This window comes from Pseudophryne corroboree, chromosome 3 (assembly GCF_028390025.1).
Source record: "Pseudophryne corroboree isolate aPseCor3 chromosome 3, aPseCor3.hap2, whole genome shotgun sequence".
Lineage (NCBI taxonomy): Eukaryota > Metazoa > Chordata > Amphibia > Anura > Myobatrachidae > Pseudophryne > Pseudophryne corroboree.
The window spans coordinates 243,496,996-243,641,174 of NC_086446.1; the positions used below are offsets into that span (position 1 = coordinate 243,496,996).

Consider the following 144,179-nt stretch of genomic DNA (forward strand, 5'->3'; position numbering starts at 1 on the left):
CTAAAAAAATTATTTTATGCACATGGATAGAAAAGCCCGCCCCTACTGTCCTGGCAGTGGAAAACACACTACTTCATATTTTTTATCTGAGATCAGGGCCGGTTCTGGCTGTAGTTGTGCCCCGGGCAAAACTATAGGGGTGTGGCTTCACACGGGGGCGTGGTCAGTAACGCCCCAATTTGTGCCCCCTGTAGCGCCGCTGGAATAATAAAAAAATAAAAAAAGTATACTTATTATCCCCGTTCTTTATCCAGACTGCTGCAGACAGCCGCTGGCGCCGCTCCTCTCCTCGATCAGCATAGACACTAGAGGTCAATTATGACCCCTAGCGTCTGTGCCACAATGCTGTGCGGTGCGCGATGACGTCATCGCGCACCGCACAGCAAAGGTCCCCTCCACGAAGGAAAACTAGACGCGTAGCGTCTGGTTCCATTCAGAGTGGGGGACCAGCGGGGGGGCACAGTAGCGGATCTTGCCACGGTGCGGCACCCTCCGGATGGCACCGGCGCCCTCCGGAAGGCGGCGCCCCGGGCAAAAGTCCTGCTTGCCCGTGGCAAGATCCGCTACTGTCTGAGATACAAGCTACCCTCCCTGATGTGGAGAAAAGGGTGGTTAGATTGCACAGGAAATGGAGTATGTTTATTGATCAACTTGATAATGCTACGCAAAATACGACATATAAATTATTCAAAACAACAACCTGATTTCTTATGCAAGAATTGAAGCAGAGGGCTGATGTGTCTTCCTGATTAGGGTGTGACACAAATAATTTTTCTTTGATATAAGTATGTTTAGTATTTTTTTTTTTTAAGTAAAGCTATATCCGGGGTACATTTTGGTACTGTCTTGTGCATAATACCCCTTCTATGTTTTCCCCCTTTTCTCTTTTTTTATTTTATTTCTTCACTACTTTATTCATTTTCAATTTTTGTATCTGAAATGAGAAAAAAATTTCATGTTGTTTATTCTGTATATGTTTAATAGCAATGTTGACAGTATGTTTTTTGTATAGATGGTACAGATGCGGCTATAATCATCAAGATTCTAGTGAGGTCACTAGCTGGTCTTTTCGTGGTGAATATTCTGTACAATTTGAATAACCATCTGTACATCTTTTTATATTTTTGATGCTCTTTTCTTTTGTATCTCTGATATATTTACTGTATTTTTTTTGTATCAATATAGAAATGACATGGAAATTCTTAATAAAATTGTTTACAAAATAAAAGAAAATCCAATCTACCACTCTGTCCTTGTTCTCATTATATTGTACCTGCTCATTGTATTGTACCTGTGACCCACAGTTTTCATGGTTTCTACCGATCTAGCTTTCAAGACAAATAATGCGCCATAGGCTTATTCCTAGATCTGCCTTATCATCTGGTTTCACATACACTGTCCTGTCTATAAATAGCTGACATCTCTTAGACCCCCAACATCCATCACATCAGGGACCAACGTCAGTTGTGTGGACCAAATTCACTGCTCCAACTTTGCCCATAATGTGGTCAATATCATCAAAGGACAAAAAATGCTATTGCCAGTGAAAACACAGTTCTTTTTCATTTCACTATAAAATAGAATATATTCTGTCAGATTACTGCTGGTAGTTATTATTACTACTACTAACTGTTATTTTTAAGGTGCCACAAAGTGCAGTACGGGGTATACGTAGAAAAACAGTAACTGGGTATCCGGGAAGAAATACATACCGTAATGGCAGATCACAGCATAAGAGACCCTGCTCAGAGGAGGAACGGAGATGGTGTGAAAGAGTGTGGTGTACGGAGGGGAAGAATAGTTTAAGGTTGATTGCATTGTGCTTGTACGAATTAGATATCCATTCTTTTAATGTTCTGGTTTTCTTGGGATGTTTGGTGTGATTTTTTTTATTTTTTTGTAACTTTTGTTTATTTTAGCTCCAGAGCTGTAACTAACCTTTATTGTTCTGGATACATATTACACCATTGGCAGCTGAGTACAGTATGATGCACAGGTCTCAAGGTAAAATAATGTTAACATGCGTGTTAAGTAAAGAATTACTTATTCCTGCAATAAATGCTTGCCTTATACATATTCCCCATTTTTCTGTGTGTAGGTAATAGGTGAAGCTGAAGCTTGAAAGCAGTAACAATTAACAGTTGTAATTAAGCTGTTAACCATGAGGGGACAGTGTAACCTCTGCAGAGAAAGAATCCAGAATGTTCCCACCCAGCAATGCAATGGAATCCTGCATAACAGGTTCAGAGAATGTGACCTTTGTTACCAATGGAATTTACTCCAATCACAATGACAGTGTGAGATAAACAAATATGATTGTAACCTACAGTAAATTAATGCATATGCATAATGATGTGAGTTGTTACCATGGATTATGTACAGTTGTGCTCATAAATTTTATATACCCTAGCAGAATTTGTGATTTTCTGGCCATTTGTCAGAGAATATGAATGATAACTCACAAACTTTACTTTCACTCATGGTTAGTGGTTGGGTGAAGCCATTTATTGTCAAACAACTGTGTTTACTCTCTTAAATCATAATGGCAACAGAAACTACCCAAATGACCCTGATCGAAAGTTTACATACCCCAGTTCTTAATACCGTGTATTGCCCGCTTTAACATCAATGACAGCTTGAAGTCTTTTGTGGTAGTTGTGGATGAGGCTCTTTATTTCCTCAGATGGTAAAGCTGCCCATTCTTCTTGGCAAAAAGCCGGCAGTTCCTGTAAATTCTTGGGCTGTCTTGCATGAACTGCACTTTTGAGATCTCCCCAGAGTGGCTCAATGATATTGAGGTCAGGAGCAGAGGCGTAACTAGGGTTTTTGGAGCCCAGGGCATGATGTAAAATGGCGCCCCCTCCCCCCCCCCCCCCCCCCCCCCCCAAAAAAAAAAAAAAAAAAAAAAACAATTTGGGCGTGGCCACACACCAGAAGGGGTGTGGCCACTGAAAATGTCCCACAGTGCCAGTTACATTGCCCCACAGTGCCAGATACAATGCCCCGCAGTGCCGGTTACATTGCGCCACACTGCCAGTTACATTGCCCCACAGTGCCCGTTACATTGCCCCACAGTGCCAGATACAATGCCCCACAGTGCCAGTTACATTGCCCCACTGCGCCGGATACATGCCCCACAGTGCCAGTTACATTGTCCCACAGTGCCAGATACATGCCCCACAGTGCCGGATACATGCCCCACAGTGCCAGGTACATTGCCCCACTGTGCCAGTTACATTGCCCCACTGTGCCAGTTACATTGCCCCACTGTGCCAGTTACATTGCCCCACTGTTCCAGTTACATTGCCCCACTGTGCCAGTTACATTGCCCCACTGTGTCAGATACATGCCCCACTGTGCCAGATACATGCCCCACAGTGCCAGTTACATGCCCCACAGTGCCAGATACATGCCCCACAGTGCCAGGCCCCACTCAGTGCCAGTTACATGCCCCATTTGGTGCCAGATACATGCCCCACTGTGCCCGTGCCCCCCCCCTTGTTCACTCACCGGCCGCTTATGTGAGGGGAGGAGAGCGCAGTGCCTCTCCTTCCCCTCACTGCCTCTCCTTCCCCTCACCGCTCCGTCCAGGTCTCCCGTCCTGTCTCCGGTGGCTGTGTCTGGCGCCGGTTCGCTAGTCAATCAGAGCTCGCGGACCGGCAGCATATCAGGAGCCGGTCCGCAAGCTCTGATCGGCTAATGCCGGAGACCGGACACAGCAGCGCTGCTGGCAGCGGCGGTGAGGGGAGGGAGAGACGCTGCGCTCTCCTCCCCTCACATTTAGGGTTGACGGGGGCGAGTGGGGCATGATGCCCTGGCCGCCGGCGGCGCCCCCCTCTCCTGGGCCTGCCAAGGTGCCCAGGGCACGTGCCCCACTCGCCCTACCCTAGATACGCCTCTGGTCAGGAGACTGAGATGGCCACTCCAGAAACTTCACTTTATTCTGCTGTAGCCAATGACAGGTCGACTTGGCCTTGTGTTTTGGATAATTGTCATGTTGGAACGTCCAAGTACGTCCCATGCGCAGCTTCCGGGCTGATGAGTGCAAATTTTCCTCCAGCATTTCTGATAACATGCTGCATATTAATCTTGCCATCAATTTTGACCAAGTTTCCAGTGCCTTTGTAGCTCACACATCCCCAAAACATTAGTGATCCACCTCCGTGTTTCACAGTAGGAATGGTGTACCTTTCATCATAGGCCTTGTTGACTCCTCTCCTAATGTAACGTTTATGGTTGTGGCCAAAAAGTAAAATTTTGTTCTCATCACTCCAAATGACTTTGTTCCAGAAGTTTTGAGGCTTGTCTCTGTGCTGTTTGGAGTATTGTAAGCGGGATGCTTTGTGGCATTTGCGTAGTAATGGCTTTCTTCTGGCGACTCGACCATGCAGCCCATTTTTCTTCAAATGCCTCCTTATTGTGCATCTTGAAACAACCACACCACTTTTTTTCAGAGAGTCCTGTATTTCAGCTGAAGTTATTTGTGGATTTTTCTTTGTATCCCGAACTATTTTCCTGGCAGTTGTGGCTGAAATTTTTGTTGGTCTACCTGACCGTGATTTGGTTTCCACAGAATCCCTCATTTTCCACTTCTTAATTAGAGTTTGAACACTGCTGATTGGCATTCAAAATTGTTTGGATATCTTTTTATATCCCTTTCCTGTTTTATACAGTTCAATTACCTTTTGCCGTAGATCCTTTGACAATTCTTTTGCTTTTCTCATGACTCAGAATCCAGACACATCAGTGCAGCACTGGATGAAAGATGCAAGGGTCTTTCAGGAGTCCAGAAACTCACTGACCTTTTATACACACACACACTGATTACAAGCAAACAGATCACAGGTGAGGATGGTTACCTTTAGTAGCCATTCAAACCCGTTTGTGTCAACTTGTGTGCATGGTATCAGGCCAAAATCTCCAGGGTATGTAAACTTTTGATCAGGGTCATTTGGGTAGTTTCTGTTGTCATTATGATTTAAAAAGAGTAAACACAGTTGTTTGACAATAAATGGCTTCACCCAACCACTAACCATGAGTGAAAAAAAAGTTTGTGAATTATCGTTCATATTCTCTGACAAATGGCCAGAAAATCACAAATTCTGCTAGGGTATGTAAACTTATGAGCACAACTTTATATACATAGGTTTACCATACTATTTCTTTAAATCCAGTACATCAATTAATTACACAAGTTATGTGGCTGTGTGACTTTAAGCCTGCACATCACCTGGTTTTAATCAATCACAGAACCTGTGTAATCCATGATCGTTCCTGTTTAAAGGGATAGTATGGTAAGTCTAGATATACAGAGCTTCTGGTATTGCAATGCAGACGGGGGGAGGGGGGGGGGGTGTCAAAGGGGACACCTGTACCAGGCCCCAAGGATATGCCATTTAGTGCCCGGCAGGGATGTAAGCCATCTTATCCAAATAGGGCGTGGAGCTGAAGGCGGTGTGGCCGCAGCCTCAGAGTGAGAGGAGCTTCTCACACACACTGACTGTGAAGCACGAGTGTGCGCTCGCTCTACTGGGTCCAGCTCTGTTGCAGGCAGTTACGGGACATGGCAGCTACTCTGTTGGCCAGGATTCCCATGCCCTGCGACGGCCTCTTCTGGTGGGGTGTGAGGGCCACATGGTATCTGCTGTGCAGTGTTTGGGTCTGGATACTGGGAAGTACAGCACAGGGGAGTCTCTCTCCGGGGTAAGAGTGGATTAGTGAGGGGAAACACGGCTTTGGGATGAGGTGGGGGAGCTGGAAATGCAGCATGAAGTCATTGGGGGGAGAGAGAGACTGTGGGGTGTATGGGAGGAAGGAGCAAGGGAGACAGACTGATATTTATTAACAATTTCTTATATAGTGCAGCAAATTCCGTTACACAATTATAATCCTAAGGGGCCCCAGAGATATCACTTTATCATACCTCCCAACATGACCCTCTACAGGAGGGAGGACACAATGCTCTGCTTCTGGACTTTTCTCTTACTGTATGATTGCTGGCACCTGTGTTGAACAGGCTAATGGATAAGAAAGGTGTTTCACCACAGGTGATGGCAATCATAGATTAAGAGAAAAGTCCACAAGCAGAGCATTGTGTCCCTCCTGGAGAGGGTCATGTTGGGAGGTATGCTTTATGGGGCCACAAGATTTCTGCTGCCGGCCCTGTTGCAATGGAATAGGTATCATAGACATGGAATCTGCAATCACAATGGGCCTGATTGCACAGCAGACAAAAAATGCTATGAGTTGTTACGAGCGATTCTTACTCTTATGCATTTCAATCTCCACCTGCTGAATTGGCACTGCTGGGTGGTAACTGGGCACCAAGTGGAGCGTTCACGTGTAAGAGAGGTGACCCATGGTTGTATAGCCAGAGTTCCAGCATATTCCAAGTTGTGCGTATGTACAGTGCACTGCATTTTTACTGGCGTTCCTGCATCCGGCATGAGGCTGCTACTAGTGATCTCTGGCTGCTCTTGCGTATTACTCTGTATTAGGCCCTGTATATGTCAGTTGCATAGGAGAGAGCACAGACCATAATCTCACTTCCATATACAGCTCTGTCACGCCTGACGTCAAATATTATGTATTCTGTCTTATCATATGTGGTCCTATGATAAGGCTGCCTGAAGTACAGTAGTTTTCTTAGCAAGCAGGATTTGGGTGTCAAAAAAGTCACTTAACATGAATGCTTTCTGACTCAAATAAAAAAAAAAAAAAGACCCAACACAAATAAATGACATTTGTGGCTTATAATGCAGTAAATAAGTACAGACCTGCCCTCGACCATACATAAAACATATGCAGTGTATATGTAAACAATGTGCTCACGATGGGAGGTATTTTCCAATGCACAGCAGACTTCCTGCTACTAATCCTGTTGAAGGTCACAGCAGTCAGCCTCTTAAATCTTATTCACACTCTAATTTCCAAGCAGATTGCAAAATGTATGGAAACCTAGATATCTATTGTGAGGACAGCATATGCAGAAAGATTACTGTGAGAAAATGATTCATTTAAATGACCTTCTGACCTGAAAAACTGCTATCCTTGCTTTTATCTTTACTTACTGTACCACTTATATAGCAGTCACCAGGGTTTTGACAGTCTGGGAGACTGGGACTAATGTTTAGTAGAACTCCGCAAAAAAAAAGACAACACATATCACATATATACAGTATGTATGCAAATTTGCATGAACCTGACACTTGCGTCGGCTTGCTCCTGAAGAGCCAGGAGCGGTGAGAGAAGGGGCAGTCTAATGTAGACTGAGCACAGTCTATTTGAGAGTTGCTTTGTTTTTTGGAACACCAATAGTGAATTTGTCTTTTGTAAGTAAAACAAATAACTAAACACATGCGTTTAAAAAATAGGGATTTATATATGCTATTTTTACCTCTATTGATGACTGTGCATATGCTGCAATCACAATGCGCATGCGCGAAGGTTCCGCTGCAGTTTTTCTGTCAATGAGGATGTAGCCACAAAGCATACCTCCCAACTGTCCCGATTTTCGCGGGACAGTCCCGTTTTTTGGGGACTATCCTGCTGTCCCACCCGCGGGCCGCAGTGTCCCGTGGTGGTGGAGGGGCAGTTGGGAGGCTCCTGCACTCGCTGCTCTGCTTAGCAGAGCAGCAGTGAATAGACGCTGTGCACATGCACACAGCGTCTTTTCAGTGAAGACAGGGAGAGGGGGCATGTCAGCAGCTCACTGGTCGTGCCCCCTTTAGTGATGAAAAATGGGGACGTGACTCGCGATCGCGGCAGTGCTGTGAGGCCATGCCCTCTTTTCAGGCGCGTGAGCGCAGGAATCCCTCTTATTGATCCAAGAATTTTGGGAAGTATGCACAAAGTGAATGACAGGAAGTGACCGTTTGGAGGTGTTTATGGACAGTGGTAGGGAAAACGCAGGCGTGTCATGTCCGTTTACAGGGTGTGTATCTGCTGACAGCTTCGAGCTCATACGTGCATAAGCATGGTGTCTGTGCCGCTACTGCTGTGTCCAGTCTACGTAACTAGCCTTAGACCTACCCTTAGCTCCAATGTTACTTGTTCTTGAGTCTAGTCTGCTAATGTGTGCGCAATTGTGAATGAGTTTGCAATAGCTCCAGTAGGTGTCTCTCTGCATTTCTGGGTGGCAGCCTCACTTGCTAACATTAGCAATTCCATAGCCCAGACAATCGCACTTGCTAATGCATTAGGCCCTGTGTTATAAGATCTAACTGTTATTTTTATCATTGTTTTATTTCTGTCCTTATCATGGGGCAGCGGTTCACATACCGCCAGTCGGAATCCCGGGGATCACATTGCAGACACTGGAATCCCAACAAGCGGTGAAATGCCGACGCCAGGTTGTCTACCTCTGTGGGTGTCCACGACACCCATAGAGGGAGAATATAACCTGTGGCGAGCGCAGCGAGCCACCGTGCCCACAAGGGGTTTTCTTGTGCTCGCCCCGCTGACGGAATACTGGCGGTCGGAATTGCTGTATACATATGTTTTAATTGCAAAGGATACATATACATTAGTACTTCAATACTGAGATGGTGGATGAGAAAAATAAGTATGTTAGCATCCCAGTCCTTTCCTACTTATCCTATTTTCCCTAGGACTTCTGGACACTACATTTATATTGAACACAACATTAAAGGGCAAAATTCCCCACATGCTTTTATAAATGAGAAAAGAAGAATTGAGTAGAGAAGAGTGACTGAGAAATGCTAGCTTTTACCACTAGGAGTGGAATTTCCACTTTCACCAGAAAGTGAAAGGGCATTTCAGTTCCAGTGTCTTCCGGGTATGTCAGTAATGTCCGCAGGGCCGCCAAGAGCTCAGAACCGTTTGGTTCTCCGCCATCAATGGCAAAACCATTTGACATCGCCTGTTAACCACCTGTCACACACAATATCTGACTCACAGACTCTCACCCTGTCACCCACCAAACTTGTCCCCGCATACTCACCCTATCATCCACTAGCCCTATCACTGCACACTCACCCGGTCACCCACCAGACGTGTCCCTGCACACTCAACCTGTCGCCTACCAGACCTGTCCCTGCACATTCACCGTCACCTACCAGATATGTCACCGCACATTCACCGTGTCACCAACCAGACATGACCTGCACACTCATCCTGTTGCCATACACTCACCCTGTCACCCACCAGACATGTCCCCATACACTCACCCTGTCACCCACCAGACCTGTCCCCGCACAGTCATCCTGTCCCCAAAGATTCTCTCACCCTGCCAAACACCAGATCTGTGCCACCCTCAGCTTCTGCTACTGACTTGTCAGGTCAGTCATCTGTGGTGGGGCTGCGGTGTATTATATGGGAGCAAATGGATTACATTTTTTTATTGTGTGAGCCAATGTGGGTTTATTCCTGTGGGGGCCAATGTTTGTGCTTTATTCCCGTGAAGGCCAATGTGTGTATTTTATTCCTGTGGGGGCTAATGAATGTGTATTTTTCCCTGTGGGGCCAATGTGTTTGTATTTTTGTTTTTCCTGTGGTTTAAATGTGTTTTATTTATCCTGTGGGGACTAATTTGTCACGTTTAAAGTTATAATATCGACAGTCAATCTTTAAATCACATTAATTTTGACAACATTTAGACAACATCAATGTCAATAAAAGGTATGAGAACAGGAACCTTTTTACAGAGTACCGGTACTTATTTTCTTAGAAAAAAGCACTGTAAAAATGTCAGCAGTAAAGTAATATTGCCAATATCCCTGACAACACTATGGTTAATGTATACAATAGTTATATATTACTATAAGCTCATTCTGAGGGGTTTAAAGCATCAGACAATGTTATGCTTTATTTATAAGACTTTTTCTCTTATGTCCTAGGGGATAATGGGAATCCATTTAGTATCATGGGGTATAGACGGGTTCACATGGAGCCATGGGCACTATAGAAGTTTGATCATGTATGCTGGCTCCAACCTCTATGCCCCTCCTACCAGACTCAGTTTAGAAAATGAGCCCGACGGAGCCAGTCACATCTTTGGAAGGTCCTGAAGAGTTTTCTGCATTTATTTTTAAAGTTTGTTTATTTTTCAGACAGGACTGGATAGCACCAGCCTGCCTGCTTCGTGGGACTTAAGGGGGGGAATGGCCCAACCCCACTAAGGGTTAATGGTCCCGTTCCCCGCTGACGGGATGCTAGCTCCTGAGGGAACTATTTGCAAACCCCACCACGGTAAGCGTACATTCCCGCAGCACGCCTCCACCCCTAACAGAGCCAGAAGATACAAGAGTGGTGAGTTCTAAGCCGGCGTCCCGGATAGCAGGTCGCCGGCCATTATGGCGGCATTTGGGTACGGAGACGAACGGCTTCTAACGGGGCAGACTGAGTCTCCAGACTATGTACACCGTATGTGTACACGGTACCCAGACTGACATTGCAGCTTAAAAGGGGGTTTACTCCATTTTACGCACTTAGACACAGTATAAAAAAGAGTGGGAAGACCGCGCGCCATTACAAGGGCGGGGCTTCACTATGAGCGGGTCCAGCAGCTCACAGGCACCTTTTACCTTTTATGCCCATCGTGCCTGTCTTGGATTCAGTCTCTTGGCTGATTCAATATAGGATAGGTTTTTATGGTCAGTGAGGATTGTAATCACATGTCTCGACCCTTCCAACCAATGCCTCCATTCTTCTAGAGCCCACTTGATGGCAAGCAGTTCAGGATTCCCAACATCGCAGTTGGCTTCGGCAGGAGAGAACTTTCTGGACAGAAAAGAGCATGGGTGAAGTTTAGAATCCACGGTATCTTTCTGAGATAGGACTGCTCCCACTCCCACTTCAGAGGCATCCACTTCCATAACAAAAGGCAGGTCAGGTTTTGGATGACTAAAAAAAAGCCTTTATATCCGCATCTGTTCTAACTTGAGAAAAGCTTGTTGAGCTGAAGGTGACCAGTGTGATGGGTCCGCACCTTTCTTGGTCAAAGCAACAATAGGTGCAACAATGTCTGAAAATGAACTAATAAATCTCCTGTAATAATTAGCGAATCCAAGAAAGCGTTGTATAGCTTTAAGGTTAGTAGGTTGTGCCCAATCTTGAATTGCTTGAAGCTTACTGGGATCCATGGAGAACCCCTTAGGAAAGATGATGTAGCCTAAGAAAGCAACTTCCTTCACTTCGAATTTACATTTTTCTAACTTGGCGTATAGATGGTGCTCCCGGAGCTTTTGCAATACCATCTGGACATGGACTCGATGCTGCTCAATTGTCTGTGAATATTTCAGGATGTCCTCCAAGTAGACCACAACAAATTTTCACAGGAATTCTCGGAGCACATCATTGATAAAATCTTGGAAGACGGCAGGAGCATTTGACAATCCAAATGGCATAACAAGGTATTCATAATGCCCAGAATGAGTGTTGAAGGCCGTCTTCCACTCGTCACCAGCCTTGATTCGTATGAGGTTATATGCAGTGCAGACAGACCAGGTTTCAGGTAATCAGCTGTAATTACAGAATGCAGACACCTGAGGAGTCAGTTGCTGAATGCAGGAGCTAAGGCACTGGGAGACAACTATGCAGGAGGTAGCTGTGATCTGTAGTTCCACAAACTGAGGCAAAGGTAAATCATAAGAATAACTAGCAAAACATGAGTAATATGCTCAGGATTATAATACTCAACAAGAAACTAAAGCGATATTGCTCCAGGTCAAGGAACCCACAGGCTGTAGTGGTCCACGCCCTGACAACTCCATGGGTCTACCAGCTGGTGTACTTGTTTCCTCCCATTCCTCTGATCCCAAGAGTTCTCAAAAGAATAGAAAGGGAAAGAGTTCAAGCAATTCTCATTGCGCCGGACTGGCTGTGAAGGGCCTCGTATGCGTATTTTCTCGAGGCGCTAAACGAAGATCCGTGGCCTCTGTCTCTTCAAGAGGATCTTCTGCAACAGGACCCATTCGTCTATCAAGACTTACCATGGCTACGTTTGACGGCATGGAAGTTGAATGGCTGATTCTAGCAAGGAGAGGGATTCCTGACAAGGTCATCCCGACTATGATCCATGCTAGGAAGGCAGTAACGTCAAAACATTACCATCGTATCTGGAAGAAAATAGGATTTTGATACCTACCGGTAAATCCTTTTCTCCTAGTCCATAGAGGATGCTGGGGTCCACTTCAAGACCATGGGGTATAGACGGTTCCGCAGGAGCCATGGGCACTTGAAGACTTTTCAAGGGTGTGAACTGGCTCCTCCCTCTATGCCCCTCCTCTAGAACTCAGTTATAGGAACTGTGCCCAGGGAGACTGACATTTCGAGGAAAGGATTTACTTTTAAACTAGTGGTGAGATATATACCAGCTCACACCTCAACCATGCCGCACAACATGGCATTCAACATAACACACGCCAATGGGCATGAACCATTTACAGCAACATGCTGAAAACAAATGTAACACAACGTGTAACCAAAATGAACAAAAACTGCAGGTAAAGTACGCACTGGGACGGGCGCCCAGCATCCTCTACGGACTAGGAGAAAAGGATATACTGGTAGGTATCAAAATCCTATTTTCTCATACGTCCTAGAGGATGCTGGGGTCCACTTCAAGACCATGGAGTCTATACCAAAGCTCCAGTACGGGCGGGAGAGTGCGGATGACCCTGCAGCACCGATTGACCGAACTTGAGGTCTTCATCGGCCAAAGTGTCAAACTTGTAGAACTTAGCAAATGTATTTGACCCTGACCAAGTAGCTGCTCGGCAAAGTTGTAATGCCGAGACCCCCTGGGCAGCCGCCCAGGATGAGCTCATCTTCCTAGTAGAATTGGCCTTCACCGGCGTAGGTAACGGCAATCCAGCCCTAGAATGTGCATGCTGAATCGTACCTCTGATTCAGCACGCAATAGTCTGCTTGGAAGCAGGACACCCAATTTTGTTGGGGGGCATACAGGACAAACAGAGCCTCTGTTTTCCGTATTCGAGCTATTCTAGTTACATAAATCTTCAAAGCCCTAACCACATCTAGAAACTTTGATTCAGTGAACGTGTCAGTAACTACTGGCACCACAATAGGTTGGTTTATGTGGAAAGAAGAAACCACCTTTGGAAGAAAATGTTGGCGAGTTCTCAACTGTGCCCTATCTTCATGGAAGATCAGGTAAGGGCTCTTGTGAGACAAGGCCCCCAATTCAGACACCCGCCTTGCGGATGCCAATGCCAAAAGCATCACCACTTTCCAAGTGAGAAACTTCAACTCTATCTCCTGTAGAGGCTCAAACCAATCCGATTGAAGGAACTTGAACACCACATTAAGGTCCCATGGTGCCACTGGAGGCACAAATGGAGGCTGGATGTGCAGAACCCCCTTCACGAAGGTCTGAACCTCTGGAAGAGTGGCCAAATGTTTCTGGAAGAAAATTGATCAGGCCGAAATTTGGACCTTGATTGACCACAATCGAAGGCCCGCCTCCACACCAGCCTGCAGAAAATGGAGACAAGTGTGGGAATGACTTCTTTCGGAATACCCTTTCGGGCTAGGATCCGGCGCTCAACATCCATGCCGTCAAACGTAGCTGCAATAAGTCTTTGTACATGCATGGCCCCTGCTGCAGCAGGTCCTCGCGAAGAGGAAAAGGCTGAGGCTCCTTTATGAGCAACTCCTGAAGATCTGGGTACCAAGCCCTCCTTGGCCAGTCCGGGGCAATGAAGATTGCTCGAACTCTTGTTGTTCTTATGATCCTGAGAACGTTTGGGATCAGCGGAAGTGGAGGGAAGACATACACTGGCCGGAATACCCGCTGGGCCACCAGCGCATCCACTGCTATTGCTTGAGGGTCTCTCGACTTGGAACAATATTTCTGAAGCTTCTTGTTGAGACGAGATGCCATCATGTCTACTTGAGGAACTCCCCCAAAGACTTCACCTCTGCGAAGACTTCTTGGTGGAGGCCCCACTCTCCTGGATGGAGATCGTGTCTGCTGAGGAAGTAAATTGCCGACAGAGCTTTTACATGTCTTTCTGCCCAGAGGAGGATCTTCGTCACCTCTGCCATTGCCGCTCTGCTCTTCGTTCCGCCCTGCCTGTTTATGTACGCGACTGTTGTTACATTTTCCGACTGGATCTGCACGGGATGATCTTGAAGATGATGTACCGCTTGTCGAAGGCCGTTGTAAACGTCTCTCAATTCCAGCACGTTTATGTGAAGGCAGGCTTCCTGACTTGACCATTTTCCTTGGAAGCTTTCCCCCTGAGTGACAGCTCCCCAGCCTCGGAGACTTGCATCCGTGGTTACCAGGACCCAGTCCTGAATCCCGAACCTGCGTCCCTCTAGTAGGTGCGAACTGTGTTGCCACCACATGAGCGAAATCCTGGCTTTTGACCACAGGACTATCTTCCGGTGCATGTGTAGGTGGGATCCCGACCACTTGCCCAACAGGTTCCACTGGAATACTCTGGCATGGAACCTGCCAAACTGTATGGCCTCGTAGGCCGCCACCATTTTCCACAACAATCGAATGCACTGATGGATCAACACACTTGACGGTTTCAATATCTGTTTTACCATTGTCTGGATTTCCAGAGCCTTTTCCCCCGGAAGAAATACTCTCTGAACTTCTGTGTCCAGAATCATCCCGAGAAAAGACAATCTTGTTGTCTGTTCCAACTGTGACTTTGGAAAATTTATGATCCAACCGTGTTGTTGGAGTATGGACAGGGAGAGCATGATGTTCTGTAGCAACTGCTCCCTGGATCTCGCCTTTATCAGGAGATCGTCCAGATAAGGAATTATATTGACTCCTTTTTGACGAAGGAGGACCATCATCTCCGCCATCACCTTGGTGCCGTGGAGAGACTTAAAGGCAACGTCTGGAACTGGTAATGGCAGTCCTGAACCGCGAATCTCAGATAAGCCTGGTGAAGTGGATAAATGGGAACATGTAGGTAAGCATCCTTTATGTCTACTGACACCATGTAATTCCCCTCTTCCAGACTGGAAATCACTGCCCTGAGAGATTCCATCTTAAACTTGAACCGTTTCAGGTAGAGAGTCAGATTTTTTAGGTTTAGGATTGGTCTGACCGAGCCGTCTGGCTTCGGAACTACAAAGAGGCTGGAATAAATCCCCTCCCCTTGTTGAGACAAAGGTACCAGGACTATGACCTGATCCTGACATAATTTTTGAATTGCCGCTTTTACTGCCTCTCGTTCTGGAAGCGAAGCTGACAAGGTCGATTTGAAAAATCGGCATGGGGGAACATCCTGAAACTCCAGCTTGTACCCCTTTGATACTATCTGTAAAACCCAGGGGTCCTGGCCAGATTGAATCCAACCATGACTGAACAGTTTCAGACGTGCCCCCACCCGAGCGGCCTCCCGCAATGGAGCCCCAGCGTCATGCTGTAGATTTGGCAGAAGCAGGGGTGGACTTCTGCTCCTGGGATCCCGGAGATGCTGCGGGCTTCTTACCTCTTCCCCTTCCCCTACCTGCAAAGAAGGGGGAACCTCTGGCCTTTCTGTATTTGTTGGGCCGAAAAGGACTGCATGAGAGAGGGATGTGTCTTTTTTGCCGGTGCAAGGGCATAAGGCAAAAACGTTGACTTACCTGCGGTAGCCGCCGGGACTAACGCATCCAGTCTATCGCCAAACAATGCCTCACCTTTATACAGGAGAGCCTCCATATTCCTTTTGGAATCAGCATTCCACTGGCGAATCCATAACGCTCGCCGAGCCGATACTGCCATGGTAGTGGCCGTTGAACCCAAGAGTCCAATATCTTTCATCGCTTCTATCATGTAAGCGGCTGCGTCTTTCATATTACCTAACTTTAGGAGTATCTCATCCTTATCAATTGTGTCAATTTCCGATGACAAGTTGTCTGACCATTTTTCAATCGCACGACTCACCCATGCGCAAGCAATTGTGGGCCTGAGCAGCATACCGTTGGCAAGATAAATCGATTTCAATGTAGTCTCCATTTTGCGGTCTGCCGGCTCCTTTAGCGAAGCCGTGCCAGGTGCAGGGAGAATTACCTTCTTTGTCAACCTGGACAGTGCACTGTCTAACACAGGGGGTGACTCCCATTTTTTTTCTGTCCTCTACCGGGAAAGGATAAGCTATCTGAATCCTCTTGGGACTACGAAATTTCTTTTCGGGATTCACCCACACCATATATTGTATATATTTAGCCAATTTATGATCTATTTCCCTGGAGTCACTATCGTCGACACAGGTATCAGAGTCCGTGTCGGTATCAGTATTTACAATATTTGCAAACTGTCTTTTATGTGACCCAGAGGGGTCGCCTGTGGATGGAAGAACAGAACCCTAAAAAATCACATCTTCCACAGATTTTCTCCAGCATTCTGCATGAGATTCAGACTTATCTAATCTCCTATTGATATGATGCATACTATCTAGTGATGAGCGGGTTCGGTTTTACTCCGTTCTCAAAACGCCATCTTATTGGCTATCCAAAACACACGACATCCGTGAGCCAATAAGATGCCGTTTTGAGAACCGAGTAGCAGGGCCGTTTCTAGACAATTTGGCTCCCAGTGCGAGATTTAAAAATGCGCCCCCCCCCCCCCACATTGCTATAAAAAAAAATTGTGCCGCCCCCCCCCCCCATATAGCTATAAAAAGAAAAAGCATGCGCGCGGCGAAGGCGCGCCCGCTCCCGACAAGGGTGTGTGGCCTGATTAAAATGGGTGTGGCCTCATTAAAGTGGGCGTGGCCTCGTCTGATATCATCACGCCCACCACAGGGGGAAAAACATAAAAATAAAAAAGTCCCCATTTTACACATTACAGCAGGCAGGTGTCCCCATTTTACACAGCGCGGCAGGCAGGTGTCCCCATTTTACACAGCGCGGCAGGCAGGTGTCCCCATTTTAAAAAGTGCGGCAGGCAGGTATCCCCATTTGATTTTACACAGTGCGGCAGGCAGGTATCCCCATTTTACACAGTACGGCAGGCAGATATCCCCATTTTACACAGTGCGGCAGGCAGGTATCCCCATTTTACACAGTACGGCAGGCAGATATCCCCATTTTACACAGCGCGGCAGGCATGTGCCCCCATTTTACACAGCATGGCAGGCAGGTATCCCCATTTTACACAGTGCGGCAGGCAGGTATCCCCATTTTACACAGTACGGCAGGCAGATATCTCCATTTTACACAGTGCGGCAGGCAGGTATGCCCATTTTACACAGTGCTGTAGGCAGGTATCCCCATTTTACACAGTGCGGCAGGCAGGTATCCCCATTTTACACAGTGCGGAAGGCAGGTATCCCCATTTTACACAGTGCGGCAGGCAGATATCCCCATTTTACACAGTACGGCAGGCAGATATCCCCATTTTACACAGTGCGGCAGGCAGGTATCCCCATTTTACACAGTGCGGCAGGCAGGTATCCCCATTTTACACAGTGCGGCAGGCAGGTATCCCCATTTTACACAGTGCGGCAGGCAGGTATCCCCATTTTACACAGTGCGGCAGGCAGGTATCCCCATTTTACACAGTGCGGCAGGCAGGTGTCAAGTGGGGGGGGGGGGGAAGTGGGGGAGAGAGAAAGATAGAGAGAATACTTACATCTTCCCGCTCTTCGGGTCCCGCCGCCTCACGTCCCTCGCGCCGGCCGCCGCCTCCTTCCAGGCTAATCTTCTCTCCTCCCTCTCCCCGAGCGCTCCTGCTCGGGGGGCGGGGCTTTGCGGAATGACGTGTTTGCGTCGTGACGTCACGACGCAAACGCGTCATTCCGCGAAACTCCGCCCCCCGAGCAGGAGCGCTCGAGAAGAGGGAGGAGAGGAGATTACGGACACACAAAGTGCCGCGGCGGGCGCTCCGTGCGGTTGCACGGCTCGCCTGCCGCTAGAAACGGCACTGCCGAGTAGAACCGAACCCGCTCATCACTAAATTACTATCACGTATTCCTTTCACCCATGCAGGCTCTTGGTGTGTTGGCAAAGCCACCACATTACACTTCTGTGTCCCTAAAATGGTTTCCTCTGGGAAAGAACTCCCTGCCTCAGACATGTCTTACACGGGTTCAGTACGGCTGGCCGGCGGTCGGGCTCCCGGCGACCAGCATCCCGGCGCCGGGAGCCCGACCGCCGGCTTACCGACCGCGTGGCGAGTGCAAATGAGCCCCTTGCGGGCTCGCTGCGCTCGCCACGCTACGGGCATGGTGGGGCGCTACGCGCGCCACACTATTTTATTCTCCCTCTATGGGGGTCGTGGACCCCCACGAGGGAAAATAAGTGTCGGTATGCCGGCTGTCGGGCTCCCTGCGCTGGTATACTGAGCGCCGGGAGCCCGACCGCCGGCATACAGAAGACCACCCGTCTTACACACGTGCACAACACACACACACAGACACACTGGGATTTATAGAGGACAGACCCACAGTAAAATCTGTCAGAGGGACACAGTTTAGGAGCAGCCAGTTCACAACCCCAGCGCCAGTATATAATGCCTGTGAACACAAAATGCCCACTGACATGCAGCGTTGATTTACACAGTAAAACACACTTGTAAAGCACCAAATCCGCTTTTGCCCCCCCTTGTTTTGCACCCCCTTGTTTTGCACCCTGTACTTGTAGTCAGAATTGGAGGAGGACCAGCGAAGTCACTGCAGCCTGAGGAGAGAGAGAAAATGGCGTTGAACAGTGTGCTGGCTGCCTGAGGAAGATGCTTCACCCCCGCAATGGCACGTTTTTACCTCGGAGTATGTGTACAATATTTATACTGGCGGCGGTAGGGCTGTGCCTGGGCATCTTATGCCCCCTTTTAGCCAGTTTATTTGAGGTATATTGCTGCCCAGGGTGCCCCCCTTCCCTGCGCCCTGCACCCTGCAGTGCCTGTGTGTGTGGGCACAATTCTAAAACTGAGGTCTGGAGGAGGGGGCATAGAGGGAGGAGCCAGTTCACACCCTTGAAAAGTCTTAAAGTGCCCATGGCTCCTGCGGAACAGTCTATACCCCATGGTCTTGAAGTGGACCCCAGCATCCTCTAGGACGTATGAGAAATATGTCTCTTGGTGTGAGAACAGACAATATTCTACGGTGGAATTTCATCTGGGACGCTTCCTACATTTTCTACAGTCGGGAGTGGATGTTGGCCTACGCCTAGGCTCCATAAAAGTTCAGATTTCTGCCTTGTCTATTTTCTTTCAGAAACAATTGGCTTCTCTCCCTGAGGTCCAGATGTTCTTGAAGGGTGTCCTTCATATCCAGCCTCCCTTTGTGCCTCACCCGGCACCTTGGGATCTCAATTGGGTTCTACAATTCCTACAAACGGACTGGTTTGAACCGTTACAGGAGGTAGACGTAAAGTATCTTACATGGAAGACCATCATGCTGTTGACCTTAGCTTCAGCAAGGCGCATATCGGAGGTGGGGTCATTGTCTCACAAGACCCCCTACTTGATTTTTTCCATGAGAACAGAGCTGAACTCTGGACTCGTCAGCAATTCCTTCCTAAGGTGGTGTCGGCGTTTCACATCAACCAGCCAATTATGGTTCTGGTTGTTACTGACACCTCTGCTACTTCAAAGTCCTTGGATGTTGTAAGGGCTTTGAAGGTATATGTAAAGCGAACTGCTTGTCACAGGAAATTGGACCCACTGTTCGTTCTACATGATGCCAAGATTGGGTGTCCTACTTCAAAGCAGTCAATTGCATGCTGGATCGGGCTCACTATCCAGCATGCTTATTCCATGGCACATTTGCCAATTCCAAAATCTGTTCAGGCCCACTCTACTAGGTCGGTGGGTTCCTCTTGGGTGGCTGCCCGGGGTGTCTCGGCATTACAGCTCTGCCGAGTAGCTACTTAGTAGCGGTCTACCATGTTTGCCAAGTTTTACAAGTTCGATACCTTGGCCTCTGAGGACCTTCAGTTTAGTCAATCAGTTCTGCAGGAACCTCAGCCCTCTGCCACCCGGTTTGGGAGCTTTGGTACTTTCCCATGGTACTAAATGGATTCCCGGTATCCCCTAGGACGTAAGAGAAAATAGGATTTTAATTACCTACCGGTAAATCCTTCTCTCGTAGTGCGTATGGGATACTGGGCGCCCGCCTGGTGCTTCGTTCTTCCTGCACGGTTGCTTGTTTAACTGTTGCTGTCCCTGTTTCCAAGTTTGGTTAGCATGGCTTTCCTCTTCTGGTTGTGCTGGTTCGAAATCTCACCGCTTTCCTTATCTATTTCCTTCTCTCAAAGTATGTCCGTCTCTTCGGGCACAGTTTCCTAGACTGAGTCTGGTAGGAGGGGCCTAGAGGGAGGAGCGAGCACACGTTATCAAACTTCTATTGTCCAATGGCTCCAAGTGGACCCGTCTATACACTATGGTACTAAATGGATTCCCAGTATCCCCTACGGACTACGAGAAAAGGATTTACCGGTAGGTAATTCAAATCCTATTTTTTTCCACATACCACTCAATCGGGACAGCTCTTTCTTCAGAGCGAGAAAGAGCTCTGCACTATGAGGGTTATTCAGTATGGATTGCTTCTGCGATCCTCAACGCAGTATCCCGATGATCGGAAAACTGTGCATGTGCAGGACCTGTTCTATGCATGTGCACAATGGGTCCTGCGCATGCACAATATTGCGAACGCCTCTGCCTGATTGCCAGGCGTTCAGTGTAAGGGACAGGAATAGGGGAAACCGGCGTTGCCAGAAACGGGGACATGATGCTCCTATTTTCTGGAAGTGGTGAGGCCAAGGTCTGGCAGATTTCTTTGCCTCGCAAGGCCCCCTGCGATTGCCAGCTTGAATAAGTTGAGGCTTACTCAGCTGGCGGTCTGAGAGTAACATTGCATTGGTCGCGATGTTAATCCCAGGCTATGATGTGGTCGCAGCACTGGGATCGCAAATGCAGCAAGGATGTGTTTAACACCTCCTACTCAATTTGCATTACTATGGATCGCATTTGAAAAGCTGCCTGCGAGCATCTTTACAAATGCGATCCATGCTGAATGAGGGCTCATGTGTGTTTCTGTGTGTGCGTGCATAAAATATACCTTGTAAATGTATATTTTAAATAGCATTAGCATTCTAATAAAGGAGAACAGGTATAACCGCATATCTGCACAGATCACTTTCTTTAGTATGAAAAGCAGAATTGTCTTCCTATAAAATACAAGCACGTGGCTTGAAAGGTTCTTGTCAGGCCAAACTGAGTGACTCATATTACATTATTGTAATTTACTCCAGTCTAATGCAAGTGGGATGTATGTAATCCTTACAGCAATGAATGTGGACAAATAGGGACACTTAAGGCCTGATTGTCAGGTGGGAGTAAAGCAAAATTGAGCAAGCAATTCAGCTGTGTACCAGGACAAACCATCCTGCAATGCAAAAGGAGCAAATACATGTTTTCTGCATGCAGGGTAAATACTGCCAATTTTACAAGTAGCCCACAAATGCTGGACAGCTTTATTTATACACTGCAATTGAGTTTGGACATGCCCCTCTCAAATAAAAATCTCTCTACACAATTTAAATCTGCCCCACCTGCGGTGCAACATGGTTTTGCCCAGGTGCCCAGTCACTTGTTCTTTTTTGCTTTACTCCCACCACAGAATCAGGTCCTTACAGTCAATGTTCCAACTAGGAGTTTTCTATTACAGCTATAGAGATATAAAAGTACATTATTGACATTGTGGTTCTTATAATGCTCCCTACACACTCGCCGAGCTGCCTGACGGCGGACACAGCTGACGGGCGACCCAGTGGCCGTCACCCGGCTCCATAGCAGTGCATGCTAATACGGACGAGATTGTCCATATTGGCCTGCATGCATAAACGACCCGGCACCAACGATGAATGAGTGCGGGGCCGCGCATCGTTCATCATTGGTGCCTACACACTGAACTATATGAACGAGAATGTTCATATCGTTCAGTTAGATCTTCAAGTGTGTTGGGCCCTAAGCCTCCTATTCAAAACTTGTAGCTTCTGCCAAAAGTGGTTTTAAAGTGGACCCATTACCTACAGACAGTATAGTCAGCCATTTTGTTTAGAGTTCCGATGTTCAGCGGTATTTGTCAATATTTTTTAATAATTCAAAGTGACGTGGTGCATCTCTGTACATCACACACATCTGTGTGGGCATTTGTCTGCAATTCCCATCATGTCATGTTAATTGAATGTGATTATTTTTTTTATATTTGAAAAAAAATTCCTTCAATACGTATTCAATATGTAACCTGTTATATTTAACATGTAACAAAAAAGAATAGTTATTGTGCAGTTTATTGGTCACTACTGAGAAATGGACATCAGTTTTCAGGAACAAATAGTTAAATGTGGTCCGTTTGGGGAATAGGGAACAGGTAGCAGCTACCACAATTCTCTAGGAACGGTGGATTGTAGAGGCGGACAAGCCAGGAGCCTGCAAAGGTTGATCAACAAACAAGTGCAGTGCCAGATTAAGCCTTGGGGGTGCCCGGGGCACTTAAAACAGGGTGGCCCGGGGGAAGGGAGAATGTGTATTAGATTGTGCATACGTCTCAGCAATACCCATTAAAGGAGAGACAAAATGCTCTTTACTTGGACTTCCCTCTTAATAATAAGAATTTACTTACCGATAATTCTATTTCTCATAGTCCGTAGTGGATGCTGGGGACTCCGTAAGGACCATGGGGAATAGCGGCTCCGCAGGAGACTGGGCACATCTAATGAAAGCTTTAAGACTATCTGGTGTGCACTGGCTCCTCCCCCTATGACCCTCCTCCAAGCCTCAGTTAGGATACTGTGCCCGGACGAGCGTACACAATAAGGAAGGATTTTGAATCCCGGGTAAGACTCCTACCAGCCACACCAATCACACCGTATAACCTGTGATCTGAACCCAGTTAACAGCATGATAACAGAGGAGCCTCTGAAAGATGGCTCACAACAATAATAACCCGATTTTTGTAACAATAACTATGTACAAGTATTGCAGACAATCCGCACTTGGGATGGGCGCCCAGCATCCACTACGGACTATGAGAAATAGAATTATCGGTAAGTAAATTCTTATTTTCTCTAACGTCCTAAGTGGATGCTGGGGACTCCGTAAGGACCATGGGGATTATACCAAAGCTCCCAAACGGGCGGGAGAGTGTGGATGACTCTGCAGCACCAAATGAGAGAACTCCAGGTCCTCCTCAGCCAGGATATCAATTTTGTATAATTTTACAAACGCATTTGCTCCTGACCAAGTAGCTGCTCGGCAAAGTTGTAAAGCCGAGACCCCTCGGGCAGCCGCCCAAGATGAGCCCACCTTCCTTGTGGAGTGGGCATTTACAGATTTTTGGCTGTGGCAGGCCTGCCACAGAATGTGCAAGCTGAATTGTACTACAAATCCAACGAGCAATAGTCTGCTTAGAAGCAGGAGCACCCAGCTTGTTGGGTGCATACAGGATAAACAGCGAGTCAGATTTCCTGACTCCAGCCCTCCTGGAAACATATATTTTCAGGGCCCTGACAACGTCTAGCAACTTGGAGTCCTCCAAGTCCCTAGTAGCCGCAGGCACCACAAATAGGTTGGTTCAGGTGAAACGCTGAAACCACCTTAGGGAGAAACTGAGGACGAGTCCTCAATTCCGCCCTGTCCGAATGGAACATCAGATAAGGGCTTTTTCAGGATAAAGCCGCCAATTCTGACACGCGCCTGGCCCAGGCCAGGGCCAACAGCATGACCACTTTCCATGTGAGATATTTTAACTCCACAGATTTAAGTGGTTCAAACCAATGTGACTTTTGGAACCCAAAACTACATTGAGATCCCAAAGTGCCACTGGAGGCACAAAAGGAGGCTGTATATGCAGTACCCCTTTTACAAACGTCTGAACTTCAGGGACTGAAGCTAGTTCTTTTTGGAAGAAAATTGACAGGGCCGAAATTTGAACCTTAATGGACCCCAATTTCAGGCCCATAGACACTCCTGTTTGCAGGAAATGTAGGAATCGACCCAGTTGAATTTCCACCGTCGGGCCTTACTGGCCTCGCACCACGCAACATATTTTCGCCAATTGCGGTGATAATGTTTTTGCGGTTACATCCTTCCTGGCTTTGATCAGGATAGGGATGACTTCATCCGGAATGCCTTTTTTCCTTCAGGATCCGGCGTTCAACCGCCATGCCGTCAAACGCAGCCGCGGTAAGTCTTGGAACAGACAGGGTCCTTGCTGGAGCAGGTCCCTTCTTAGAGGTAGAGGCCACGGATCCTCCGTGAGCATCTCTTGAAGTTCCGGTTACCAAATCCTTCTTGGCCAATCTGGAGCCACGAATATAGTGCTTACTCCTCTCCATCTTATCAATCTCAGTACCTTGGGTATGAGAGGCAGAGGAGGGAACACATACCCTGACTGGTACACCCACGGTGTTACCAGAGCGTCTACAGCTATTGCCTGAGGATCCCTGGACCTGGCGCAATACCTGTCGAGTTTTTCCCAACGGTTTATAATCATGTGGAAGACTTCTGGGTGAAGTCCCCACTCTCCCGGGTGGAGGTCGTGCTGAGGAAGTCTGCTTCCCAGTTGTCCACTCCCGGAATGAATACTGCTGACAGTGCTATCACATGATTTTCCGCCCAGCGAAGAATCCTTGCAGCTTCTGCCATTGCCCTCCTGCTTCTTGTGCCACCCTGTCTGTTTACGTGGGTGACTGCCGTGATGTTGTCCGACTGGATCAACACCGGCTGACCTTGAAGCAGAGGTCTTGCTAAGCTTAGAGCATTGTAAATGTCCCTTAGCTTCAGGATATTTATGTGAAGTGATGTCTCCAGGCTTGACCATAAGTCCTGGATATTCCTTCCCTGTGTGACTGCTCCCCAGCCTCGCAGGCTGGCATCCGTGGTTACCAGGACCCAGTCCTGAATGCCGAATCTGCGGCCCTCTAGAAGATGAGCACTTTGCAACCACCACAGGAGGGGACACCCTTCTCCTTGGTGACAGGGTTATCCGCTGATGCATCTGAAGATGCAACCCGGACCATTTGTCCAGCAGGTCCCACTGGAAAGTTCTTGCGTGGAATCTGCCGAATGGGATTGCTTCGTAGGAAGCCACCATTTTACCCAGAACCCTTGTGCATTGATGCACTGAGACTTGGCTCGGTTTTAGGAGGTTCCTGACTAGCTCGGATAACTCCCTGGCTTTCTCCTCCGGGAGAAACACCTTTTTCTGGACTGTGTCCAGGATCATCCCTAGGAACAGAAGACAAGTCGTCGGAACCAGCTGCGATTTTGGAATATTGAGAATCCAACCGTGCTGCAGCAACACTACCTGAGATAGTGCTACACCGACCTCCAACTGTTCCCTGGATCTTACCCTTATCAGGGAATCGTCCAAGTAAGGGATAACTAAAATTCCCTTCCTTTGAAGGAATATCATCATTTCGGCCATTACCTTGGTAAAGACCCGGGGTGCCGTGGACCATCCATACGGCAGCGTCTGAACGGATAGTGACAGTTCTGTACCATAAACCTGAGGTACCCTTGGTGAGAAGGGTAAATTTTGACATGAAGGTAAGCATCCTTGATGTCCCGAGACATCATGTAGTCCCCTTCTTCCAGGTTCGCAATCACTGCTCTGAGTGACTCAATCTTGAATTTGAACCTCTGTATGTAAGTGTTCAAAGATTTTAGATTTAGAATCGGTCTCACCGAGCCGTCCGGTTTCGGTACCGCAACAGTGTGGAATAATACCCCGTTCCCTGTTGCAGGAGGGGTATCTTGATTATCACCTGCTGGGAATACAGCTTGTGAATGGCTTCCAAAACTGTCTCCCTGTCAGAAAGAGACATCGGTAAAGCCGACTTTAGGAAACGGCGAGGGGGAGACGTCTCGAATTCTAATTTGTACCCCTGTGATATCACCTGAAGGATCCAGGGGTCTACTTGCGAGTGAGCCCACTGCGCGCTGAAGTTCATTGAGACGGGCCCCCCACCGTGCCTGATTCTGCTTGTAAAGCCCCAGCGTATACTGAGGGCTTGGCAGAGGCGGGAGAGGGTTTCTGTTCCTGGGAACTGGCTGATTTCTGCAGCCTTTTTCCTCTCCCTCTGTCACGGGGCAGAAATGAGGAACCTTTTGCCCGCTTATCCACGAAAAGACTGCGCCTGATAATACGGCGTCTTCTCATGTTGAGAGGCGACCTGGGGTACAAACGTGGATTTCCCAGCTGTTGCTGTGGCCACCAGGTCTGAAAGACCGACCCCAAATAACTCCTCCCCTTAATAAGGCAATACTTCCAAATGCCGTTTGGAATACGCATCACCTGACCACTGACGTGTCCATAACCCTCTACTGGTAGAAATGGACAACGCACTTAGACTTGATGCCAGTCGGCAAATATTCCGCTGTGCATCACGCATATATAGAAATGCATCTTTCAAATGCTCTATAGGCAAAAATATACTGTCCCTATCTAGGGTATCAATATTTTCAGTCAGGGAATCCGACCACGCCAACCCAGCACTGCACATCCAGGCTGAGGCGATTGCTGGTCGCAGTATAACACCAGTATGTGTGTAAATACATTTTAGGATACCCTCCTGCTTTCTATCAGCAGGATCCTTAAGGGCGGCCATCTCAGGAGAGGATAGAACCCTTACAAGCGTGTGAGCGCTTTATCCACCCTAGGGGGTGTTTCCCAACGCACCCTAACCTCTGGCGGGAAAGGATATAATGCCAATAACATTTTAGAAATTATCAGTTATCGGGGGAAACCCACGCATCATCACACACCTCATTTAATTTCTCAGATTCAGGAAAACTACAGGTAGTTTTTCCTCACCGAACATAATACCCCTTTTTGGTGGTACTCGTATTATCAGAAAGGTGTAAAACATTTTTCATTGCCTCAATCATGTAACGTGTGGCCCTACTGGAAGTCACATTTGTCTCTTCACCGTCGACACTGGAGTCAGTATCCGTGTCGGCGTCTATATCTGCCATCTGAGGTAACGGGCGCTTTAGAGCCCCTGACGGCCTATGAGACGTCTGGACAGGCACAAGCTGAGTAGCCGGCTGTCTCATGTCAACCACTGTCTTTTATACAGAGCTGACAATGTCACGTAATTTCTTCCAACAGTTCATCCACTCAGGTGTCGACCCCCTAGGGGGTGACATCACTATTACAGGCAATCTGCTCCGTCTCCACATCATTTTTCTCCTCATACATGTCGACACAAAAGTACCGACATACAGCACACACACAGGGAATGCTCTGATAGAGGACAGGACCCCACTAGCCCTTTGGGGAGACAGAGGGAGAGTTTGCCAGCACACACCAGAGCGCTATATATATATATACAGGGATAACCTTATATAAGTGTTTTTCCCCTTATAGCTGCTGTATAGTTAATACTGCGCCTAATTTGTGCCCCCCTCTCTTTTTTAACCCTTTCTGTAGTGTAGTGACTGCAGGGGAGAGCCAGGGAGCTTCCCTCCAACGGAGCTGTGAGGGAAAATGGCGCCAGTGTGCTGAGGAGATAGGCTCCGCCCCCTTCTCGGCGGCCTTATCACCCGTTTTTTTATGTATTTTGGCAGGGGTTAAATGCATCCATATAGCCCAGGAGCTATATGTGATGCATTTTTTGCCATCCAAGGTGTTTATTATTGCGTCTCAGGGCGCCCCCCCCAGCGACCGGAGTGTGAAGTGTGCTGAGAGCAATGGCGCACAGCTGCAGTGCTGTGCGCTACCTTGTTGAGGACAGGACGTCTTCTGCCGCCGATTTTCCGGACCTCTTCTGCCTTCTGGCTCTGGGACCCATCCAAGCTGGGCCTGTGATCGTCCCTCTGGAGCTAATGTCCAGTAGCCTAAGAAGCCCAATCCACTCTGCACGCAGGTGAGTTCGCTTCTTCTCCCCTTAGTCCCTCGATGCAGTGAGCCTGTTGCCAGCAGGTCTCACTGAAAATAAAAAACTTTCACTAAGCAGCTCAGGAGAGCCCCTAGTGTGCACCCTTCCCGTTCGGGCACAGAGATCTAACTGAGGCTTGCAGGAGGGTCATAGGGGGAGGAGCCAGTGCACACCAGATAGTCCTAAAGCTTTCTTTAGATGTGCCCAGTCTCCTGCGGAGCCGCTATTCCCCATGGTCCTTACGGAGTCCCCAGCATCCACTTAGGACGTTAGAGAAATACAATTGGCGTCACCTGTGTTGAACTGTTTAATTGATAAGAAAGGTATTTCAACACGTGATTACAATCATAAATTAAGAGTGAAGTCCAGGTAAAGAGCAATTTGTCCCTCCTGGAACGGGTCATGTTGGGAGGTATGGATTGTGCATATTAAATTTAAACCAATGGTGTACATTAGATTGAAACTACTCGTTTAATAATGCCTGGGTACTGTTCATAGCTTCACATAATTGAGTTTTCTCATAGTGGGTCAAAGACAACTTAAAATGCACATTGAAAAATAAAATCTACAATTTATCTTGCGACATGCATACCTCCCAACATGATTCTCTCCAGGAGGGACAGAATGCTCTGCTCCTGGACTTCCCTCTTAATGTATGATTGCCTTCACCTGTGGTGAAACACCTTTCTAATCCATGAACCTGTTCAACACAGGTGCCGGCAATCATACATTAAGAGAAAAGTTCAGAAGCAGAGCATTGTGTCCCTCCTGGAGAGAATCATGTTTGGAGGTATGCAAATGCAAGAATAGCAGCTGCCTCTGTACTATTTACCAGTGCTGTTTCTTGGGCCGAGCCAACCATGCAATAGCAACGGGTGCCTGCCCATGGCCATTGTGTGCACACTGCTGCAGTATTCTATGTGGCCTGGCTGGCCGCATACAGTGCTGTGAAGACATACCTCCGAACTTTGATCTTCAAAGGAGCGGGACTCATGCGCGGAAAAGCCGCGCTCCCGAACTCCCGAAAAAGGGGTGTGGCATCAAAAAGAGGACATGGCTTTGTGGTAATGCCACGATTGTAAGCCATTGTGATGCCCAGGGCTCTGTGAGCTGCTGGCATGCCCCCTCTCCCTCTCACTTGTGAATAGACACCAAAAAAAAGGGACTGTCCCATGAAAATCGGGACAGCTGGGAGGTGTATGAAAACATCCCTCCCAAAATGGCCACCGCCTGAGAGAGGACAGTTTTGAAGGAAGCTGCAGCCATTTTGGGAAGGACATTTAATAGATGGAGCCTGGAGGGAGGAGGCAGTCAATGGCACAGCAGTGCGGTGTTGGCAGCGGAGGGAGCAGGCTAGCAGGCCAGCAGCATGAAACAACCCCTTTACAATGAGCAAGTACAGTGCCAATTTTAAGTGGCATTACAACTAAGTTAGGCATGGTGCTAGGGGCATTACTGTGTGGGACATAATAAGGTGCAATGGGCATTACTGTGTGGTTCTTAATATGGTGCAAGGGGCATTACTGTGTGTGGCATAATGAGGTGCATTGGGCATTACTGTGTGGGGCATAATTTGGTGCTAGAGGCATTACTATTTGGGGCATAACATAGTGTATTTTCCTGCAAGACCACATCTATTTCAGGATGGCCACACCTATTTGCTGCTAGACCATTCCCCTTTGCCTGAGGTGGGCGCACCTTTGACGCAGACTTCCCCCCACATTTTTGTGTTTGCACTGGGACCCAAATTGGCTAGAAACAGCCATGCTACTTACACACTAGGACAGGACTCTGGAGGAGTCCCTGTGGGAGTCTCTGTGTGTGTGTGTGTGTGTCTCTCTCTAGACCTGAATGCTCTCATTAGATAACAGGTTCCACAGAACTCAGGCGGGGAGGAGGAGAAGCTGGGATCCCTTGGTCACTTTCAGCTCTCCCTCCCTCTTATCTCTCCTCTGGTCAGGAAGCTCCTTCGGTAGTTCATGAAAGCTAATATTCCTGTGTATCTGCCTGCACTGCATACTCTCCTACTTGCATTTTGGCTGCCTGGTTCTGCTGCTGCACTTAGGTGGTTAAATATGACGGCACTTACATACCCTTTCACTATGCTCTTTGTTACTGGACCATAGCCAGATTAAGTGGAGGCACATGGATACTGTACCTTGGACTCACCCTATCAGGGCCAACTTAAGAGCAGTGTAAGCCCCTGGGAAAAGCAATGCACTGGTGCCCCTACCCATCCTCCAGCGATAGGGGTGGGGAATGCTATCAGTGGCAGCTTTGATGTTCCATGGGCGGGGGTGATTGTTTTCTGCTAATTACTCCTTTACTGCACTGATGGTGGGAGATGGGGTGGGAGGGAGAGCACTAAATTGTTGAAGGGGGCTTTGGGCTGAATGATGGGGCCTCGGTATATGACTTCTAGTGTGGTTGCTGGTGTTTAATATGCAGGGGAGGGGTGGATAGTGGGGTGGGCTTTATATTCATCATTTTCCAGTGGGAGGGCAGCTTGCTTGACTACAGTTATCTCCAGTTCCTGGAACTAGATTTCTTAGCTTTTAATCGGATAAAAAACTAGAGAGTCCCACCTTTCGATAGGTACTGGGGACTTGGGGATCAGAGTTCAGGAGCCAGAACAATCCTCCAACAAAAATATAAAACTGCATACTAGGCGTGTGGAGCTGGAGAAGGGACCAGCTGCTGGAAGGCCGATATCTCTGGTTTTGGGCATAGTAGAAACAAGCTGCCAGTGTCCCCCGAAAGGAGAGAGTCCCCACTTTTGGAGTATACCCTCATTAAAACTCTGTCAGATAGAACCTGAGATAACTGGCTGGGAATGCAATTGACAGGCTCGTATATCTCCGGTTCTCCAGGGCCGATTTTAAAAATCTGGTACCCCTGGAAAAAAGGGACCCTTAGCTATCAGCCTATGGCCCTTATACTCTTTGGGATCTTGGGTAAGAGCCCATTGAGCCTATATGAAAAGACGGCCATGCCCTCTATCAGGGGGCACCCCCTGGCCGGAGCACACTGACATTGCTAGCTTGATCACTCATCAATGGTCATCAATAATCATCAATGATCAAAGATGGTTAAATCAATTTGACTGAGGTACTTATTAAATCACCTGTGTTCAAGCAAATCCTTACAACATGGACTGTAATGGCAGAGTTTGAGGACCTCTGTTGTAGTGATTTCCACAAAGCCTCACACCATATGTATAAATTATATGTGCCAAACTATGTTATTGCATTGAGGCTCATTTAAAGTGGGATGTACTGTAAGTCAATTTTATGACATGCCTCTCAAAGTAGTATGTGCTCTCATCAGCATTGCACACATAGGGGGTCATTCTGAGTTGTTCGCGCGTTATTTTTTTGTCGCAACGGAGCGATTAGTCGCTAATGCGCATGCGCAATGTCCGCAGTGCGACTGCGCCAAGTGAATTTGCTATGCAGTTAGGTATTTTACTCACGGCATTACAAGGTTTTTTCTTCGTTCTGGTGATCGTAATGTGATTGACAGGAAGTGGGTGTTTCTGGGCGGAAACTGGCCGTTTTATGGGTGTGTGCGAAAAAACGCTACCGTTTCTGGGAAAAACGCAGGAGTGGCTGGAGAAACGGAGGAGTGTCTGGGCGAACGCTGGGTGTGTGTGTGACGTCAAACCAGGAACGAAACTGACTGAACTGATCGCAGATGCCGAGTAAGTGTGGAGCTACTCAGAAACTGCTAAGAAGTGTCTATTCGCAATTCTGCTAATCTTTCGTTCGCAATTTTGATAAGCTAAGATTCACTCCCAGTAGGCGGCGGCTTAGCGTGTGCAAAGCTGCTAAAAGCAGCTTGCGAGCGAACAACTCGGAATGACCCCCATAGGTTTTGCTTTCACAAACTTCCTGAAAGGCTTTTTCAAAAGTTTGTAAGTGTGTATAGGAAATATAGGGGTGGAGATAGGACAAAGTGGGAAAAAAAAAACAGTTAAACTGAGCTTAGACACAGAACAAAGGTATGGAGTGTTCACCAGCCCAAAAAGCTTATTAAGCAGAACTGCAGGTTCCCTGACTTCAAATCCTGATAAAGAGAGATGTTCAAGAGCAAATTATATAGTACTATTTATTTAGTAGTATTTATAAAACAGATGCTACAACATAACCCCTTTCACTAGAGTCTTCCTGACATTGAACGTAAGCCCCCCATACACTAGCAATGTATTGGGGCAATCCCCCGATCACCTGGTTAAGTTGGGGTATCAGGGATATTAAACATGTTTAAAAATCCCGATCACAGCAGTGATCAGGTTATCACTTCTATCAGGCATTTTTAACATGTGCCCGAAGATGTATAGGGGGCTTCAGTGAAAGCTGTTAATGGAGTATGGAGTGTGTGTAATTTATAGTTTATATTGTGGTTTAATTATATTCTCCACACATTATTACAACTTGAGTGAGTGGAATAGGGACAATTATTGTAGCAAAACAGCATAATCAGAACATTATCAGAATAGTTGTGTGTTTGGGCTCTCTATTGATAGAACAATAAAAGCTCATCAGTGCTCACCTGGCTATAAAGGTGTGTGATGTGGTGTTTTCTTTACAATATAATGCACAATAATAAGGGGCTGGGTTGCTCAGTGTAATTTCTCACCTATTCCAATCAATAAGGGACTCTCCTAATGAAAGCATTGTTCCTCCAAGCTTTGTATATATGGTATAAATAGCTGGTTGTGAGTAATCAGTGACAAGGAAAGGACTTTGATGAGCAGACTCTGTAATCTGGTTACTGGTCATACACTAGTAAAGGGGAAAGGCTATTGTGTTATTATATTGGTTTAAAGGTTTGTTTTGTTACTAAATTTAGCATGATAAGCTTTTTTTAAGAATCAGGTGCTGATATAGAATGCAGAGCCTCTAATATGAGTGCAGGAAATAGTCCACTGTTACCTACATGTCTTGTGCTTTTGAATATTCTGATCAAGAAGATAGATTGGTTGTTAGGTTTGTAGCAGGAATCACTAGGTGTGCAGTCAAATTACAGTCTTTAGTAATACACTGTATCAAAAATAGATCAAACAAGATTAATTTTAGAATGTAGAAACACAGAATACAATATGCAGCACATCACATGCAGAACATCAGGTTCAATAAGTAATCAATTAATATCCAAAATCATAATGCAGGAGTACACTCCTGACTCAGCAGGCAAGGTAATTGTAGAATTCATGGAATCAGCAGTATATCAGAGTCCAGTATAATCCAATAACTCAAATGGGCCAAGAGACCCTCAGAATAGCTAGAAAGAGACCACTCCAGATGGACTGAGTGAAGCAGACAGTGGTCAAGATGCAGGCTGAACTGGATGCAGAGTAGCTGAGTACCGGAGTGAGGTACCTCAGTTTGTACCACCATAAGTCAGCCAACTGAGTGAGTAGCTGTGGACGGTAATTGGACTGGACACTTCAAACTCAGCCAGTAATGGAATGCTGAGTATATGTTAGCTAGCAGGGGCTGGCTAGCTGATGCAAGCAAGTGGCCCGACATTTCTATCTGTGCATGCAATTGTAAAAAATTGTTGTGGCATAGTGTAGTGGGTGTGGCTTACCTACTGTGGGTGTGGTTTAAAGATCTAATAAATATATGAGAAATTGTTATGGCAACAAACTCTGGGGGTCATTCAGATCTGATCGCTTCTGTGCATTTTCGCACAGGGGACAATCAGGTACTAAATGCGCATGCATATGCACCGCAATGCATGCGCGCGTTGGACAGCAACAACGGGCATCGTCGGCCATCGATGAGATGGTGCAAAAATTACATTCACATGGGTGATTGACAGGAGGATGCCGTTTGTGGGTGGCAACTGACCGTTTACTGGGAGTGTTCAGAAAAAAAACGCAGGCGTGCTCAAGCATTTTCAGGAAGGGTGTCTGACGTCAGCCCCGATCAGCCTGTTGTGATTGCACTGTAGGAGTAAGTCCTGGGCTGCACAAAGACTGCACAAAGTGGATTTTAGCAGCTCAGCGTACACATGGGATCGCACACTTGTACGGCGAATATACACTACCCCTGGAGGCGGCGACTATCAGAATGCAGGACAGCAAAATTTGCTGCCCAGCGATCAGATCTGAATGACCACCTATAAACAAATACATCACCTTCCAGCCCCATCTGACTATGGTGAGACTATTCCAGTTCAGTATGGCCATAGTGTTCCCTCAAGAGTCCACCAATAACAGAAAGGATTGTGTCACAGTATACTCTGCTACCTCTGGTCACCTGGATCCAAATCTCGCAGCCAGAGATCAGTCAGGTTGTCAGCTGTGTGTGCCTGCGACTCAGTCAGCACAGCCACAGAGCAGAGACAGAAGTGGTGATATGGCCGCCTATGTGCGGCTGTATCACATCCTTCCCTTTCATTACTAAGTTTGGTCCCACAGGGCTACCATAACCCTGCAGGATACAATCTAAAATGCTGCCAATACAGATAATGCGGGCAGAAACGTGTGGAGGAAATGGCCCAGAGCTAGCGTTCGCTGTGTGGCCTGGAGGGTACATTCCTCCTTCCACCCAGCCCGCCACTGGTAGCCAGATAGGTGATAGGAACACAGATGGTTGGTTGGAAACTGGATGCCACGCAGTAGGGTCTTAGTCTTGCTTATCCTGTTTTGCTGTGCCATATCAGGTTGTCATATGCTTCTGGCCATTAGCAACATTCCTGATCATCAGCATCTCGAAGACTGCGCTTGCATGTGCAAAGCCATATTGGATTCCATTTCCAGTTTTGTGCTCTAGGGTATGGTTCCTGGGTCTGAGTAACTATTTCAGATGCAGAAATCTGAGCTTCCCATCTGTAGTCTCAGTCCTGAGTTCTAAGTTATTGATTCCACTCTAGTGTATGTGTGTTCTGAGTTTCTACTTGTCTTGTTCCATGAGTTCCCAGTAGTGGGTTCTAGCTATAAAGCTCCTGGAAGCAGGTGCTGGAGCGGAGTTTGTCACAACCGGTTCCAGGGTCTTATTCCTGTTGATTCCTGTTTCTATTCCAGTCCAGTCTCTGGCATCTAAAGACATTCTATATTCCCAGTGGGTGGTCTTCTGTATGCCGAATGTCGGGATCCCGGCGCACAGTATACTGGCGCCGGAATCCCGACACCCGGCATACCGACAACTATTCTTCCTCGTGGGGGTCCACGACCCCCCTGGAGGGAGAATAAAATAGTGTGGCGTGCGTAGCACGGCGAGCGCAGTGAGCCCGCAAGGGGCTCCTTTGCGCTCGCCACGCTGTCGGTATGCCGGCGGTCGGGCTCCCGGCACCGGTATGCTGGTCGCCGGGAGCCCGAGCACCGGCATACCATACTACACCCTTCCCAGTGCTACTCTGGTTATGGTACATATAGATGAGCAGATATTTCATTAAAGCACCTAGTTTCTGCTTTCCTCCTGCTTCAACTAGACCCAAGGGTCCCGATAAGGATCGACAAATACAAACGACCATGACACTGGACCAAAATCTAGGCTCTGACAAGAAGCAGAACCATGAATCGTAGTCAGCTGTAGCCAGGAAATAGAACCAGGAATCTACAGCACAGGAACCAGGATGCTACTGTTGTAAGCAAATGCTATCACTGTCAAAGGTGGAATGCCAGAGCAGGTCTTAAATATAGGGAATAGCTAATCCAGAAACTTGTAGGTAACCACACATGAATAGCAATCTAACTAATTGAATGCAAACTCTCAAATTCAGGCTGAAACTGACATCTTAACACATGCAGATTGTACCCTTGCATTGCTGCTCAGGGTAATCAAAAAGGCACACACAGACACTGACAGCAGAGATAGTGTGGCTTGTCTTGTTAGGATTCTATCATCTAGTAAAACAGTTTACGCATATTCCACATTAACCTAACTGGTGCCCCAGCTCTGCTGCATGCTGACATTTTTCTTTCTGCTTTGTTATACATATGGGTAGTATTATTATTATCCTTTATGTATATGGTGCCACAAGGGTTCCGCAGCGCCCAATACAGAGTACATAAACAAATAATCTAAACAGGAAAACAGCAACTTACAGTTGACGACAATATAGGACAAGTACAGGGTAAATAAACATAGTTACATCAGCAGATGACACTGGAATAAGTATCAGGTGGCAGTAGACTGCTGGATTTGGTGCAGTTGAAGACTATTAAAGTAAGAAAAAGTATAAGCACATGAGGGAAGCGGACCCTGCTCGTGAGAGCTTACATTCTAAAGGGGAGGGGTAGACAGACAGTGGTGACACAGAAGGGGCACATAGAGAGCGTGGAACAGAGGTTTAGGTTAAGATTTGGCTGGGTTTGGTGAAGAAGTGGGTTTTGAGAGGCCGTTTGAAGTTTTGTAGAGAGGTGGAGACTCTGAGGGGGAGAGGTAGGGAATTCCAGAGAAGTGGTGCAGCACGTGAAAAATCTTGGAGGTAGTAGTGGGAGGAAGTAGTCCGTAGGCAGGAGAGTCGGCGTGCATTAGCCGAGCGAAGAGAACGGGTGGGAATGTAAAGGGATATAAGGTCAGAGATGTAGATGGGAGAGGAGTGGGTGAGGGCTTTGTAAGTGAGTGGTATATTCAATTCAAGTCGGCTCCTTTCTGACCAGCATTGTCGGAAAGTATTTGACAAAGCACTTTTCAATTAATGGGCAAATCTGACAGGATTTGGCCGTTCTCGACAATGTCATTCCAACATTTTTTAAAGACAGAATGACATTGTCGAAAACTGTCAAATTTGGCTGCGTTTCCGACAAAAGCACGCATATCGGCAATAGGTCGGAACCCCATCTGACCTAAAATAGTCGGAAACTGCCATCTTTCCGACAAGACGGCAGTTTTCGACTACAATCGAATATACTCCATAATTGACCAACCCAATAAAGCTGACCATCTTTAAATGGTGGTTATGGGAGGATCAAGAGAACCAACCCAATCACCACTTGTAATTTCTTTATTGCAGTTTTAATGGCCACCATCAACCCTGATATCCTAGCCCTACATACTTGCCTTTATCTTTTAGTGTATCCCAGTCTATTCCCTCAGAAAACAAAAACACTAAAAACAACATGGAAGGGAAAGTTATAAGATGTCATGAAGTTTTGCTGATGTAAAAAGATTACCAGTTAGCATAATCCTCAATTTTCTTCTTCCTCACTCCATGAAAGCCAGCAATGGAATATATCGCAATAAGAACATAGAGGGATGTAAAACCAAGAATATAGATCCTCATATGTCAGACATCCAGACAGAAAATGACCAAACAACAAACAAGGAGATGCAACTGTCAATTGACAAGGAGACTACCTTGGTAATTTAAAACAGGGTTTATTTTGCTATATTTTCAAACAATATAGCATACTCAAAATCTTAAAATCAAAATACAGATGAACCAAGAATACAAATAGTCCAGGAATGAATGAACAGATTGCACTGTCAATAATTTGAGAGTCCAGGAATGCAATAACACAGTGGGACAGGAACTGAATGGGGATGTAGTTATGTGACTGTCGTTCAGGAGACCGGCGGTCACATTACCGATGCCGGGATCCCGCCCCCTCACAATCCCGATAGTCGGCATGCTGACTAACAGGGACTATTCACACTCGTGAGACACCCATTGAGTGGGAATACAACCAAGAGGCTTTGTTGTGCTCGCCCCCCCCCCCCCCTGCCGGGCATCTAAAAGCCGGGATCAATATGGTGACCAGCGGTCTCCTGACCCCAACCCATTAAATGCTATGAGCAATACTGAGCAGGTTTACCTGATCAGGAGTCCAAAGATAGGAAATGAATGCTCAGCGAGAGCTGAAGTTCTCATGACACGGGAACATCAGAAGTCCAAGGAATATATTTTAGCAGAGCAAAGAGTAGTTAGAAAACCTAGATCATGGCAGGTAAAAGGCAACTAATAACCCACACCTAGCCCAGAGTCCAGAGCTTCTATTTAAACGATGTTTCACTGCAAGGTGCTGCAGATTGGGCCAGTGTCAATTACTGTTAACTTCCGTGTAGTTGGACAGAACTGCCAAAGTAAACAAGGACCTATCTTCTTGCTTTTTAGAATGTCTCTTTTTGAAATCACACTTTGCCAACGAGTCCTAACAATGACCAGACAAAGAGGTACTGGGCTTGGAATTCATGTTGGTTGCCATCAGATCTATCATGAGAGGTCCCAATCTGTCTACCAGCTGCCAGGAAAACCCAGAGTTCAGTCTCCATTCACTAGGAGGAACTTGTTTCTGACTAAGGAAGTCTTCAAGATTGTTGGTATCTCTGGACATATGAAGACCTTAGAACTGAGAGGGAACTCAATGTTTCTTTTTTTTTTTTTTTTTTGCTGAACTTCTCATACCCACCTGACAATTCAGGAAAACAACAAATGTCTGATTGTCCTGAAATAACTACATGGCTCTTTTCCCTCAACAGAGGCTAGAAGTGTTGGACAATCCTCCACATTAGCAGCATATTAAATGCATATGAAGAAAGTCTGCTCTCGGACTGTAACTAATGCCCTTGGGTGAACTGCCCCTAAAAGAAAGCTCCATAGTCTCTCTTGCTTGTTGAAAGAGTCACCCATTGAGGGAGGAGAGTGAAGTCGACCTCCATCTAAGAAGAAACTTGGAATTGACTTGTAGACAGATCTTAAAGGGAAAAGGGTGTGGGGGGGTCAGAAAGGCGCCCAATAGGATACCCTTACTCCTGCAGCCTAAGGAGAGAAGAGGGGTTCCCATCCAACCCCATAGACTAGCAGGAGATATTCCTTTTTTTTCTCTTAGATAGTTCCGCCAATCCAAAGGAAACCTTCTCTGGATCAGTTGACCAAGAAGATTTGATTGAAGAGTCTTCATCTGCAATTTGGCCATTTGGCTCATGGTACTACATATAGGCCCGCATGTATTAATCCTTAACAAAGGATTAAGTGTAGATGGATAAAGAGTGATAAATGACCAGCCAATTACAATTAGCTTCCTTACTGCCATGCTACAGGCTGTGTTTGAAACATTAGTTAGGAGCTGATTGGCTGGTCATGTATCACTCTTTATCCGTCTCCACTTTATCTCTTGTTAAGGCTTAATACATTTGGCCCATAGAATGGAAAGAAATATCCTGAGAAATTTCAAAGCCACCCTGGGCCACAACCAGGCTTATCAATGTATGAAGCTTTGACCAACAATCCTGGGACAGGCACACATTATCCAAGTTTGCTTCTATCCTCACACCCAGGAACTTTAGCCACTGAAAAGGAACACTCTGGCTCTCCTCTAAATTTAGGATCCAGCTGTGATTCTAGAGATGTCCTGACTTGGCTCACTCTGGTAAGAAAAATCTTTGCGAATTTGCCTATTATTATTATTATTATTATTATTATTATTACAGTTTATTTATAGGGCGCCACAAGTGTTTCGCAGCGCAGTACAAAGGACAGTACAGGGAGACAAAACTTAGCAGAGGTCATCCAAATACAGGCAGATCTACTTTCCCTGCTTCCTTGACTCCACCCTGAATGCTACCAGGACCTTGATTATAGTCCTTGGAGAGGTGGACATTCAGAAGGACATCAGGTAAACTGGCATTGTTTTCCTAGCACACACATCTGAAGATACCTCTGATAAACAAAAATAGGAAAGTTAAAATGGGATCGGTATGGAATCCCAGCGGTTGGGATCCTGGAGGGCAGGAGACTGATGTTGGGAACCTGACAGCCAGTGCAGCGTGTCCCCTCGTGGGCTCATTGCGCTCACTATGCTTTGTGCCTGGTGGCAACTTTAGGTCACCACAATATTAAATTCCCCCGCGGTGTGTTGGCGTGGACCACCACCCGAATGGGAATAGCAGGCTTGGGTCGGGATTCCGACCGCTGGCATTTCCCCTGGCTGTCGGGTTTCCGGCGTCAGTATCCCGACAGCCAGTAATTTAACCACATACCATTGAAAGAGTTGTCTTTCATAACTAAATTTAAAAAGACCATGACATCTCAACTCATTGATGCCCAGAAGGCTATAGGAGCCTCCATCTTGAAATGATTTGCGTGGATGAAGCTGTTGATAAATCAAATCTTGTAGGGTTCTGAAATTTCCTGAGACTTTCTTGACCACGGAAAGTGGCTTATAAAAATCCATGCCTTCTACTCTTAAGGGGAACTCCATGATTGCTCAAGTCTGCAGGTGGGACTGCAGACATGCCTGAAGTGCATCCATCTCCAGTAGTCATGTTGGGTTCTTTGAGGCTATGGAATGGTCTCCTCTTGCAACCTTGGGAAATTGTATGTAATAATTGGACCTCACGACATCAATCATACAGCAATTCTGGACAGACTGCTCCCAGATATGAACATATCCCTGTAGCCTGCCCCCTACTAGAATTGAGAAATGGTTTTGCATTGCCTATGCTTGACCCTTTTTCCAAGGGGAAAGGCTGCCTAGGGGGACCAGCCATACCGTATCTCCAATACTTCCTTCCAGATCTGTAGGCTCTGGCATCTTTCATCTGTCTGTAGGAAACAGTGGTGGAAAACCTGTCCCTACGAATCTGTGGTAAGCGTAAGGATTTACCACCAGAAAGTTTGTAAATCAAGGTTTCAAGCGTTTCTCCTTCTCTTAGATATTACGGTAACAACTGACACAGACATTGATTTTGCTGACAGAGACTGAATCCAACATTGCTTTTCTAGCTAAAGTTTGTTTTATGTATAGTAGCATCTATGTACACACTAAAAATGTATCTCTTACCACAAATCCTAAAGATCCCTGGTACTGTAAGCCAGTTTGGAAACAGGGCTGGTTCTTGGGCGCTGTGCGCCCCAGGCGACAATAGGGGGCGTGGCTATGTACAGGGGGCGTGGTCATTTACGCCCCCTGTACAGACTGAAATGATGTGCGGTGCGCGATGACGTCATCGCGCACCGCACAGCAAAGGTCCTCTCCACGGAGGGAAACTAGACGCGTACGCGTCTAGTTTCTCTTCACAGCGGCAGCGGGGGGCAACGGGCAGTGGGGGGCACAGCAGCAGCGGATCTTGCCCTGGTGCGGCGCCCTCCGGGCAAAAGTCCTGCTTGCCCGTGGCAAGATCCGCTACTGTTTGGAAAGGTACAGTATGTATTGCCGGCATAATATATAATATTAACACACAGTCAAGGACACTGGAGCACAAAAGGTCATAAAGTGTGTATCCATCCCTGTGCAGTATTCCTGCTCTTGACATATATATATGTCCTAGGAGACTTGATCATGTAAACATGGGCTGACACCTGATTCATTTCTGGATTCCAGACATAAGAACAGATCACTGGTGTGAAAAGTATGTATTTACATAATTCTGTCTATCCATTCAAATCTGAGACAAATAAAGGGTAGCTGGAATGCTGTTCACTTTTCCTGTATGATAGAACGTGGAAAGATGACTACACCCTGCTGTGGAACGAGAGTAATTCTGAGTATTTAACAGAAGAACTTCAAAGCTTATCTTCTATCAGTGCACAAGATAAAACACCAATCTCTGCAGCCTTAAAGACTATTTTTATGGAGTGGTGTCTGCATGAAATGTGATGACAACACTCTACATTTATCAGATCTGTGAATTCCATCTGTAAATGCCATTGTTTATAAGGACATCCACCCATAGGTTTCTACTGCTATTGTGCCACCATCGCTGTCATCAACAGAAAGTGGCTGAACAGGTACAGCCATATCAAGATTTTTTTTACAGACACCGTTTTCCCATTCAACAGAGCTTATACTTAATGTTAATAAATCATTTTTATATTGCCATACTGGCATCCTAAAGTTGACGAAAGAAGACATATGATGGCACATTTCTCACCTCGGACACAGTGCAGCATTGGACCTGATTCTTAGCTATATGCTATGCAGTGCCGCTGAGATGGGGGTGGGTGGGGGGAGTGGGTAGCAGGTACTAGTTCCCCATGTTAGTTGGAGGGGCCCCGAGCGCACTTACCTTGCTCCCAGTGACGACATTGTGAAGATGGGACCAAATAGTGCAAGCAAAGGCTCTGGCAGACTTTGCTTTCTAATGCACATGTGCAGGGGCTTCAGAACACTTATATGTTTGGGGGGGGGGGGCAGAATAGATTCTCATATTGGCACTCCTGGGGGCGGTAATATAGCAAAAAATAAAGGCGGCAGCACGGTGGGGAGAGAATGCGGAGAGGGAGAGTGTCAGGGATAGACAGAGGGAGAGAGAGACAAAGGGGTATATGCAGTTGCGGTCGAATTCCGGCTACAAAAAAAATACCCAAATAAAAACAGTACACACACACCGTGATAGTACAACTTTATTACATACATGCACACCTACATTCATACATACTTACCTATGTTGACACGAAGAGTCGGTTCCCTTCTCCACGTAGAATCCACGGGGTACCTGTAAATAAAATTATACTCACAACAATCCAGTGTAGATCGGTCCTCTTCTTTGTTTTTAATCCACATACTTGGCAAAATAAAAAAATGAACAACCCGGCCCACGCACTGAAAGGGGTCCCATGTTTACACATGGGACCCCTTTCCCCGACTGGCGGGACCCCCCGTGACTGCTGTCAAAGAGGGTCCCTTCAGCCAATCAGGGAGCGCCACGTCATGGCACTCTCCTGATTGACAGCTCAGGTGCGCACAGCCAATCAGGCGGCGCACTCGAGATACAATGTAGCGCATAGGCGCTCCATTATATCCAAAGGTGGGAACTTTGCGGTCAGCGGTAGACTGCAAGCGTGACCCCACATAACCTCGCGGTCTACCGCTGACCGCAAAGTTCCCACAATTGGATATAATGGAGCGCCTATGCGCTACATTGTATCTCGAGTGCGCCGCCTGACCGTTCAGGCGCGCACAGCCAATCAGGAGAGTGCCATGACATGGCTCTCCCTGATTGGCTGAAGGGACCCTCTTTGACAGCAGTCACGGGGGGTCCCGCCAGTCGGGGAAAGGGGTCCCATGTGTAAACATGGGACCCCTTTCAGTGCGTGGTCCGGGTTGTTAATTTTTTTATTTTGCCAAGTACGTGGATTACAAACAAAGAAGAGGTCCGATCTACACTGGATTGTTGTGAGTATAATTTTATTTACAGGTACCCCGTGGATTCTACGTGGAGAAGGGGACCGACTCTTCGTGTCAACATAGGTAAGTATGTATGTATGTTGGTGTGCATGTTTGTAATAAAGTTGTACTATCACGGTGTGTGTATGTACTGTTTTTATTTGGGTATTTTTTTTGTAGTAGAACTACAGGTACCAGCGGGCCCGTTTCCCCCGCATGCTGGTACTTGTGGTTCTCCAAGTACCAGCTTGCGGGGAGGCTTGCTGGGACTTGTAGTTCTGCTACAAAAAACTATATTTTTTTGTCATAAAAGGCTATCAGCCTCCCATCCGCCGCCCTTGGATGGGGGGACAGCCTCGGGCTTCACCCCTGGCCCTTGGGTGGCTGGAGGGGGGGACCCCTTGATTTAATGGGTCCCCACTCCTCCAGGGTACCCCGGCCAGGGGTGACTAGTTGGAGATTTAATGCCACAGCCGCAGGGACCAATATAAAAGTGTCCCCCAGCTGTGGCATTATCTCTCTGGCTAGTGGAGCCCGGTGCTGGTGTTAAAAATACGGGGGACCCCTACGTCTTTTGTCCCCCGTATTTTTGGCACCAGGACCAGGCGCAGAGCCTGATGCTGGTTGTTAAAATACGGGGGAACCCCTGTCATTTCCCCCCCCCCCCCCCCGTATTTTTACAACCAGGACCGGCTGAAAGAGCCCGAGGCTGGTTATGCTTAGGAGGGGGGACCCCACACATTTTTTTCCAGGATTTTTAACCATTTCACACCCCTTTCAACTGAAAAAATTCACTGATCTCTCCATATTATTGTAGTTAGTAAAAAAAAAAATTATTTTAAAAAATTATTAAATAATACTTGTGGCTCCTAAATAGACAAACCAAGTAGATAATCCCTTCAAATATAAATAGATATGCTATTAGCAATAAAAAAACACCAAAAAATACATGTTTTTTAAAAAAATTATTAGATCACGACAGAAAAATGAGGCGGAATGAAATTGGCGAAATGACTGTCGAAAAGCACTGTTGTCGAATCGACATTCTTCAATTGAATATACTTTTGTCGAAAAGCCGCATTTTAACATTGCAGACATGTCGAATTGAAAAAATGTCGAATTGCCAAAAGTCGAAAAATTAAAGGGCAGGTTTTTTGTCAAAGTACTGTATTGCATTGTCAAATCAAATTTGACAGGTTTTTGTGTCGAAAATGACCCGTTTTTCGACATTTTCAGCAGTTCGACCGCAATTGCATATACCCCAAAGTGTCAAGGAGAGAGAGTTTCAGGGAGAGAGAGGGACAGTGTTAGTTACTAATTAATAGTATTTTTAGACTTTTTGTATGGGACAGTTGTATTTTGTAGGTAATTGTGCTATTTTATTTTCACCCAGAAATGACAACTGACGAGCACCACCAATTCTGGTCAGGGTTCATCGATCTTTAACATGAGAATGAGTGCCTGTGGCGTGTCAGAAGCCCGGACTATGCCAACATTACAAAGAGAAATTGAGCATATCAACAGCTTATCCAGTACAGTATAGAGGCAGAAACTCTGTTGCCGATGTGCCTTGGGTGAAGAAGAAAATAGCAAATTTCAGAACAGTCTTTGTAAAGGAACACAAGAAGGTGCAGGAATCGCAGCGATCCGGAGTCGGGACAGATGACGTCTATAAGCCGCCACTGTGGTACTATGACGAATTGAAGTTCATTTTGGAGCAAGAGCTGCTGGTAAGGTCACGGGACGCTCTGGATCCAGAGTCTCCAGTTCTTGTAGAAGAGGAGGCCCAGGAGAGTCTGGATCTGGTAAGTACACACACATTTGTTTGGTATGGCACCCACAAATTTTTACATATACCTCATTTTTGTTTTTCTTATACTGCAGGAACTTACCCTGGAGCTGGAGGAGGAGCCTGACACAGACCAAGAGGCAGAAGTGGTGGAGCCGGTGGCAACCCCACAGCCGCATCCAGCAGGAACAAGGCGCACAGCGAGGAGGACCACTTCTGCCCCCTATAGCCCCCCTACCCCCCTCTGGCTCCCAGCAGTTTTTCCAACGCGCCGAGGAGGTGCTGCATAGGCCCCCGGACGTGGATCAACAATTCTGCAATTATATTGCAGCGGAGATGAGGTTGATGACGGAGAATCAAAAGATGATCCATAAACGGTTAGTCTATGAGGCTAACTCATGCGCCAGACGCCAAACACTGGTGCCAGCTGACCATTGGCATCTCCCAAATTTGCCCGCTCTGACCTTCCCATACCATCCTCCCATAGAGCATGCGCCGGTAAACCCTCCTCCGCAAATGTCTTTTTTTCCGTCAGGAGCCACACAGCCCAGCCTCTCCCTCCAATCTAGCACTTCGTCCAGTGGCATGTACTCGGACATGCTGAGTACACAGTCCTCTGTGCTGGGCGACCAACACTATTTTAATTTATGATTAGTTTTTTGTACCCGGTTTTTTAGTTTTGTTGGAAAAATTTGCTGGTGACCTTATCCTACGCTCTTTCTCCAAGTGAACTTTATTGAGGTCATTAGTACTGCAGCGTTGGTTTTGTGACCTCGCTGGCCTGGACTACTGATCGTTGTGATCACTGCACTTCTTGTATTCCTTCAAGACTGTTTGGAAATTTGCTGTTGTTCTTCGCCCAGCATTGCAAGTGGGTGGGTATGGCGTACCCTTAACGGGCCGCAGCTCCCTCCCTCCGCTGCTGCGGGGGGAGAAGAGAGCAGCGTGCGCCTCTCCTGCCCCTCAGTGTCTACCTTCAACTCAGTGCCGGCCTGTGAACCAATCAGAGCTCGCGGACCGACAGCCAAGGCTCCTGATTGGCTGCCGGACCGCAAGCTTTGATTGGCTCACGGATCGGCGCTGAATTGAAGGTAGACACCGTGACCCACACCGGAGACTGAGGGGCAGGAGAGGCGCACGCTGCGCTCTCCTCTCCTCACACACAGGAACAGAACAGGAGCAGTGGTGAGCAGCAGGGGAAGGAGTGGGGGGGGGGGGGCATGTGTACCTGGCACTGGGGGCATATCTGGCACTGGGGGAATATCTGGCACTAGGGGGACATGTGTATCTGGCACTGGAGGCACATCTGGCACTGCGGGGACATGTGTATCTGGTACTGGGGGCATATCTGGCATGGGGGGACATGTGTATCTGGCACTGGGGGGACATGTGTATTTGGCACTGGGGGCATATCTGGCACTGGGGGATGTGTATCTGGCACTGGGGGGACATGTGTGTGTATCTGGCACTAGGGGCATAACTGGCACTGGGGGGACATGTGTATATGGCACTGGGGGCATAACTGGCACTGGGGGGACATGTGTATATGGCACTGGGGGCATATCTGCCACTCGGGGGACATGTGTATCTGGCACTGGGGGCATTTCTGTATCTGGCACTGGGGGCATATCTGGCACTTTGGGGGCATTTGTGTATCTGGCACTGGGGACAATGTATATCTGACACAGTGGAGGCATTTGTGTATCTGGCACTGTGAGGCAATATATATCTGGCACTGGGGGCATTTGTGTATCTGGCACTGTGGGGCAATGTATATCTGGCACTGTGGGGCAATGTATATCTGGCACTGTGGGGCAACGTGTATCTGGCACTATTGGGGTCACGTGTATATGCCCTCATTTTCATTGGCCACGCCGCATGTGGCATTTTGACACACCCATCTTTTTGGTGCGCATGCCTTAGGCGCGCGCACACAGTATCTATAAGACATATGCCCGATTCCTGTTCTATTGCCATAGTCCCTGTAAAAAGGCACTCGTTCTCACGGTACAATGTATGAATCCTGATCAGAATTGGCATTGTATTTTACATATTTATTTTTTATTTTATTTTTTACAAAGGTTTCTGAAAAAAATAAAAATTGGAAGGCGTGTTCTTTTTTTAATGTAATGTGGGTTATATTGTGTTATTGTCAGTGTTTGCAAAAAACGTCCTATAGTGTTTTTAGGTGGGGGATGGTGGATTTAGGTGGGGGGGGATTGATGGGTGCTGAGTGTTCCTGGCCTAGATGTAATAGGGTGCGATTTTGTAAGGGTCTTTTTTTTAGGTAATGTTTTTCAGTTTTTGGGTCATGTTTTATTACTTAGTCAGAAGCATGCACAGATCAGTAAGATCCGTACATGTTTCTGTGTGAAAATGTTAGTGTTAAAAGTAAAAAAAAAAAAAAGATGTGCAGGTCCCTCCCCAAATGCATAACCAGCCCCAGGCTCTTTGAGTGGGTCCTGGTTGCAAAAATATGGGGGGAAGGAAATTGCCTGGGGTTCCCCTGTATTTAAGCAACTAGCACTGGGATGTGAGCAGATAGACATGGAAATATTTAAGACTAGTTACTTAGAGCAACAATCTTTACTAGAAAGGAAATTAAAGCTAAAGAATTCAGGGTAAGATAGGTTGATTTTCTCTTCTATAAAGAAAATGCATGTAAAGTTATTCAAACAGAAAAAAGCAACTATGGAGGCACCTGATGATGTATTTATTGGAGACTGCTGGGATATGATATATTATGCTTCCTCTAATGGGCTCTACATACTTGGCGATGTTTCCGATTTGGACGATGTTCGATTTCAATGATTAGCGACCATCGTCCAAATTGGCTTTCTATGCTAAACGAGGGAAAGCCAACGATGAATGACCGAGGGGATGCGCATCGTTCATCATTGGTGCCTATACACTGAGCAATATGAATGATTTATCGTTCATATCGCCTACACACATTGGCAAGTGTGTAGGGCTTATAAGAAAATTAAAATAAACCCTCTGCATCTAGGATCAAAATATATTACTTACACACATCTGAACAAGAACAGAGAAGTTGGAATGGCCACTTACAACTGACAATAGCTAAACCAACACAGAAGCTGTTATGACTTTCAAATGGAGAAATGGTTTCAATGATCCTTTGATAGAAGGAAGATCGAATGTGTCCTTAGAAGAAGCTGTGTACGATATTCAGGGTTGTATGCACTGCAATCCATCTACACCTTCCTATCCTACCCTATCTATATTAGCCAGACTATTTAGTTTGTAAGCTCCTTGGAGCAGGTCCCTCTTCCCTCATGTTCTCTTCTTTTGCACTTCAATTACAGCTCTCTCCTACTCAGTGACTGCCTGTACCTGCATTTCTTCCGCTCATGACTGGTCATTTCTTCCAATGGCTGCCCGCCACCAGTAGTATGCTGGTTACTCTGCTTCCTGCCATCTCAGCTGTATTGTGTACTGAGAACTGTGGTGCTGATTGTTACCTGTGCTCTGTTTTAGTTTTCTGTGATGTTAAATTCTGTATACCCTGTATTATTCTAATGTATGTACAGCGATGCAAAACATTTGCGACACCTTATAAATAATTTCATACCCTCCAACAATTTAAGGGCCCGATACCAGTGGCGTGCAGTGAGGTCAGTGGCTGGTGAGGCACTACAGCCATAATGTCCGCCGAATCCAGCCGATGACCCCTACCACCGCCGAGCCAATGCCCGCTGCCACCGCCAATGGCTTACAAACTCAGCCACCATCAACTGACCCAGCCCTCCGCCACTAATTTGCATCTCAGTCCGATGCCGCCAATGCCCGCTGCCTGCCTGCTCATCATACTTGTGATATATTGTAAATTTTTATAGGAAAAATATTAAAAATTAGTGTTTGGGACTGGGAAGGGAGTGGGAGGAGGACATGAATGCAATTTTGTTGTCCAGGGCTTCCATTAACTTAATGGAAAAGGGTCTGAGTGGGTTAAAAAAAAAATTAAAAAAATGTGTGAGGTCCCCCCTCCTAAGTATAACCAGCCTTGGTCTCTTTGAGCCGGTCCTGGTTGTTTAAATACTGGGGGGAAAAATTGGACAGGGGTTCCCCATATTTAGACAACCAGCACCGGGTTCTTAGTCCGGTCCTGGTTCCAAAAATACGGTGACAAAAGATGTAGGGGTCCCCCATATTTTTAAAACCAGCACCGGGTTCCACTAGCCAGGGAGATAATGCCACAGCCGGGAGACACTTTTATATTGGTCTCTGTGGCTGAGGCATTACCCCCCAACTAGTCACCCCTGGCTGGGGTTCCCTGGAGGAGTGGAAACCCCTTAAATCAAGGGGTCCCCCCCTCCAGGCACCCAAGGGCCAAGGGTGAAGCCCGAGGCTGTCCCCAGCACCCCTGGGCGGTGGGTGCCGGCAAGATAGCCATAAGTGTGTAAAAAAAGAATATTGTTTTTTGTTGTGGAACTACAAGGGCCAGCAAGCCTCCCCCGCTTGCTGGTACTTGGAGAACCTCAAGTACCAGCATGTGGGGAAAATAACAGGCCCGCTGGTACCTGTAGTTCTACAACAAAAAAATCCAAATAAAAACAACACACACACCGTGAAAGTAAAATTTATTAAAACACACTCACACATAATTACCTACATCCCACGCCGATCACATCCACTTGTCCAGTAGAATCCAATAGGGGTAGGGTACCTGTTCAAATGGGAGAGATTACTTACCTACATCCCACGCCGATGATGTCCAACCTGCAAAAATTAAGATTCTCTCTCTCTCTCTATACAGGGAGGGGGAGGGGGAGGGGGAGGGGGAGGGGGAGAGGGAGAGGGAGAGGGAGAGGGAGAGGGAGAGGGAGAGGGAGAGGGAGAGGGAGAGGGAGAGAAAAAAAATAAATAAAATAAAGAAAAAAAAACACACACTAACTTACCTATTGTGCTGCAGCTGCTGCCGCCGGGCCGAATGGGAGGGGAGAGAGCTGCTGGCTGGGACGGGAGGGGAGAGTGCAGAGTGCTGCTACCTGGGTTGGGAGGGAAGATGGCTGCTGGCTGCGACCGGAGGACGGAGGAGGAAGGACAGAGGAGAGCCAAACTCACTCCTGCTTCAGCCCCGCCGCCACTTCCGCCTCCAACGCCGCTTGTGGGTGATTGGACAGCGGATCCAGCACTGGATCCGCTGTCCAATCACAGGTGCCTCGCTGACATAGGGCTGATGTCCCTGTCAGCGAGGCACTTGTTTCAGTACCGCATTCCCCGTCATTTTTAAATGGGCTTTTACAGCCCAGTGCTTGGCCCCGCCCCCGCTCTGTCCCGTTATCATTATCTCTGGTAGGCACTAACACATTTAAATAGCTAAAAATATTAAAATTAAATACAGCAGATACTTATTTAAACAGAAAAAAATTCTCTAATGGCGCTGCAATATGGAGCTGCAACAAAAAGTACAAAATAGGTCACCACCTATATAAACTGAATAGAAAAAAAAGGTACAATCTCACTTTGCGCTCCAATGTCCCAGAAATCCAGATTTGTCCCCGTGGACAGATGATACTCAGATAAATATGAAATAAAAAACAAGAAAACACAGCATAGTGTAATACTGCGATTGAAGTAAGTTCATTCCTTGCTGTGTAAAACGAAGAATAGTGGTGTTCAGAGCCGGCCCTAACCAATATGATGCCTTAGGCAAAATTTTGGCTGGTGCCCCATAGCACCACCGCTGGTTCCGCCTCTGACCTTGCACCTCTTTCCCAGCACCATCACCCCTCACCCATAGCAGTCCTTATTTTGGGGTTTGTACCCCCTATATTTTAAATAGGAACAGTTCGCACATTTGGCACACAGGCCAAAAAGGAGTGTGTTTTTGCTGGCAAGGGGCATGGCCACACAATAGTAACCCCAATTCCAATTACGCCACACAGTACTGCAACTTTATTCACATTTGATCATGCAATAGTGTCCATAATTCATATTACATTTCACAGTAGTATCACTTTACCTTATAAACGTTACTCCTCACAGTAGAGCCCCTTATTCACATTACATCACACTGAATTGCTCCTTATTCCCATTACACCACACCCTATTGCTCTTTATTCATATTAGACGACACAGTAGTGCCCTTTCTATACGCAAGGCCACATAGTAGAACACCTTATACACATAATGCCACAGAGTAATGCCCCTTACACATATGAGACACATTATTAATGTCCTTATAAACATAATGCACCTTACACATTATGACAACCTTTATTAATGCCCTTTTACACATAATGTCCCTTACACATATGCTGCACATTATTAATGCTCTTATACACATAATGACATGCATAGTGCCCCCTACACATTTGCTGCACATTATTAGTGCCCCCATACACATAATGACACACATACAGTAGTACCCTGTTACACATGTTGCACATTATTAATGCATTTTTACAAGACACAGATAATGCTCCTCACACATATTCCGAACACTACTGCACAACCAACCCACACGCACACAGCACTCACACTGCCACTAACACTGTGACCTCTGCCTCTGCTTGGATACAGATGTGTCCTCATAAATCTTGCCTCAATGCTAACGTCGGGCACCTTTTATTTATGAAAATGCATCTTATTTGCATTGGTATGTGGCTAGGATGTACAAGCAGCTTCTGCTGATTAAAATTATATGCAGCATGGCTATATACTGTGTGAGACTGTGGCTGCATGTGCATATGAAATGCTACACACACAATATAGGCATTGTCCATATCATTTTAATCAGCAGAAGCTGCTGATGCCCCTAAGCATATCAAATGCCCTAGGCAATTGCCTAGTTTGCTTATGCCTATGGCCGGCTCTGGTGGTGTTGGTATAGTCCCGATAGATATCCAAGAATCCACCTTCTTTTAAAGGAACCCGAAATGGTGTTCAAGAACTGTAATAGTGAATCCTTACATGTATGCTTACTTGTGTAAGACGTGTTCAAAGCACATAAAGGTTTCTTTAGCGATCTTTAAACGCTTCTCATACGTATAGAGATGAAACGATGTCCCTCATGCCGAGTGAAGAGCCAAAGATAAACTCCAATTAGGACAAAGACACTCTTTTATTTGTAGAGTATAATATAATGGGTAAACAAATTACCAACATTGCTTTCCCTATATGGTATGGCTATCAGCTGACAACAATAGACCCGGGTATCTTATTGTTATATATTTCCCTCTATGGATCAGCTGGATTGTGACCCGCCAAACACACTGTGTCGAAGCGTTTCGACGCTATGCAGCGTCTTTTTCAAGATTCACAGTGTGAAATCACCCTGGTGTGCAGCGTGCCTTGTCTGGTCAGCTGAAAATTTCTGGGACATTGAAACGCAAAGTTAGATTGTACCTTTTTTTTCTATACAGAAGATACTTATGACACAGAATATGTGTCATAAGTATCTTTTTATTATTTTAATAATTTATCACAGGGGAGGCACTGCCTCCCCTGCCTCTCCTGACTGCACGTCCCTGTCCCATCCACTAGGACGATAATGCCCGATTTCATCTGATTTCGGGCATTCGGCCCGATATATCGGATGAAGTCGGGCATTTCGGAGGTGTTTCCGATCTGATGCGCGTTCCCGTGAGCATCGGATCCTCCAGATTGAATGTGCTGCACTAACGATCATGTCCGACCCCGCAGGCATGGGTGGAATCGCCCAAGATACATCGTATGCAAAAGGACAGCATCCGATGTATCTTGGGCGAACCTGCCCCCCGGGAGGCTGCCGGGGGAGATTGCCTGCGACATATCAGACGGACATGTCGCGTATGTGTATGGGACCCTTTACACATAAAAATTGGTACAAATTTGAAAAGAGGCGTGGCCACGGGTAAAGGTATAGCCACGCCCCTTTTCTTATACTTTCAGTGGAAGTTTGGAGAGCCCAAATCGGTACAGACTATAAAAAAAAGGTACTATACCTGCCAAAGAGGTACAGTTGCAAATTGTAATAATAATAATAATAATCAATCCATCATCATCATTTAGGAGATGGTTTTGGTTAAGGAGACAGATTTTACAACTGATGCCCGTCTACATACACTGGTCATACATCCATCATGAATACTGTATTTGTGATTCAGTATGAGCCCGCTTTGACATGGCACTGTGAATGCTTACTGTACATTGCTACAGTATGTGGCAGCACTCTTTAAAACACCACTTTGTCACGTGTATCCTCGCGAAGCTTTACTGCATATCTGGACATTTTATACACAATGTCTCAGGACAAGACTTTAGGCCAGGTGCAGTAACACAGCAATGTTTTAGATCGTCATTAGCAGTAAGTAGCCTCCGTGTAAGTAGCAGCAGCAGCAGCACTTGTCTGACACCCATTTGTTACTGTTGCCATGGCAGCCGTCTGACGTGACGTCCCAACGTCACGCGGCGCTCCTCTCCAGGTGTCCAGGTTGGCGGGTTTGTCTGGGCGTGTCCCCGTTAGGGGCGGGGTCTCCTCAGTCCGCTCAGTGGGTGCGAGGGGCGGCTGCTGTTGCTGCTGCTGATATCGGCGCGTTACCTGCGCGCTCCGACGTGGTACAGGTGCACGCGCGGGGCCTGTGCGAGGCCGCGGCCGAGGGACAGGAGGAGGCGGGGCGGTGACGCAGGCGGCGGCGGTCCCGGGCTCCTCCGTGTCATAGGCAGCAGCAGTCTCCAAGCGAAAGGTGGACGGCAGCGAAGGTGTCGGTGAGAGGGAGACCTCAGCGGCCATGATGAACCGGAGTCACCGGGCGGCGGGAAGTAGCGGCAGCAGGTCGCTGGATATGGTGGAGGTTAAAAGCAAGGTCTGTATCTTTCCGATCATTGCCCGTGTGAGGCACCTGCCAGAGGGGAGGGTGCATGTAGCTAGAGGGCACCCGCTGGAGAAGAGGGTGTTATGGGGTGGGCGTCTGCTGGAGAGGGTGTGTGGGGGCATCCACTAGCCCGTGTCAGGGGGGTCAGGCACCTGTCACACACTGACACAAAGTTTTACAGCGATCTATGTGTAGATGTGTTTTCTTATTATGGTAGATCCCCGGTTAGGGGCACCTGCTGGGGAGAATTGTCCTGTGGGGTGTAAGAAGACCCTAGGACTAGGAATCTCTTGGCGTTATTATCCTAAGTATACTAGTCTCCTGTATATGTATTTCTTACATATTTGTGTAATCCGTGGATTACTGCACCCTCTCTGCTATACAGCATTAGAGACACCCAATGAAGTGTGTGTAAGGCATCTGCTGCAACAGACAGGTGTGACAGTTTCCTTCATCCATGATATATAGGGTGTCATTCTGAGGTGGATGCTACTGTGTCCGCAATAGCGCCTGCTGTCGGAATGGCAGGGGCGATAATATGCAAGTGCTAATGTCAGCCTTCCGACTTTTGTCACCAGCATGCGACAGAAAGTTCAAGTGCTGAGTGGCCCACGTTTACAGTGGTTCACCACTCCAACACTGCGCACACCATTGACACCTGTGTCTGCGCATGGGCTGCTCAGTGTGCCTTCTGAGGTTTGTCTAAACATAGCCTCTGTGACTTTGGATCTGCGTTTGGAAATTCAGCTGCATTCACTGACCCTCATGAGAGTCTATTTTTTTTGCAAACACTTCAGAAACGTTCATGGTTGTGAGCCGCCCATGCGCCGTAGGGGTTTTCTGGAGTTTTTGCATATGCGCAGTAGCAAAAATTGCTCAACTGCGCAATCATGGGCATTGCATCCACCTATAAATCAGGACCATATTCCTAGTTCTATGTGTTTATTTATTAACAGTTTCTTATATAGCGCAGCGTATTCTGTTGCGCTTTACAATTAGTGCAATAGTAATAGAACAAACTGGGTAAAAACAGACAGAGACATAGGTAGGAGGGCCCTGCTCGCAAGCTTACGATATACATCGGCTGGGATCCACATCCCAGGTGAATTTGCCTTGTTTTAGAACAATTTAATATGTTAAACTATTCTTTATTTCTCTAATTCAGCACATTGTACTTTTCGGTATGTGGTTATTTATATAAGAATGTCCTGGTCATTCTATCTGTATCCATTTAAATATCCTTTCTCGTATAGTAAAAGTATTTTTTCCTTTAGTACCACATCACCCAACACTTTTTCTCTCCATCTGCCTCCCCGAGCACATTTTGATAACCGTCATTGTAGACGTGCAGAAACCTAGGTGCAGCGTTTATGCTGCTTAACACAATGTCGCAGCCTTAAGAAAAAAGTGGTCTATGGGCTACACCAATAGTAAGTAGGCTGCTGTAAATATATCCTTCTAATAATTAGAATCTAATTACATGATGGTAATTGGTCAAAGAGATGGATCTGCAGCATTGTTGTCTTTCTGATTTGAGACTTGTTTTGCAGCTCTTTGTCAATATACTATTTTGAGACCATTGTGCACCTCTAGCTTACTATCATTATTCAAACAAAAAACACTTCTATTAATGTACCTTCATGTTTCTCTACACTTGCCTGTGTAAATGAAAGGATGCTTAGGTGTACTGTTAACATAAATAAATCCTATTTACAAGCAGTATGTGTTTGCCCATATTACATAAGCCCTTAGATTTAGGTGTGTGTATTTTAGTCTAATTGTGAAAGCTAAATTTAGAATTGAGCAAACCTGTAATAAGAGACCAGAGTGTTGGCTTACTTTTTAAAGATATGGTTGGAGACTCCCCTTTTCTCCACGGAGTACAGAACACTATTTTACAGTGTTTTCCTTTGAACTTGTACATTGAAATGCATACAGGCTTTTAGTATTTACCATTTCTTCTCTTCACAATTGTGGTCTGAGGGGTCAGTTGAGGGGACTCTTTTGACCTCCTTGCTTTCACTTCCAGTGAATGGAGCAGGTACAATTCAGAAAGTGCTGCTTCCTGTACCAGGAAGTATGTGCAGGGTCTTTGGAACCTATAGATTCTATTTCAATGTAATTCTCGCCTTCCTCTGGTGTATACACTGGTTATGGGTTAGTTTTGTTAATTATGTATCCTACTCGTACCTGTTACATGTTTGAACGTTTTTTCTCGTCATACACTATAGATTTGGCAACATTTTGTGTAAGGTTTCTGTTTTATTTAATGTTCCCTGATACTGTTTATACTGCCTGCTATTCTTACTCCCTCTAGATGGGATTTCTGAATTCTTATCAAAGCTATTGTTAATGTAGATTACAACAATGTTTTCATATGGGACGATACCATTCATGATTGCGCATTACCTTGTGTTAAATCATAGCTCTCGCATATCTTGCCAAGCTAATAAAGGAGTGTTTTGTGCAGGAATGTGGCAGAAGAGGGCAGTGCCAGGTAATCTGCCCTCCATTGTTTCTGCAGACTTTATACATCCAATGCAGATCTTCCTGGTAACGTCACTACCTAAAGTAGTTTTAGAGCACTACAGGAATACTTGTGATGAAAGCAGCCTTGATTCGTGCATTGCACTTATAAGGCTTCCTTTCAAAAACTGCTGTGGACTGGCCTATTTCTGCAGGCGAGCACTGAAGCGCTGCACCTGCTATAAAGCTCAGCACTTCAGTGTTGCACTTATTAATTTCTGTCTTCTGCTAGTTATACACTTTTCTCTATCGTCCTAGTGGATGCTGGGGTTCCTGAAAGGACCATGGGGAATAGCGGCTCCGCAGGAGACAGGGCACAAAAAGTAAAGCTTTAGGATCAGGTGGTGTGCACTGGCTCCTCCCCCCAAGACCCTCCTCCAAGCCTTAGTTAGATTTTTGTGCCCGGCCGAGAAGGGTGCAATCTAGGTGGCTCTCCTAAAGAGCTGCTTAGAAAAGTTTAGCTTAGGTTTTTTATTTTACAGTGAGTCCTGCTGGCAACAGGATCACTGCAACGAGGGACTTAGGGGAGAAGAAGTGAACTCACCTGCGTGCAGGATGGATTGGCTTCTTGGCTACTGGACATTAGCTCCAGAGGGACGATCACAGGTACAGCCTGGATGGTCACCGGAGCCTCGCCGCCGGCCCCCTTGCAGATGCTGAAACGAGAAGAGGTCCAGAATCGGCGGCAGAAGACTCCTCAGTCTTCTTAAGGTAGCGCACAGCACTGCAGCTGTGCGCCATTTTCCTCTCAGCACACTTCACACGGCAGTCACTGAGGGTGCAGGGCGCTGGGAGGGGGGCGCCCTGGGAGGCAAATGAAAACCTTTTTTGGCTAAAAATACCTCACATATAGCCTCCGGGGGCTATATGGAGATATTTAACCCCTGCCAGAATCCGTTAAGAGCGGGAGACGAGGCCGCCGAAAAAGGGGCGGGGCCTATCTCCTCAGCACACAGCGCCATTTTCCCTCACAGAAAGGCTGGAGGGAAGGCTCCCAGGCTCTCCCCTGCACTGCACTACAGAAACAGGGTTAAAACAGAGAGGGGGGGCACTAATTTGGCATTAGAAATATATAAAAAAGATGCTATAAGGGAAAACACTTATATAAGGTTGTCCCTATATAATTATAGCGTTTTTGGTGTGTGCTGGCAAACTCTCCCTCTGTCTCTCCAAAGGGCTAGTAGGTCCTGTCCTCTATCAGAGCATTCCCTGTGTGTGTGCTGTGTGTCGGTACGTGTGTGTCGACATGTATGAGGACGATGTTGGTGAGGAGGCGGAGAAATTGCCTGTAATGGTGATGTCACTCTCTAGGGAGTCGACACCGGAATGGATGGCTTATTTAGGGAATTACGTGATAATGTCAACACGCGCCAAGGTCGGTTGACGACATGAGACGGCCGACAAACAAGACGTCTCAAAAACACCGTCAGGGGTTTTAAAACGCCCGTTTACTTTAGTCGGTCGACACAGACACAGACAGGGACACTGAATCCAGTGTTGACGGTAAATAAACAAACGTATTCCTTATTAGGGCCACACGTTAAGGGCAATGAAGGAGGTGTTACATATTTCTGATACTACAAGTACCACAAAAGAGGGTATTATGTGGGATGTGAAAAAACTACCGTAGTTTTTCCTGAATCAGATAAATTAAATGAAGTGTGTGATGATGCGTGGGTTCCCCCCGATAGAAAATATGGGCGGTATACCCTTTCCCGCCAGAAGTTAGGGCGCGTTGGGAAACACCCCTTAGGGTGGATAAGGCGCTCACACGCTTATCAGAACAAGTGGCGGTACCGTCTATAGATAGGGCCGTCCTCAAGGAGCCAGCTGACAGGAGGCTGGAAAAATATCATAAAAAGTATATACACACATACTGGTGTTATACTGCGACCAGCGATCGCCTCAGCCTGGATGTGCAGAGCTGGGGTGGCTTGGTCGGATTCCCTGACTAAAAATATTGATACCCTTGACAGGGACAGTATTTTATTGACTATAGAGCATTTAAAGGATGTATTTCTATATATGCGAGATGCACAGAGGGATATTTGCACTCTGGCATCAAGAGTAAGTGCGATGTCCATATCTGCCAGAAGATGTTTATGGACACGACAGTGGTCAGGTGATGCAGATTCCAAACGGCACAAAGGTGTATTGCCGTATAAAGGAAGAGGAGTTATTTGGGGTCGGTCCATCGGACCTGGTGGCCACGGCAACTGCTGGAAAATCCACCGTTTTTACCCTAAGTCACATCTCTGCAGAAAAAGACACCGTCTTTTCAGCTTCAGTCCTTTCGTCCCTATAAGAGTCATATCTGCCCAGGGATAGAGGAAAGGGAAGAAGACTGCAGCAGGCAGCCCATTCCCAGGAACAGAAGCGTTCCACCGCTTCTGACAAGCTCTCAGCATGACGCTGAGACCGTACAGGACCCCTGGATCCTACAAGTAGTATCCCAGGGGTACAGTTTGGAATGTCGAGACGTTTCCCCTGCGCAGGCTCCTGAAGTCTGCTTTACCAAGGTCTCCCTCCGACAAGGAGGCAGTATGGGAAAAAATTCACGAGCTGTATTCCCAGCAGGTGATAATTAAATTACCCCTCCTACAACAAGAAAAGGGGTATTATTCCACACTATATTGTGGTACTGAAGCCAGAAGGCTAGGTGAGACCTATTCTAAATCTAAAAAAATTTGAACACTTACAAAGGTTCAAATCAAGATGGAGTCACTCAGAGCAGTGATAACGAACCGGGAAGAAGGGGACTATCTGGTGTCCCGAGACATCAGGGATGCTTACCTCCATGTCCCAAATTTGCCCTTATCACTAAGGGTACCTCAGGTTCGTGGTACAGAACTGTCACTATCAGTTTCAGACGCTGCCGTTTGGATTGTCTACGGCACCCCGGGTCTTTACCAAGGTAATGGCCGAAATGATGGTTCTTCTTCGAAGAAAAGGCGTCTTAATTATCCCTTACTTGGACGATCTCCTGATAAGGGCAAAGTCCAGGGAACAGTTGGAGGTCGGAGTAGCACTATCTCGGATACTGTTACAACAGCAGGGGTGGATTCTAAATATTCCAAAATCGCAGCTGATCCCGACAACAAGTCTCCTGTGCTTAGGGATGATTCTGGACACAGTCCAGAAAAAGGTGTTTCTCCCGGAAGAGAAAGCCAGGGAGTTATCCGAGCTAGTCAGGAACCTCCTAAAATCAGTGCATCATTGCACAAGGGCCATGGTAAAAAAATGGTGACTTCCTTCGAAGCAATTCCAGTCGGCAGATTTCATGCAAGAACTTTTCAGTGGGATCTGCTGGACAAATGGTCCGGATCGCATCTTCAGATGCATCAGCGGATAACCCTATATCCAAGGACAAGGGTGTCTCTCCTGTGGTGGTTACAGAGTGCTCATCTTCTAGAGGGCCGCAGATTCGGCATTCAGTTTTGGATGTTGGTGACCACGGAGGCCAGCCCGAGAGGCTGGGGAGCAGTCACACAAGGAAAACATTTCCAGGGAGTGTGATCAAGTCTGGAGATTTTTCTCCACATAAATATAGCTAAGGGTAAATTTATAATGCTCTAAGCTAGCAAGACCTCTGCTTCAAGGTCAGCCGGTATTGATCCAGTGGGATAAAACATCACGGCAGTCGCCCACGTAAATAGACAGGGCGGCACAAGAAGCAGGAGGGCAGTGGCAAAAACTGCAAGGACTTTTCGCTGGGCGGAAAATCATGTGATAGCACTGTCAGCAGTGTTTCATTCCGGGAATGGAAACTGGGAAGCAGACTTCCTCAGTAGGCACGACCTCCACCCGGCAGAGTGGGAACTTCATGGGGAAGTTTTCCACATAATTGTAAACCGTTGGGAATTACCAAAGGTGGACATGATGGCGTCCCGTCTGAACAAAAAACGGGACAGGTATTGCGCCAGGTTAAGAGACCCTCAGGCAATAGCTGTGGACGTTCTGGTAACACCGTGGGTGTACCAGTCGGTGTATGTGTTCCATCCTCTGCTTTTCATACCTAAGGTACTGAGAATTATAAGACGTAGAGGAGTAAGAACTATACTCATGGCTCCGGATTGGCCAAGAAGGACTTGGTACCCGGAACTTCAAGAGATGCTCACAGAGGACTTATGGCCTCTGCCGCTAAGAAGGGACTTGTTTCAGCAAGTACCATGTCTGTTCCAAGACTTACCACAGCTGCGTTTGACGGCATGGCGGTGGAACGCCGGATCCTAAGGGAAAAGGCATTCAGGAAGAGGTCATTCCTACCCTGGTCAAAGCCAGAAAGGAGGTGACCGCACAACATTATCACCACATGTGGCGAAAATATGTTGCGTGGTGTGAGGCCAGGAAGGCCCCACGAAGAAATTTCAACTCGGTCGATTCCTGCATTTCTTGCAAACAGGAGTGTCTATGGGCCTCAAATTGGGGTCCATTAAGGTTCAAATTTCGGCCCTGTCGATTTTTCTTCCAGAAAGAATTGGCTTCAGTTCCTGAAGTCCAGAAGTTTGTCAAGGGAGTATTGCATATACAACCCCCTGTTGTGCCTCCAGTGGCACTGTGGGATCTCAACGTAGTTCTGGGATTCCTCAAAACACATTGGTTTAAAACCAGTCAAATCTGTGGATTTGAAGCATCTCACATGAAAAGTGAACATGCTCTTGGACCTGGCCTGGACCAGGCGAGTGTCAAATTGGTGGTTTTTTTCTCAAAAAAGCCCATATCTGTTTGTCCATTCGGACAGGGCAGAGCTGCGGACTCGTCCCCAGTTCTCTCCCTAAGGTGGTCTCAGTGTTTCACCTGAACCAGCTTATTGTGGTGTCTTGCGCCTACTAGGGACTTGGAGGGCTCCAAGTTGCTAGATGTGGTCAGGGCCCTGAAAATATAGGTTCCAGGACGGCTGGAGTCAGGAAAACTGACTTGCTGTTATCCTGTATGCACCCAACAAACTGGGTGCTCTTGCTTTTAAGCAGACTTTTGCTAGTTGGATGTGTAATACAATTCAGCTTGCACATTCTGTGGCAGGCCTGCCACAGCCAAAATATGTAAATGCCCATTCCACAAGGAAGGTGGGCTCATCTTGGGCGGCTGCCCGAGGGGTCTCGGCTTTACAACTTTGCCGAGCGGCTATTTAGTCAGGGGCAAACACGTTTGTAAAATCCTACAAATTTGATACCCTGGCTAAGGAGGACCTGGAGTTCTCTCATTCGGTGCTGCAGAGTCATCCGCACTCTCCCGCCCGTTTGGGAGCTTTGGTATAATCCCCATGGTCCTTTCAGGAACCCCAGCATCCACTAGGACGATAGAGAAAATAAGAATTTACTTACCGATAATTCTATTTCTCGGAGTCCGTAGTGGATGCTGGGCGCCCATCCCAAGTGCGGATTATCTGCATTACTTGTACATAGTTACAAAAATCGGGTTATTATTGTTGTGAGCCATCTTTTCAGAGGCTCCGCTGTTATCATACTGTTAACTGGGTTCAGATCACAGGTTGTACAGTGTGATTGGTGTGGCTGGTATGAGTCTTACCCGGGATTCATAAATCCTTCCTTATTGTGTACGCTCGTCCGGGCACAGTACCTAACTGAGGCTTGGAGGAGGGTCTTGGGGGGAGGAGCCAGTGCACACCACCTGATCCTAAAGCTTTACTTTTTGTGCCCTGTCTCCTGCGGAGCCGCTATTCCCCATGGTCCTTTCAGGAACCCCAGCATCCACTACGGACTCCGAGAAATAGAATTATCGGTAAGTAAATTCTTATTATTTCCCTTCTGGAATGTTTTTTTTTTGGTGTTTTTTGTTGTGATTACATGTTGCCTTTTACTTTTTCCATACAAATAGTTAATTTGACACTTTCTAATAGAATGTTCAATAGGTTGTCAAAAACCAGTTAAGCTGTTTATTAAATGATACAGATATCGTTAAAGCTCATTATGCCCCAGCGCCAAAAAATTGTAGCAGTGCTTCTGAAATCTGTTTTCCCACTTCAGTGTCATTGACGTTATCGCTTGGCCACTTGTGATTGTCCTGCAGTGTATAATGGAATCGCTTGGCTCTGTTGAATACAGATTACAGTACTCCTGTATCAAAACACAGACAGTCCCAAATGCTTTGACGGGTATTATGTCTATTGTGGGCCATACAGCTATAGGTCTCCAATTCCCTGATGCCGATCTGATTCACTAATCAGCGATTTGTCAGGGGATCAGCAAAATACAGCATGTCAATAATCCCAAACTCGACGATTCTAATGATTTCAGGACGGAATCTGCAAATCATGGATTTCCAGCATGTTAGGTTTTGCTGTTACCTCTCTCGGGTGTTGCCAGAATTGTAGATTGGCCCAATATACTCCTGATGTACGGGCACATATGTCTGATTTGGACACACATGCACCTGGCTCTTGGACATAATGGACAATCCCATTACACACACAGTCAGTTTTGTCATCAGCCGATGCTTTAGCAACGACATCATTTCTGATGAGATGTTGATCAGGATGTAAGGGTCCTGTACATCAGGAGTATATTGGACTGATGCCAGGGTTGGGGCATCAGCAAAATCCAACATGTTGGAAATCCTCAATTCGCAGAATCTGAACCAAAAATGATCAGCATCGGTTAGTCAGAGTTGTTTAACATGCTGTGTTTTGCTGTTCCCCCGACAAATCGCTGATCAGTGGAGTCCGCCGATTTACATCAGGGGAATGGCCCCTAAATGTATTATTTCTTTTATTTGGCCCACAATGAGGTTTCAAGTCTGTTCAGTGTAATGGGGCACATACAGCCACAGTCAGTTGGGGCAAATTATGTGTTGTGCAGATGATTGTGTAATAAAATTGCCAATGTATGGGATTGTCGATTGTGACCTAAAAAAGATCGGAATCGGTAAACCAGGTTGTCCAACATGTTAGATTTCGCCGTCCAATCGGGGTTGTAGTTTGCTAGTGTATGGTGTAGCTGATTTGCCAAACCATTACTAGTAAAATGATGAGCCTTTCCTGATTGGCAGATCCGTTCTCTACTAAATACGATCTGCGAATCACTGGTACATATGTGTTGGGCGCATATTGGTGAATCATTAAATCTGTGCGAAAAAACGCAGAATCTGTTACTCATTTTATTTTTTTATTTTATGATTATTGTTAATGTATTAAACGGCTTTTAAGGGCCTCTCAATGTTTGTTTGTTTGTTTATGCCGACAATGAGGTTTCCATTGTGTTCAGTGTACACTTCTAAAATGTGCAGTAAATGCCATCCCAACATTCCTTATACTATTTGTTGCAGGCTACTAAATAAGGCAATACATTCTTAAAGAGTTAATTGGTGGATTATGTATTATTTTTTTTATTGAGGCACATACCTTCAGTACTGACTGTGCAATAAACTACTGGATTAGTTACAAATGAGTCCTCCTGAGTTATTTAATTTAATCCTTTGTGTATGTGTGTTTAATGTTTATCTCACTGACTCAGGCTCTAGGTATTGTTCTTCCTATTTTATGTAAAATGTTTCTCAGTCCTGTGTGTTGACCTCTTAGTCATCAATAGGTGTGTTCTCAAATAGGTGTGTCTAATGTGTGTGTGTGTGGAACAAGCACTAGTGGGAGGTAGCTGGACCGTTTCAGTTATGCAGCCCAAGTTTCTGGCTACAGTCAGAGGATACTGGATAAAAACAATGAAAGTGCTTCCCTGTAGCATTTCTGGGAAGCCAGAAACAGTTTAAAAAAATAATTATATATATATATATATATAGCGGCACTTGGAGGCTGTACAATCAATGTGTATTGAAAAAAAGTGCAATCAACGTTTCGGGGACCAGTTCCCCTTCTTCAGGATAAAGTGACAGTGCATAAACCAGTGTTTAAATAACATTCCCAGTACTCCCCCCCCCCCCCCCCCCCCCCCACCACCACCACATGCATACAATCCTCCCAGCGTTTCCAGCTGGTCACCTCGTCGGAGCTTCCGGCCGGCGCCTCCGCTCGCGTCAGCGTAACCAGGAAGTGACGTCGCGGGAACCCCTCGATGCGGCCATGGAAACGCTATAAACAAAAACAACAAATTATCAACACATGCAGTGCCTGTGCAACGTAAATAAATGTAAGATGACCAATCGGTCAATAAAGTGCTGTGTGCCATTATTTCAACAATATTGAAGCCTACATCAATCATACAAATACTGTTTATAAACATAAGCTGGAAACATATCACCATTAAAAACATGAAAATCATACTGCATCATAAAACTCGCGGTGACCCTATTAATTAAGTTTGGTGACACCCTTTAACATGCTAAGTACCTCAGACGGACCTATACTCATGTCGCCTCACATGAAGCGGACTGCAACTAGCGGGGTACCTAACATGACTAACCGCCCGGGGTGACAATTTACTCTAAGTCCTATGTGGTCTAAGGGAAAAAATTGTTATTACTTACTAAATAACATGGATACTCCCGGGCTGCTAGCAACTTATGTGATGTAGCCTACAGTTGTAAAATATTATAAAAAATTAATAAGACCTAAATTTTCATTAAGACCCCCGGGTTTCAAAGTGTTTAATCTGTGGATCCAAACGGACTCTAATTGTAGGAGTTTTTTGCCCCTGTTCCCCCCTCGAGCTGATTCTGGAACATGGTCAATAATGCGATGTTTTAAGGTGGCCATGCTGTGTCGATGTTCCACAAAATGCTTGGCCACCGGCTGTTCTCCACTACCTGAGGACAGGGCATTTCTGATAGCCTGCCTGTGCCACGCCATTCTCACCTTAAATATATAATAACGCCCACAGGGGCACATGATAGCATATATCACGAATTTCGAACTACAGGTGAGAGGCCATTTGATCTTAAAGCTCTTACCTGAAAACGGGTGCGAAATAGTGTCACCTGATGACATGTGTGAACAGGTCGTGCACCCTGTGCACTTAAAACACCCATTCTTTCTGGTCATAAAATGGGTGGATGTCACTTTAAATTTGGCCATATCGGTTTTGACCAACATGTCCTTGATGCTTCTGCCTTTCGCCAAATTTAAAGTGACATCCCATAAGTTGCTAGCAGCCTGGGAGTATCCATGTTATTTAGTAAGTAATAACAATTTTTTCCCTTAGACCACATAGGACTTAGAGTAAATTGTCACCCCGGGCGGTTAGTCATGTTAGGTACCCCACTAGTTGCAGTCCGCTTCATGTGAGGCGACATGAGTATAGGTCCGTCTGAGGTACTTAGCATGTTAAAGGGTGTCACCAAACTTAATTAATAGGGTCACCGCGAGTTTTATGATGCAGTGTGATTTTCATGTTTTTAATGGTGATATGTTTCCAGCTTATGTTTATAAACAGTATTTGTATGATTGATGTAGGCTTCAATATTGTTGAAATAATGGCACACAGCACTTTATTGACCGATTGGTCATCTTACATTTATTTACGTTGCACAGGCACTGCATGTGTTGATAATTTGTTTTTGTTTATAGCGTTTCCATGGCTGCATCGAGGGGTTCCCGCGACATCACTTCCTGGTTACGCTGACGTGAGCGGAGGCGCCGGGCGGAAGCTCCGACGAGGTGACCAGCTGGAAACGCTGGGAGGATTGTATGCACGTGGAGGGGGGTGAGTACTGGGAATGTTATTTAAACACTGGTTTATGCACTGTCACTTTATCCTGAAGAAGGGGAACTGGTCCCCGAAAAGTTGATTGCACTTTTTTTCAATACACATTGATTGTACAGCCTCCGAGTGCCGCCTCTTTCTTCAACCGCTGTCTATACCGGGGGGAGGGCACCGGAGCAAGACGTATCCCGCAGTGGATAATGAGAGTGCCGGGGTAACTGTCCAGGTGTGTGTGTATGTGTGTATATATATATATATATATATATATATATATATATATATATATATATATATATATATATATATATATATATATATATATATATATATATATATATATTCAAATTTAATTTTGTTAACATTAGTAAGAATTTTACTTAAAGTAATAGTTTATAAGAGCTGTCTTCTCTCAACTTTTTTGTTCTGATCTCTCTAATTAATGTTTAACGAGATTATCGCTTTCCTGGGCACCTTAGTGTAACAACCTGGCTTCTGGTGTCTAGCCCTGAAAGAAGTTGCTCTTATTTTTCTAGTAGGTTCAAGTCCTCATTTCCTCTGGGAACCTTCCTGCAATAACCAGGAGATTGGGGATAAGTAACCTATCTGGGAATAATAATGATAATAGGCTTTCATGCATAACGAATCGTCTTTTTGTTTGTACTAGTTGTCCTCAGCAGACTAAATTACAGAGAAGCGCATGATGCTTCATGTATAGTGCTTCCAAAGCTACAGTATTGGTGCTGTTTGACTATATTTTGTGAGTGGTCTGTTGGGGGTAATTCCAAGTTGATCGCAGCAGGAAAAATTTTAGCAGTTGGGCAAAACCATGTGTACTGCAGGGGAGGCAGATATAACATTTGCAGAGAGAGTTAGATTTGGGTGGGTTATTTTGTTTCTGTGCAGGGTAAATACTGACTGCTTTATTTTTACACTGCAATTTAGATTGCAGATTGAACTCACCACACCCAAATCTCTCTCTCTCTGCACATGTTACATTTGCCTCCCCTGCAGTGCATATGGTTTTGCTCAACTGCTACAAAATTTCCTGCTGCGATCAACTTGGAATTACCCCCTGTGTTTGGCAGCTGTCCTTCTCTAGAATGAGATTTATTTAGAAAAACAGTTTTGCAGGTTGTTTGGAAAAGCAATAATTTGAATGTACACTAGTGAAACCCATCATTTGTTCTATTTCTTATGGATTAGACGTCCTTCATAGTTATATGAAATGTCTACACTCTTTACATATCCCTTTAATGCTGTGTATTTTTTATCCACATTAGTCATAAAATGTTAATTTAGTCTTAGAAAACCTAAGTACACACACAGAATTCCTCTTACCATGACAAAATGTAGCGTACCAGAAACGTTAATGCTCTATAGTTCTGAGTGACTGTCAACTGCATCTTATGTCTGATCTCTGTAGATAAATAAATCTTCCCCTAGGACACCGTTGTCATTAAAATTGATGTTGAAGTTGCTAAATATTGTAAAACGCAATGTAATTTTAACTGTTTTACCGGCTGAGTGAACCACTTTCCACAGTCTCCCACTGTGGAAAGTGGTTCACCCCTGTGAAAATCTGTGTGTATGATGCACTGTGATTTTTTTTTTTTTTTTTTCCCGGCCAACGATTTTCACATCGCTCTGCATACACACTAGGCAAAAACGCCCAGTGTGTATGCACATTAAAAGTGAGATCAGACATCTGCTGGAGGCGCCTATCTCATCTGATGAGATTATGGCTGCTATTAAGGCCTCCCCTAGTGGTAAAGCCTCCGGCATGGATGGCATACCTTCAGAGATCTATGGGCATCATCTGGATTTTTTTGTCCCTCGCCTTCTAGAGTTGTACGGCCAAATTTTTGCACAGGAGTCTCTCCCTCCATCTATGGCGGAAGCATTGATTGTGGTTCTCCCTAAACCAGATAAGGATATTAGGAGAGTTGAGTCCTATCGCCCTATATCCCTCTTACCCACTGATATTAAAATATTGGCTAAGGTTCTGGCTGGCAGATTAAATACAGTCATATCTCACATTATACATCCGGACCAGACGGGATTTATGCCCAATAAGTCGACATCCATTAACCTTAGACGTCTGTTTACTCATCTACAACTCCCCTGTAAGGACCCCACCTCCTCCGTAGTCGTTTCGTTGGACGCCGCTAAGGCTTTTGATTCCGTAGAATGGGCTTATCTTTGGGAAGTTATGCGTAGATTCGGTATAGGCCCAAACTTCATTAAATATGTTCAATTGATGTATTCCTCTCCCTCGGCAAGAGTGTCAGTTAATGGTTTTGTATCTCATTCCTTTCCTTTATCTAGGGGTACGCGACAGGGTTCCCACTGTCCCCTGCTCTATTTGCTATGGCCATTGAGCCCCTTGCGTGCCTCTTGAGGGCGGACGCGGGGATCACTGGCTTCAGGGTGGGTGCCCGCGAGGACAGGGTGGCATTGTATGCTGATGACGTTTTGCTATTCGTGGATCGCTATGCTGAGTCTATGCCTAGGATCTTGGGAATTATTGTTGAGTTCGGGCGATACTCTGGGCTCCTGAGTAATTGGGAGAAATCCTTTATTATCCCACTCCGGGGGGAGGTTCCTGCTTCCCCACTGGTGGCTCTTCCGTTGCGGTGGGTGGACTCATTCAAATACTTGGGCATCTGGGTGTCTAATGATCCTCAAAAGTTCTCCTCCCTAAATATCACTCCACAAATAACGTATCTCCGTAGTCGGGTGAAGGTATGGGGGAAACTACCCTTAACAGTCACAGGGAGGGTAAATATGGTAAAAATGGTCTTCCAGCCCAAACTTCTGTATGTTCTCCAACAATCTCCCGTTTATATCCCGCTGAAGATTTGTAAACAAATAAATGGGTTGCTTTCCTCCCTGGTGTGGGCTAGTAAGCGGGCACGTTTGCGACTGGATGCTTTGACCAGGTCACGGGACATGGGGGGTTTGGCCCTCCCCAACTTCCGCTTTTATTATTATGCGGCGCAGCTAGCGCATATCTGGGAGTGGATTACCGACCATGATGCCCTGGCTTTGCACTCACTGATGTTGCACCATGACTACCCTGGGGGCTCCCCATTGCAGCTGCTCCTGTGTGGTAGCGTCAAAATGTCCACATTGCCACTGATTAAACAATCCATCCTGATATGGAAATTGGTGCACTCTGTGATGCGAGGCCATGGTATTGATCCTGATACCCCACTGGATAACGCGCACGGGTTACCGGAACTATGTCACCTTCAGGTTAGGGAAGTGTGGGGTAGTTGGGGAATACACTCCTTAGGACATGTATATAGTGACGGAACCCTTGCCTCATTTCAACAACTTCAACAGGCACATAATATCCCCTCGGGGTTCTTTTATCGATTCCTTCAGCTGAGACACGCTTTGGCTACCCAATTCCCAGGTGGCCCTCCGATCCTCGTTGACTCCCCTGTCAAATTAATGTTGCAGACGCTGGACTCGGGTCACTTGGTCTCTAAGATATATGGTCGTATTCTGCAGCTACATCATGCGGATCCTCTAACTGCTCTCCGGGGAAAGTGGGAATCGGATGTGGGTATATTGTCAGATGATGCATGGAGTACCGCTATGGGAGCCCATCGGATCTCCACTTCCTCTGTCAGGTACCAGCAAATACAACTATATATCTTACATAGAGTATATATGACCCCGGTGAGGTTAGCACATTTTGGGGGGTCTCACAGCTCCCAGTGCCCTAAGTGTGGAACCACGGGTGCTGATTTCTGGCATCTACTCTGGGTGTGCCCTGGCGTGTCTCGATTCTGGATGGCTGTCATACGCACTATATGTGATACGGGGGTCCCCTCCTCCATATGCACACCTGCTCTTTGTACCCTGTTGATAGTGGACGAGGAAGCTTTAGACCCACCTAGCAGACTATACGTTATCAACCTATGCGCTTTAGCCAGAGTTTGTATAGCCCGGCTATGGCTGGCGGGTGAGGCCCCGACAGTTAAGGCCTGGATAGCCTTGGTCAACGAAACTGTCGCACACGAAAAATTTGTTTTCCTGGCGAGGAAAGTGGAGAGGAAATGGTGTACAATTTGGGGCAGGTGGATAGAGTCTAAATATTTCAAGGATACATAAAATCCAGCCTTGGGCCTTTCTCCTTATTTTGTCCTGGTATATTTTGGGGGTAGTTGCCCCGCGGCCGGCCTTGCAGAGGTATAGTGAGCTCTACTGTGCTTGTTCTAATATGCTCGTGTCTGTTTTGGAAATGTTATGTTTGGGATGTGACACTCTCAAAAATAGTCCATTTGAGAATATGTGATATAGGAGATATTATATTCAAATGATGTACCGTGTGCCCTATATATGTGCAGTTGTTTTGTGCATATTGGGTGTGTATGTAATGTTAAGTTTGTTTTTGTGTGAAATGTTCATGAAAACCTGAAAATTCAAATAAAAAATTATTGAATTTAAAAAAAAAAAAAAAGAGATCAGACCAACTTATCAGTTACTGTAAAGGTGCAAGCATCTTACCCTACAGGATGTCAGCTGACCACAGTAGCACATGTGCATCTTTTGTAGTGAGTCAGTCACTAGATAATACTCTACACACAGTTCTGGAATCGAAGGACCAATTTTGGAACCACTATGCTCTTTTGAGTCATCTATTGCAAGGTTACTTGCTAGATCAGAGTTTATGATAGTGAATTGATAGGATCCAACTTGTTGTTCAAAATCAGTTACTGAATATAGCATCTGAGTGTGAAAAGCATCAGTAATATCTCTGGTACCTAGTGCGTTGCCTTCCTATGTTCTCTTGCACTTCATTTCAATACACAGTTGAATATAATGAGTACAGTAAGTGGTAAGCACGTTTTAATGTGATGCAATCATTTTGTTTACTGGTTGCTGTTTACCTCTGTTATTTGTTGTCGTGATAGCAGTCTCCTTTCCTTCTATTCACTCTTATATTTGCAATGATAAATAAAAAAAATATACTGGGGCCTCATTATATAGATAGCTGTGGATACTCATGAAGGATATGCAATGTGTGGCACTCCATCTGCTGTCGAACTATACTTCCCAGCATGCCATACCACTGTTTTGCTGTTATGACATACAGATGCTCCTCACTTAATAACTTACCTGTCTAGTGACCGCTCTGACTTACGACAGGCTCTCTAAACAGCTGGTACATAATGTTTCTAATTTTCACTGATTGTACTATTAAGTATGCGGGTCCTCGCTTAACGACCTAGTCGTAGGAATGGAACTTGGCCGTTAAGTGAGGAGCATCTGTACTAAAAATATGGCATGGCATGGTGGGGGTTTAGTTCTACAGCAGTTGGAGTGTTACACATTACCCCTGCTCAGTACACGCACTACTTATGGTTTCTGTGTTTCCTAAATAAAGACTTCTGTCTTTTATTTTCAGTTTGGGGCAGAATTTCGGCGTTTTGCTCTGGAAAGGTCAAAGCCGGGAAAGTTCGAAGACTTCTATGGATTGTTGCAACGTGTCCATAAAATCCCAGATCTGGATGTAGTGGTGGGATATGCAGACATTCATGGTGACTTGCTACCCATTAATAATGATGATAATTACCACAAAGCGTTAACTACTGCCAACCCTTTACTGCGGATATTTCTTCAAAGAAAAGGTAATGACTTATTTTATCCACCTCTGTTATTGACAGCTATGCCTTTTATCTTCACACTACAAAATCTTATTAACCATTGGATAACCTAACGGACAGGATATGATGCAAAGACAGTTTGTAAGTCCGTGGCGCTTGTGTTAATGTACTTTGACTGTATTGCTTGCATGATAAATGCAGTCTTCGTTAGTGCACATTGCAATGGATGTAGCCATAAGAAATGATTCCAAGACATTTGCACATATTACATACGTACTTGGTTGCTTCTAGCTAGTAAGTTAGGGCAGCTAAATTAGAATAGTTGTTTTTCTATGCAGATCTAGTTAATGACATTTATTGATAGAATGATTACAGGACACTACCATAAATTATTACTCTTTATTTATATGGCGCCACAAGGGTTCCGCAGCGCCCAATTACAGAGTACATAAACAAATAATCAAAACAGGAAATCGACAACTTACAGTTGACGACAATATAGGACAAGTACAGGGTAAATAAACATAGTTACATCAGCAGATGACACTGGAATAAGTATCAGGTGGCAGAATACTGCGGGATATGGTGCAATAGAAGATTATTAAAGTAAGAAAAGAATAAGCACATGAGGGAAGAGGGTCATACTCGTGAGAGCTTCTAAAGGAATTCTTCTTTTATCCACAACATTTTTGACGACGGCCTGTTATAAATAGAATGTTAAGTTAATGATTTTCTAAACCTATAGATAAATAAATTATACTATATTTGCTGCAAACTATACATACTAAATGTAATTAGTGGTCCTGACTGCATGATTCATGAGTAAGCAGCTTACATGGACACCTAAACACTGTTTTACTAATAAGTGTCTTATGGTATTTGGATGGTAGGTCGACCCCATATGGCCGACATGCATTATCTCGATATTAAAAGAACGGCATGGTCAACATGACAATGGTTGACGCACTCTAAAAAATATATATTAAAAAAAAAAATAAAATAAATAAATATATATATATATATATATATATATATATATATATATATATATATATATATATATATATATATATATATATATATATATATATATATATATTATAGAAGTTGGTGTGGTCGGCACTCCCCAAATGAAAAAGCAACTGCCCTGGTGCCCTCCTTTTGTAGAGATACAGAGTAAACAATGTCCTTATAGAGAGGGGTACATCCACTCCTAATGGTAAAGGAACAGGCGGCACTCCAAGGGTCTTGTGAAACCAAACTTATATTCAAAACGATAAATCAAATAAATGGCATATTATGGCCAACGTTTCAGTGCTGCGCAGGGCGCTTTTTTCAAGGCAATATGCTGTGGTTTCTGGTTCACAGCATATTGCCTTGAAAAAAGCGCCCTGCAACGTTGGCCATAATATGCCATTTATTTGATTTATCGTTTGAATATAAGTTTGGTTTCACAAGACCCTTGGAGTGCCGCCTGTTCCTTTACCATTGGGAGTGGATGTACCCCTCTCTATAAATATAAATAAAAAAAAATAAAAAAAAATATATATATATATATATATATATATATATATATATATATATATATATATATATATATATATATATATCTCTATCTCTATCTCTATCTATATATATATATATATATATATATATATATATATATATATATATATATATATATATATATATATATATAATATTCCCAAATTATTTTTATTTTTTTGTACCTCCCACATGGATTACAATTAGGATTAGTAACCTGTGCAGTGGAGAGAGGCACCTTGCCCGAAGCGTGGCGAGCGAAGTGGTGCACTTATTGGGGTCACATGGTTAAACATACAAAATGACACCCCAAAATGCAAAGAAACCCTGTTGACTATTTGTCGCACTTTAATACCCGTCGACCTTTTCAGGTCTCTACCTTTTGACACTGTTGAACAATGTACATGTCGACCATATGGGGTCGGCCTAGTGACTGTTGACCTAGTGATCCACACCCGTGTCTTTTTGGCAGTTATGAATGCCCAGGACCCTTATCATACAGAACAATTGATGCTTTCGACACGCAACAAAATTTAGTTAAGTTCTTATATTACAAATGAATTTACCATCACCAGCAGGAGAATAATCCGTTAGAGAAGTGCCGCTGGGGTCAGCATATCTCTGATGTCAGTGCTTCAGGCACAGGACCTCTGCTGTTTTGATACCTGGGAGTACATTTTAAAAATCTAATTTTAAATCTAGTGTTTTATGACCAGTAGGTTCCGCTATTAGAAATAGTGAGCGTGTATGATGTGATAGATAAAACTTGTGGTTTGGAAGCCAAACCTCAAACTGTAATTCATGCTTAAAATGTATTCTAATATTACCAGGAATTGTCTGTATTTATTTATTAATCCGGTGAGATACTTCAAAGGATTCAGTCCTGTGTTACTTTGTTTCAGTTTACTTATCTTTACACTTGCAATCATCTGCTCTAAAATGAACGTCTTTCTTTGTACATGCAATTCTAATAAAGTTTTATTATCTTGCACCTAGGAAATATTTTGTAGCGCTTTAATTTTGTTCCTTTGGTAGATAAATACCTCCCACACATTTGTTCTGCATGCCAAAGCAGTTTCATTGTACATGGTTGCTGCGTTTGGAATGACGTATAAACATAACTGATACTTTTATCTTCAGTATTTATTTTTTTACCCCTTCATTTTTTATCTTGTGATTCTGCATGTACTGGTACACTACTTTTTTCTAACTTCTACATCCGTATTTCTCTATCGTCCTAGTGGATGCTGGGGTTCCTGAAAGGACCATGGGGAATAGCGGCTCCGCAGGAGACAGGGCACAAAAAGTAAAGCTTTACGATCAGGTGGTGTGTACTGGCTCCTCCCCCTATGACCCTCCTCCAAGCCTCAGTTAGATTTTTGTGCCCGGCCGAGAAGGGTGCAATCTAGGTGGCTCTCCTAAAGAGCTGCTTAGAAAAGTTTAGCTTAGGTTTTTTATTTTACAGTGAGTCCTGCTGGCAACAGGATCACTGCAACGAGGGACTTAGGGGAGAAGAAGTGAACTCACCTGCGTGCAGGATGGATTGGCTTCTTGGCTACTGGACATCAGCTCCAGAGGGACGATCACAGGTACAGCCTGGATGGTCACCGGAGCCTTGCCGCCGGCCCCCTTGCAGATGCTGAAGTAAGAAGAGGTCCAGAATCGGCGGCAGAAGACTCCTCAGTCTTCTAAAGGTAGCGCACAGCACTGCAGCTGTGCGCCATTTTCCTCTCAGCACACTTCACACGGCAGTCACTGAGGGTGCAGGGCGCTGGGAGGGGGGCGCCCTGGGAGGCAAATGAAAACCTATTTTGGCTAAAAATACCTCACATATAGCCTCCGGAGGCTATATGGAGATATTTAACCCCTGCCAGAATCCGTTAAGAGCGGGAGACGAGGCCGCCGAAAAAGGGGCGGGGCCTATCTCCTCAGCACACAGCGCCATTTTCCCTCACAGGCTGGAGGGAAGGCTCCCAGGCTCTCCCCTGCACTGCACTACAGAAACAGGGTTAAAACAGAGAGGGGGGGGCACTAATTTGGCGTTAGAAATATATAAAAAAGATGCTATAAGGGAAAACACTTATATAAGGTTGTCCCTATATAATTATAGCGTTTTTGGTGTGTGCTGGCAAACTCTCCCTCTGTCTCTCCAAAGGGCTAGTGGGTCCTGTCCTCTATCAGAGCATTCCCTGTGTGTGTGCTGTGTGTCGGTACGTGTGTGTCGACATGTATGAGGACGATGTTGGTGAAGAGGCGGAGCAATTGCCTGTAATGGTGATGTCACTCTCTAGGGAGTCGACACCGGAATGGATGGCTTATTTAGGGAATTACGTGATAATGTCAACACGCTGCAAGGTCGGTTGACGACATGAGACGGCCGACAAACAATTAGTACCGGTCCAGACGTCTCAAAAACACCGTCAGGGGTTTTAAAACGCCCGTTTACTTTAGTCGGTCGACACAGACACAGACAGGGACACTGAATCCAGTGTCGACGGTGAATAAACAAACGTATTCCTTATTAGGGCCACACGTTAAAGGCAATGAAGGAGGTGTTACATATTTCTGATACTACAAGTACCACAAAAGAGGGTATTATGTGGGATGTGAAAAAACTACCGTAGTTTTTCCTGAATCAGATAAATTAAATAAAGTGTGTGATGATGCGTGGGTTCCCCCCGATAGAAAATTAGGGGCGGTATACCCTTTCCCGCCAGAAGTTAGGGCGCGTTGGGAAACACCCCTTAGGGTGGCTAAGGCGCTCACACGCTTATCAAAACAAGTGGCGGTACCGTCTATAGATAGGGCCGTCCTCAAGGACCAGCTGACAGGAGGCTGGAAAATATCATAAAAAGTATATACACACATACTGGTGTTATACTGCGACCAGCGATCGCCTCAGCCTGGATGTGCAGAGCTGGGGTGGCTTGGTCGGATTCCCTGACTAAAAATATTGATACCCTTGACAGGGACAGTATTTTATTGACTATAGAGCATTTAAAGGATGCATTTCTATATATGCGAGATGCACAGAGGGATATTTGCACTCTGGCATCAAGAGTAAATGCGATGTCCATATCTGCCAGAAGATGTTATGGACACGACAGTGGTCAGGTGATGCAGATTCCAAACGGCACAAAGGTGTATTACCGTATAAAGGAAGAGGAGTTATTTGGGGTCGGTCCATCGGACCTGGTGGCCACGGCAACTGCTGGAAAATCCACCGTTTTTACCCTAAGTCACATCTCTGCAGAAAAAGACACCGTCTTTTCAGCCTCAGTCCTTTCGTCCCTATAAGATCATATCTGCCCAGGGATAGAGGAAAGGGAAGAAGACTGCAGCAGGCAGCCCATTCCCAGGAACAGAAGCGTTCCACCGCTTCTGACAAGTTCTCAGCATGGCGCTGAGACCGTACAGGACCCCTGGATCCTACAAGTAGTATCCCAGGGGTACAGATTGGAATGTCGAGACGTTTCCCCTTCGCAGGCTCCTGAAGTCTGCTTTACCAAGGTCTCCCTCCGACAAGGAGGCAGTATGGGAAAAAATTCACAAGCTGTATTCCCAGCAGGTGATAATTAAATTACCCCTCCTACTACAAGAAAAGGGGTATTATTCCACACTATATTGTGGTACTGAAGCCAGAAGGCTAGGTGAGACTTATTCTAAAAATTTTTTGAACACTTACAAAGGTTCAAATCAAGATGGAGTCACTCAGAGCAGTGATAACGAACCAGGAAGAAGGGGACTATATAGTGTCCCGGGACATCAGGGATGCTTACCTCTATGTCCCAAATTTGCCCTTCTCACTAAGGGTACCTCAGGTTCGTGGTGCAGAACTGTCACTATCAGTTTCAGACGCTGCCGTTTGGATTGTCCACAGCACCCCGGGTCTTTACCAAGGTAATGGCCGAAATGATGATTCTTCTTCGAAGAAAAGGCGTCTTAATTATCCCTTACTTGGACGATCTCCTGATAAGGGCATAGTCCAGGGAACAGTTGGAGGTCGGAGTAGCACTATCTCGGATACTGCTACAACAGCACGGGTGGATTCTAAATATTCCAAAATCGCAGCTGATCCCGACGACACGTCTGCTGTGCCTAGGGATGATTCTGGACACAGTCCAGAAAAAGGTGTTTCTCCCGGAAGAGAAAGCCAGGGAGCTATCCGAGCTAGTCAGGAACCTCCTAAAAACAGTGCATCATTGCACAAGGGTCCTGGTAAAAATGGTGGCTTCCTATGAAACAATTCCATTCGGCAGATTTCACGCAAGAACTTTTCAGTGGGATCTGCTGGACAAATGGTCCGGATCGCATCTTCAGATGCATCAGCGGATAACCCTATATCCAAGGACAAGGGTGTCTCTCCTGTGGTGGTTATAGAGTGCTCATCTTCTAGAGGGCCGCAGATTCGGCATTCAGGATTGGATGCTGGTGACCACGGAGCCCAGCCCGAGAGGCTGGGGAGCAGTCACACAAGGAAAAAATTTCCAGGGAGTGTGATCAAGTCTGGAGCCTTTTCTCCACATAAATATACTGGAGCTAAGGGTAAATTTATAATGCTCTAAGCTTAGCAAGACCTCTGCTTCAAGGTCAGCCGGTATTGATCCAGTGGGAAAAACATCACGGCAGTCGCCCACGTAAACAGACAGGGCGACACAAGAAGCAGGAGGGCAATGGCAAAAACTGCAAGGACTTTTCGCTGGGCGGAAAATCATGTGATAGCACTGTCAGCAGTGTTTCATCCCGGGAATGGAAACTGGGAAGCAGACTTCCTCAGCAGGCACGACCTCCACCCGGGAGAGTGGAAACTTCATCGGGAAGTTTTTTCCACATGATTGTAAACCGTTGGGAAATACCAAAGGTGGACATGATGGCGTCCCGTCTGAACAAAAAACGGGACAGGTATTGCGCCAGGTCAAGAGACCCTCAGGCAATAGCTGTGGACGTTCTGGTAACACCGTGGGTGTACCAGTCGGTGTATGTGTTCCCTCCTCTGCTTCTCATACCTAAGGTGCTGAGAATTATAAGACGTAGAGGAGTAAGAACTATACTCATGGCTCCGGATTGGCCAAGAAGGACTTGGTACCCGGAACTTCAAGAGATGCTTACAGAGGTCTTATGGCCTCTGCTGCTAAGAAGGGATTTGCTTCAGCAAGTACCATGTCTGTTCCAAGACTTACCGCAGCTGCGTTTGTCGGCATGGCGGTGGAACGCCGGATCCTAAGGGAAAAAGGCATTCCGGAAGAGGTCATTCCTACCCTGGTCAAAGCCAGAAAGGAGGTGACCGCACAACATTATCACCACATGTGGCGAAAATATGTTGCGTGGTGTGAGGCCAGGATGGCCCCACAAAGAAATTTCAACTCGGTCGTTTCCTGCATTTCCTGCAAACAGGAGTGTCTATGGGCCGCAAATTGGGGTCCATTAAGGTTCAAATTTCGGCCCTGTCGATTTTCTTCCAGAAAGAATTGGCTTCAGTTCCTGAAGTCCAGAAGTTTGTCAAGGGAGTATTGCATATACAACCCCCTTTTGTGCCTCCAGTGGCACTGTGGGATCTCAACGTAGTTCTGGGATTCCTCAAATCACATTGGTTTAAAACCAGTCAAATCTGTGGATTTGAAGCATCTCACATGAAAAGTGACCATGCTCTTGGCCCTGGCCTGGACCAGGCGAGTGTCAAATTGGTGTTTTTTTCTCAAAAAAGCCCATATCTGTTTGTCCATTCGGACAGGGCAGAGCTGCGGACTCGTCCCCAGTTCTCTCCCTAAGGTGGTGTCAGTGTTTCACCTGAACCAGCTTATTGTGGTGCCTTGCACCTACTAGGGACTTGGAGGACTCCAAGTTGCTAGATGTTGTCAGGGCCCTGAAAATATGTTCCAGGACGGCTGGAGTCAGGAAAACTGACTTGCTGTTATCCTGTATGCACCCAACAAACTGGGTGCTCTTGCTTCTAAGCAGACTATTGCTAGTTGGATGTGTAATACAATTCAGCTTGCACATTCTGTGGCAGGCCTGCCACAGCCAAAATATGTAAATGCCCATTCCACAAGGAAGGTGGGCTCATCTTGGGCGGCTGCCCGAGGGGTCTCGGCTTTACAACTTTGCCGAGCGGTTATTTAGTCAGGGGCAAACACGTTTGTAAAATCCTACAAATTTGATACCCTGGCTAAGGAGGACCTGGAGTTCTCTCATTCGGTGCTGCAGAGTCATCCGCACTCTCCCGCCCGTTTGGGAGCTTTGGTATTATCCCCATGGTCCTTTCAGGAACCCCAGCATCCACTAGGACGATAGAGAAAATAAGAATTTACTTACCGATAATTCTATTTCTCGGAGTCCGTAGTGGATGCTGGGCGCCCATCCCAAGTGCGGATTGTCTGCAATACTTGTACATAGTTACAAAAATCGGGTTATTATTGTTGTGAGCCATCTTTTCAGAGGCTCCGCTGTTATCATACTGTTAACTGGGTTCAGATCACAGGTTGTACAGTGTGATTGGTGTGGCTGGTATGAGTCTTACCCGGGATTCAAAATCCTTCCTTATTGTGTACGCTCGTCCGGGCACAGTACCTAACTGAGGCTTGGAGGAGGGTCATAGGGGGAGGAGCCAGTACACACCACCTGATCGTAAAGCTTTACTTTTTGTGCCCTGTCTCCTGCGGAGCCGCTATTCCCCATGGTCCTTTCAGGAACCCCAGCATCCACTACGGACTCCGAGAAATAGAATTATCGGTAAGTAAATTCTTATTTTCTTTTAAGCTTTGAGCTAGGTGTGTATGTATGTATGTGTGTGTGTGTGTGTGTGTGTGTGTTTATATATATATATATTATATATATATATATATATATATATATATATATAATATATATATGTATGTATGTGTGTGTGTGTGTGTGTGTGTGTGTGTGTGTATATATATATATATATATATATATATATATATATATATATATATATATATATATATATATATATATATATATTAGTGTTCACTCTAGGTTTTTTTAGGGCAGGGTGTTGAGCATTGAAGAGGGCACATTTTTATTTTGAAGGGCACATTTTTGATGTGACGTTTTGCGCACAAAGCATAGCGCATGTGTTTATAGTTTTTGTACATACATTTTGCCCATAGTAAATCATATACCCATGCATACATATAAGACACCTAACATCTGTACTGAGAAACATACTGTATATGTCCAGTCTTCTATGTGTTATAAAACAGAAAAGTTAAAACAATGGGTTAAAATATATAGGAAAAAAATAAGTGTTCTACTAGGGAAATACTGTAAGCAGTACATGCTCACTGCTTACCCTGTTCTTTCCCTCTTTATCAGAGTGCTGTGTTATTTACAGTGCCTCCTCTGCCATCCAGTTGGCTAAAGGATAGAAATTGTGTTCCAATTTCAGAGGTGGGCAAGGAGTAGACGACAACATTGTAACATGCACTCTGACTGTTGCATTCTGTATACAAGGGGGCGATTTATGGTCCTGCAGGGTGCACTGAAAAAGGGCAGGGTGCTTTTTCACATTTCAAAAATGGGCAGGGTGCAGCACCCTGCTGAAACAGCCTAGAAGGAACACTATATATATTATACAGAGACTTGGCTGTCAGCACTGCACTACTGGAGGGTTCCTTATGCTTGCGAACCAGTTAGATTCTATACACATATGAATCTTCCCCATATTCGAATATCTGAATATCAGACTCAAGCTGATGATATATGAGGTATGGTCCTCGCTGTATCAATCAAGTCCCATTGAAATATTGAAACGTTGTTCATACATCTTTGAATGACCTTTTATGTGCTGACAATATGTTCTGAAATGAAGAGATTTTACCCCTGATGAAGTCTTGGAACAAGACGAAACGCGTTGGGTTATTTATCTTTCTATTATCTGATGTTACCTCCGAATCTACAATAAGGAGAAGGAGGAAATCGTAGTGATATATCTACGCTTTTTCCTCATCACTACAAACTGATTGTTCAAATTGTGCGACAAATGTAAATGTATCAACTCTGTATACTTATGAACATTTGTGTCGGGTTTATATGTTGTTTTAATAAATTTTTATGTTAGTATTTGTTATCTGACGTAATTTATCCGGAGAGTACTGTAAGGGTCCGTTTTTAGGTAGGGCGTTGATATAACTCCCTTGGCGCCATCTCCTCTATTTCGTTTCATATTTTCACACATTTAGTTCCTCCTAACAGGGAACTTAGAGGATACAGGCAGCCATATAATTAATTAATTTTAGTGTTTTATTTGAAATAGCGCAGTGGGAGAGTAATTCTTGTCATATATATATATATATATATATATATATATATATATATATATATATATATATATATATATATATATATATATATATATATATATATATATATATATATATATATAATATGTGTGTATATATCTCTCTCAAATTCTGGTTTAGCTATAATCCCCCCCCCCCCCCCCCCCCAGTAGGCTCAATATATAGTCCCAGTGCAGTTCTATCCAATTTGGGCAAGTCTTATGTAAGAGCATAGAGCCTAATTCAGAGTTGATCGCAGCAGTGAATTTGTTAGCAGTTGGGCAAAACCATGTGCACTGCAGGAGGTGTGTGTGTGTGGGGGGGGGGGGGGGGGGGCAGATATAACATGTGCAGAGAGAGTTAGATTTGGGTGGGGTGTGCTCAAACTGAAATCTAAATTGCAGTGTAAAAATAAAGCAGCCAGTATTTACCCTGCACAGACACAAAATAACCCACCCAAATCTAACCCTCTCTGCACATGCTACATCTGCCACACCTGCAGTACACATGGTTTTGCCCAACTGCTAACAAATTTGCTGCTGCGATCAACTCAGAATTACCCCCATAGCACAAAGGAAGTATTGGCAATTAGTTAAGAATGGAAAAATACAATTGACAATTGAATACACAGAAAACTCTTTGTACGGAACACTAGGGTGTTATTATTGAGGCTTCTGGTTTTGATATATGGCTGGGATTGTAGACCGTCTCATTTCATCGGTATGTAGATACCTGGTACTCTTTAGCAGAAAGACTGAGTTCCCTGCAGTATGGCATTGGAGTTTCCGCTATGGTAAGATGATAATGTTGAGATGGATTACATACAGTTCCTCCACAGGTGCTCTAATTTATCTGGACATTTTGCAAACTGGTATCATGCTTAAAAGGAGGATGTCCAACTAATGTCTGAAGAAAGAGACTAAGGGGTATATGCCATTGCGGTCGAATTCCCGAAATTGTCGAATTTCGGGACTTTTTCGCCCCAAAAAAAAAATCGTCAATGCAATTCAGTACTTTCCGTCCAAAAAACGGACTTTCAAAATTCGACTTTTTGAAATTCGACTTTTGTCAAATTTGACTTTTCTGCAATGATACAAGTGCTGCAATTCGACCAAAGTATATTCAATTGAAGTTTGGAAATTCGACAACAGTGCTTTTAGACAGTAAATTCGACATTTTCAATCCGCCACACTTTGGTGGGTGAAACTAATAAAAAAATTTAAAACATGGTTTTTTTTTTTTTTTTATTGATAATAGCATATCTATTTATATTAGAAGGGATTAGGTACTTGGTTTGTCTTTTTTGGAGGCACAAGTATTTATATATTTTTTAAAATAATATATATTTTTTTTTTTTTTTTTTTTTTAGATGGAATGGTAAAATTCAGAAAAAAAATGGCGTGGGGTCCCCCCTCCAAAGCATAACCAGCCTCGGGCTCTTCGAGCTGGTCCTGGTTCTAAAAATGCGGGGGGGGGGAAATTGACAGGGGATCCCCGTATTTTTAAAACCAGCACCGGGCTCTGCGCCTGGTGCTGGTGCAAAAAATACGGGGGACAAAGAGTAGGGGTCCCCCGTATTTTATACACCAGCATCGGGCTCCACTAGCTGGATAGATAATGCCACAGCCGGGGGTCACTTTTATACAGTGCCTTGCGGCCGTGGCATTAAATATCCAACTAGTCACCCCTGGCCGGGGTACCCTGGGGGAGTGGGGACCCCTTCAATCAAGGCCCCCCCCCCCCCCCCCCAGCCACCCAAGGGCCAGGGGTGAAGCCCGAGGCTGTCCCCCCCCCCCCCCCCATCCAAGGGCTGCGGATGGGGGGCTCATAGCCTTGTCAAAATTGAAAGAATATTGTTTTTTCCAGTAGTACTACAAGTCCCAGCAAGCCTCCCCCGCAAGCTGGTACTTGGAGAACCACAAGTACCAGCATGTGGGAGAAAAACGGGCCCGCTGGTACCTGTAGTACTACTGGGAAGAAAATACCCAAATAAAAACAGGAGACACACACCGTGACAAGTACAACTTTATTACACACTGCCGACACACACATACTTACCTATGTTGACACGAAGCAGTCGGTCCTCTTCTCCAAGTAGAATCCACGGGTACCTGAAAATAAAAGATAATTATACTCACCTGATCCATGGTCCAGAGATAAATCCATGTACTTGTCAAAAAAAGAAAACGAACACCAGACCAGCGGACTGAAAGGGGTCCCATGTTGACACATGGGACCCCTTTCCCCGAATGCAGAGAGACCCCCCTGTGACTGCTGTCACTGGAAGGTCTCGTAAGCCAATCAGCGAGCGCAACGTCCTTGCACTCTGCTGATTGGCTCTGTGCGCGTCTGAGCTGTCAGCGCATCGCACAGCTCCCTCCATTATATTCAATGGTGGGAACTTTGCGGTTAGCGGTGGGGTCACCCGCCGGTCAGCGGCTGACCGCGGGTAACCCCACCGCTGGCTGCAAAGTTCCCACCATTGAAAGTAATGGAGGCAGCTGTGCGATGCGCTGTCTGAGCTTAGACGCGCACAGCCAATCAGGTGAGCGCCACGGAGTAGCGCTTCCTGATTGGCTGAAGGGACCTCAGTGACAGGAGTCACGTGGGGTCCCGGCATTCGGGGAAAGGGTGCTTATGTGTCAACATGGGACCCCTTTCAGTCCGGTGGTTCGGGTATTCGTGTGTTTTTTTTTTTTTGCCAAGTACGAGGATTATCTCTGGACGTGGATTTATCTCTGGACACTGGCAGGTGAGTATAATTTTTTTCACAGGTACCCTCGGATCGTCGGAAACTGTGGCAGTCGGCGTGTCAACATAGGTAAGTATGTATGTGTGTCGGCAGTGTGTAATAAAGTTGTACTTGTCACGGTGTGTGTCTCCTGTTTTTATTTGGGTATTTTTTTTCCAGTAGTACTACAGGTACCAGCGGGCCCGTTTTTCTCCCACATGCTGGTACTTGTGGTTCTCCAAGTACCAGCTTGCGAGGGAGGCTTGCTGGGACTTGTAGTACTACTGGAAAAAACAATATTCTGTCATTTTATTCAAGGCTATCAGCCTCCCATCGTGCAGCCCATGGATGGGGGGGGGCAGCCTCGGGCTTCTCCCCTGGCCCTTGGGTGGCTGGGGGGGGGACACCCCTTGATTGAAGGGGTCCCCACTCCCCCAGAGTACCCCGGCCAGTGGTGACTAGTTGGATATTTAATGCCACGGCCGCATGGCACTGTATAAAAGTGACCCCCGGCTGTGGCATTATCTGTCCAGCTAGTGGAGCCCGATGCTGGTGTAAAAAATACGGGGGACCCCTACTCTTTTTGTCCCCCGTATTTTTTGCACCAGTACCAGGCGCAGAGCCCGGTGCTGGTTTTAAAAATACGGGGGATCCCCTGTCAATGTTTTCCCCGCATTTTTAGAACCAGGACCAGCTCGAAGAGCCCGAGGCTGGTTATGCTTTGGAGGGGGGACCCCACGCCATTTTTTTCCGGGTTTTCCCCCGTTTTTTTAAATCGCGGCAAAATCCGGCAAATCGGCCGTTTTTCGCCCGCGGGACTGTCGAATCCGTTTTTCATTGAATATGGTGAATTCCGGAAGCCACCTGCCGGAATTCACCTGTCGAATTGTGTCGAATTAAAAAATGGCGATAATTTGCCGCGATTCGCCGCTAATTGCATATACCCCTAAGGCCCTCACTCAGTAAGGGTCGCAGATCTCCGTAAATTGCAATCAGCAATTTATGAAAATCTGTGCATAAGCTGCGGATGCAGTAAGCCTGCACAGCCATTTCCATTGCGGTCACATCCCGAAAGGATGTAACCGCAATATGATTGACAGCAGAGGGGTGGGGGGAGGGGGCGTGGTCCGGACAATAGATGCATGTCCAGACCATTTTCAGGGTGGCCACATGGCGTCACGGCATATGCTACCCGAAAAATGGCGGCAGTCTGCCTGTATACACAGCCATGCTGGTGGTCATCCCTAATTTCCCATTCTTGAATTGCATGCTGGGCGACCTTGCCCTGTGGTGGGCGGCCCCCAGCATGCGATCTTCAGCAGTAGCAGATTCTGCTTTTTAGCAGGGTCCTAATGGGGGTATTTATCAAAGCTTAGAGAGAGAGAAAATTGTGAGAGATAAAAGTACCAACTAATCAGCTCCTAACTGTCATTTTTCAAACCCAGCCTGTAACATGTAATAACCCTTTCAGGCTTACAGAGCCAGGTTGTACCTGGGAATTTGTACATAGGTGCTTCCTGGGTGTGACCAGACTTGAGACCCCTTTCAGACTTGCTGCTCAACCCAACATATTGCAGGGTTGGTGACGTCACCGCCGCCTCCCCTTATGCACAGAATGGGTGCCGGGTCGCCTTAAGCCAGCATACCCCTTCAACCTGCATGCATCCCGGGTCGATTCCGACTTCAACCCTGGTCGCGACCTGGGATGAAATGCCGGGACACTCTACCCGGGATATTGTTTAGCACCCTTTTCTTCTGCCACTGAAGCAGTCATTTTCCCTGAGCGCTTTTGTTTTGTTTTGGGATTTTTTTTCATAAAAAACAAACAAAAAAACTTTTATAAAGCAGGGTAAATTTGATATAATAATTACTTACCTCATAGTTTTTGCTGGTTGTACACTATCATAGTGTGGAGAGAGGAACTGTAAAATACGCTTTACATAACTACAATAGGAAACCAACTCATCTGCAAGAGACCGGGTTTACACTCTAGTGACAGAAACAATACTGATTATGAATGGGATCTCAAATTCCCAGCAAGAAAACTGTTGGTTGTAGTTGTTGATGTCTTATCTAGTGTGCAGTAGTTCTTTGTGAAATTCGTACATAATCATTTTGACTTCTGGATCTGAAATTTTGATGATTCTTATTGACAAACTAAATTTTAGAATTATTTAACACAAAACGAAGCAACAATGTGAAGTACCCTTCACTGTTTCCATATCAGTAAAGGAGTTTGTTTGAGCCAGGTGCTGTTCATAAAGCACACTTCATTATTTCATCATCTAGAAGTTCTGCCACCACCTAATATAGAAGCAGAACCGTTGGCAGTTCTGAATCCTTCACAGTTCTGTTACCACCATGCAAATGAGAGAAGACACCTGTGACAACCTTGTAGAAGCATCTGTTGCTGCCCATCAGCCTGGAAAGAGTTCTAAGGCTGTTTTCAAACAAAGGCCAGCGAGTAGAAGTCCTATAGGATTCACTCACAGTTCACACTGTATGGTGATCTGGATGTAGCTTTTATTTGCTCTTTTTTGGTCATCTAAATACCTGTCCGCATCCTAAAGTGCAGTGCTGCTGTGTTAGCAAAAAATTAAGACGCATTATATCACCAGAAGAATCTTATAGCAAGCATGGATGTGGAGGGAAGACTATTAAGGGTTGTTTTGCAGTCACCAGACTTCTTTTTATTTTTTTTTATTTCTCTGACGTCCTAGTGGATGCTGGGAACTCCGTAAGGACCATGGGGAATAGACGGGCTACGCAGGAGACTGGGCACTCTAAAGAAAATATTAGGTACTATCTGGTGTGCACTGGCTCCTCCCTCGCAGAGCCAGAAGAACAGAAGCTTGAAGACGACGAAATCGGCGGCAGAAGACTCCTGTCTTCATTTAAGGTAGCGCACAGCACCGCAGCTGTGCGCCATTGCTCCCAGCACACTTACACACTCCGGACACTGTAGGGTGCAGGGCGCTGGGGGGGGCGCCCTGGGCAGCAATTGAAGTACCTTTTGGCAATAAAAATACATATATACAGTCTGGCACTGTATATATATGTAAAAAACCCCGCCATTTTTTTACACAGAAAGCGGGACAGAAGCCCGCCACTGAGGGGGCGGGGCCTTCTTCCTCAGCACACCAGCGCCATTTTCTCTTCACAGCTCCGCTGGAAGCAGCTCCCCAGGCTCTCTCCTGCAGTATCCAGGTACAAGAAGGGTAAAAAGAGAGGGGGGGGCACATAAATTTAGGCGCAAATAAAACATATAAGGCAGCTATTGGGTAATCACTTATTATAAGTGAAAATCCCTGTGTTATATAGCGCTGTGGTGTGTGCTGGCATACTCTCTCTCTCTGTCTCCCCAAAGGACTTTGTGGGGTCCTGTCCTCAGTCTGAGCATTCCCTGTGTGTGTGCGGTGTGTCGGTACGGCTGTGTCGACATGTTTGTTGAGGAGGGTTACGTGGAGGCGGAGCAAGGGCAGATAAGTGTGGTGTCACCCCCGTCGGGGCCGACACCTGATTGGATGGATATGTGGAAGGTCTTAAACGACAATGTAAGCTCCATACATAAAAGGTTTGATGACGCTGCAGCCTTGGGACAGCCGGGGTCTCAGCCGCGCCTGCCCAGGCGACTCAGAAACCGTCAGGGGCTCATAAACGCCCTCTATCTCAGATGGTTGACACAGACGTCGACACGGAGTCCGATCTCAAGTGTCGACGATGATGAGGCACATTTACAGTCTAAAATGACCAAGGCATCCGATACAGTTTATTGCAATGAAAGATGTATTACACATTTCTGAGATTAACCCTGTTAATACCAAGAGGGTTTATATGTTTGGGGAGAAAAAGCAGCCAGTGATTTTTCCCCCATCTGATGAATAAAATGAATTATGTGAGAAGCGTGGAGTTCCCTGATAAGAAACTAGTGATTTCTAAGAGGTTACTGATGGCGTACCCTTTTCCCGCTAACGGACAGGTTACGTTGGGAAACATCCCTAGGGTGGACAAGGCGCTGACACGCTTATCTAAAAAGGTGGCCCTGCCGTCTCAGGATACGGCCGCCCTAAAGGAGCCTGCGGATAGAAAGCAGGAAGCTATCCTGAAGTCAGTGTATACACACTCTGGTACTCTGCTGAGACCTGCTATTGCTTCAGCCTGGATGTGTAGTGCTGTAGCAGCATGGACAGATACTCTGTCAGACGACATAGATTCCCTCGACAGGGATACTATTTTGCTAACCCTGGGCCATATAAAAGACGTCGTCTATATATGCGGATGCTCAGAGGGACATTTGCCTGCTGGGCTCTAGAATTAATGCTATGTCCATTTCTGCCAGGAGGGTCTTATGGACTCTGCAATAAACAGGAGATGCTGATTCTAAAAAACACATGGAGGTTTTGCTTTATAAGGGTGAGGAATTGTTGGGGACGGTCTATCGGACCTCGTGTCCACAGCGATAGCTGGAAGTCGACTTTCTTGCCTCAGGTTCTTCACAGCCTAAGAAAGCACCGTATTATCAAATGCAGTCCTTTCGTTCTCAGAAAGGCAAGAGGGTCAGGGGCGCATCCTTTCTTGCCAGAGGCAGGGGTAGAGGTAAGAAGCTGCACCATGCAGCCAGTTCCCAGGAACAAAAGTCCTCCCCTGCTTCCACTAAGTCCACCGCATGACGTTGGGGCTCCACAGGCGGAGCCAGGTGCGGTGGGGGCGCGTCTCTGAAACTTCAGCAACCAGTGGGGTTCGCTCACAGGTGGATCTCTGGGCTGTACAAATTGTATCTCAGGGATACAAGCTGGAATTCGAAGCGACTCCCCCTCGCTGTTACCTCAAATCAGCCTTGCCAGCTTCCCCCATGAAAGGGAGGTAGTACTGGCGGCAATTCACAAGCTGTACCTCCAGCAAGTGATTATCAGGGTCCCCGTCCTTCAACAGAGAAGGGGTTACTATTCCACAATGTTTGTGGTACCGAAACCGGACTGTTCGGTGAGACCCATTCTGAATTTAAAATCCTTGAACACTTATATAAAGAAACTTCAAGTTCAAATGGAATCGCTCAGAGCGGTTTATTGCAAGCCTGCAGAGGGGGATTTTATGGTGTCGCTGGACATCAAGGATGCTTACTTGCATGTCCCCATTTACCCACTTCACCAGGAGTACCTCAGGTTTGTGGTACAGGACTGTCATACCAGTTCCAGACGTTGCCGTTTGGCCTGTCCACGGCACCGAGGATATTTACCAAGGTAATGGCCGAAATGATGATACTCCTTCAGAAGAAGGGAGTTATAGTTATCCGTACTTGGACGATCTCCTCATAAAGGCGAGGCTCCAGAGAGCAGTTGTTGATCAGCGTAGCACTCTCTCAGGAAGTGTTGCAACAGCACGGCTGGATTCTGAATGTTCCAAAGTCGCAGCTGATTGCTACGACGTGTCTGCTTTTCCTGGGCATGATTCTTGACACAGAACAGAAGAAGGTGTTTCTCCCGGTGGAGAAGGCCCAGGGAATTAGCATCTCTGGTCAGGGACCTCCTGAAACCAAAACAGGTATCTGTGCACCACTGCACGCGAGTCCTGGGAAAGATGGTGGCTTCATACGAAGCCATTCCCTTCGGCAGGTTCCATGCAAGGATCTTTCAGTGGGATCTGTTGGACAAGTGGTCCGGATCGCATCTTCAGATGCATCGGCTGATTACCCTGTCCCCAAGGGCCAGGGTGTCTCTTCTGTGGTGGCTGCAGAGTGCTCACCTTCTCGAGGGCCGCAGGTTCGGCATACAGGACTGGTCCTGATGACCACGGATGCAAGCCTCGAGGATGGGGGGGCAGTCACTCAGGGAAGAAACTTCCAAGGGCTGTGGTCAAGTCTGGAGACTTCTCTACACATAAATATACTGGAACTAAGGGCCATTTACAATTGCCTGAGTCAAGCAGAGCCCCTGCTTCGAAACCGGCCAGTGCTGAATCAGTCCGACAACATCGCAGCGGTCGCCCATGTAAACCGCCAGGGCGGCACAAGAAGCAGGATGGCAATGGCGGAAGCCACAAAGATTCTTCGGTGGCGGAGAATCACGTGCAAGCACTGTCAGCAGTGTTCATTCCGGGAGTGGACAACTGGGAAGCTGACTTCCTCAGCAGACACGACCTCCACCCGGGAGAGTGGGGACTTCATCAAGAAGTCTTCACACAGATTGCAAAGCGATGGGCACTGCCACAGGTGGACATGATGGCGTCCCGCCTCAACAAAAGCTAAAAAGATATTGCGCCAGGTCAAGGGACCCTCAGGCGATAGCTGTAGACGCCCTAGTGACACCGTGGGTGTACCAGTCGGTATATGTGTTTCCTCCTCTTCCTCTCATACCCAAGTACTGAGAATAGTAAGAAAGAGAGGAATAAGAACAATACTCATTGTTCCGGATTGGCCAAGAAGGACTTGGTACCCGGAACTGCAAGAAATGCACACAGAGGACCCATGGCCTCTGCCTCTCAGACAGGACCTGCTGCAACAAGGGCCCTGTTTGTTCCAAGACTTACCGCGGCTGCGTTTGACGGCATGGCGGTTGAACGCCGGATCCTAGCGGAAAAAGGCATTCCGAATGAAGTTATTCCTACGCTGATAAAGGCTAGAAGGACGTTGACAGCAAAGCATTATCACCGTATATGGCGAAAATATGTTGCTTGGTGTGAGGCCAGGATGGCCCCTACAGAGAATTCCAGCTGGGTCGATTCCTGCACTTCCTACAGTCAGGGGTGACTATGGGCCTAAAATTGGGTCCATAAAGGTCCAGATTTCGGCCCTATCCATTTTTCTTTCAAAAAGAACTGGGCTTCACTGCCTGAGGTTCAGACGTTTGTTAAGGGAGTGCTGCATATTCAGCCCCTTTTGTGCCACCAGTGGCACCCTGGGATCTTAACGTTGTGTTGGATTTCCTGAAATCCCACTGGTTTGAGCCACTTAAGACCGTGGAACTAAAGTATCTCACGTGGAAAGTGGTCATGCTGTTGGCCTTAGCATCGGCTAGGCGTGTGTCGGAATTGGCGGCTTTGTCATGTAAAAGCCCATATCTGCATCTTCCATATGGACAGGGCAGAATTGAGGACTCGTCCCCAATTTCTCCCAAAGGTGGTATCATCGTTTCATTTGAACCAACCCTATTGTGGTGCCTGCGGCTACTCGGGACTTGGAGGACTCAAGTTGCTGACGTAGTCAGGGCTTTGAAAATATGTTTCCAGAACGGCTGGAGTCAGGAAGACTGACTCGCTGTTTATCCTGCATGCACCCAACAAGCTGGGTGCTCCTGCTTCAAAGCAAACTATTGCTCGCTGGATCTGTAGCACGATTCAGCTGGCTCATTCTGCGGCTGGATTGCCGCATCCAAAATCCGTAAAAGCCATTCCACAAGGAAGGTGGGCTCTTCTTGGGCGGCTGCCCGAGGGGTCTCGGCTTTATAGCTTTGCCGAGCGTCTACTTGGTCTGGTTCAAACACCTTTGCAAAGTTCTACAAGTTTGATACCCTGGCTGAGGAGGACCTTGTGTTTGCTCATTCGGTGCTGCAGAGTCATCCGCACTCTCCCGCCCGTTTGGAGCTTTGTATAATCCCCATGGTCCTTACGGAGTTCCCAGCATCCACTAGGAAGTCAGAGAAAATAAGAATTTACTCACCGGTAATTCTATTTCTCGTAGTCCGTAGTGGATGCTGGGCGCCCGTCCAAGTGCGGACTTTCTGCAATACGTGTAGTTAGTAATTGCTTAAATAAGGGTTATTGTTATGAGCATCCGTTGAGTGAGGCTCAGTTGTTGTTCATACTGTTAACTGGGTAAGGTTATCACAAGTTGTACGGTGTGATTGGTGTGGCTGGTATGAGTCTTACCCTGGATTTTAAAATCCTTTCCTTGTAATGTCAGCTCTTCTGGGCACAGTTTCCCTAACTGAGGTCTGGAGGATGGCATAGAGGGAGGAGCCAGTGCACACCAGATAGTATCTAATCTTTTCTTTAGAGTGCCCAGTCTCCTGCGGAGCCCGTCTATTCCCATGGTCCTTACGGAGTTCCCAGCATCCACTACGGACTACGAGAAATAGAATTACCGGTGAGTAAATTCTTATTTTTTTTTCTCTATCGCATTCTAAAGGGATTAGTGATATCATCTGTGTGACAAGTAAAGCGAGACCAAAATTGATCATACAACACAATGATCTTAAGCACACCAGCAAACTTTCAAGTCACTTCAGATCTATAATTAATAGTAATATTAATAATAATTATATATGTGTGTGTGTGTGTGTGTATATGTATATGTATATATATATATATATATAATATACCGTATTTTTCGGACATAAGACGCACCTGACCATAAGACGCACCTAGTTTTTAGAGTAGGAAAACTGAAAAAAAATATTCTGAACCATTTCTGCTTTATCATCCTTGCGCTTGCTCCCTAGTTTTCACCAACCTCTAAGAGATATTTCTGTGTGATTTCTCAGACTCCTACAAGGATTCTGTACAATGCAGCCTTCTGTCAGAGCCAGCATACAGAGACACACACTCACAGTACCAGTGGTTCCCCGCGTCCAGGCTCTTAGCTAATGCTGCCCGCGGTGCACTCCTGAGGAGGTGAGGGGGGGGAGTCGCATGATGCCGGCTCTGCTGCTGAGATGCGGGCGCTCTGCTGATGACGGCGCAGCAGCAGCATCCAGGACCCGCCGCCGGCCGCCGTCGCTACCCGCAAACACGTCTTATTCGCTCCATAAGACGCACATACTTTCCCCCCCACATTTTTGGTGAGAAAAAGTGCGTCTTATGGTCCGAAAAATACGGTATACTGGAATCCTATATATATATATATATATATATAGATATAGATATAGATATAGATATATATAGATATATATATAGATATATATATATATATATATATATATATATATATATATATATATATATAATATATATATATAGATAGATATAGATATATACATATATAGATATATATATAGATATATATATAGATATATATAGATATATATATATATATAGATATATATATATATATATAGATATAGTTTTAGTCGCAACACTATTTGATTAGGGCGCACCAGGAGACTGTGCTGATTAATTTGATATAACACTTGTATATTTAATTTGATATAACACTTGTATATCTGTGTGACCCAGTCTCTGAATCTGCATACGAAGTGCTACAATGTAGCAGCTGCAGCTTTTTTCCAGTACAAGTTCTGTATACAGTCTCAGTCACACACAAAGTATCATATTTCAAATTAATCCGCAGAGTCTCCTCGTTCATCTTAGTCGCATTACGTTGCTACAGAGAATCCTTTTCAGCAAAAAAAAAAACCACACCCTACATTAGCAGACTTGCACAGGACCTAGCGGCTCACTCATGCCAGGTATCTTGCGTATTAGGCTAAATGTATGAGGACACCGCTGTAGCAGGACCTTGCTCCCAAAATGCAAGAAAGTTATTACTACAGACAGATAATTATATTGCTGATTAAAGTGATTCTACAAACTGCTAGATAATAAGCTGTATATACTTGTCTGCACTTTTTTTTTTTTTTTTTGTCTATTGAATAAATGACCAATTGATATGTAAATGTTTTTATTCATCGCCTGAGAGTTATGCATTTTAGTACTGGGTACATACAATGGGATTGTTGTATTCTGATATATACAAAGCATATTTGAAGAGGGCGTACTTTAATTTACACATAACTGTAAAGGAACTACTAATAGCATTCCAATGTTTAAGTGCTTCACAGAACATGATCTATATGAAGGAATGCTTTTGTCACAAGGAAGACATGACTCCAACGCACCTCACACTTCATCTGTTCACAACTTTTTAATCACATTGCAGTATAAATATTTTTGGCTGCCCATTGGGTGGTTTATAGAGACACACTGTAGTATTTGTGTATGTTGAGTACTATGGTAATCTGAGTTTGGAGATGTTCTGGGGTGCACCTGCCTATATGGCCACATATGTGCATTGACTGAAGAGTATCCGGACCCCTGGTGGGACTTTCGAACTTTAGATGAGAATAACCACATGGCGTTATGTTTGAAAAGTGGATAAAAGTATGCTTTTCATTGCTTGATAAATATCTAAACCGTTTGACTCTCCATGAAAGTTGTGTGGTAAGTGTTTAGTAGAACATTTGGGCAGAATTGCCACCTTCTCCAAGGTAGCATTGTAGCTGCCCATTGCTCTAGAGGTGTTGATTGTTGATCGTGCTGTTTATTACTTTTGCTATTGTATGTGTGTGTGTGTAAACATAATAGCAAATTGCAATGGTGTTGCCTTAATAACAGGGTTCTCCTTTCTGCTTGAATTGCGCAGGATCTGTACTACCCATGTGCAGATCGGAGTCTGCCCCCCTAAGTCGCAGCAAGATTGATGTGCTGCCTCATTTTAGTTGCAGTGAATGGGCAACTACCCTCATTGTTTCAGAAAATGGGGGGCATGTTGGCTCTGTGTTTCTGGGCGTGCGGAAGCTAGTAACCTGAGAGTTAAGCTGGTTACTCGGCTGATCGGATTAAACGCCTCAGATCAGTGTGACCCTCATACACACTAAGAGTGTCATTCCGAGTTGATTGCATGTAGCAACTTTTTGCTGCCCTTGCGATCAACTAGACGCCGCCTATGGGGGAGTGTATTTCTGCATAGCAGGGCTGCAAACGCTTGTGCAGTCCTGCTATGCAAAAAAAAGTTTCCTGTAAGACCAGGGTAAGAGTTACTCTGTGCGGTCGATCCAGCGATGCAGGTCCCGGAATTGACGTCAGACATCCGCACTCCAAACGCCTGGACACGCCTGTGTTGTACTCGCCACTCCCCGAAAATGGTGAGTTGCCGCCCGGATCCGCCTTCCTCCTGTCAGTCCTCTTGCGGTCGCCTCTGCGACCGCTTTCTTCGCTAGCGGCGCCGCTGCCTGGCGACTGCCGTCGCCGGGCAACAACGCGCTTGCGCAATGATGCCGCGCATGCGCAGTTCCGACCCGACCGCACGGCTGCGAAGAAGCCCAGCGTGCGATCGGGTCGGAATGACCCCCAAAGCTAAAGATAGCTTTGTGTGTACAGGCGTCTATGGGATCGGGAGGTCGGGCATCTAAAATATTAAGATGTGCAATAAGATGTGACCACCTGATCCGAACATTGCAGGAGTTTCTTAAGCTGTTTATTGGCTTACGCTCATGCATACACACAGGCGAACCCAGGAGGGGTATGCGGGCCCATGCCCCCCCCCCCTTCCCTTTCCTCTGTCGCTTTTGGCACTAACTAGCAGTGGTATACCAGGACCCGCCGCAGTGAAAGGACACGCAGCAGCATTGACAGCAGTACTAATGATGAGTCAGACTGACTCATTACAGTACGCTGTGGCTGGCCGTGGGCTGTAACAAAGGAGGAGGAGGAGGCAGTGTTGCCAGAGTAGAGGAGGGGTGCCCTCTCCTTCCCTCCTCTCTAACACTGCTTGTTGCCGGGGCTCCAACGTCGCGATCTCCAGCACGAAAACAAGAGGGGAGCTCCTGGCCTGCCTTTCTAGTTTATGCTAATGTTTTGTCTCCTCCATCACTCGCTGGGCCTGAGCTTTGCCCCTGCGGTATTCTCCCTCCCACTGTCCCTCCCCCTCTGTCTGTTTCTCTCTTCCTCTGTCTCTAACCTTCACCCTGTGGGCGAACTTCAAATTTTATCGCGGGTCCCCATGCCTGCAGTCAGCTGTTCAAAGGTTGCTGTCGACTAGTGCGAGACCTTCATTTACTGCTTGCCACCCCCGGGGGTAAACGAGCTGCAATGTGCAAAAAGTGATCCGTTTGGGTCAACCAAACTGGAGTTTTCGCGCCGCACCCATTAGTTTAGTCGGGTTTTGCTGCTTAACACGGCTAAACCTGACTGAAATTGGCACAATCGGCACAAAAACGGGGGACAATTGAATATCGCCCCGCGATCTCCCGTCACTAGACGGGAGCTTGGGCGCTATTAAACAATTGAATTCCCCCTTTCACCCACTCGCCCTCTGCCTCTTCCTGCCACTCACTGCTTCTTCCAGTCTCCCTTTGCTTGTCATCCTCTTCCTGTCCCCTTCTACTTTTCCCTGCCACCCCTTGTTTATCACCCACTATGTTACCCTCTGCCTTTTACCTTCCCCACTGCTTCTTCGTTACCCCCTGCTTGTCAGATTTGAACAACTTGCATTTCTGACCTGCACGCAGCATATCCTTTAGGCCATGGCCCTCATAGTGAGGCCACACTCCTTTTCTTACAGCGTGCATGCATATATACCTGCCACCACTAAACACTCCCTCTTCTCCTATCATGGTCACCCCCCCCCCCCCCCCTCGCCCTGTCATTATTTAAAAAACAAAAAAATTCTGGATCTGCACCTGCATGCACACCTATACATATATCTGACCTATGATTGTATAGGTGTGTGCCCAGCAATATTCAGAAGACTGATGCTTCCGCACATGATCCGATACAGCAGTGGATTAGAGAAGCCAGCAGGAGGCGGCTCTTTACACAACACGCCTCCTGCTGCATTAGCCTATTTTAGCATAGTTGCTGCGTACAAAGGCGCATTGGCTTTAGCTACTGCGTGCATCTCTTATTCAGGCCAAATAGGATACCATATGAGAGACTAATCGCACTCCTTGAGTCGAACTGCTGGAGACCTAATTTAGGATTTAGGGAAACATATCTGAACAGGCATCCTATGTCTTCTTCTTTTTTTTTTTTTTTTTTTTTTATATAGATTTTTAGAAACTGTTGCTTTTAGTAGTCAAAGAATATTTCTGAGAGCATGGAGGTGTGTTTTATTCCAAGGAGAGCTCTACATGCTACAGTTTCTGTGTATGTAATTCTTATTGGCTGTAGATGCTGGTATGACATTTGTGTGTTTCGGTGTCTGTCAGCCATTGCATTTCTCCCTCAGGGATATTTGTAACAGCTTATACCTGCAGAGCAAGCTAGATAACTTGAAGGGCAGACTTTTACCTTGAAAATAACAGCTGCTGGCAAGTTTTTTTAGTTTTTTTTGCTAACCTGGAAATTCAAGCTTTATTTTACATATTTGCTTATGCACGAAAGGGAGCCTAGAGAAACACTTGTGCTAATGCTCAAAGTTCTTTATGAAATAGAGGGGCGGACTAGCCCTGTGCTGGGCGTCCCCCCGCATGTCTGAGTGCCTGATCATAGCTGTGCTAAATTTAGCACAGCTACGATCAACTGGGAATGACCCCCCATTGTACCTGCAGTTAACAGAAGTGGGAGCCACTGTAGCACAGCTGCTGTTAGTTTTCAAATAATTTGGTGATTAGACAAAGATGATCTTTTGCTATTCTTATGTGTTGTTTAATTAGCTGTTGAGGTACTGCTTACCAAGCCACTCCATTTTCATTTAGGGATGTAACTGTGGGTGGGTAGATGGGGCAACCACCCAGGGCGCAAGATTTGGCGGACAGCATGGCTCCATGGCACCTAAATTTTGCATGAAGAGTGCCTCAAAAGCTTTTGAAGGCCTCTGGATGCTTCAGGAGCACAGGTTTTGCTTAGTCTTGCTGGAACCCTCCATAGAGCAGCCCATATCATCTTAGGCACTTGGGATAGGGAGAGAACACTCACCAGAACCTCCGCTCTGTCACTTGTCCGCCTGACCAGGAAGACTTCCCTGCAGGCTGTTGGACCACCAGGTATGATATGTTGACATTCTAACATGTCTAGATGATAAATGATGACATGGCCTATGTCGATATATTATGATCATGTCTACATAATGACTGTCACCATACGATACCACACCCAGGAATGGTAGAGTTGACTTCCTCCTGAGTGCATACTGCTGATTCATGTAACAATAGTTGGGAATGGTTTTAGGCCAAGAACCTTGCTATGTGCACTAGCATGCAGTTCATACATTCCCATAAGTTTTAAGTATTTGTTGGAGCCATTACACAAACGTTTCTGTCTAATTCATCCCAGAGTTCCTCAATAGGATTGAGATCAGGTTACTGAGGAGGCCAGGATAGTTTTCCCACTAGGATTGTGACCGGACAGCCCCCTCCCGCCCAGCGACCTGGGCATTTACCCGTGTTTAAAAAAGCTAGTGCAAAAGGGGTATAAGATAGAGCAATATAAGTAAACCTATAAGCTTGGGCCAAAAACTTTTGAACACTAGTGTGTGTTTATTGAAATCTCTTGTAGATCTGCAGCTGCTGAACTACAACTGGCTGCTTTAATGTACTTACTGTGACATTCTAGTCTGCAGTAATGTGACTTTAGCAGAGCTGCATGACGTTGCAGGCGGATTACAACTATCTGTTACTCCCTGCTGTGTTAATCTTTGACTTCCCTGGAAGTAATGTTTAAATTCTGTGCTGGCCCCAAAGTCTATAATATATTAACCAGCTGTACTGTGCAGAGTTGTTCACCTGGTTGTGATGATTTTTTGTGTTTGTACACTGCTCCCCAGATCTGTGCAGTAGCCCTCCATATACTGTACTCCTTTGATCATTAGTATGGTAGGCTGGACGCAAGTGGCTTTATTCCTGCTGCACATTATCCTACTGAAACCTGTCATATACTTTACTCTAAAATCACAACAACAAAAAGATTAAATTAACGGTCTGCATGGTTCAGGTGATGTGTAATCTTGTCACAGTATAGGTCAGTACACAATACAGAGATGTGTGCTGAGCTCAGCACAGTGCGATGTGTGCTGAACGAGGAGGGTGGGCCGCTCATTTCAGCCAGTGGGTGAAATGAGCGATGTACTAGATTGTGCCTGCATGTAGGCACAATATAGCAACGGCGATAACGATGCACATCGCTATCCGTGCTTAAAGTCTAAGGGGTATATTCAGTAAGTCTGGTGCATTCCGACATGCAGTTGTTGGAATGGACCCGACAACCCCTATTCAAAAGAGCGGCCAAATCCGACTGTCGGGTTTGGCCGCTCCCGTGTCCTGCTGCTGTCAGCGCTGCGGGTGCGCTGACAGCAGAGGGAGCGGTCAGCGGCGCCGGGGCTGAGGGGGAAGTGGGATGCGGCGCCGGGGGGGAGAGGAGAGGAGGAGACAGAGGAGCAGAGGCTGCAGCAGTGGAGGCTCACGGCAGCGAACACCCTGCTCCAGCAAGCGGGACGTTGCTTGCTGGAGCCGGGTGGACGCTGCCGCTGGGTCCCTGCTCTCCCAGCTGCTCCCCCGTCTCCTTCTCTCAGATTACATATCTCAATCCGACTTTTTTTTTTTTTTTTTAAGTCGGATTGAGATTGTCGGAAACGGGGCTAAAACCTGTCTGGTTTGGCCCAGTTTCCGACAATGCACGCTGATCGGCGGCTGAAGCCACCAATCAGCGTGCATTCCGACAAGTCGGGTTTCCCGGCTTTTCGGAAAAAATAGTGCCATAATGAATAGGTCGGAACCCTTTCCGACCTAAAACTGTCGGAAGCTGCCGTGTTTCCGACAAGACGGCAGCTTCCGACAGTTATTGAATATACCCCTAAGCAATCTAGTCAGATTGCCTAGATTTTAAGAATGGATCTCTCCATGTGTACCCCCCTTTAGTGATCTGAGGTTGGTGAGATTGCTTTACGTTTTCCATTCTTGTTCAGTCTGGCCAGAACAATGAGTAGAGAGGGAAATTTTCAGGCTGTGCCCCTTAGACAGGCACACCCTTTCACACCGCACAAATAACCCAATATCGACCCGGTATATTGCCAGGTTGACACGGGTCACTGGGGGTAATTCTGAGTTGATCGCAGCAAAAACTTTGTTAGCAGTTGGGCAAAACCATGTGCACTGCAGGGGAGGCAGATATAACATGTGCAGAGAGTTAGATTTGGGTGTGGTGTGTTCAACCTGAAATCTAATTTGCAGTGTAAAAATAAAGCAGCCAGTATTTACCCTGCACAGAAACAAAATAACCCACCCAAATCTAACTCTCTCTGCACATGTTATATCTGCCCCCCCCCCCCCCCCCCCCCCTGCACTGCACATGGTTTTGCCCAATTGCTAACAAAGTTCCTGCTGCGATCAACTCAGAATTACCCCCACTGTGCGGTTTGAAAGGGTCACTCCAGAAATCCTGGGTCATCTGACCCCGTAATTCAATCTGTTAATAAAGAAGGGTTATTCCCGAGCTATTACTGGGTCAGGTGCAGTGTGAATGGGACCCGGGACCTGTTCACAGCACAGGCAGGGGCGACGCGGAGATGATCTCATCTCTAAGCATCTGCCGCCGTGGTCCCCGCCCCCGTTGGAAACCTATCCCGGCAATATGCCAGTAAAAGCGGTCCAATGCCGGGTCACACCCGGGAAGGTCCCGTTTCCAATTCCCGGTGCGACCCGGCATTTGCAATCTGAAAGCGGTATAAGCTACTTCAGAATACTGGATCACCTATCTAGGTTTTTAAAACTTTGCTCATTCTTTCTAGCGACTCATGTTCTGGTGAAGATGCGGTAAAGCTCACCATACACCTTAAGGTCGGTCATTCTGACAAATTGGTCAAATCAAATGAGTTTTTTGTTTTTTGTCTAAATTTGTCTAAACAACCGTTTTTCTCGGTTTTCCAGTGTTTGGGTGCAGGTGGTCAATTGCTTCCATACATAACCAGATCTTTAGTTCCAACCAAACAACTAGTTGGGGAGTTGGACAGGCATCCTTAAGGTGTATGGCGCTTAGCTAAAGTATTGTTTGGCTTAAGGTAAAATATCAAAAGTACAATGTTCTGTGCAAGAAAAAAATACCAGACAAAATGAGTTTAACCATATATTATTGGATGAGGTTGTGGTTTGCTACACGGTATATCAGAAAGTGAAAGCGTTAAGATGCAGGCTACAACGGTTGGACTAAATTGTTGGTCAATATATATATATTTAATAAGGAGGCTTGGTATAATAGGATGCATTGTGCCTGTATCAGATAATGAAGAGCACTAGAACTCTAGGTCTGGGATGTACTGCGAAATTGATTTTAATGGTGTGTTTTTGGCTGGTACCCAGCAGGTACTAATGTTTCCTTTCATGTTAAAGGGCACATAAGGACAAACAGAATAAAACCGGTTGTTATCAGTTTGTTATAGTGGCTGTGCTTTTTCTGAGTATTTGCGTGTATTACAATTGATTTTTAGTTTTCTTTACAAAAAATAAATGGCAGCCTCTGCCTAACAGTGCGCAATTCATTTTTTAATGTATTCTTTTGCCAAGAACAGGTGTGCATACATAGAACTCCCCACTGTGTTTATGGAATGTACATAGCAGTTGAATTAAACAGCAGCGTGGTGATGCTGCGGCAGTCATATGCAGGTTACATAGAAAGCCATTACATTTTGTGTGATACAAGGAAAACTGGCACGTTTGGTAAGAAGATTAATAATTGGTCATAAAACTTCTAGCCTTTCCCTCAAATTGAGCAATGTCCGCATTAGGTCCATGTGTGGTTATTGCCAGGCATGTACGTCTGCTTGATGCTGTAGATTTTAAATTGACTCTTACACATTCCACAGCAGTGCATGTTTTCCTGATTTTCAGTTTTAGCAGATAGTGACTTATTGTAAATTGCCATTCATAGAGCAGAGTGTCTTAGTTGAGTCTGTTCTTCTTTATGCCCATGTCACTGGGCCTTGTAATATCCTACTTCTCTAAGTTGTGTTTTGTGGGCTTTCTGGTTATCATGCTGAAATTGGATACACTACTATGCAGACTCTATGTGGCTACTCCTTTAAGGAAGCTTCTTTCCCTGTACCAAAATGGCCATAAGGCTGTTACTGAGCATCTGTAGAGCCATCTTGAGACTGATACCATTTTTATACCACCAGCAATAACCTGGGTGTTGCACATGAACGCGCAGCAACTCTTGTTGTAGCGCAGTCTGAAAGGGGCCAGTTGAAATAACCCTGGTCGAGCAACCCGGTATTTAAACTCTGGTAGCGAGCAGGGATGAACACCTGTTTAGAAAGAGGTGGTGCTTGGTGATCATCTGATCTCCAAGCGCCGCCTCAGCATGTGGTGACGTTACCAACCCTGCAATAAGCCGGGTCGGGTCGCACCCAGGAAGGACTTGTGTACAAATCCCGGGTGCGACTCGGCATAGTGGTCTGAAAGGGGTATTGGTGAGACCTGTGATTACCTCCTGCTTTAGATGCTGTTCCAGCATCCTGCATTGGTACCCAGTACCTACTTATAAGAACCAGCGGGTGAGCTGTTATTCACCCCGCTACACTCTATTCATCAGTGTGTATAACAGTGAGAACAGCTGCACCTGTTTTATCTTCAATAAAACCACTCCAGTGGTTGAGTACGTGGGCTGTTCGTAGTTGTAAGACATCCGCTGTTGTATACAGAAAGTCTGCTACATCCTGTAGCCTGTACACACATTTCTTACAAAGTGAACATATGGGGCGATGATCAATGTTTTTTTCTGCCGGAGTCTGCATTTCAGTTCGCACCCCCTGGGGGTGGCAAGCTGAAATACGTGAAAATCGACCCATTTGGGCGCTGACATGGCACTTTTCGCGACCGCACACAGCACTTTGGTCGTGTTCAGCTGCTTTACTCTGCTAAACCCAACCTCTCTGGGCATGATTAGCGCGAAAAATAGAAGCAATCTGAATATCTCCCCAGCAATTTTCCGTCGCTTTAGACGGGGGGATCGGGCGCGATAATTCAATTAATATCGCCCATGGAGAGTGTTGTCCATATGAGTTACTTGTTGTAAGCTTGTATAACAGTGCTAAATAACTAGTGGCATTGTACAGAACTCTCCTACTCAATGTATATAACTATTTGCTTTTGTGAACATAACAGTGTATGAGATGGGCTAGTCATTAAAACCTCACCTAATAAAGCTGCCTGTAGAAAGCATTTTAGAAGTACTGGAGTAATGCACCTGCAGTATAACTTAATGAAGCACACGGAAGTGTACATTGTTTAAGGTTGTGTAATTAGGGCCTCAGGAAGCAATTGACATTTATGTGGAGACAGTCATTGCTTTGTGTTGTTGGGACTCACGTTTCCAGTTTGCCATCTGAAAATCACAGTGGAAGATAAAAAATATATATATATATATCTTTGTTTTGCTGCCTTTTCATAATGTTGACTGCAGTCGTTGTTCTCTGGGGCATTGTCTTACCACATACAGTATAAGTGCTGAGTGTTTGTTTCTGGGAGGCAGAGAGAATATTGAACTTGTGTTTGAAACTTTTTTCTACTTAAGCTTTGATCTACTGCAGTGGTTCTCAAACTTTTTTGAATCACGACGCCCTAGAGTATCAGAAAAAAAAAATTACGGCACCCTTAGACCAAAAGTTTCTTTTTGAGAAATTTAGAAAGAAATATAAAATGTAAGTAAATTGTGTTTATATATCCTCCTTAGGTTTAATTGTCTGGTGAGGGGCAAGATTTGCTTCTGTTTGTCCACATACAGTATTTTATGATTGACAGCCACCAGCACTGGTTTTGCCTATTAGATTGACCATAAGTAATTTTAATTGGTCCTTTACCACCAACCCAGGGCACCCCTGTAAGTGTCCTGAGGCGGCACCCCAGGGTACCAGGCACACAGTTTGAGAACCACTGCTCTATAGTAATCAGGGGTGGCTCCAGAGGTGGGGCTGCAGCTCAGTTCAAAATTCAGTAAATATGTATTGTGCCGCTATATTTACCTTGAATTTCACATTGGCGTTGAAAGAAAAATAATGGTGTTATTCAGTTACTATCTGCACTAGGATTTCCCCCTGTTATGACATACCTGTAGTTCTGTAATAACTAAGGGGCCCATATAGTGCTTTGCTGTCACCTGCATTCCTTTATGTGGGGTCCATTTATATCAATGTTACCCTCAGTACAGAGTGAAGGGATACTAGGAGAGGGGGTCCCACCAATTTGGTTACGTCATTGATTGTGCACATCAGGGCTTTCATTTTCACTGTACAGTAATATAAAGATTGTTTCTCTCTTACAACTGTGGTCTTTATCAGTATTTTTCCAATTGCAATAACCAACACTGTTTCGTTTTTCTTGCTCCTTTGATACAATTCTTGTAAAGAATATAAAGCTGTGTTTCTAAGGCATGAGGCCACAATGATCGGTTATCATAATAAAAAAAAAAAAGGAGTACAGCAGGCCGTAAACATAGCCAAAGTCTGTAGATTCAGTCCTAAGACACTTAACACAATCATTGCCTAAAGGGGGGTACACACGGAGAGATCCGTGCTTAAAATCTAAGCAATCTTGCTAGATTGCTTAGATTTTAAGCACGGATCTGCCGTGTGTATGCCCTCCAGCGATAGCGATGCGCGGCCCCGCGCATCGCTATCGCCGATGCTAGATTGAGCTGCATGCAGGCTCAATCTAGCGGGTCGCTCACTTCACCGTTGTGTGAAGTGAGCGGCCCCCCGTCGGCTTTCCCCCTCGCTCAGCACATTGCGCTGTGCTGAGCGGGGTGAGAGATGTGTGCTGAGCGGTCTGTGTTAAGATCGCTCAGCACACATCTCTCCCGTGAGTACCCCCCTTAAGAGAAAAGAAGCTGTAGGAGAAATAAAGGGGAGGGCCAGGGTTATAGGAAAGAGAAGTAGCATGGAGGGTGGGTTAGCACAGTAAGAAGGGGACAAGAGGTAGGTTGTATCTACTGGGGCTTGTAGACTGGTGGTGAGGAAGCAGACGCCAAGAGAACCATTTTGAATCTGTTATGTTTAAATGCCTAGTGATACGAGCTAAGAGGATTAGACACTGGTTCTCTAGTATGTTCATAGAGAACGTGAAGCACTCGGTGAGATGTACACCAAATGGAGTTAATACAGTGAAAAATGAGTGCTTATCTCTTTTCCATGAATAGAACAATTGGCAGCATTTAACCTGTGGCTGATAAACATCTCTGCATTTTTGGAAACATTTGTGGAGAAAAGTATGTTTGATAGATGAGCAGGAAGGCAGAACTTTGCAAATTTGAAAAACAAGTTATGGACATACAACCAATAAGGCTAATTTTCAATCAGTGCCAACATATTTGATCCAAGATGCCCTCGCTTCCCCAGGTCTACCAACAGTGGTCAGATGCTAAGTTAAATAGTATATAGGTTTTTCCTTAATGTGGACAAAGATGGAGGATTTCTTAGTTTCTCTAGTTGGTGCCACTCCTTTCGGGTCAAGGTCTCCCCAATGTCCTCCATACACCTTTGCTGAAGTCCCGTAAAACAGTCCCTCATGGCACATCTTAATTGCAACATGATGCGACTTTTACGCACTAGGAGATTGTGCTGATTAATATGATATGCAAAACTTGAAATGCTACAATGCAGCGGCGGTGGCTTTTTTTCCACATGCCACATTCTGTTGTGCTTCATGTACAGATTCAGTGGCGCACAAATGTTGCAGGTTAAACTAATCAGCATTGTCTCCTGGTGCATCCTAGTCACATCACGTGCATTTTCAGCAAAAAGATACTTGATGCTAGCAGAGTCCACTCGCACCAGGCATCTCCCACTGTGTGGTGTGTTGAGGCTAGCTGTATAAGGACACATCTGTAGAAGAAGACCCAGAGGAATTTAAAAAAGCCGTCATAGTAGTGTGTCCTTCCAACAGGCCGGTAAGTCAAATGCAGGGTCAGCAAGGATAGCAAACAGTCAGTCGTGACAGGTTGTACAACTTGCACAGGGCTTTACAAAGGAGCTCCACAGGTGATGTTAACAAGGTAACCACACAGAGGAATCTACAAGCTAGCACCAGAACCAACTGACACGGATTCCTGTTGCAGCCAGAAACTATAACCAGCACAGGGTGAGAGGCAGGCCAGAAAGATAAAGGGAGCATGAGCCAATAAGCAAGTAAATGAGGACAAGCCTACCTTTAATTACAATTTAATGAAGCTGTCGCTCAGCACGTCCCTGCTGTCCTGTGAGTGCCTGGCGTCTGTGTAACCAGGCAATTCACCTGGACGCCGGGCGGCAGCTCCTTCCCCCTGCGCAGGCTAATCGTCCCAGTTACTATGGAAGCTGGGGACGGAAGGATGCAAGCATCCTGGTCACCTGGTAACGACCGGACGGTGCCGACACAGGGCCGCGGCCTGTGACAAGTACACATTAAACGATATATTGACGCGGATTGGAATGATATGCTGGCCGTATCGTCTAGTGTGTACCCAGGATCTCGTGCTCCCGCAGGTCATTTTCTAGGTCCTGCTGTCGGGCGTGCTGCATGCCCAGTGAGACAATCCTGGCAAGGACTGCATGCTTCCTAAATGCGTCCATGAACAATATATCATTAGATAAAAATTGTGCAGATTATATGAGCCAGAAGGTTAAAAAATAATTTTAAAGTTTTTCTGTCTGAGAAACTTAATATTAATATGGTCAAAGTGAAACTAAATTATATACAATATGTACATCAGGTACATATTATGAGGCGACTTCCTTCAGGAAATGCACAGCTGGTCACATCTGTAGCTGTTCTTATTAGTGAATAATGTTGAGTGATGTGTCAGGTTGGCAGCTAATGCAGTGAATGTAAGACTTTAAGGAATGTCTGGTTCCTAGCACGGAGCAGCACAGTGGATAAGGGCAGTCTTGCACTGCTAGAAGGAAATCGCACCTACACAGAATACTGTCTGCTATAACCATATGAAAACAACAACTATCCCTTTCGTGTTTTGTGATTCCGAAGCAGGGTTCCATGCATCTGCAATGGCTCAGCACCGTACTTACGATAGTTACGCAGACATAATGATAATACCCATAGAAATGGTCACATGCTACATTGTATATTTATGATTTAGAATTTTTGGGTCTAACTTTCACAGAGATTATAAAATTCTGGCCAGTAAACATATATATTGAACAATTGGCAAATTATTAAACTGTATCTAGGCTGCACCCAACCAGTAATCCTGTATTAGCACACTCAAAACGGGACGCATATATTTTCACGCTAAAGACCAGATTATTTCTTAAAGTAGTAAACATTTATTATCCAAAAACCACTTATGGTGGAAACCACATACAATATCAATAAAACCATACACAATGGGCTTGATTCATTTCAGTGCGAATTGAACAGTTCCAAGAAGGAGCGAACTATGACTGAGAATGCAGGTTCTCGCGCCTTAAACATGATGTTTAGTCACAAGAACAGTCATTCTCCGATTTAAGTGCCGGACGGGATGCTGTTTCTGGCGCGCTAAGGGCAAAAAATAGCATTGCGCCAGGAGGGGTGCAATAAGAAATCCTCTACTCCGGCATAACATCGTGCTAAAATTGAATAGGTGAGGCAGCTCCTTCCTGGCACTGTTCAATTCATTCTGAATTGAATTGAGACCAAGGTTATTTAGTTAAAAATATACAAAACTCCGTAGTAACCACAGTTGGTGATTATTCGATAACCAATGTCACCAGTCTTTAATTAATAATCCAAATTAGTGTTCAAAAATAGCTGTTACTCTATGGAATGTACTAGTCGCTGTACATGTTTTAGTACATATAAAAGTGGTGTTTCCAAAAAGAGTCTGGTCCAGGAATGTTTATATAGGGCGGTTTGCAGTGGTACTCAGTTTAAGCCACTCCTAGGTAAGTATATTCTCCGCATGATCAAGCAATCTTAAGCCAATTACTGTACCTCCAGCTCCTGGGACGAAATGAACAGTGGCTGAACCGGGAGATATTTGGGCTCGAGTCTTCAAAGAATCCATCTGTAATATCTGCGATTAACAAGCGGCGAGAGTCGGCAGATGCTTCCCAGCCGTCGGATCCTAAGGACAGGCAGATTATATGATAGTTCGGATCAAAACTCATTGCTCTAGATCATTTATAGCAACAGGCTTTCAGCTGTGCAAAGTGTCATTCACACAGAAGCCGCTATAAGTTCCTGGTAATACAGCTGTGTGGCAACAAAGTATTACAGCACTCAGGTGACTTGGTAAAGGTGTGTACACACTGAGATAAAATCTGTTAGATTTTGACTATATAGTCAAAATCTTAAAGAAAGTTAGTGCATATCTCAAGGTGTTAGGCAGCTTGCGATACCGATTCAATGCTGATGTGCGCTCCCGTGGGGTGGTCTTCAGGTTGCCGACTGACGGGATCCCGGCTCACAGTATACCGGCGCCGGAATCCCGAAATTTTTTTCTCCCTCGTGGGGGTCCACGATCCCCCTGGAGGGAGAATAAATAGCGTGGCGTGCATAGCGCGCCACCGTGCCCGCAAGGGGCTCATTTGCGCTCGCCACGCTGTCAGTATGCCGGCGGTCGGGCTCCCAGCGCCAGTATGCTGGTCACCGGGAGCCCGGCCGCTGGCATACTATACTACACCCCTCCCGTGAGGTTGGTATTGTAAGGCTAGAAAGACTGTGCAGGCAAGTCAATCTTGACTATACTTTGTACTTGATAGTACACTAGATAGTCAAAATTGGCACTTAATCGTATATAGACAAAATCTCATGGACAGATGGTCAAAATCTGTTCTCTGGGGGAGTTCAAGGGAAGTCGCATCACACTGTAAGTCCTTACTAACCCTGATGCAGGTACATGGATGATTTCCTCACAGCCCATACCTAATAAGTAGCAGTTTGCCTATGCCATCTCTTCAGTTGCTTTCAAGAATGGTGTTCTTGCTGCAGTGCATGCTGTGTTCACACAGTTACATAGCTTTACTCTGTATTTGGTAATTAGATTCTTCTGTTATTCAGACAAAGCCATAGGCAGCGCTTAATGGTAATTTCAGCCTTTTATCTTTACTTCATGTTCATTGAGAAATTAAGCCTTATTCAGAGCTGTACAGCCATCAGACTCCTGATTTTGCAAATAGCCAGCTCTTTGTTACTTATTTCTGTGATCATGCGCATGGCCAGTATTCCCGCTAAAGTTGGTAAAATATGTCTGTTATGTCAGTTTCCTAGTTCTTTATTGGTTGTATCCTAATGACTATAGCTTCAGCCCACATATATTTATCACCACACTATGCAGACAATAGCATGTTTGCTTACACACTCCCCCTTTCTGCATGTGAATACATGGGTTTGCCTTAGACCTACTCTGTGACTGACTGTGATTCTGGTTTTGTGTCTGGGTTTTTCTTTGTGTTTAAAAATAAATAAAAATAAAATCCTTTTTTATGTCTCTCGCTCTGTTACCATCTTGGTATGATGTTGGGTAAAGGTGAGTGCTGATTAAACCTAGACTCATCAGCTATTTATATAAGTAAACCTTGTGTAAGCATGAGCAAGAGATGCTTTTCTACAAATAGCAATCTGATTATTCTGAAGGTGTGTCTGATAAATAATTGCCTAGCAGGAGTGTACGTAACAACTTGTGATGTTGGAGTGTATTTATCCTCAGCTTCCACCGTTCAATAGTTATGTAATGCCTATATTAAGAAAAAATGTAGTATGCCGCAATCTGCACACTTTCCTTACATATAACTGGGGTATTGCTGGGCAGTTTATGGCATCAGAGAACCCACCGCATGCCCCGGCTATATGATTATACGACATGACTAGACACAAGACTACTCACATTTATTTTACTGTTAAAGAGTCTTCATTACTGTTCATTCCTGTGTTCATTTGTCCTGCATCTGAAATGGTGCCCACACAGCGGAGTATAGAATGTGTGGACGGGGTGTTGCGCTATAGTGCGAGCCAGCAAAGCTGTATATCCATTCTCCTCAATAGAATGGGTCCTCATGTTGCATGCCAGCAGCATTTTTTTTTTTTGTAGGTGCTGTGGCTCCCAGGCTCCCGTTGTAGTACCTGCTGTACCCTCCCTCCATGTTGTACCAGCATATATATAATGTTTATGTGTACGTGGAAGTGCTTCACATATATTACACACTGTGAAATCCGCCTGTTCACTCCTTGAGCATCTGGCTCCCGCATTGTGGAGATTTGCTGTAATTATCATGTAGATAATTTTAATAACCTCTGCCCCCACCCTTGGTAATATATCCATTATACAGGTAGAATTATTATTTCTAAGGATGTACATGGTGTTCTGTCTAGGCTGTTGGAACTGTTGGTGTGGGTGTATGTATCAATACCTAAGTCCATAGAAGGATAAGAGGTGTGCTGCAAGTGTTCTCCTTACAGCTTTGCTCCTGCTGTCTCAATTGTCTTTCACTTGTCCCATATAAAACAATAGGTGTATAGTCTGAGCCAGGATAAATAAGTGAATGGAACAAGAGAGATTAACAGGTGACATTGACTGTTCTTCAAGGATGCTAGAGAGCCGGGATGCACAAACTTTTTGGACTACTTTGGGAGATTTTAGTGATTCAAAGGGGTCTTAATATAAGAAGTATTGTAAGTAGCGTTTACAACAGGCAAGGATAAACTTCTTCAAAGTAATGCCGTAACTACCAACATTGTTACAAAGTCCATGTGTAGTAGTAATGTGTGTGTGCTAACATAAAGCACACTGGTGCACCAGCTATAGCAGTGGTTACTAAACTGTGTGTCTAGGCACCCTGGTGGGTATGCAGTAAAAATAACACCCGTCGGGATCCCGGCTGCCTTAATACCAATGCCGGGATCCCGACGGCGAAGCAGGTGATTCCCCCTCTGTGGGTGTCCGAGCCCGCAAGGGGCTCAGTTACGCTCACCCCCCTGTCAGTTTACTGACATTCGACATCCCGTGTGAGCCCCCCCCCCCCCTACCGGTGGGCCTCTAGGCATGTGCAGGGATGTCCTGGGCTGGTGGTCCAAGACCAATTATGGTTAGGGTAATAGGCAAAACCTGTGCTGGTGGCTTCCAATCGTAAAATATGTGGACAAACAGAAGCGAATTCTGTCCTTCGTCACATAACGGAACCTAAGGATGACATATAAACACAGTTTACTTTCAGATTATTTTCTGAATTTCTTAATAAGAAACGTTTGGCCTAGGAGTGCCATGAAAAATATTCGGATAAGCGAAGGTGCCATGATTTAAAACCATTTGGGAACCAATGAGCTTTAGGGGGTAATTCCAAGTTGATCGCAGCAGGAATTTTGTTAGCAGTTGGGCAAAACCATGTGCACTGCAGGGGAGGCAGATTTAACATGTGCAGAGAGAGTTAGATTTGAGTGGGGTGTGTTCAATCTGCAACCTAATTTGCAGTGTAAAAATAAAGCAGCCCCATCTGATACCTTGACATCAGAGCCCTCGATTGCCTTGGTTTCTATAGGACTTCCAGCTATTATTACATGTGATTCATCTACCCAAGGTTTACTACAGAAAAGAGGTGGCACTTCAACAGATCTTTTTTGAAGCCGAGACCAAGTAGACTTCATTAGTTTCAGGTCTGGGAGACTATCAGAGAATACCAGACATCACTGTTTTCTAGATTCGGGAACATTTATAACATCACAAGAGACTTTGGATTTCTACAAGAAAATTGGGGAATTCTCTGAGTCTAGGATACAAAGTTCCTGGTGTCATCAGGTGTGATATATCTACCTGCGGTCAAACCATACTGAGTATGCCCAACCTCGTCTGATCTTGGAAGCCAAGCACTGTGGGCCAGGTCAGTACCTGGTTGGGAGACCACCAGGGAATACTGGGTACTGCAGGTATTTTTATCCAAACCTAGGACACAGGACTTGGAATCACAATCTTCTATCTTCCCCTTTTTTGTAAATCCTGATTCAGTCAGGAATTAGGGTGGAGCCTGGTACATATCATACTGTAGATTTTTCTTCCTGGTATATTCTTACTATATGTTATACTGTTATAATTTCAGGAAGAAGACTTTATACAAACAGATAAGATTTACACAATTTTCATTATTGGAGACATACATATTTTCGTTCATAGAGCCATTACGCCAAACTGAAATTACATCATGTGATGTGTATTTAGATTAATAATGTTATCTTTAATTGTTAGAATTTGTCCTTTTTCTCTTTTTTCTCTTTTTGCCTCATAGCTATTATTTTAAGAATGTTGATAATAAAAGTTATATCTTAAACAGAACACATCATTCCATTTTCAACAAAAGTGTGCCCCAGAATAGACAGTCTTTCTTTTTTCTCTTGGCTCCGGTACTATACGGGAACCATTTTTTAACATTATTTTTGTAACCTTGATTACAGGACACTTCCTATTAATATATTCACAAACCCTGTATTATACTTCTGCAGAATTGTTTTTTTTTATTTGTCAACTTGTTTTAAACTTATACTGTATCTCCTTTTACTTTCACCTTCATATCCATAATTATAACAATCCTCAAATTCATATATAATTCATATTATAAATACTGTGGTTTTGAAGTAAAGCATGTGATGGCTACTGCTGATACAAAGTGTTTTTGGCCACTTTACCCAACAGGAAAGAGGGGTGTGGATTATTAGATGTACACTAAAACAGGTCTACAGTCAATAAGTAAACCACTAATGGTCGACAGGGTCAAAAGGTCAACATGGAATAGGTAAACAGCAAAGGTCGAAAGGTTCAAAAGGTCAACATGGAAATGGTCGACACAAAAAAGTGGATACTTTATTTATTTTTTTCGGGTGGGGGGGGGTGTTTTTCTGCCACAGAGAAGCCCCATTGGTGTACCACATCCCCTCGCATGACGCTTCATTTACCATGCTTTGGGCAAGGTGCCTCGCTCCGCTACTGCTGTGCTTGGCATATGTTACTATTCAGTTGTAGTGTACGTGGATGGTATAGTATGAAAAAGTTGAAATGTATTTTTTTAAATTGCATCAACCATTGTCATGTCGACCTTTTCACCCTGTCGACCTAATGCATGTCGATCATTAGTGGTCGACCTATTGACTGTAGACTTTTGTTTAGTGTAGATCTATAGACCGGGTACCAGGAAAGAGACCAATGTATGATTGGGAAAGGGAAGGTGTCATTCTGCCTGTATCATACATGGCGGATTATTTGTACGCTGTTTTTAGAGAACATTTTTTTATCGGTGACCCTTTCTACCTATAAGCTTTAAAGTCCCTGTTTTAATTCTGCTCTCTAGGGTACAGTTACAAAGCGAGTGTGTGTTTTCATTTGTCATCTCTATGGAAGAATTCTAATTCTTAGATGTATTGTTTTCTTTTACAGAAGAGGCAGACTACAGTGCCTTTGGCACAGACACTTTAACCAAAAAGAAGACTGTACTTTCGACAGTGTTGCGCCCAGATATCAACCGCAAGAAGCCACATTTGGTTATTGGTATGCCTAGTGATTTCAGGCCAGTTTCATCGATCATTGATGTTGATATTCTTCCTGAAACCCACCGCCGAGTTCGTCTCTACAAACATGGAATGGAAAAACCTCTTGGTTTCTACATCCGCGACGGCTCCAGCGTCCGTGTAACGTCACACGGCTTGGAGAAAGTGCCTGGCATTTTCATATCCAGACTTGTTCCTGGTGGATTGGCTCAGAGCACTGGATTATTAGCAGTCAATGACGAGGTTCTTGAAGTCAATGGTATAGAAGTTTCCGGTAAGAGCCTTGACCAGGTTACAGATATGATGATTGCTAATAGTCACAACCTCATCATAACGGTGAGACCAGCGAACCAGCGGAATAATATTGTACGGCACAGCACAAACTCTGGGAGCTCAGGGCAGTCCACTGACAGTAGCACAAGCATGTATGGCAATGTCCCATCAAAGCACATAGTCCAGAACTACCACCCTGAGGAAGTGGAGAGCGATGAGGAGGACATAATCATAGAGGAGGAAGGGGAGCCACAGCAGATTCCTAGGGCTGTGCCATCCTCTGAGAGTCTAGAGTCTCTAACGCAGCTCGAATCCTATCCTGACTCAACGCAGAATGGTTTTTTACAGTCAAACGCTTATAAAATGCACCTAACTACCAGTCGGGGCAGTCTGGACCAAATTGGAAATAGCCATGAAACAAAAATATTGGAAGAAGATGGTACCATGATTACACTGTGAATGCCGGTCTGGTGGCTGCCTCATTGCACATTTTTAGCATTTGATCTATGTGAAATTCTCTGTGCAATTGTCATGTTTTGTTTTTTTTAAAGAAAATATGTTGTAAAGTCTATTTTGTCCATTGTAATCTTATTTCCCTCAGAGCTTACTATTGTATTTTTGTGATATGAAGGAAACTAAAAAATAATCAAATGTTTTTTAATGTTTTAAGTTTTACATTCCAGAGATGAACAACGAGCTCCATTTGCATTGGTGGGTTCTTAGCATGTTGTTTAATCTGACATGTTGTCTGTCGGGTGTTCAGAATGTGCCCCTGTGTATTTTAATATTTCTTTAAAATGTTTAATATTAAATTCTATTTTTGACTGAAGCAGGCTTTGCTGCCTTGCTGGTGTATGGCCACTGACTGAGGGGAATGCATTGCAGATTGCACAATAATTGTAACACTATACTGCTGGGGAAGCACATGGTTTTGGCGTGTGTTATGACCAATCTCTTATGATTTTTATGAGCACACAAAATAGTAAGCAAGGCACACATAACTAATGGTAGGGAAGGGCAAACTCGGCATCCATCTGGTGTCACTGATTACTGATGCCTCATTCTGTATTTTAATGTATATAGATACCTGGACTTGTTTTGCACATAAGGGCAACTGGCTTGACCGTTATATATAGAGGGATTTTATTTAGCTGTCCTGCTCTGCATTGTCTGAATATTGCCTGAAAGTAGTCATTTGGACCACGTGATAAGCATCACTGTAAATGCGTACATCATAAGTTAATATATGTAATGCAATGGGTTTTTGTTTTTTTGCATTTATGTATTTTATGCTCTAATCTTGTGTATGCCTTCATATATATTTCTACATTTCCCCAGGCTTCTATGTTTATTTATTTATTTATCCCTCCCCCTAACCCCCCTGGCCGTCCCCTTCTTTTCTTTTTTTTTTTTTTTTTTTTTTTTAATGGCAAATGCGTTTTTAGGTCATTTTGTATCACATACACTAAAACCTGTAACTCCCTACACTGGATAACTCGTAAATAAAATAACGGGCATAGGATCCTTGGTTTAATATTTTTTTTTATTTGCAGTGCAGAGTAGTTTTGTGATGGACATTTTTTTTGTTATTCCTCTGAGAAAATCTGTAAGTCTTTTGTATAACCATGTCCGGATTTATACTGTACTAAAGTCGATCAACACTAGTCTAAACACTTTACTCAAAATGTACATAATATGTTTAAATCTGATGCTGCTAAAATCATTTAGTGAACAAAGCCTTTATGAAAGTTGTAAGTCACGACTTTATCACACTCTGCATGCTGTTGCCGCTGTTCAGTTACCAGCACTGTAAGTGGTCACTGACCGAGAAAAAGCCTCTGTTCCAAAGAATTCCTGCAGGAAAGGTAAACTGTGTTCAGATAAGGGCTTTGCAGCATCTTACAACACGATCACAGGTAACGTGAGCAGCATTTTCTAGCCTCGTGCTTGAAACTGTATATATTTTTTTTTTTTACTACGTCTTAAATGCCATACTACCTGAATGAATAGTACTGTATATAGTAACATAGGGTATGTTGCTATATACAGATGTGTTCTCATACATCTTTGCTGCAGTCTCGCCAAACAGCCCCTCTTGGCACGGCAGATCTACTAGCATTGGGGTGTCTTTTTTTTTTTTTTTTTTTTGCTTCAATCACAACATAGTGCAACATGGACGCACAATGAGATTGTAAATCTGTATGCAAAGTGCTACAATGTAGCAGCTTTTCTCCAATACAATTTCTGCTCTACTCCATATACGGACTGACAGATACACACAATATACAAGTGTCCTATATCAGATTAATCAGCAGTCTCCTTGCGCATCCTAGTCTCATTATGTTGCGATGAAGACGTACTTACGGCAAAAAAAAAAAAAAAAGGCCAACGTTAGCAGAGTTGTACGGAATCTGGCAGCTCACTCATGCCAGGTATATATGTTCATCTTTGTTGCAATGCTGCATGGCACATCGGGCTGTAACTATTCACAGCCGCCCATATTTCCATTAATTTCATTAGGAGTGATCCCTGGCTGTATATATAGTCGCATCGCAGCAAAGATGAGCATAGCTACATCTGTATACATACACAGAGACGCACAGTGGTCCATAAGTGTGGAAACGCCTTTATAAAAAGGAAATGCGGAAGGAAATATTAATCCAGTGTCTACACATATGATATGGGAGTTGTGGGTAAACTTTTTAGGGTATGTCACCAGTATGGCGGCCATCTTGAATGCAGTTCTAACTTTTTAATTGGGATGATGGCTATGTGACTTATCAAACAGCTGCATAATTTCAGAAGGAAAACAATGGTTTTCTTCGTTTTAACGTATCTTTATGCATTCTCAAGTTGTAACTGACTTTTCTTTTGCAGGTAGTAATATTAATATTTCCTTACTCATTTGCTTTTTATGAGGGTGTTTCTATATATACATTTATATTAATTATACATACAATTTACATACTACCTCTCATTTTTATGTTTATCTTAAACACTGGAATTGTGATCAGTTATAGTTTAGAATTGCTGGCCAGCTTGTTCTCTGGCTTCTCTATAGTATTGCGAATTCAGGCATTTCTGCAGCCATGCAATGGTCTGTCCCTTCTCGGGAGGAGGTAATGCTGGGAAATGCCACATGCTGTATTTAATGCTTTACTTCCATGGACTTGTCCCAGGTAGTTAGTATTGTTCCTCCTCTCCATACACAGATTAGAACAAGTACAGGTAACCAGTTTCCCAAAGAAAGTATTTGTCATGCAAAATGAATAGAATTTGCATGACTGGGTCACGAACAGTGGCATTCTTGGTAAACACTGGCATTTGTTTTAGTGTGTGTGTTTTATAATCCCTAGAATATAATGGAAGACAATATATAAATATATATTTTTTAATACAATACTGTGTATATAAATATTTCTTCAAGCATACACTCTGCTTCATATATAAATGGATATAGGAGCTATGGCGGAATATTTTGATCACACTACTTCATTGATGCATCTGTATGATCACAGCAGTAGTGAATGAGGTGGTGGATACAAATATCGCGAACCTGTGTGTACCTGCTCTGTTCCCAACTCTAGTACCAAGACACCGTTGACTCTATAGGCCCATATAGACGGGCCGATGCGGGAGAGATGTGTGCTGAGCGAACCGCTCAGCACACATCTCTCCCGCCGCTCAGCACAGCGCGATCTGTGCTGAGCGTGCGGGGGGAGACGGGGGGGGGGGGGGGGGCTTTTTCACCCAGCGGGTGAAGTGAGCGACCTGCTAGATTGGCCTGCACGGCAGGCCAATCTAGCAGAAACGATAGTGATGCACGGTGCTGCGCATCGCTATCGCTGTTAGGGCTACACATGGAGCGATAATGCTGAAATTCTAAGCAATCTAGTCAGATTGTTTAGATTATCGCTCCGTGAGTACCCCCCTTAAGCCAGTGACTCAACTATTTAGTACTGTGATACTATCTGAAATGGGGTTATCTAGACACTGGATTTATTGTGAAATCTTAAGCAATTAACTGCAATACATTGTACATTTGCTCATCAGCCAATTTATTTATTTACTGTATGATTTGTGATTCCAATTATGGTTTGCAGATTAAGCAGCTGTAACGCTACCTTTCTTGTTTGTACGATGTATGGCTATACATGCATACTGGGTCCATGTGAATTAATAATTTAAAACACACCATTTCCAATATATATTTAGGAAGGATACAGTTATCTATGCTTTAAAATGTGATTTTAGTGGTTTTATTTGTACAGGTATTGCAAATAAACTGTTTGTTTTTGTGCCAATGACCCCTTTTATAATAAACTTAAGCCGAATTTACCTTGGGTTAGAACACACTCCTATACATGGGTGTTTAAAACGTGTGTATATTAGCCATTAGTGAAGCCGAAACTTATTAAACAGAGTGACAATCATAAACATGACATTTTATTTATTAAATGATTATAGGTATATACCCCCCCTTTTTTTGGAACATTAAACTTTTTATAATGGTTTGCTTTAAAGATTTAGTCCAATTGTCTAATTACTAATATATGCGTTTCCTAAAGTCATGCGAGTTATCCAGTGCATGCACAAACAACCCAGTAGGTGGAAAAGTACTAAAACAACAAAACAAAAAACCCTTGTTTAACGTTTCTAGGTGATGCAGGATTTGTATTGTAAGCCTCCTCACTTGTAAATCACTCATACATATTGCTGATTGGATGCTTCCTGTCTTGTACCAAATTCAAAGGATCCTGATTTTTTTAATTTATTTTTTATTATTATTATTGTTATTATTTCTTAATGGATCACTGGCTGCTAGATAGGAGTGCATTTTCTTTTCATGTGTTGCAGATTATGGTTTGTGTGTCTCAGAGATCAGGTAGAAATTTGCAGACGTGTATATGGAAAGCGGGCAGTGTCATCTAGTAGACCATCTGCAATCTTACCTACCTTGCATTTAGATATAGGAACTGCTCATTTTATTCCTTACGTGTAAAAAAAATGCTCTTTCTATGGCTATAGAAAATGTGATTTTTACAAGAATGTTTTAAATATCAGTATTTTTAATACTATAATGTAATATATGCATTTGTATAACTAAATGAAGTTAATTTTTAAACAATCAAATCATAGCTTCTGCAGTTATGTTTGTCTTATATTTTTACAAATGGAGAAATAAACTGATACATTCTGATGCACCTGGCTTTCTTTATGGAGGATTGGATGTGAGAGCGATCAAGAATTCTAAAGTTTAGCTATGAGTTGCAAAATCATGGCCGCTTTGGCAAACATGAAAACTTTGTAGGATACGCCATTCTGTGCATGGTCTCTGATAACCATGGATTTGCATCTCCATGTAAAACAGTAAAACATTTGAGGCCCTATATCAACCCTGCTTCTTGTTAGTTAATTTAGGAAAATCGCCCAGAGAAAGTTTGCCCAGAATATTTTTTCATTGAGGAAATACTTTGCGTTATTTTATATAGTGTACACACATTCCACAGCACTTTACATAGAATATCTCACACACTGTTCATTTTGGGCAAAACCAATTATTAACTTACCAGTATGTTTTGGATAGTTGGAGGAAGCTCACACAAGCAGTGAGAATGTACAAACTCCACACAGATACAGCCTTGGTTGTAATCAAACCCAAGACCATACTGCTGTGATGCAGCAGTCTTATCTGTCTGTGTGTGTGTGTGTGTGTGTGTGTGTGTGTGTGTGTGTGTGTGTGTGTGTGTGTGTGTGTGTTACATTTGCTCACAAAACCATATATAAAAAAAAATATTTTCTTGATTATATTAATAATGCAGAAAAACAACAACTTTGAAATAACATAATCTTATAACACATGTGAGTGATGGAATAAATATTTTTAGGGCTCGTTCACACCTATCCATTCTTGTTTTACACGTCACATGACAAATGCATGAGAAGGGTTTAAAAACAGATCAAATGAGTCAGAGTTGTCTTGTCATCAATGCGGTCTTAACTTTTAATGGTGCATTTAGAGTTTTAGGGGATAGGGTATGTTACTGAATCATGGGGGTAATTCTGAGTTGATCGCAGCAGGATTTTGGTTAGCAGTTGGGCAAAACCATGTGCACTGCAGGGGGGGCAGATATAATATGTGCAGAGAGAGTTAGATTTGGGTGGGGTGTGTTCAATCTGCAATCTAAATTGCAATGTAAAAATAAAGCAGCCAGTATTTACCCTGCACAGAAACAACATAACCCACCCAAATCTAACTCTCTCTGCAAATGTTATATCTGCCACACCTGCAGTGCACATGGTTTTGCCCAACTGCTAAAAAATTTCCTGCTGCGATCAACTTGGAATTACCCCCCATGCCAAGTACTATAGGTTGTGTTGGTGAAAGCTTAACACATAACATTTGTTTAAAAGCCCCTCTTATTCACGTTAGTTTTCATGGGGTTTTGCCTATTTCTCTTAATATGCACCCTTAGTGACTAATGCAGTGCTTGGCATTCCTATCAGGTGACTAGCGGCTGGGTCAGAGGCCAGGTATGAGTGTGGGAATACTTCTGCTTTGTGTACTCTTTAGTACAGGACATACTCATTTGTCATGAAGAAACGCTGCCTCATCAATGCAGGTGTGTGGCGTCCTGCTCGCCATTTTATCCAGCTTATTCCAAGTATGAGGAAGCCATGACCTTGCATGTAGCAGATTATAAATCACATGCTGTAAATTTTGTTCTGTCATGTTAATGAGTGCACCGGCAGCTCCTGGCTTTGAGGAGAGACTCTAGCTGAGCATTAACCTCTGCTGGATCAGATTATGTCTGGCCTGTAAAGTGTAATGCAGCCTTACCATCCTGCCTTTAGTTGCTGTGTTGCAGCAAGAGGTGGCTGGGGCCAAGCATAGCAGGAGGCCAAGGAAGGAATTACACTTTGGATTAGTCCTTTTGCTCCTTATAGTGGTTCTCACTAGCACAGCCTTGCTCTTAACCCTTGGTGCTGGCTACAAGCTAATTGAAAACCCTCATTCTGCCAGTCACTTTTCAACTATACCTTTCTCTGACGTCCTAGTGGATGCTGGGAACTCCGTAAGGACCATGGGGAATAGCGGCTCCGCAGGAGACTGGGCACATCTAAAGAAAGCTTTAGGACTAGCTGGTGTGCACTGGCTCCTCCCCCTATGACCCTCCTCCAAGCCTCAGTTAGATTTCTGTGCCCGACGAGAAGGGTGCACACTAGGGGCTCTCCTGAGCTCTTTGTGAAAGTTTTAGTTTAGGTTTATTATTTTCAGTGAGACCTGCTGGCAACAGGCTCACTGCATCGTGGGACTAAGGGGAGAAGAAACGGACTCACCTGAGTGCAGAGTGGATCGGGTTTCTTAGGCTACTGGACATTAGCTCCAGAGGGACGATCACAGGTTCAGCCTGGATGGGTCACCGGAGCCGCGCCGCCGTCCCCCTTACAGAGCCAGAAGAGCGAAGAGGTCCGGTGAAATCGGCGGCAGAAGACGATCCTGTCTTCAGATAAGGTAGCGCACAGCACCGCAGCTGTGCGCCATTGCTCTCAGCACACTTCACACTCCGGTCACTGAGGGTGCAGGGCGCTGGGGGGGCAGCGCCCTGAGACGCAATAAATCGATAAAACCTTATATGGCTAAAATAAATGCATCACATATAACTCCTGGGCTATATGGATGCATTTAACCCCTGCCAAAACATATAAAAAAAACGGATGATAAGGACGCCGAGAAAGGGGCGGAGCCTATCTCCTCAGCACACTGGCGCCATTTTCCCTCACAGCTCAGTTGGAGGGAAGCTCCCTGGCTCTCCCCTGCAGTCACTACACTACAGAAAGGGGTTAAAAAAGAGAGGGGGGCACAAATTAGGCGCAGTATAAACAATACAGCAGCTATAAAGGGAAAAACACTTATATAAGGTTATCCCTGTATATATATAGCGCTCTGGTGTGTGCTGGCAAACTCTCCCTCTGTCTCCCCAAAGGGCTAGTGGGTCCTGTCCTCTATCAGAGCATTCCCTGTGTGTGTGCTGTGTGTCGGTACTTTTGTGTCGACATGTATGAGGAGAAAAATGATGTGGAGACGGAGTAGAGTGTCTGTAATAGTGTTGTCACCCCCTAGGGGGTCGACACCTGAGTGGATGTACTGTTGAAATTGCGTGACAGTGTCAGCTTTGTATAAAAGACAGTGGTTGACATGAGACAGCCGGCTACTCAGCTTGTGCCTGTCCAGACGTCTCATACAGGGGCTCTAAAGCGCCCGTTACCTCAGATACAGACGCCGACACGGATACTGGCTCCTGTGTCGACGGTGAAGAGACAACCGTGATTTCCAATAGGGCCACACATTGCATGATTGAGGCAATGGTAAATGTTTACACTTTTCTGATAATATGAATACCACCAAAAAAGGGGTATTATGTTTGGTGAGGAAAAACTTCCTATAGTTTTCCTGACTCTGAAAAATAAAATGAGGTGTGTGATGATGCGTGGGTTTTCCTCCGATAACAATTGATAATTCTAAAAAGTTATTGGCAGTATACCTTTTCCCGCCAGAGGTTAGGGTGCGTTGGGAAACACCCCCTACAGGGGATAAGGCGCTCACACGATTGTAAGAACAAGGGCTCTACCCTCTCTTGAGATGGCCGCCCTTAAGGATCCTGCTGATAAAAAGCAGGAGGGTATCCTAAAATGTATTTACACACATACTGGTGTTATACTGCGACCAGCAATCGCCTCAGCCTGGATGTGCAGTGCTGGGTGGCGTGGTCGGATTCCCTGACTGGAAATATTGATATCCTAGATACAGTATATTATTGCCTATAGAGCAATTAAAAGATGCTTTTCTATATATGCATGATGCACAGCGGAATATTTGCCGACTGGCATCAAGTATAAGTGTTTTGTATTCTAGTAAAGTGGTCAGGGATTCCAAACGGCATTTGGAAGTATTGCCTTAAAAAAGGGGATGTACCCTAGGTCGCCTCTCAAAATAAGACGCCGTATTATCAGGCGCAGTCCTGGTTGGCAAGCGGACAAAAGGGTTCCTCTTTTCTGCTCGTGACAGAGGGAGAGGAAAATGGCTGCAGAGATCAGCCAGTTCCCAGGAACAGAAACCCTTTTCCACCGCTGCCAAGCCCTCAGTATGACGCTAGGGCTTTACGAGTTCAGGCACGGTGGGGGCCCGTTCTCAGTGAATTTCAGTGCGCAGTGGGCTCACTCGCAAGTAGACCCCTGGATCCTTCAGGTAATATTTCAGGGGTACAAATTGGAATTCGAGACGTATTCCCCTCGCCGTTTCCAAAAGTCTGTTTTACCGACGTCTCCCGCTGACAGGGAGGCAGTTTTGGAAGCCATTCACAAGCTGTATTCCCAGCAGGTGATAATAAAGGTACCCCTCCTGCAACAGGGAACGGGGTATTATTCCACACTATTGTGGTACCGAAGCCAGACGGCTCGGTGAGACCGATTTTAAAATCTAAAATCTTTGAACACTTACATACAGAGGTTCAAATTCAAAATTGAGTCACTCAGAGCAGTGATTGCAAACCTGGAAGAAGGGGACTACATGATGTCTCGGGACATCAAGGATGCTTACCTTCATGTCAAAATTTACCCTTCTCACCAAAGGTATCTCAGGTTATGGTACAGAACTGTCACTATCAGTTCAGACGCTGCCGTAGGGATGGTCCACGGCACCCCGGGTCTTTACTGAAGTAATGACCGAAATGATGATATTCCTTCGAAGGAAGGGAATTTTAGTTATCCTTTACTTGGACGATTCCCTGATAAGGGTAAGATCCAGAGAACAGTTGGAGGTCGGTGTAGCACTATCTCAGGTAGTGTTGCGGCAGCACGAGTGGATTCTCAATATTCCAAAATCGCAGCTGGTTCCGACGACTTGTCTTCTGTTCCTAGGGATGATCCTGGACACAGTCCAGAAAGAAGGTGTTTCTCCCGGAGGAGAAAGCCAGGGAGTTATCCGAGCTAGTCAGGAACCTCCTAAAACCGAACCAAGTCTCAGTGCATCAATGCACAAGGGTTCTGGGTAAAAATGGTGGCTTCCTACGAAGCAATCCCATTCGGCAGATTCCACACAAGAACTTTCCAGTGGAACCTACTGGACAAATGGTCCGGGTCGCATCTTCAGATGCATCAGCGGATAACCCTGTCACCAAGGACAAGGGTGTCCCTCCTGTGGTGGTTGCAGAGTGCTCATCTTCTAGAGGGCCGCAGATTCGGCATTCAGGACTGGGTCCTGGTGACCACGGATGCCAGCCTGCGAGGCTGGGGAGCAGTCACACAGGGAAGGAATATCCAGGGCTTATGGTCAAGCCTGGAGACAAAAATATCCTGGAACTAAGGGCCATGTACAATGCCCTAAGTCAAGAAAAGCCTCTGCTTCAGGGTCAACCGGTATTGATCCAGTCGGACAACATCACGGCTGTCGCCCACGTAAACAGACAGGGCGGCACAAGAAGCAGGAGGGCAATGGCAGAAGCTGCACGGATTCTCTGCTGGGCGGAAAATCATGTGATAGCACTGTCAGCAGTGTTCATTCAGGGAGTGGACAACTGGGAAGCAGATTTCCTCAGCATGACCTCCACCCGGGGGAGTGGGGACTTCACCCAGAAGTCTTCCAACTGATTGTAAACCGTTGGGAAAAACCAAAGGTGGACATGATGGCGTCCCGTCTTAACAAGAAACTGGACAGATATTGCGCAAGGTCAAGGGACCCTCAGGCAATAGCGGTGGACGCTCTGGTGACACCGTGGGTGTACCAGTCAGTGTATGTGTTCCCTCCTCTGCCTCTCATACCAAAAGTACTGAGAATCATAAGAAGGAGAGGAGTAAGAACGATACTCGTGGTTCCGGATTGGCCAAGAAGGACTTGGTACCCGGAACTTCAAGAGATGCTCACGGAAGACCCGTGGCCTCTACCTCTAAGAAAGGACCTGCTCCAGCAGGGGCCTTGTCTGTTCCAAGACTTACCGCGGCTGCGTTTGACGGCATGGCGGTTGAACGCCGGATCCTGAAGGAAAAAGGCATTCCAGATGAAGTCATCCCTACCCTGGTCAAAGCCAGGAAGGATGTAACCGCAAAACATTATCACCGCACTTGGCAAAAATATGTTGCGTGGTGTGAGGCCAAGAAGGCCCCTACAGAGGAATTTCAACTAGGTCGTTTCCTCCATTTCCTGCAGACAGGACTGTCTATGGGCCTAAAATTAGGGTCCATTAAGGTTCAAATTTTGGCCCTGTCGATTTTCTTCCAGAAAGAACTGGCTTCAGTACCTGAAGTTCAGACATTTGTAAAAGGGGTACTGCATATACAACCTCCTTTTGTGCCTCCAGTGGCACCTTGGGATCTCAATGTTGTTTTGAGGTTCCTTAAGTCACATTGGTTTGAACCACTCACCACTATGGACTTAAAATATCTCACATGGAAGGTGACGATGCGGTTAGCCCTGGTTTCAACCAGGCATGTGTCAGAATTGGCGGCTTTTATCATATAAAAGCCCTTACTTAATGTTTCATTCTGACAGGGCAGAATTGAGGACTCGTCCTCAATTTCTCCCTAAGGTGGTTTCTGCTTTTCACATGAACCAACCTATTGTGGTGCCTGCGGCTACTAGGGACTTGGAGGACTCCAAGTTACTTGACGTGGTCAGGGCCCTGAAAATATATGTTTCCAGGACGGCTGGAGTCAGAAAGTCTGACTCGCTGTTTATCCTGTATGCACCCAACAAGCTGGGTGCTCCTGCTTCTAAAGCAGACTATTGCTCGTTGGATTTGTAGTACAATTCAGCTTGCACATTCTGTGGCAGGCCTGCCACAGCCAAAATCTGTAAAAGCCCATTCCACAAGGAAAGTGGGCTCATCTTGGGCGGCTGCCCGAGGGGTCTCGGCTTTACAACTTTGCCGAGCAGCTACTTGGTCAGGGGCAAACACGTTTGCTAAATTCTACAAATTTGATACCCTGGCTGAGGAGGACCTGGAGTTCTCTCATTCGGTGCTGCAGAGTCATCCGCACTCTCCCGCCCGTTTGGGAGCTTTGGTATAATCCCCATGGTCCTTACGGAGTTCCCAGCATCCACTAGGACGTCAGAGAAAATAAGATTTTACTTACCGATAAATCTATTTCTCGTAGTCCGTAGTGGATGCTGGGCGCCCATCCCAAGTGCGGATTGTCTGCAATACTTGTACATAGTTATTGTTAACTAAATCGGGTTATTGTTGTTGTGAGCCATCTTTTCAGAGGCTCCTTCGTTATCATACTGTTAACTGGGTTCAGATCACAAGTTGTACGGTGTGATTGGTGTGGCTGGTATGAGTCTTACCCGGGATTCAATATCCTTCCTTATTATGTACGCTCGTCCGGGCACAGTATCCTAACTGAGGCTTGGAGGAGGGTCATAGGGGGAGGAGCCAGTGCACACCAGATAGTCCTAAAGCTTTCTTTAGATGTGCCCAGTCTCCTGCGGAGCCGCTATTCCCCATGGTCCTTACGGAGTTCCCAGCATCCACTACGGACTACGAGAAATAGATTTATCGGTAAGTAAAATCTTATTTTTAATAGAATATAATGGGGCAAATGTATTTACCTGGAGAAGGCATAAGGAAGTGATAAACCAGTGATATGTGCAAGGTGATAAAGGCACCAGCCAATCAGCTCCATTATGTAAATTAACAGTTAGCAGCTAATTGGCTGCTGCCTTTATCACCTTGCACATATCACTGGTTTATCACTTCCTTATGCCTTCTCCAGGTTAATACATCTGCCCCTATGTCTGTTTTAATATCACCACACCCTGCTATAAATATATTAGTGAAGTGCACTTTATAAATGGCTAATGTCTCTTATATTTTAGAGCTGCATTCACTGGAAATGTTAAATAAAAATATATTTACGCTCTGGGTTCTATTCACTGAACCACCCCCCCTTCCCCGCTGTGGGTCCTTTTAAAAGGGGAAAGGGAGGGGGAACCCAGAGCGTAAATATATTTTTATTTCACAATTCTAGTGAATGCAGCTCTTTTAAACACTGCTACTGTATATGACCCCTTTGGCCAGGAATAAGCAGCAGTAAAGCAAATTGCGGTTTCCTTTTTGTTCATCTGGATTAAGGTGGCGAATGTAAGTTTTGGGGGTGCTTTATTAACAAATTGAGGATCCCTATGATAAACTATTTCAGCATTTCAATTCTCCACTTACCACAAGGTTAATGAAATTGCGGAGAATGTGGCTTTTACATGTTGTGGTTGTTTTTTTTTGTTTTTTGTTTTTTACTTGTGGGCTTGATCTATATTTTTCTGCCTGCTCGGTTGTTCCTTACAGACAGTAATCAATACGCCTGTATTCCAGTACTATCCTAAGGCCCTAGGAAAAAGGGTACATTAGAACCGTGACTTTGTAATATAATATACAAACCTTTTATTTGTTTTAAAGACCGTTTGGTGTAACTATACGAAGAGGAGGGTAGTCACTATATTAGACCAGGTTACACTAGTGTAGTGGCCTTTCCAAGTGACGATTCGTGGAAAGCATATACAATACCTCACAGAAGTATCATGTAGCGCTAGCTGACTGTCCCTGCACAATGAAATGTTATCCATGCTCTTCACCTTCATTCCTTATATATACTTTATATGTATATATCTATAAATATATATAAAATTACTATTTATGGAATATTACAGAAGAAGCGACAGTCCCAAAACTCATGATACAAAGGAGTTAATGTTTCAGTCATTTTTACAGGTAAGTATGAGTTACCACAGAAATATTCATGTCAGACTTTCCCATGCATCTCTCAGTCAGTGTCCTGGAGTAGATGCCAGCCACCAGGAAGGCCAGCATGCAGTGCCGGATTAAGCCCTCGGGGGGCCCGGGGCACCAAAGACAGCAGGGCATCCCAGTGGACCACCAGCCCCCACAGTTACCCCCCCCCTGCTGCTCACCTCCCGCGGTCACAGGCAACGGTAGCCGCGCTGCAGCAGGGGGAGAAGAGAAGACACCAGGCTGCCGGGGTATGAGGGATCCACGCTGCCGGGGGAGGAGTGCGGCTGTGCATGCGGCTTCCTCCCCCCTCCTCACGGGCAGCACGGTCGGGGACTGAGTCAAGCAATCTCCAGCCTCTGCCGCCAGCAGCATCTCTCCTGGCAGCAGCGAAGGCTGGAGATTGCTTGACTCAGTCCCCGACCGTGCTACCCGAGAGGAGGGGGGAGGAAGCCGCATGCACAGCGTGGATCCCTCCTGCCCCGGCAACCTGTATATCGGTGCAGAGCTTCGGCCGGGGGGCCTCTTAAAACAGGGGAGCCCAGGGTATTGACCCCCGGGGCACCCCCCTTAATCCGGCACTGCCAGCATGGACACTCTACGAGATAAAACTGATATGGGGATTCCACTCACCATATGCCAGACAGCATACACTAAACCCCTCCCCCTCCACCCAGGCTACTAAGCCTTATTGTAAATGTTGCAGAATATTGTATAGCATTGTGTCTTAGGGCAGATTGCCTATAGACCTTACATTGTAGCTTCCCCTGTCTACCCATGACTTTTCTCACAGGTTTGTCCGTGGCTGCCCTTTCTGGCTCTCTGTGTTAGTCTCCCATCTCAAACTTTGTATTTATTTTCTCCCTCTATATGTGTATATAGCTCTTTGTTTTCCTTTGTGTGTGTATCTCTGCTTCTCTTTTTGCATGTGTGTGCATCTGTCCTGTACTGTGGCTGCATATGCATTTCTTTCCCCTCCTTTGTGTGCCTCTCTAATTTTACATGCACCAATTTTGACTATCAGTCTTCCCATGTATTGGTCTGTTTTTGCCCCTCCCTTTATGTATGTCTAAATCCCCCTGCTCCCCCCCCCCCAAATCCCATCTGTTCCCCTACCTTTGCTCTCACAACCCTAAAGCCACTCCCCTTCCCCCTTCCTCGTCTTCCATTTCTCCCTACCTCAAAGATCTGAATTGACGGTACTGTGGCTCAGTGCATGTGACCAGGTTACTGTTAAGTGACACCTGTCTCTGGCTTGTAAGGCTCACCTGCTACCTGGAGGAGTTCCCGACACATGGTTAAGATGCCTATTTTTCTATGACATATTCACGTCCTGTGGGTCCTGATTATTCATATGTATGTTTCTTATGCTTCTAAAGCTCTGGTCCAGGTGACCAGCAGAACCAGTGCTTGTGTGTGTGTGTGTGTGTGTGTGTGTGTGTGTGTGTGTGTGTGTGTGTTCAAAATGAATGTAGTGACAGATAATGTCGGATGTAAGAATTTCTAAAAGATGCACTTTCATGTCACTGGGCTTCACCACCAGAATTCTCATGGACCATTTGATTCTATCAGCAAGTCATCCTGACTAGTTTGAATCTATACCTGGTAAGGAATCTGCTATTGATATCAGGCCGTGTTTTGTTTTGTTCTTTTGGATAAATATTCACCAGCCTTATTCTAATTTGTGTACTGTAGCAGGAGCAGGTTCGGAATCTGGAAAAAGCTATATACTATAGGGGAGAGGTATCTGTGCAGTCCGCATGAAGTTAATGAACGTTGCTTTCAAACTAATTACTTGCTCTAATTATCGCAAGATCCATGTAGTTGGGCACCAGTAGCAGATGGGACCAGCTTAGGTCAGACGTACAGATGGGTACACGGTTATCTTGGCTAGTTTGCATACTGGAGTATGCTATGCCTCATCGCTGCCTGACTGCCATCACCTGCCCTACTGTGCACAGGACCTGTGAACGTAATATTGTACTATGCTTTGCTTTAGTCTTGCCTGCCACCATCTGCTTTGGTGTGTACCGATCTTGGATTATCTGGCTACGAACTTCTTCACTGTTGATGTGGTTGCTCACCTCTTGTTACCATATTTGGGTGTGTATCTGCGATTGTTGTTTTTGATAGTCAGAACCAAGTCTGCACAGACGCATATCACATCTGTGTGTCATCGTTCTTAGCATGTGGAACATGATTTGGTGTAAGCTACAGTACACTGTCCTCACTCCGCCTCAGAAAGTCCAGCTTGCTCTGTGGTATATTTACAGTACCAAATAGATTAAAATCTTGGAACAATCGTTAGCCCTGATATTATTAAATAGAATCAACATCCTAGATACCCAGCTATGATGAAATGGATGATTTAACCTCCCACTCACCCTCCAGGGAAGAATTTCTCATTAATAGGTTTTGCAGTACTCGCTTAAGCGTTCCATGATCCACTTAAAGCAACTTGACTTGGTCTCCACTCCCTTTATGTGTTCTTATGGCATGTAGAAGTTTACTTCAAGAACATTGTGAGGCCCTAGGTGATTTATACCTACTTGAATTGTATACCTTCTACTTTGCATCCTAATGAGCTTCTGATAACTTTTGATTGGTCCCAGGTCCTGAAAATCTTGCTAAACAGCCCATACTGGCAAGAGAAGGGTGAGGTGTAAGAATGGAATGGTGTAGGAGCACGTTTTTTCTTTTAAGAACAAAAAGGCAAATAGAGCAGCTGCTGCAAAAAGGCTCCACAGAAAAGAACAGATTGTGCCTAATCAGAGGTGGCCAGAACATATATCCAGGAACTTATTTTAATGTCAGCAACATATATCCAGGAATTTATTTTAATGTCAGCAACGTATATCCAGGAATTTATTTTAATGTCAGCAACTTATATCCAGGAACTTATTTTACTGTCAGCAACATACAGTATATCCAGGAACTTATTTTACTGTCAGCAACGTACAGTATATCCAGGAACTTATTTTACTGTCAGCAACATACAGTATATCCAGGAACTTATTTTACTGTCAGCAACATACAGTATATCCAGGAACTTATTTTAGCCTCTTGTTTGAAATAAAATGATAGAAAATGTTCTTTTGCATTAAATGTAGCTATTGGAAGTCCAATCAAAATACGCAGCGCTCCCTTTCCACCCATTAAACTACTCCAAAAGCAGCGCCATAACTAGACATTTTAGCGCTGTGTGCAAGAAATGGCATCAGAGCCCCCACCCCATGTAAAGTAGGCATGCGCAAACAATATAGGGGCATGGCTTCAGGGGGAAGGGGTGTGGCCACAAAATAATACCAGTTCATATAACGGTGCACAGTAGTCTCCATTATTCAAATTACGCCGCACAGTAGCAACACTAAACCAGGTAGAGTCCCTTTTCCACATTACGGCAGACAGCGTCCACCTTTTCCACATTACGGCAGACAGCGTCCCTTTTTTTACACATTACGGCAGACAGTCGCCTTTTTTTACACATTACGGCAGACAGCATCCCCTTTTACACATTACGGCAGCCAGTCCCCCTTTTTACACATTAAGGCAGACAGAGGATAGATAGATAGATAGATAGATTAGATTAGATTATACTTACTGTCTTCGCTGGGAGTCAGGCTCCTCGTTGCAGCAGCTTCTGGCAGATCCCAGGAAGGGGAGGACGACTCCGGAGCCGCAGCAGCGCAATGTAATTGGTGGCGGCACTGCTGCAGCTGTCCCTCTACTTCCACATAGGCTGGCTGCCGCTGCTGTGATTAGGGAAGCGCAATCCCAGCATTCACAGCGGTGGCCAGCCTATGTGGAAGGAGAGGGACAGCTGCATCAGCGCCTCCACCAATTACAGTGCACTGCTGCTGCTCCCTCCTCCACCTCCCCGTGGCTGCATCCCTGCTGCTCCTCTCTTCTGTCCCGCAGCACACAGCGGCAGGCGGCATGTAATGAGTCAGTTTGACTCATCACATGCCGCACTGGCTTTGGGCCCCTTGACAGTGGCGGGCCCCAGTGCAAGGCACCACTTGCACTGGTGGTAGTTCCGCCACTGCTCTCCCTTCCCCCCCAATCCAGCAACAAATACACACAATCTGGCCCCTAGTGAAAAGACCCCATCCCATGTACCCAGGCCCAGCAAGCAGTAGAGTAAAAAAAAATAATATTAATATGGCAAAGGAGGAATCATACAGAGGGGGAGGGCAGACTCACCATAGTGCAGAATGCATTCAGTGCCTGGGTCTGAGAAGGGGGTTTCCCCTCTGTGCATGCTTGGGTGGAAATACAAGTACCAAAATGCATTACAGCTTGCAAGTTCCTGGCTGCTCACTGCTCACCTCTCCACTCAGCCCTCCAGGTCCGGATCCGCACTAGGTAATTATCCTGGGTGCCCTGAAACTCTGCTCCATTTTGCCTGCTTCATGTTACCCGGTCTCCTGTTGCTAAGCAACGAGGAGGTGGGGCCCCAGCTCACACACCCCAGGCTGTAGTGCCTGCACCGCAATATATGTAAGCCGACTATGGGGCTCGCAGCATGCCAATGATCCTGATAGTAAGCTCTTCACAGTGGGGATCATGTGTGCGCTGTGGGACATCCTCTAAGCTGGTCGCTTAGGTCACATAGCGGTAAATCCACCACTGTCCCCCGTCCTCTCCTGGCTGTCACATTTCTCTGCTCTGCGTTGGCTGCATTGCACAGGAGACAAGCGTGCAGCGGACCCGTCCAGCACCTGGCAGCTGTGCAATCACAGTGCTGACAGCTGCTAGGGCCAGAAGTATTGAACCAGGTAGCCGGGAGCTGCAATAATTGTGCAGCCCGGCCCCATGTGTGCGCCAGCGGATGCGCCCTCAGTGCAGCTGCGCTGTGTGCAATGCACCGCTGGCACACACCTAGTTACGACCCTGTCCAAAAGTATAAATAACACTAGGTCAGGCATTCCCAACCACGGTCCTCAAGGCACACTAACAGTGCAGGTTTTAGGGATATCCAGGCTTCAGCACAGGTGACATAATTAGTAGCTCAGTCACTTTGATTTAATCATCTGTGATGCAGCCTGGATATCACTAAAACCTGCACTGTTGGTGTGCCTTGAGGGCCGTGGTTGGGAATGCCTGCACTAGGTCAATCACAAATATTCAAGCTATTCCAATGACTGAACATCTAGGTTGTTGCTAGATTATAACTATGGGATAACACTTTTTCACACTTGTGCCCTTTGAGCAGCTCATTCCACCAGTTTATGATTCACCAAATGCTTTGTGGTAACAATGTTTTCCCTGCTTGTAGAGCCCTCTTGTGGTCACCTTGCTATGTATTTCATAAATTACTGTATTACTTAATATTAGAGAATCATTTGCTATAATTATGTGAGCAGTTTATTATAATCACTAAGGACTATCTGAATGTATTTGAATAAATCTCCCTTTTTAACAGTCCATTATCATTAGCCCACTCTTCATTCAGCATGTATGGATTTAGGAATTTATTCCCAATGATCCTCTTTTTCTGCGATTCCACTGCCAACATCCAGGAGATAAGTGATAGAATAAGTTATTTAAAACATAGAATTTGACAGCAGATAAGAACTACTTTGCCCATTTAGTTTGCCCCTTTTTTCATCTTATTTTTACCTCAAACCCTATTAGAGCCTTAGTTCTTTGTAAGTATATTATGTCTAGCCCTAGCATGTTCAAATTGCTCTAATGTCTTAGCTCTATCACCTCTGAGGTTATTCCACTTGTCCACTACCCTTTCTGTGAAGTCATTTTTCTTCATATTTACCCTGAAACTACCTCCCTCCAGTTTCAGTGCATGTCCTCGTATTCTAATAGTTTTCTTTCTTTGAAGATTGTCTCCCTCCTGTATCTTGTTAAAAACCCTTAGAGGCCCATTTATCAAGTAGTAGTTTGTCTATGTCCCCAAAAACGGGTGTTAGCCAATGCTAGCCACAAATACTATGTATCCCCCAAATGTATGAAGGAGGGATCGTAACAGATATCTGAGATACCCGCTGTGATCCCTCCATTGCCGTCCGCAGCAACATCCCCCATATTTTTTCTACGGGGGATGTGATGCTGCCCAATGTATCAGTATCAATCTCCTGATTGCGGTAGCCCATTGTAGCCTATGGACTACACATCGCAGAATGTAGTTCCACCAGGATTCCCCAGGAACCCTCCTCTGGAAATGGCCCCTGTGCACAGTGGTGAAGCTACCGCGCATGAACAGAGGCCTGGTCACCCCGCTCGGCACATCGCAGGTATGTGCTCCTTACGGAGCCCTTGTCCCTGCCTGTGCAGGGTGATATATCCCGCCAACAGGATCGCATATTGCAATACAATCCTGGAGGATAAGATACTGACCGCAATCCTTGATAAATGCCCCACTTGATGCATTTGAAAGTTTATATAATGTCCCCCTCTTTCCCTTCTGTGCTCTAAATAAGGGCATATCTACCATAGGTGCAGGTGTTATGGGGCCCAAAGCTGAGAGGGGCCCACCTTCCCTTTCAAAGATACATATGGACCAGTCCTGGTTCCAAAAATACGAGGTAAAAAGGATGTAGGGGTCTCCACTAGTGAATAAGATAATGCCACAGCTGAGGGACACATTTATACTGGTCCCTGTGGCTGTAGCATTACAACCTCAACTAGTCAGCCCTGGCTAATGTTCCCTGGCGGAGTGGGGCCCCCACAATAAAGGGTCCCCCCTCCAGGGCCCTCACGGGCCAGGGCTATAGCCCAGGGGCTATTCTCACCATCTGTGCACTGTGGATGGTGAGTTGATAGTCTATCATTTATGTAAAATTAAGAATTAATATTGTCTTTTACAGTGGAACTACAGGTCCCAGCAAGGCTCGCCCACATGCTGGTACTAAGATCCACAAGTACCAGCATGTGGGGCAGTAAAGGGCCTGCTGGTACCTTTAGTTCTACTGTACAATATTACAATAAAGAAGACATACACCATGACAGTACAGCTTTAATAAAACATTCTTACACACTTACCATCTCATGTAGTCCTTCGGTCCCCTTGTCCTGTAGAAATCCATAGTGTACCTGTATTAAATTAATTAAAAAAAAAAAAACACTCCTACCGCCAGTGTAGACCAGTCCTCTTCGGTCCATGTAGGCATCCAGGGGTAAAAAAAAATAACAAACTGAACAACCCGGTCCAAGTGGACGTAAGACGATTCATGTGTACAAACACATGGCTTGTCTTTCCCCAAATGGTGGGCCTCCACACGACTTCTGTCACTTGGGGACCTGCCAGCCAATCAGGGAGCATCACTTAGTAGCGCTCTCCTGATTGGCTAAGTGCTGCAGGGCTGTCACTCAAGTGGAGACCATTCTCTTCTATGGGAATAAAAATCCCCATAGAAGTAAATGTGTTGGAACCGGTGGTTTACTGCAGACCGCAAAGTTAATTGAGGTCACTGGTTGATCTCAATTAACCTTGCAGTCAGATCACCATCCACAGCCCACGGATGGCGAGGTTAGCCCTTGGCTTCAACTCTAGCCCCTGGGGGGTCTCCGGAGTGGGGAACCCCTTTATTGGGGGGTCCCCATTTCCCCAGCGACCCAGACCAGCGCTGACTAGTTGAGGTTGTAATGATATGGTCGCAGAGACCAGAATAAATGTGTCCCCTGGCTGTGGCATTATGTCCTTGACTAGTGGAGCTTGATGCTGGTTTAAAAAATATAGAGGGACCCCTACATGCCTTTTACACCATATTTTGGGAACCATGACAGGTCCAAGAGCCTGCTGCGGGTTCATTAAATACTGGGGTACCTCTCGCTGTTTTTCACAGTGTTTTTAGAACCAGGACGGGCTCAAAGAGCTCTGGCTGGTTATGCTTAGGAGGGTGGACCTCACAAAACAAATGTCTTTAATTTTAACCCTTTTAAATACTTTAACACAGAAAAGCATGCACGCATATCACTGATCCGTGCATGAATCTCCAAATACGCCGGCCAAAAGGTGTTCTTTTTTTTTTTTTTTTTTTGTCTGTTTCTGTATAAATTCCATCCTTTTGCACAGTAATGTTGGCAGTGATTGAGACTATGAATCCTTGGTAAATTCCTGTGTTCTGTGAGGTGTATGTGAAAATACAGCCGTGTTTCGCTGATGGTCTATTTGTTCGTACATATGTAACTGGCCGTGTCTCTCAGTACAAATTAAACAACTCTGCTGTGTTTGCAGTTTAGTAAATTAACAATATGCATTTTTTGGACGTGAATGTTTTCTCGGATGGATTCAGGAGCTTTAATAAATTTTAACCCTCAGATTGAGAGCGCAGCCTGTGAGATTCCTGTGTAAGACCAATATGAATGATGTGTGATTAGGGAGGCCAATCCCGGGCCATTTTTTTCAATCCTGGGTATCGGGATTGAAAAATGGTCAATCCCGGTATTCCCGGTATACCTGGGATTGGTTTTCTTCCTGTGTGTGTGTCCACCCGCCCCTCCCCTACCCACCCCGCACATAAATCAACTCACCAAACTGCTTGGACGAGTGGGAGGGGATCTTCCTTCAGCAGCGGTGACTGCACAGGTGTCCGGGAGGAGTCGGCGGGTGAAGCCCGCCTTACCATCGGCCTCAGCGGCAGGTCACCTCACAGTCAGAGGTTACACTGCGCCTGGAGGAGGGACCCGGGCAGCGTCTGAGCATCCTGAGGACGCTCTACGCTGATCCCGCAATCCTCGGGATTGGACCTTCCAATCCCGAGATTGAATCCTGGCCTATTTTTGGCCTAAATCCCAGGATCCCACCGATCCCGGGATTGGCCACACTATGGGGGTGATTCCGAGTTGTTCGCTCGCTAGCTGCTTTTAGCAGCATTGCACACGCTAAGCCGCCGCCCTCTGGGAGTGTATCTTAGCTTAGCAGAATTGCGAACGAAAGATTAGCAGAATTGCGAATAGAAATTTCTTAGCAGTTTCTGAGTAGCTCGAGACTTACTCCTACACTGCGATCAGCTCAGCCCGTTTCGTTCCTGGTTTGACGTCACAAATACACCCAGCGTTCGGCCAGCCACTCCCCCGTTTCTCCAGACAATCCCGCATTTTTCCCTGACACGCCTGCGTTTTTCCGCACGCTCCCAGAAAACGGCCAGTTTCCGCCCAGAAACACCCACTTCCTGTCAATCACACTCCGATCACTTCAACGATGAAAATTCTTCGTTCGGACGTGAGTAAATCTACTAAGTTTTGTGTTAAAATACTAACCGCATGCGCACTGCGAACCATGCGCATTTTTGCCTTACTTGCTCCGTTGCGAAAATCGGCAACGAGCGAACAACTCGGAATGACCCCCTATGTGTGATGTCTCTAGGTGTATGTGGGATGCAGACAGCAGGAAGAGAGCGCTTTTTCTGGTGGAGGGGTGGGAGGTGGAAGGCAGTATTACAATCTCTTCGGGGGACTCCCTGACACCCCACAAGCTGATCAGAGAGAGCATCAATGGGAATTAATAATAAAAGTGTCGGTGTCGTTTATCAGAGTTCCTGCACTGATACAAGAGCACACTAAGATTGCACCCCAAGATTGATGTTTTTTGCTGCATCTATCTTCAGTGTTCAGCAATAATTTAGATGGGAGGGCAGATTGGGAGAGCCAGTGATCACTGCTGCTCTGCAAAGCAGCTAGTGATCACTGAATAGATGCCATGTGCATGCACATGGCATCTGTCAGCGTGGGGAGGGTTAGCCGTGGGCTGTCCAGCTGCTCAGGGAGCGCTGGGCACGCCTCCAAAATGATGAAAATGGTGGTCGCTGCACTATGCCACACCCACTCATCTGAGGCCACACCCCTTTTGGGCATGCCACTGGTGCGGCAGGTCCTGAATCAGTGTCATTAAAAGTTGGGAGGTATGGTACTATTGTGTGGCCACGCCCCTTCTCAATGAAATAACACACTTGTCCTTATTTGTAATATGGGTGAGGGGAATGCATATTGTTGCACCTAGGCCCACCACTCTCTCTAATTCCGTCACTGACTTAACACATGCCTAGAACCCCACTGATCCCTCATTCCTCTTGTTCCTCAAACTCCTCACAATGGCCCTCATTCCGAGTTGTTCGCTCTGTAATTTTCTTCGCATTGCAGCGATTTTCCGCTAATTGCGCATGCGCAATGTTCGCACTGCGCCAAGTAAATTTGCTATGCAGTTAGGTATTTTACTCACGGCATTATGAGGTTTTTTCTTCGTTCTGGTGATCGTAGTGTGATTGACAGGAAGTGGGTGTTTCTGGGCGGAAACTGGCCGTTTTATGGGTGTGTGTGAAAAAACGCTGCCGTTTCTGGGAAAAACGCGGGAGTGTCTGAAGAAACGGGGGAGTGTCTGGGCGAACGCTGGGTGTGTTTGTGACGTCAAACCAGGAACGAAACTGACTGAACTGATCGCAGTGGCAGAGTAAGTCTCAAGCTACTCAGAAACTGCTAAGAAGTGTCTTCGCAAATCTGCTAATCTTTCGTTCGCAATTTTACTATGCTAAGATTCACTCCCAGTAGGCGGCGGCTTAGCGTGTGCAAAGCTGCTAAAAGCAGCTGGCGAGCGAACAACTCGGAATGACCACCAATATACATCTCAAACCACCTATTCAGCCTTTATTAGGAGTAACAGCAGTATCGGACTGGCCCATAGGCGTACACAGGAAACCACCGGTGCGCCCCACTGTCTGAAGACAGGGGGGGCCCCCTCCTATAGGAATCAGGTTTTAGACTGTGCACTTGAATTATACATTATACATATGTTACATGCATCATACTGCACAGGACTACGAATTATTCACTACAGAGCATTGCAATCTGATTTACTATAATGACATCATTACCGATGCGTGGCTTGCGTTGCATGAACGATGATGCCCAAATGGACAATCAGATCAAAATTTGGATTGCACCTCCAGTGTGTACAATTTAATAATGGTCCTGTCACAGTTTACCGTATCTGCTACGGGTGCTCCTCGGGTAACACCAAGAACCATGGATTTACTTACATTAAGACGTCTCAAATTTACATCTCTATAGATTTACCAAATATTTAACACTCATTTATATTTACAACTGTGAAAATCAGAAACTCCAGTGCAAAGAACGGGTAGAATACTAATAATATATATATATATATATATATATATATATATATATATATATATATATATATATATATACCAGCAAAGGTGCGGCACTCAGGGCAGTTAGTAACGACGCAGACACATGCTTAGAGTCAACATTTCAATCATATATTGATTTTCGTCAGGACGATAGTAATGTAACAAACAGTCTTACATTTTAAACCCCCATGCAGTGCATGAACGCCGGGCCCTCCTGCCGAAACTCCAGACTGGTCAGGCGCAGGCAGATGACATTGGCGCGCAGCCTGGACTAAGATGTCACTTAAATTACTAGCTCTAGAGTAAGATGGCATCAGGGAAGTATCACTTAATCCCAAATCTTTATCTGTCTGTACCAATTTTCATAATTATTTAGATACTTTATTGATCATTGATAAGCGGAAAATGCTTAACCAGAGGTATACGGATCTCGGTCAGGCATTGACCTCGGCATATGCGACTATGCTGAGATCTAACACTGCTGAGACTCGCCATACATATCTGTCAACTAAACAACTTTATGACACTTTATGTACCGAGCGTGCCCAATGTGCATTAGAATTTCAGAAACAGCGATACTTTAGATGAGGTAATAAGTCGGGCAAACTGTTGGCTAACGTGGTTAGAAGTTACCACCCCAAACATAATGTTTTGCGTATTTTTTCAAACGGGCAGGTTTAACTACCCCCTCGAACATAACAGACTTTTTTTTTTTTTTTTTTTTTTTATAATTTTCAGACATTGTACACTGCTTCATCGGATCACCCTTCTTTAGGTATGTCCTTCCTCAGATCGGCAGGTTCACCTACTTTGACAAATGAGGAAAATGGAACTCTTACCGCCCCTACTAATGACATGGAAGTCTTATCTGTGATGAAACACTTATCCACTGGTAAGGCCCCGGGCCCCGATGGCTTGTCCGCATAATATGACAAACTATTAGTTCCACATTTAGTTACCCTTTTTAATTACATTTTTTTATGGCCAGGCCCCACCTACCTCCTTCACTCAGGCCCGCATTATTTTGATACCCAAACTTGGGAAGGACCCTACCCTAATACCGCCCTACCGACCTATATCCTTATTAAAGGTTTAGAATTACTCACTACTTTGTTGGCGCAGCGTTTGCAAATATTGCTTCCTAAGTTGCTACATCCTTCTGCTTTCGTCAAAGGCAGGTTCTCCGTACATAATATTAGGCAAGTGGTAGCTGCTCTTACCCAATCTGCTAGAATAAATGGGGGATGTTCTCTATTGGTCAGTTGCGATGCCGATAAAGCCTTTGACCGGGTTTCTTGGAATCATCTCTTCAGACTTTTTCACCTACAAAATTTTGGTTCTTCGTTTGTTCAGCTTTTTCGTATTTTATACTCTAAACGGGGGTACACACGGAGAGATCCGTGTTTAAAATCTAAGTAATCTGACTAGATTGCTTAGATTTTAAGCACGGATCTGCCGTGTGTATGCCCCCCAGCGATAGCAATGCATGGCCCCACGCATCGCTATCGCCAGTGCTAGATTGAGCCTGCATGCAGGCTCAATCTAGCGGGTCGCTCAATTCAGCGCTGTGTGAAGTGAGCGGCCCCTGTCGTTCCCCCTCGCTCAGTACATTGCGCTGTGCTGAGCGGGGGGAAAAGATGTGTGCTGAGCGGTCTGTGTTAAGATCGCTCCGAACACATCTCTCCCGTCAGTACTCCCCTTAACCTGACTGCATTTCTCATGGTAAATGGCCTGTATACTGCTAATTTTTTGCTCTACAGGGGCACTAGGCAAGGCTGACTCTTGTCTCCCCTGCTATTCAATTTGGCAATAGATCCCCTATTAGGCAATTTCACAACAACACTAATTGGCTGGGCATAAGAATTGGTTCACATGAGCTTAAAGTGCTGGCCTACGCTGACGACCTATTATTGTATTTTACCAACCCTCAGGAGGCCTTCCCCGGTCTGTTATGGCTGCTTCATACCTTTGAGTCCTTTTCAGGATTCCAGATAAATTAATCTAAAACGGAGGCCCTTGCATTACATCCTAAAGCTGCGGAAGGGTGGAACGACCAGGGCTGCCCCAGAAATTGTGGGGCCCGGGACTGACAAAATAGGAAAGGCACCCCTCCTTATACAAAAAATATTTTAGTCAGATATTTGACAGCCAGCCCCGCGTCCCCTTCTGCCTCACTCGTGAGTCACAACAATTACATAAATACATTACCTACTTACCCTTTGCAAATCCGTCCTCTCTCCCACTCTGTCTGCTCCTGAGCTCTTCAGACTCCAGCACAGCGGCTCCTCTTCTCCTCACTGGTGCGGCGTGATGTCATGACGTCATGGCGCACCACATCCTCCAACAATAACTTTATTAAACAGCAAGCTGGAGCTTGCTTGTTAAGATCTGCGGCAGGTGGGAGGGAGCGGCCCACCGATGACAGGAGAAGGGGAGTGCAAACGCAGGATTTATGAAGGGGGGTTTCCAAAGAGGGGGTGGAGCCAAGCATAAGGGGGAGGATACTGAGGTAGTATGCACTGTGTAACCTGCCTCTGTGCCTCCCAACAGTAAAGAAATGCAATGGCAAAATTATATATATATATATATATATATATATATATATATATTTATTTTTATTGAGGGATGTAGTTATGTGACCGGCACTGAGCCCGCATCGTGGCCAATGCAGCAAGCCCGGAAGGGGCTTGTTGCGCTCCCCCCATTGGCATTCTGCTGCTTGGATACCCGCGTACCCAACCCATTTATATATATATATATATATATATATATATATATATATATATATATATATACACATATATATGAATTTTATTACCAGATAGGTTCAGGGATGGTTACAGGTAATTTTCAGTGTGCGGAAGGGAATTTAGGGGTGGGGATTTGCACCCCCCTCCTCTCTGTCTGTTGTTTGTCTGTGACCCCTCCCCCTTCCAGCACCTGATATATAATTATCTCCAGGTATGATTGAGCAACTGCCAAATTGTTTGTCTGCTTGTGTGCAAGAGGCATTGAATGGGAGCAGCATTTGGAAGGCATGCTGTTCCTTGTAGTGCCAATGGGAGATCCTGGGGGTGGCTCCTGGGTAAGTTAGCTCTCTGTCTGGAAGTGTTTTAGTAATAGCCTTTATCATGAGGCCTACTGTGACAAATTACATGGCCCTATGTGGGCACTGCTATTATGTAGGTTAGGACTGCTGTATCAGAGAAGCCGTGACGTGGCCAGCAGCTAAACATGTGTTTGCAAACATTTGTGACTAATTCTCTGAATTTTATTACCAGATAGGTTCAGGGATGGTTACAGGTAATTTTCAGTGTGCGGAAGGGAATTTAGGGGTGGGGATTTGCACCCCCCTCCTCTCTGTCTGTTGTTTGTCTGTGACCCCTCCCCCTTCCAGCACCTGATATATAATTATCTCCAGGTATGATTGAGCAACTGCCAAATTGTTTGTCTGCTTGTGTGCAAGAGGCATTGAATGGGAGCAGCATTTGGAAGGCATGCTGTTCCTTGTAGTGCCAATGGGAGATCCTGGGGGTGGCTCCTGTGTAAGTTAGCTCTCTGTCTGGAAGTGTTTTAGTAATAGCCTTTATCATGAGGCCTACTGTGACAAATTACATGGCCCTATGTGGGCACTGCTATTATGTAGGTTAGGACTGCTGTATCAGAGAAGCCGTGACGTGGCCAGCAGCTAAACATGTGTTTGCAAACATTTGTGACTAATTCTCTGAATTTTATTACCAGATAGGTTCAGGGATGGTTACAGGTAATTTTCAGTGTGCGGAAGGGAATTTAGGGGTGGGGATTTGCACCCCCCTCCTCTCTGTCTGTTGTTTGTCTGTGACCCCTCCCCCTTCCAGCACCTGATATATAATTATCTCCAGGTATGATTGAGCAACTGCCAAATTGTTTGTCTGCTTGTGTGCAAGAGGCATTGAATGGGAGCAGCATTTGGAAGGCATGCTGTTCCTTGTAGTGCCAATGGGAGATCCTGGGGGTGGCTCCTGGGTAAGTTAGCTCTCTGTCTGGAAGTGTTTTAGTAATAGCCTTTATCATGAGGCCTACTGTGACAAATTACATGGCCCTATGTGGGCACTGCTATTATGTAGGTTAGGACTGCTGTATCAGAGAAGCCGTGACGTGGCCAGCAGCTAAACATGTGTTTGCAAACATTTGTGACTAAGTCTCTGAATTTTATTACCAGATAGGTTCAGGGATGGTTACAGGTAATTTTCAGTGTGCAGAAGAGAATTTAGGGGTGGGGATTTGTACCCCCCTCCTCTCTGTCTGTTGTTTGTCTGTGACCCCTCCCCCTTCCAGCACCTGATATATAATTATCTCCAGGTATGATTGAGCAACTGCCAAATTGTTTGTCTGCTTGACTGCAGATATCTCAAGTTCCTGAAAATATTTTTTCTTATCTTTAATGGGATAAAAAACTAGAGAGTCTCACCTTTCAGGAGGTTCTGGAGACTTGGGGATCAGATTTCAGGAGCCAGAGCAATTCACCAACGAAAATATAAAACTGCGTATTAGGCGTGTGGAGCTGGAGCAGGGACCAGCTGCTGGAAGGCTGATATCTCAGGTTCTGGGCATAGTAGAGACAAGCTGCCAGTGTCCACCAAAAGGGGAGAGTCCCAGCTTTAGGATTATACTCTCAGAAAAACTCTAAGTCAGACAGAACTCAAGATATCTGGCTAGGAAGAGCAATTAACAGGCTTGGATGGGGACCACTGCTTTCAAGTCAGATATCTCCGGTTCCCCATGGCCGATTTTCAAAAATCTGGTACCCCTGGAAAGAGGGGACCCTCAGCTATCAGCACAGGGCCCTTATACTCCTGGGGCCCTTGGGCAAGAGCCCATTGAGCCCATACGAAAAGACGGCCCTGTGTGTTTACTGTATGCACTTATAAACTTCCTGATACGGATCTACCATTTATTTATTTTTGTATCTTCATATGTATTTTATATGTTGTGCAGTTCTTCAATAAAATATATATTTTTTAAATTAAAAAATTAAAAACTAAGGGATCAATTCAATTTGCCGACAGTTGAATAATGCCGGGAATTAGATCCCGTCGCAATTAAATTCTGCTCATGTTAAGTCGACAAATGCCCGTTCTCCTGGACTTAACAGGTTGATTTGTCGGGAGAACGGGCATTTTCCGACTTAACTGCCCGGCGCGATGCTGATTAACGACAGACTCAGCCTTGCGCCTGACACGCACTTTTGTCGGATTTCTGCTTGCACTTCCCGGGGGTGCAAGAGGAATTCCCGACAATTAAGTGTCACATGGCTCTATATTAAATACCGCCAGGAGCTAATTCCCAGCGCTATTCAACTGTCTGCAAATTTAATTGACCCCTAAGAAATCACATGTACATAAGTATTCACAGCCTTTGCTCAATGCTTTGTTGATGCACCTTTGGTAGCAATTACAGCCTCAAGTCTTTTTGAATATGATGCCACAAGCTTGCCACACCTATCTTTGGGCAGTTTTGCCCATTCCTCTTTGTAGCGCCTCGCAAGCTCCATCAGGTTGGATAGGAAGCGTCGGTGCACAGCCATATTCAGATCTTTTCAGAGATGTTCAATCGGATTCAAGTCTGGGCTCTGGATGGGCCACTCAAGGACATTCACAGAGTTGTCCTGAAGTCACTCCTTTGATATCTTGGCTGTGTGCTTAGGGTCGTTGTCGCCCCAGTCTGTGGTCAAGCGCGCTCTGGAGCAGGGTTTTTGTTTTTTTACATCAATAGTTTTTATTGAAAAAAAAAATAAGCAAATACATTTGTCAAAAGGGTACAGAAAAAGAAAGGAAAAGATAAAGGAAAAGGAGGGGGGAGTACAAATATTAGAAACATGTATACATTATTCCATTAGCGTATAAAGAGTTACCGTATATTCATAATTGGCCATACATACAATAGGCTCAGAATGCAAACAACTCAAACAAACAAATGGTAGGTTCATTCATTTTAAGAAGAGTCAGACTCTCTCTTGTTAAGACTGAATGGCAGAGGATCAGATTGAGAAGCTTTAGGGAAGTACTGAGCGCC

The 144,179-nt window shown here is 45.4% G+C and overlaps 1 protein-coding gene and 1 pseudogene across 1 annotated transcript; both read left to right on the forward strand.

Moving 5' to 3' along the window:
• The first annotated feature begins 53,124 nt into the window (after window positions 1-53,124).
• PARD6B (par-6 family cell polarity regulator beta) lies at window positions 53,125-114,758 on the forward strand. The gene is made up of 3 exons (XM_063958954.1): window positions 53,125-53,482; window positions 71,048-71,270; window positions 112,854-114,758. Exons 1-3 carry the CDS (start codon window positions 53,408-53,410, stop codon window positions 113,693-113,695), a joined length of 1,140 nt encoding a protein of 379 aa, XP_063815024.1. The 5' UTR covers window positions 53,125-53,407; the 3' UTR covers window positions 113,696-114,758.
• Window positions 111,241-111,358, forward strand: LOC134897924 (5S ribosomal RNA; annotated as a pseudogene).
• Window positions 114,759-144,179: the final 29,421 nt, after the last annotated feature.

Bases quoted from the DNA above. Each gene is read 5' to 3' on its own strand.
- PARD6B (XM_063958954.1), top strand. From the start codon at position 53,408: ATGATGAACCGGAGTCACCGGGCGGCGGGAAGTAGCGGCAGCAGGTCG. The intron at 53,483-71,047 runs GTCTGTATCTTT...TTTTATTTTCAG, and splicing joins TGGTGGAGGTTAAAAGCAAG to TTTGGGGCAGAATTTCGGCG. The intron at 71,271-112,853 runs GTAATGACTTAT...TTTCTTTTACAG, and splicing joins GATATTTCTTCAAAGAAAAG to AAGAGGCAGACTACAGTGCC.